At 42.6% G+C, this 135,298-nt stretch overlaps 3 protein-coding genes and 1 pseudogene across 7 annotated transcripts; 1 reads left to right on the forward strand and 3 right to left on the reverse strand.

Annotated features, from left to right (window-relative positions):
- Positions 1 to 5,906: 5,906 nt before the first annotated feature.
- On the reverse strand, positions 5,907 to 27,245 carry LOC110532102 (acetyl-coenzyme A synthetase, cytoplasmic). 2 transcript variants are annotated; one of them, XM_036988018.2, is made up of 18 exons: positions 26,018 to 27,245; positions 24,359 to 24,554; positions 17,721 to 17,916; positions 15,448 to 15,520; positions 14,722 to 14,797; positions 14,170 to 14,281; positions 13,690 to 13,734; positions 11,948 to 12,085; positions 11,557 to 11,727; positions 10,919 to 11,052; positions 10,380 to 10,512; positions 10,091 to 10,147; positions 9,897 to 9,977; positions 9,638 to 9,746; positions 9,393 to 9,461; positions 8,186 to 8,362; positions 7,925 to 7,999; positions 5,907 to 7,806 (listed from the first exon to the last, which is right to left on the reverse strand). In XM_036988018.2, the coding sequence occupies exons 1-18, from the start codon at positions 26,142 to 26,144 to the stop codon at positions 7,679 to 7,681; spliced, it is 2,097 nt and encodes a 698-aa protein (XP_036843913.1). In that variant the 5' UTR covers positions 26,145 to 27,245; the 3' UTR covers positions 5,907 to 7,678. The 2 variants fall into 2 exon arrangements, with proteins under 2 accessions (XP_036843913.1, XP_021471390.2); XM_021615715.3 differs by having other exon boundaries at positions 13,690 to 13,737.
- A 7,143-nt stretch (positions 27,246 to 34,388) lies between these two features.
- LOC110532103 (microtubule-associated protein RP/EB family member 1) lies at positions 34,389 to 43,315 on the reverse strand. The gene is made up of 7 exons (XM_021615716.3): positions 42,722 to 43,315; positions 41,888 to 42,011; positions 41,541 to 41,686; positions 36,970 to 37,162; positions 36,582 to 36,691; positions 36,301 to 36,453; positions 34,389 to 35,863 (listed from the first exon to the last, which is right to left on the reverse strand). The coding sequence occupies exons 2-7, from the start codon at positions 42,006 to 42,008 to the stop codon at positions 35,813 to 35,815; spliced, it is 774 nt and encodes a 257-aa protein (XP_021471391.2). The 5' UTR covers positions 42,009 to 42,011; positions 42,722 to 43,315; the 3' UTR covers positions 34,389 to 35,812.
- A 10,838-nt stretch (positions 43,316 to 54,153) lies between these two features.
- LOC110532104 (DNA (cytosine-5)-methyltransferase 3B) lies at positions 54,154 to 119,071 on the reverse strand. Of its 4 annotated transcripts, none has more exons than XM_090184329.1 (22): positions 118,898 to 119,071; positions 99,751 to 99,861; positions 91,979 to 92,114; positions 90,739 to 90,830; positions 89,391 to 89,567; positions 87,990 to 88,157; positions 87,262 to 87,420; positions 83,368 to 83,475; positions 81,411 to 81,552; positions 79,441 to 79,563; positions 79,115 to 79,159; positions 78,105 to 78,184; positions 76,195 to 76,307; positions 73,964 to 74,147; positions 73,652 to 73,736; positions 73,314 to 73,459; positions 67,456 to 67,546; positions 65,442 to 65,590; positions 65,157 to 65,242; positions 64,754 to 64,823; positions 60,195 to 60,313; positions 54,154 to 56,343 (listed from the first exon to the last, which is right to left on the reverse strand). In XM_090184329.1, the coding sequence occupies exons 2-22, from the start codon at positions 99,808 to 99,810 to the stop codon at positions 56,202 to 56,204; spliced, it is 2,475 nt and encodes an 824-aa protein (XP_090040455.1). In that variant the 5' UTR covers positions 99,811 to 99,861; positions 118,898 to 119,071; the 3' UTR covers positions 54,154 to 56,201. The 4 variants fall into 4 exon arrangements, with proteins under 4 accessions (XP_090040455.1, XP_090040454.1, XP_090040452.1 ...); XM_090184328.1 differs by lacking the exon at positions 118,898 to 119,071 and adding an exon at positions 104,306 to 104,542; XM_090184326.1 differs by lacking the exon at positions 118,898 to 119,071 and adding an exon at positions 104,168 to 104,542.
- Positions 102,741 to 117,647, forward strand: LOC110531179 (COMM domain-containing protein 7-like; annotated as a pseudogene).
- Positions 119,072 to 135,298: the final 16,227 nt, after the last annotated feature.

The following is a 135,298-nucleotide window of genomic DNA, read 5'->3' on the forward strand; positions in this document are numbered from 1 at the left end:
CTCCTCTCCTGATATCTTCGCCTGTTGCTGCTGTGGGGATCCAGTTGATCTCAGTTCCGGTCCCAGAGCCATCTCCTTTCACTGCCGTGGTGGTCCGGTCGTCTATTGTCCTGAGATCTCAGTTCGTCGCTGGTGTGGAGATCCATCCGACCCAAACTCCTTTCCCTGGGACTTCTCCTGTGGCAATGGGCTGGCCTCGCCATCTGCAGTCCCGAGACCCTCATCGAGCTCTGCTGCTGCGGACCTATGGTCTTTAGTCCTGAGAGATTCGTCGAGACCTGCGGCCGAACCTCTGCGGTCTGCCGCGCTGAGACCATCAAGGAGCTCTGCTGCTGCGGCCCGACCTCCTGATACAGGGCCCTCACCTGGTTCCTCTGCCTAGGCCCAGCCTGTACAGGGGCCACCGCCCGTTGCTGCTTCATGGCTCCAAGTACCCAGTCCCAGGGTCCTCGTCGGGCTCTGCAGCAGCAGCCCTGCGGTCTCCAGTCCCGAGACCCTCATTGAGCTCTGTCGCTGTAGCCCTGCAGTCTCCAGTCATCAGCTGACACTAAGCCAGGGGTCAATATGACTCCTGCTCCTCCCCTGGGGGTCTTACAAGCCCTCACTATTGAGGTACTCCTGTTGCCTGTTCCTGGGCAGAGGGGGGCAGCCGTCACCGGATCCACCACCGCATCTTGCTGGCTCCCCTCTTCCAGAACTGCTTCACAGCCTGCACTGGCACCCACAGTATCACTCGCCCTGTTCTGGTGACCTCCAGCACCTTTGTGACGGGGCGGTCAGGTGCACCAAAAGACAGGCCTTCTGTTGGACTAGTCGCCCATCTGGTCTACATTTCTGCCTATCTGGATCACAAGTATTCACGTCATTCCTCTCAGCCCTTGCTACCCTTTGTTGTTGATTACAAATCTGTCAACATATTTGGGGGTGGCTGTTAAAACAGCCAGCTTCAGTCAGCTGATTCTAGCCATCTCTTCTGGTTAGTTCTAGTCAGGCAGCTTAGTGTCCCATTCAGAGGACCCCCACTTTCGTTAGTGTCACGCCAAATACTTATCACCACATCTCATTCAGCCTATCAGTGGCCTTCATTCCCAGGACTTCAGTTTCAGTTAGTCTATGACCCCAGCACGCTGTGTGGTCAGAAACATGCTTTCCCCATCCTGATGAGCATTTCCACAGTTTTCCCTCCTGCTGATCTGTTCCTCCTTTGACTAAATCCCTGTATGTCTGATGTTTAATTGTGCTTGCATCTAAACGTAAGTGCCTTGAGATCGGCGTCATATTATGTGGAGCTACGTTTTGTGGTCTATTGTGTATAATTACCTTGTGTAGCGCTTGTTAGTTAGCTCGCGCTAGTGTTAGCACTACAGTTAGCATTTTGCATTGGAATGCATGAGCTTTTTAGCGATTAGCCGTTTTCTAGCATTTCTCAATTAGGGTGCTAGGCTATTTTCTATTCTATATATAAATCACTCATGCTCACTGTATTTATATTATGTACACATTTCAACATTACTGTAATGTTTATTTGAGCACATTTTCCTGAGTTTCATGTGTACAAGTCCAATAGGTTGTTCAGTCTATTGCCATGTGACGAGGCCTTATGCCTGCTGTAGTGTGTAGCCCTTACTGTTTTATACACTTACCTGTGCTAGCTTACACAGCCATCTCATTCATATTATAGCAGTGCTATAGCCTAAGTTATTTTGCCGCTTTCCTTTCAGAACCAGAGTTAATGTCAGTTCTCACTGGACATGATTCTCAGTTATCTGAACTATGAGTGATCAGATGTGTGAACATCTTCCATTAAACTCCCCTTAACCTGGACATCCGCCTCATCCTTGTTCTGACAGTACATTCTGTAGTGGTTGCTACCGGCCTTAAGCAAGCACCTAAGATTTCTTAATACATTCATGGTCCTTCGATTCTTGACAACCCTACACCTATTTTTCAAGCCCTATGGGTCTTTGTCAAAAGTAGTTCACTAAATAGGGAATAGGGTGCCATTTGGGTTTCAGATGAGAGAACTTCAGATTATTAGAAGGGATATAAGATCCTGGGGTAGACGGAAGGTGACACTGAAGTGGCCCAGTAATTACTTTTTAAATTGCATTTGTTCCCTGAAGAATGCCCATAAAGTTAAACTTTAACCCCACACAAACACATTTGCCCTTCATGCACCAGTGGGAGGGTAGCAGTGCCTGCTTTTTCCTGATTCAACTCCAGTCTGGATACAATCTGGGTTTTACTTGTGAGTAAACACTAGCAGATATGCTCACAAGCAAATATTCATGAACTAGCATAATTTCCAACGCATGCACACACCAATTAGGTGGTTGGTTTATGTTGCTGTGTCATCAACTTAGCGAGAGAGCTCTACCACTTCTTAGCTCTTGGAGCCATGTATTACTGAACTACATTTTCCTGTCAGATGTCATTTTATGATACTTACTTATTATCCATGTGCTGTGCCTGATGCAGCACAATTTCATACAAAACACTTGATCTGTTGTAGACAACAAAAAAAACAGTGCAGTGACTCTTGGCTGACTTCTCAGACTTGTTCATCTAAGCCGGTCTGGGTGCAGGTCAGCTCTAAATGGGTGTCTGAGCTGTACTGAATTGGCAGGTCACTCCAGTCAGATCAGTCCACTGGACAGGCTGACCACAGACACTGTGACAAGAGGCTCATTCCAAAGTTCTGATGTGTTCTGGTCATTACTGAAGTCGATTAGAAAGACGGACGGACGGACGGGGGGAGACAGAGAGTGAGTAGAAATAATTAGAGAGAGCGAGAGAGAGAGCTGACAGAGGAGAGAACAACAGGGCTTCATTGTGATGACAGTCATAGGGGTTATTGTGTGGAGACGAGGCTTCACATTCCTCCTTCATCTGATCTGTAATAACATGGATTTACTCAGCCTGGGCCCACACAGATCTCTAATTTACTCAGTATGGACACACCCTTACATGCTAGATCAGAATGTAAGAACCCAGCTAGAGAGAGAGAGAAACAGACCGACACCAGCTAGGTAGATGGAGTGAGTGGTAAATCCTGTAATTTGACTAAATGAGAGAAGAAGAAAAAAGTAGATGAGGTAGAAACAGACAGATAAACCATTGGTCAGATGGATAGATCAGTAAGGAACGATGAAAATACATTTGTCTCATGGCATAGTAAAGATTGAGCTCAACAGTGAGCTTTCAACAAACAGAAAGAGACTTTTCCCTGGAGGCAATCTGGTCAGTTGATCGTAGTGCAGATCTCGAGCAGAGATCACCACCTGCTGTCTTGTCTCGGAGCTGCTCAATAGCTTCTGCTCCTCACACACACACCCACCCACCCGACCAACCAACCACCACACTCAAATCCCCTTGGACCAGAGCACACAGCCCAGGGAGGCGTGATGAAGGGGGTGGGGGATGAGGAAGAGAAGAGGGACTTAGGGAGAGGTTACTGGCTAGTTCTCCATTTCCCTTGCTCCGTCTTCCCTCCTTCCTCAAGCCCCAGGGGCTGTATGGAACATCCAGCCTGAATGAACCGTGTCCCATAGAAAAGGACTTTGAGGGGAAAAGCCAATAAGGTGCTGGAGTAGATTTGCCAGGCCATGATCAAGGCTAATCAAGCCTCTCTTTCTCCATCTGTTACTTATTACCCACCCTTTGTTTCTTTCTCTAGTCTCTTCAGACAGAAGAGGGTTGCTTGCGGCAATGTACCAATGCTCCAGCTTAGAGGTTCTGGAGCAAGTTCAGACATCGAGGACGAGTCGGAAATGGGAAGCACATCGGCGGTAACGTCCCTGCCGTATCAGCTTGTTGACCTTGCTAAACATGAGCACAATTCCTGCCCACATTTTAAGCTCTGCCTACCCAAACTCGTGATTTGTTGTTGTCTAAAAGAGAACCCTCCCAGGATTTATTATTATTTTTTTATTTCTGAAAGAAGCAGAAATCCTCGCCAGATCTTGAGCCGTTGCCTAGCTAGCTTACGTTGCTCCAAGGCATGGGACATCTGAGACTACTTTCTCCCTCTCTATATTTGCTCCTCCCCTCCCCAGCCTTTCTTTACCTACATCCTCATGTTCTCCAGTCTTACACCACAAATCTAAATTTCTCTCATCACTTTCTCAGTCATATTCTTTAGCTCCCTTCCACCTCTCTGAGATCTCAAGATCCTTCTTTCCCACCTGTCCTGTGCAGTCTCCTCCTTCTGTCACGGTTGGCCCACTGCGTGCACAAACAACAGCGGCCTCTCCACAGCACATATGCTCACAGGGGTCAAGCGGCTGAGACAGCTGGGCCAACACGCCCAGGCAGCACACCCGGGGGACCTCCAGGGCTGTCCCCTCATTCTGTCCCCCATCAACAGGCCATGGTGGGGGTGATGGAACTGACTCTGCTCCAGTCCTACAATTACACATGTATGGGTGTATGGGTGCAGTACACAAACAACCACGTACAGTAACGCTAAGGCTGGGAATTGCCAGGGACCTCACGATACGATCACAATACTTAGGTGCCGATACAATATATTGAGATTCTATTTAACACACACAGAATGATTCAATACTGCAATTTGATGTTCCAAACTTATTGCTCACTATAGAGACAAGAGATATAAAAAAAATTTCATCAGTCAGGGAAATATGTGCTGAAAACATGTTGCCCCGCTATTTCAAAAGATGGAGAACAAGCTATAGAATGAAAAATACTAGCATTTTAGTGCAGATACAGCCGACTAGCGCCAGCTGACGCTACATACAGTAGGAAATAACACTTTCTTTTTTTTTTTTTACACATCGATAATTCATCCAAAAATAATATTGTGATATGTAACTAATCACCCCCCCCCCCCCCCATACACACACACAAATGCAGTGTGAGAGGGAGTGTCCTATGATTTACATGTCTCAGCGGAGCTGCACTTACTAGTCAGACTGCAGCACAAACAAGACCAGCTCCATCCCTTTACAGAAACTGCAAGTAGGCAATATAACTGGATAGCCAGGGTCTACTATTATTGACCTGAATATATCTATCACCATGCCCAGAAGAGGGTTGAGAGGATGAAAGGATCAATCTGAGGTTGCTCAGATTTCATGTGTGGAGGGAATGCTCAGAGAACAAAGCATAGAGGCAGATACTGTAGGACCTGTGCTGTTCATGTGCACTAGTTATGGATTTTGATGCACAGGAAATACAATAACCTGACATAAATGGGGTGTCCCTGTCACTTTTCTTTCACACGCAGGCGCACACAAACCACACACACAACCCCCAAAACAAGGACAAACCCCTTAGCTTCACCTGTCCGTGTGATTAACGACCACGGCGTCATTAGTGCTGTTCGCAACACTGAGATGGTGGGGAATCGAGATAAACATGAACACACATGCTACTGGCTGGCCCAAAAACAAGCACAACGCCATCAATTATTCAGTCCCAGCCATCCCCATTGGCAGCAGATGGCTCATCTTACTGAGCAACGTGGCATATCGTACAAGTGCATATTTCATTTCTATACTAGATAAGCATGATTCCTAGTACAAAGATGAAATGGAGAGAGACATCAGTTGAAGAATCAATACCAACATATTCACAAGGGTATACCCTCTCTCCAGTCGACACACAATGACAAAGGCTTACCAGGTCTTATCGATGCTTCTACACTGCCAGCTTGAGGATGGTGCTGGTTCCACTCAGATAGTAGGTTCCATTCTAGGGAAAATCTGAAAAGGAATCAAATGGAACACAATGGAGGTGGAATGGATGATTAATATGTGCATTGGTGCTAGAAGATATGGTCTGGTGGCTTCCAGTAAACGAGGCAGTTGATGAAACACAAGAGCATCAACGAATACACCGAGCATTTGGGCAGCTACTACAATTCAACAACCCAGACAATACGCTTTTTATTTGACCTTTATTTAACCAAATGAGTCAACTGAGAAAACTATTCTCATTTACAATGACGACCTGGCCACGACGCATGTACACACACACACACAATCTGCAGAAGTATTTCATTTACAGCAGCAGCATACCGGTATTCTATAATACATTCACACTTTTAAATAATACACTTTATTTTCTGACCAAGATTAAACTATGAAAAATGGATGCCATACTAAAAAAAAAAAAAGGAAAGATTGAGGACTTTATAACTCATCTTATGATAATGTATCCTTGGAAGAAAAATAATGCCAATTATAGCAGAAAATGCTAAATTGTCGACAAGAAAGATAAGTCGTCCACGGATTTGTTTCGACAGGCAGCCGTGCTTAAAGTAGTATTTCTGTGATACTCATGTCTCCTAGAGTATTCTGCTTCTAACTAAACAATTCCATCACATCCATGCTATGCATCATGCCCTGTTCAGTCAGATACAGAACGTGGACACAACTGGACACAGTATAGGTCTATCATTGTGTGCATATAATATCCATTGAACTGTCTGCTGACTGACAGATCAAACTGGCTATAGAAGAAGAACACTACAGGGAAAAGATGTAGTAGAGTTGAGGAACCTGAGGATTTCAGAAAACATGTTATAGCACCATCTACTGGAGAATGTAAGAAAGGTCAAGACAAACTGCACAAAGAGGTGCGAGATGAGAGATGCAAATGAATTAATAAAATTATTTACAGCACTCCAACATGCCCAGGACAGGGTTGTATTCATCAGGGTATGCAAAAGAAAGTAGTGCCTAGTGAATGCAACCCAGGTTCCATCCAAAATAACGACCACTAAAACTAGATGAAGTAGTCAAGTCAAATTAAAATGAGTTATTGCATGTCGCTTTGATACAAAGGGGCAACAAAAAGATAAAATTGCAAAACGTAAAAACATTTTTGCCCAGGCCCTAATACCAGAAGTTATTTCAAAATAAATTTTAAAAAATGTAACCGACACGATTATAACATCCAGCTTCAATGTTATGTTGGCACATGAACACAATGACAGTTCTGCTATTACATTTTTTTAAAATTAATAATAATCTAAACGGGTCCTGCATTTTATGTTGGTCCCACTTTGAAATAAACAAGTCTTCATTAGAGCTACAATCATGTATAAGCGAGGTCCTATGACATAAAGGGCAATAACAGGCCCTTGCATCTATGCCAAATATGTACCCCCCCTTGACATTTGTTCATGAATGACAGCAACGTTCTACCACAGCACCGGGGGCTGACGTCCAGTAGGTAGGCACCATAACAGTTGTTTTTTTTCAAAATGTGACCTTTTCTTTCTAGTACAATCATCCCACACTCACAGACTAAAAAAGATGTACACACTAACAAACTCCCTCTGTCTCTAGATTACAGAGGGAGTAGAAAATACACCAACAACTTAAAACATTTCAAGCATGCAGACACAAACACACATAGCGATCCTATGTCAACCTGCAAAGAAAATAAAACAAAATGACAAAAGTCTACATAGTTCAAATGAAAAAAAGCAAACTTTGAATCTAATAGTACATCAACTGTACTTTATAACTGGGGAGAACTGAAACTCCTGACAAACTAGAGGGATGTGATTCCTCAAACCCAGTTTTGGCTTGAGCCCCACAGTGATGGCTCTACAGTTCAATGCATGCATCTCCTTCTGCAACTCTTCCTCCCCTTCCTTCCAGCTTTGCCCTGGCAGGGCTCTCTGGCTCCCTCTGCAGGTGGAAGCTCACACTGCGCCACAGCAGCGGTTCAGGAAGAGCTGCTCGATGACCGAGGAGTCGGCTAGGGTGGACAAGTCCCCCAGGTCCCGCTCGTTACGGGCAATCTTACGTAGCACGCGCCGCATGATCTTACCTGTATACACAGAGAGAAAGAAAGGCAATTTGTTCAATAACGCAATTTACAAGCTCTCATTCAGAACGGCTTTCAAATCAAAGGGTAAAATGTTGCATCATATGTGCTATTCTCTCACCTGATCTGGTCTTTGGAAGGCTTGGGGCATTCTGTATGAAGTCGGGGGTGGCAATGGCACCAATCTTCTCTCTCACTGTCACAACAGATAATAATACACAGCATTAGTCATCTGAACATCCTCAATCCCAGTTATAATTAATCTGCTTCAACACAGGAACCTATCGTCTCTGAGATGCATGTAAACAAGGATGGTGCCTTCGAGGACAATCCCTTTCGTCATGTTCAGTGGCAGTACATGGCCTAACGCGCATGCAAACACCTTGTTTTTTGAGCTCGGCCTCCAGGGTGTGGTTGAACCCGACTCCATCGGTGAGCGTGACAAAGCAGTAGAGACTCTCCCCCTTGACAGGGTGCAGCCGGCTCACCACTGCTGCCTCGGCCACTGCTGCGTGCTCTCCCAGGGCTGACTCCACCTCTGCCGTGCTCAGCAGATGGCCTGGTGTGTGTTCAGTAGGGAGAAAACCTTTAGAAACGGGGAGGTACTAGCTAAACTTATCCAACAAAGATATTTTCTGTTGCAAAATATTGTGCTACGGTGTGCCCTACTTAACATGACCCAGATATGCATACACTCCATTGAAAGGAATATAGTACAACAGTCTACTTAGCTCTGAATCATATTTCAGTGCTGGAGCATGTAAGGTAACATTCTCTATCAATCAGTCAGACCTTCTTGGAGGACTAACTTTATCTAATCTTTCACAACAGCAGAACACTATTCATGACTCTGAAAATGAATCAGACAATGAGGAAATCCTTGATTTAGTTAAAAACATTTATCATTGAACCAGACATTGTAGATTCTTCTGATGACAGTTGTAGGAGGAAACGGTGCCGTTATCACAGGAAAGGTTGACTCGAGTTTCTAAATCAGTGGAATGCCCAGTGGAAGCAGAGAGGAGTGCCAAACGCGGAGTGTGTCCAAACGAGAACGCTGTTATATAAAACACCTGTCTCCGGATTACATCTTCAAACTAAGGGCATCCATGACAGAGGGGCAGAACGGGTAACTCTTAAAAATACTAGTTCAAATCACAACGTCAGAGATCTATCTTCTGGTCGGAAAGTCGGAGCTCTAGTTCCCGAGTTGGAATTCCAAGTTGGATGACCGTTCAAATATATTTTCCCCAGTTGGAGCACGTTTTTTACCCTAAGTTCGCAGTTGTTTTGAACCCACTGAAGTCAGAGATTTCCGAGTTCACAGTTGTTTTGAACTCTGCATTAGAGTTGGAATCATGGCATATTGTTTAGCTAGCTAGCTACAAGTCTAAAAACAAAAGACTCCACTATGCAAGTAACCATTTCACTGTACAGTTTACATCTTCTGTATCCTGTGCATAATGTATTATGTTCTACAACACAAAGGGGAATTCCACCATTAGCAGTAGGGAAGAACAAGAGACCACATAGTAGACATACCAACACTACGCATTACATTTCACAGAGCTCCAGCTGATAGTACTGACCTGAGACATTCAACATGTCATCCATCCTCCCTGTGATCCAGTAGTAACCATCCTTGTCCCTATGACAACCTGGGGGGGAAACGTTAATACATAAGTGCCATTTACAGGGGGTCTTGATTTAAACAAGTATACATAAAACAAATTGGAAGTCTATAATATGATGCCACTTAAAGAATACATATTTGTGCGGTATTCTATAAACATCTGTCATGATGGTGCTCAAGACCATGTTAGCCTTATCTTACCATCACCAGTGACGTAGTATCCAGGGAATTTCTGGAAATAGGTGGTCTCAAACCTCTGGTGGTTGCCATACACCGTCCTCATGACTCCTGGCCAGGGCTGTTTGAACACCTGAGGAGGACAAGATGCAAGGATGTCAAAAAAAGTAAAAAAAGCATTGAAAGTCCAATTCATCAAATGCCGACAACATATTGCATATATGAGAAATAATTACTTTTGCAGCTAAATAAAAGTACTGGGTAATTTCTACAGTTTTCTTACTAGGTAACCCTCGCATGGTCCCTCCAGCTCCTCCCCAGACTCATTCAAAATGGCTGGGACAACTCCAAAGAAAGGGAAGGTCTGGTGGTGGAGGAGAAAGACCAGAGAGCAAATTAGACCGACTCTGCCCTCATAATGACAGGAGGCATGCATCATCTTAGTGGAGAATTTGATAGAATCAACGTAACACTTACAGCAGAGCCAGGCTTCATGGGCGTGGCAGCAGGAAGAGGAGTCAACACGTGGCCACCCTGAGAGAAAAACAAATGGAAAGAGAGATTCAGTCACACACCAAAAGGGCTAAATGAAACTACCTTTCAGTATTTACAGTTTACAGTGACAGAAACAGAGGAGAGATGTCGATGCCGCAAGGAAGCCACCATGGCCCGTTATTGTTTTCTATTTGTACTAATAGAAACACAGCTGTGTGTGCTGAATTCAGAGAACGACCAATTCATTAAAAACAAACAAGTGGGTACTGACGGTCTCAGTCTGCCAGAAGGTGTCGACCACAGGGCACCTCTTTTCCCCGACCACGCTGTAGTACCACTGCCACGCCTCTGGATTGATGGGCTCCCCCACCGTCCCCAGCACCTTCAGAGACTCCCGATTGTACCTGACACAAACAATGGGAGGAACGTGTTAACCTGGAAGACACACTCCCATAGACTCACACAAAAGGACAAAACCAAACATGCAGGCATTTGTGTATATAGCAGTATATTGAGAAGGCAAAAACAGACCATCTACACAGTAGACGTACTTAAAGGATCATTTAAGCAGATGGAGCACTCAATAGCCCCATCTGTAGACACTGACCCTTTTCTGTATGAAGTCCTGTCATATTCAGGCCTAGGTTGTGTTCAATAGGGCAGAAATGGTTGAAACTGGGTCAAACCATGAAGTACTCTCCAATTAGAACAGTTTTGTTTTCTGTTGCAAAACATTTTGCGACAGTGTGCCTTAATGAACACAATCCTGGTTAGAAACAGGGTGTATGAGCCAAGTGTGTGGAGACTCACTTCTGGACGGGCTCGCTGCCATACTTCATGAGGAGGCGGATGGCTGTGGGCGCCGTGTAGAACTTGGTAACTTGGTACTTGTCCACTATCTCCCACATGCGGCTCACATCCGGGTAGGTGGGCAGACCCTCGAACTGGACACCGATCACATTCACATCACAACAGAGTCAGAGGCAGTCACAAAATGACCACCACACAGAGCCCGAGGCAGATTATGTCAAAACAACTATGATCATAAACTAAGTCATCATTGGCTGTCTGATAACAAAGATAATGCTGTCTCAACTACGTGAGGAAGTAGAGGTGGAAAATAACATCTCCTTTGATCGCTCTCCTCCGGTTTTACAACTTTTTTTATGAGAAGACATTTTAATGAGTCGCTGTACGAGATGAGTCACAATAAAAACATGACTTGGTTACAGCAAATATCTCTATACAGTTTGTCAACATGGAGTGTGGAGGTTTTTGACACCATTTGAAATCAAAAGATATTATAAACCTGTTGCACAAAATCTGAAGTGGAAGCCCAGAAAAGCAACAAATTCCTCATAATTAATCACAAAAAGCCTCCCTATATAGTGCGCCAGAGCCCAAACGGAACTAATGACAGTAGTAAGCCTGTGGGGTCCTCCACTCACCAGGACGCTGGTGGCACCGTTGGCCAGGGGTCCATAGGTGATGTAGGAGTGGCCCGTGATCCAGCCGATGTCGGCCGTACACCAGTACACGTCGTCAGGCTGGTAGTCAAACACCAGCTTGAAGGTGGTGGCCACGTAGAGCATATAGCCACTGACGGTGTGTAGAACACCCTGACGAGAAGAAGCACACATGATCATGACAGCAGCACTGACGTGCATGTGAAGAAAGAAAGAAAAACAAGAGTGAAAAAACCTAGAAGAGACAGAGAGAGGGGGAGGCAAACAAATTAATAACGTGACCGAGAAAGATGAAGACGTGCACTTTAGGTTTCCCCGAGTGGACACAGAGAGACAGAAACGGAGTGTCATTTTTGCGTGCGATATTGTGCACCTTGGGTTTCCCCGTGGAGCCGCTGGTATAGAGGATGAAAAGGGGGTCCTCAGAGTCACACCACTCCGGCTCGCACTCGTCAGACACGCCGCTCAGCAAGCTGTGCCAGCACTGATCCACCTCTGGGTTCCACGGCACCTGGCGGAACCACACACACACAGGTAAAACTCACACAGAATAATTGACCGGGTGACACGGATAGCTGAATGTTTTCAGCCCGTGCGAGAGACCGCATCAACAATAATGATTCATTCAGCTGATTCTATTCAGTCAAGAGCAACATCCAAGCCTAACAGACAACACTCATATTAAGCTGTAGGAAGAAATATGAAATGCTTTTAAATCATTAAGTCAGCTCATATCAACCCTTCCGCTTAGACAAGAAAGAATAGAACAAACGAGAGAATGAGAAAGCGAGGCGCCAGGGATTCAAGTCTAAGTGAAGCAGCAGTGTATACACTTGAGCAGTCTGGGAAACTACGGTGAGAGAAGTGAGCAAATAATGCAACTTCCAGAATTAATAATCAAACGCATCTCCCAGGCTGCTGTTCTTGGGGGTTAAACGTCACTGGTGGGGTTAATGAAATATACTGTACAGATGTTCTTAAACTGTGGGTAGGGTCCTGCATTTTCAGCCCACTTTTATCGTCATAGTATTTCTGAAAAATGCCATACATGTGCATCACATTGATAGTGTTGCACATATACTGATATACACTGAGTGTACAGAATATTGGGAACGCCTTCCTAGTATTGAGTTGCATCCCTTTTTGCCCTCAGAACAGCCTCAATTCATCTGAGAATGGACTACAAGGTGTGGAAAGTGTTCCACAGGGATGCTGGCCCACATTGACTCCAATGCTACCCACAGTTGTGTCAAGTTGGCTGGATGTCCTTTGTGTGGTGGCCAATTCTAGATAGACACGGGAAACTGTTGAGTGTGAAAAACCCAGCAACGTTGCAGTTCTTGACATGTTAAAACCAGTGCGCCTGGCACCTACTACCATACCCCATTTAAAAGGCACTTAAATATTTTGTCTGACCCATTCACCCTTTGAATGGCACACATACACAATCCATGTCTCAATTGTATCAAGGCTTAAACATCCTTATTTAACCTGTCTCCTCCCCTTCATCTACACTGATTGAAGTGGATTTAACAACTGACATCAATAAGGGACCATAGCATTCACCTGGTCAGTCTGTCGAGGAAAGAGCAAGTGTTCCTAATGTTTTGTACACTCACTGAGTGTATATTGACAGTGCTGCACAATCACAGTAAGATAAATATTGCCATTATCTATAGCAGGAAACGAAAGGCCCCACTGACGGCATAAGAGATCTATATTGATACACTACATCTACATGGTTAGTCAGAGGTCAATTACCATTTGAAACCTTCTAGTTATTGTTTATCCTTCAGTGTTGCTTTCAGGTCCAATTTAAACCCAATGATCTGATCATCTTAACTTAAGTATAGCTAAAAGTAAAGGCTAAATCCAGGCGGAGAAGGTAAGGGACCCCGGACCAGCTGTGAGCAGAGTGCTGTTAGTAAGACCACAGACAGACACTGACAGAGAGAGAGAGAACCTCTAGAGACAGCAGTTAAGGTGTTAATATAGGTGGAACACAGGATCGACCCCCAGGGTTAGGCTACCGCTGAGAAGAGGATCAGGCAAAGGTGTTTATGAAAAAAATAAACAAGGAAACAAGAAATTCAAGCTCAGGGAAATCTGAAATACCTGAGGAACGGGACGAATTTTCTTGACGCCGTCTCTCTGTTTCTCCTGCTAGAAGGGGTTAATAGAAACGGTTATTTCAACAGACGTATATAAAAAAAAGAGGGGTGGCTTCATGTCATTTGAACTGTGACATCTGAGACAAAGCCATACATCTATACTTCTCATCTTATACAAACACCAAGGCAAAAGTCTTGACTGTTTCAGGAAATACAAGTGGAAAAACAAAACACAGGTTAACATTAAAGGGATGACGACTTAAGCCATTATTTACTAAACAGTAGCCCCCGTAGCATGTGGTAAAGTTGATCGACCTGCCCTATGAACAAATGGGTCGTATTCATTAGGCACCAACTGGAGGAAAAGGGAGGGACTACCTGATCTTCTTAATAAGTGACACCCATTTTTATTTTCCATTGCAAAACCTTTTACTATGGTGTACCCTGATGAATAGGACAGTGGGGCTTCTGCTGCTGGTCTCACCTGCAGGTCAGGACAGGGCCGCTTGGCAGGGGGGGACTGGGAGACCAGGGGAATGGCTTCCACCTCCTTGGACAGATGTTTCAGCATGATACACCTCTGAACTGGGAAACTCCTGACAGAAGGAGACGAGAGGGGGGGAGTGGGAAAGATTAAGAAGACGAGGAAGAGAGAAAGAAGAGTCGTGATTCACGTCTTCACGGCCCACTCTAGGTAAACACACAAAGGAGACATCTAATGGAGGCAAGCATGGGCATGTGTTGTTGGAAATACCAAGACAAACCATCTCTTCAGGAACGGCAAACCGAGTAGAAGTGTGTAAATGCGACAAGCTAGTCCAGTGGAGGCTGCTGAGGGGAGGACAGCTCATAATAACGACTGGAACAGATTGCATGGAATCAAACACATGGAAACCATGCGTTTGGTGTATTTGATACCATTCAACCGATTCCGCTCCAGCCATTACCACCAGCCCGTCCTCCCCAATGAAGGTGTCACCAACCTCCTGTGAGCTAGTCAGATAAAGCAGTGCGTCATGAAGAGCTTGGTCCTTACCGGTCCCTGCATTTCTGCAGCGCGTCGTCAGCGATCACCTTCAGGTTGATCAGCTTATCTCCTCTGTAGAACCCATCTGAGAAAGGGGGGTGGCATGTCAGTGTTGGGGGAGTTCAGAATGGATGAGGTGAAAGGGTTCACACCGAACAATGAGAGAAAGGCAGGGCAGTTATTGCCATAGACAGGACGTTACTGGTACTGTAAGATGTGACTGTCAGTGAACTGGCATGAACCCGTCACAGCCCGGGAACAATCTTCATCTTGATATTTTGAAACCCACTGACTATGAAAAGGAATGATTCCATCTTAGATTATATGTATAGCAAAGTGACAAAACACTTTAGTATTGAGGGTTTTCAGATGTCAAACAATCCCAAAATGCACATCTAGGGTTCTAGTATAATTTAATAGTTTGAAAACAACTTTTAGTCCCCTTAGCAACAGTCTTTATCAGAGGGGAGAAATTGCCAATGACCGCCCACTGGCGCACACAATGGAACCCCATCTAAAGAGGTTATGGTTATGGCGTTTATACGATTAGCGTCACTCCAGATCAATATCTGTAGTGTGATGCGGTAAGCCTATACACTGGGCTCTCTCTCTCTATGAGCAAAATAAAGCAGGGCTAATTAAAACCGTGGATTAGGAGGTCATGGGATAATCTATGGCACTATAATCCATCTAATAAGAGTTTCATTATTACTGCAGTTTAGTTTGCAGTCTCACCGGCCGTGATCAGCAACGAGCACTGGGAGTTCAGGATCCTATCGCACAGCGACTCTGCCGAAAAGCCTGCAAACTGGAAAGCACACAAATAAAAACACAAGTACACTAATCAAATACACTGTGCAGTGTGTGCGTAAGTGTTTGCCTTGTAGGGTGTGGGTAGATAGTTTTGTTCCTTCGAAATCTGTACGAGGAAGAGCTGGTAAAATGGCTATTCCATCCATTTAGCACTTAAGTGGCTTAAGACGGCATCTAATTTTTATTTATTATTTATTTCACCTTTATTTAACCAGGTAGGCAAGTTGAGAACAAGTTCTCATTTACAATTGCGACCTGGCCAAGATAAAGCAAAGCAGTTCAACACATACAACACCACAGAGTTACACATGGAGTGAAACAAACATACAGTCAATAATACAGTAGAAAAATAAGTCTATATACAATGTCAGCAAATGAGGTGAGATAAGGGAGGTAGGCAAAAAAAGGCCATGGTGGCAAAGTAAATACAATATAGCAAGTAAAACACTGGAATGGTAGATTTGCAGTGGAAGAATGTGCAAAGTAGAGATAGAAATAATGGGGTGCAAAGGAGCAAAATAAATAAATACAGTAGGGTAAGAGGTAGTTGTTTGGGCTAAATTATAGATGGGCTATGTACAGGTGCAGTAATCTGTGAGCTGCTCTGACAGCTGGTGCTTAAAGCTAGTGAGGGAGATAAGTAAATGTTTCCAGTTTCAGAGATTTTGGTAGTTCGTTCCAGTCATTGGCAGCAGAGAACTAGAAGGAGAGGCGGCCAAAGAAATAATTGGTTTTGGGGGTGACCAGAGAGATATACCTGCTGGAGCGCGTGCTACAGGTGGGTGATGCTATTGTGACCAGCGAGCTGAGATAAGGGGGGACTTTACCTAGCAGGGTCTTGTAGATGACATGGAGCCAGTGGGTTTGGCGACGAGTATGAAGCGAGGGCCAGCCAACGAGAGCGTACAGGTCGCAATGGTGGGTAGTATATAGGGTTTCGGTGACAAAACGGATTGCACTGTGATAGACTGCATCCAATTTGTTGAGTAGGGTATTGGAGGCTATTTTGTAAATGACATCGCCGAAGTCGAGGATTGGTAGGATGGTCAGTTTTACAAGGGTATGTTTGGCAGCATGAGTGAAGGATGCTTTGTTGCGAAATAGCAAGACAATTCTACATTTAACTTTGGATTGGAGATGTTTGATGTGGGTCTGGAAGGAGAGTTTACAGTCTAACCAGACACCTAGGTATTTGTAGTTGTCCACGTATTCTAAGTCAGAGCCGTCCAGAGTAGTGATGTTGGACAGGCGGGCAGGTGCAGGCAGCGATCAGTTGAAGAGCATGCATTTAGTTTTACTTGTATTTAAGAGCAATTGGAGGCCACGGAAGGAGAGTTGTATGGCATTGAAGCTTGCCTGGAGGGTTGTTAACACAGTGTCCAAAGAAGGGCCAGAAGTATACAGAATGTTGTCGTCTGCGTAGAGGTGGATCAGAGACTCACCAGCAGCAAGAGCGACATCATTGATGTATACAGAGAAGAGAGTCGGCCCAAGAATTTAACCCTATGGCACCCCCATAGAGACTGCCAGAGGCCCGTACAACAGGCCCTCCGATTTGACACACTGAATTCTATCAGAGAAGTAGTTGGTGAACCACAGTATTGTTTCTTATCGATGGCGGTTAAGATATCGTTTAGGACCTTGAGCGTGGCTGAGGTGCACCCATGACCAGCTCTGAAACCAGATTGCATAGCGGAGAAGGTGCGGTGGGATTCGAAATGGTCGGTAATCTGCGTGTTGACTTGGTTTTCGAAGACCTTAGAAAGGCAGGGTAGGATAGATATAGGTCTGTAGCAGTTAGGTGTCAAGAGTGTCCCCCCCTTTGAAGGGGATGACCGCAGCTGCTTTCCAATCTTTGGGAATCTCAGACGACACGAGAGGTTGAACATTCTAGTAATAAGGGTTGCAACAATTTCAGCAAATAATTTTATTAAGAAAGGGTCCAGATTGTCTAGCCCGGCTGATTTGTAGGGGTCCAAATTTTGCAGCTCTTTCAGAACATCAACTGACTGGATTTGGGAGAAGGAGAAATGGGGAAGGCATGGGCGAGTTGCTGTGGGGGGTGCAGTGCTGTTGACCGGGGTAGGGGTAGCCAGATGGAAAGCATGGCAAGTCGTAGAAAAATCAGGCTGGTATGGTATGTACCTAAAGGCCTCATCCAGACATGGTTGAGATGGTGGCAGTTAGCTACTCACCACGATTGAGTGCACAGCCCCGATGCGGACGCAGGCCAGCATGGCCACCACCAGCTCCACCACCATGGGCATGTAGATTGACACACGGTCCCCCTTCTTCACCTCCTGGGACTTGAGCACGTTGGCAAACTGGCACACCTGCTGGAGCAGCTCTCTGTAGGTCACCTTCATCATGTCGCCAGGCTCATTCCCTTCCCTGTGATGGGATCAAGAACAGAGATGTATCATACATAATGTTTGTAGAGATGTTTCCCGATCAAGACGGCCATAGTTTTAGTCATGTTGCCGGGATGCCAATGTCCAGTGTTCAATTTAACCACTGGCTGTTTAATTGGGGCCGATTTCAAGTTTTCATAACAATCTGTAAAAATCTGCCTTTTGGACACCGATTATATTGCAATCCACAAGGAAACTGCGTGGCAGGCTGACCACCTGTTACTCAAGTGCAGTGTCAAAAGGACCTTGTGGCTGCAAGGAGCCAAGGTAAGTTGCTAGCTAGCATTAGATTTTTTATAAGATAAGTTTATTTTCACATAATCACTAGTTAACTACACATGGTTGATGATATTACTAGGTTAACTAGCTTGTCCTGCGTTGCATATAATCAATGCAGTGCCTGATAATTTATCATCGAATCAGCCTACTTCAACTTCGTCAAACGGGTAATTTAACAAAAGCGCAAACGTACCTAACCATAAACATCAATGCCCTTCTTAAAATGAATTCACAGAAGTATATATATTTTTTTTAAGAAATTCATGTTAGCAGGCAATATTAACTAGGGAAATTGTCACTTCTCTTGCGTTCAGTGCAAGCAAAGTCAGGGTATATGCAACAGTTTAGGCCGCCTGGCTCGTTGCGAACTGTGTGACTGTAATTAATTTGCTAGAATTTTACATAATTAGGACATAACATTGAAGGTTGTGCAATGTAACAGCAATATTTAAACTTAGGGTTCCCACCCGTTCGATAAAATATGGAACGGTTCTGTATTTCACTGAAAGAATAAACAAAATGATAGTTTCCGGATTTGACCATATGAATGACCAAAGGTTCATATTTCTGTGTTTATTATATTATAATTAAGTCTATGATTTGATATTTTATAGAGCAGTTTGAGTGGTGGTAGGCAGCAGCAGGCTCGTAAGTATTCATTCAAACAGCAAATTCCTGCGTTTGCCAGCAGCTCTTCGCAATGCTTGAAGCACAGTGCTGTTTATGACTTCAAGCCTGTCAACTCCCGAGAATAGGCTGGCAATACTATAGTGCTTATAAGTACATCCAATAGTCAAATCAAATCAAGTTATTTTATAAAGCCCTTCTTGCATCAGCTGATATCTCAAAGTGCTGTACAGAAACCCAGCCTAAAACCCCAAACAGCAAGCAATGCAGGTGTAGAAGCACGGTGGCTAGGAAAAACTCCCTAGAAAAGGCCAGAACCTAGGAAGAAACCTAGAGAGGAACCAGGCTGAGGGGTGTCCGGTCCTCTTCTGGCTGTGCCGGGTGGAGATAACAGAACATGGCCAAGATGTTCAAAAATAACCAGCAGGGTCAAATAATAATAATCACAGTGGTTGTCGAAGGTGCAACAAGTCAGCACCACAGGAGTAAATGTCAGTTGGCTTTTCATAGCCGATCAAAGGTATAGGAAATACAAATGGTATAGAGAGAAATAGCCGACACGTCATATTTCCTATAATAACTACAACCTATAACTTCTTAACTGGGAATAGTGAACCACCAGCTTTCATATGTTCTCATGTTCTGAGCAAGGAACTTCAACGTTAGCTTTTTTACATAGCACATATTGCACTTTTACTTTCTTCTCCAACGCTGTGTTTTTGCATTATTTAAACCAAATTGAACATGTTTCATTTTTTATTTGAGACTAAATTGATTTTATTTATGTGTTATATTAAGTTAAAATAAAAGTGTTCATTCAGTTTTGCTATAATTATCATTATTACAAATATATATATACACAAATAGGCATCGGCTTTATTTGGTCCTCCAATAATCGGTATCGGCGTTGAAAAATCAGAATTGGTCGAACTCTACTCAAAACATTCACTCATACCAACATGCTCACAAAGCTCGTGCTCACGATGGATCTATTCTAGCTAAGTCTCATGTGCCAAAGGTTGAAGTAATATACTGACATTTTGCCTCTGCTTTACTCAGCAATGTGCCTGAGCTGTGGAGTAATTTATCTCTTGAAATATCCTCTTAAAATGAAAAAAGCATGACTGGTAAACTCTAAAGACAAGCCCTTAAGACTGCAGAGTGTGCACTGATTTGGTTTGTTGCACCACAGCTTAGAGGGAACATTTCTCACAGGGCGTTGGCTAGTTTATATTGTCAGTTATTTTATCATCAATTCACCGAGCCTTGTGTAATATTAAGCAATCTGGAGTTTCACAATCGGATTTCCACCCCCCGTAAAAGTATGTTTTAGGATGGCACAGTGATTGCTATCCTTGGGCAGAATGTGGGATAGATGGGTGAACTTGATAAGTGATCTTTGCTCTGACTTCTCAGCAGTCTCTTGGGGCTCCTGTTATGGGCCAGTGTTCACACAGAGGGATGACATAGCCAACTGTGTTAGGAGGGACATAGTGCTTTAACAGAGAAACAAACTTGCCCAGTAACCACACTTTAAAACAGAATTGTTCATTTTTTTGTAGGCTGAGGAGCGCATTGGAGTAGCCTTGTTCTATTTCACTGGCACGAGCGGTCTTTCCATCACCTGTAGTCAGAGTACTAGTAGATGCACATCTGAAATCACAGAGCATTTTACACTCGGCATTTAGCAGAAGCTCTTATCCAGAGTGATTTACAGGCGCAATTAGGGTTAAGTGCCTTGCTCAATGGCACGTCGACAGATTTTTCACCGTAGTCATCTTGGGGATTTAAACAAAGTACCTTACCAACAAACTTAACCACTTAGCACGCGTGCAGCCAAGTTTGCACATTTGTTGACATTATTTGCTAGTTCGTTTCTAGCCCACTTATAGCAAATTTTAGTCAGCAATGGGAGAGTCATTGCTTCCTACAAGAGCATGAATTTGTACATATCAGTCTATGAAAAGTGAGCGTTTTTCTTAGAAGGGAAAAAAGTGTCCTATTTTGAGACCGGCTTGAATTTGCAAATAAGCCAACAGGCAGATGGTATCATACATTTTTGTATGATTCTCTGTATGGTAATAATAAATGTACATTTTTAATAACACAATAGCGCAATTTCAAGTCACCTATAATTTGAGCTTTCGGACAAGTAAAACATTCCTAAAATGGTTCATGGCCCGCCTTGCACCTACATCAGCACAGAATAAACATAACGAACTACAGTAACAATTAGGGCATTTAGGGACAAAGCCTATTAGGCTGTGTGTAATAGGAAATCTAAAGGGAAGAGAGTGCTTCTGGGTCTGGCTGTGAATTTAGATTGAGAAACAATAGGCCTGCCAGATACTGTAGAGGGCCACTGTTGTTATCTCGCAACCGTTTATGTGCAAGCACGAAAAGGCCCATGCAAAGCTCTGCTTTCACACAACATGGATTTCTCAATAGACTGTACACTCCTTCCGTTTAGATTGATGTTTATTTATGAGCTTCACTCTGATCGAGTCTCACACGACTGCTGGCAGGTCAAGGTTATCCAACTAGTTCCCCTCCCCATGGTGGTGACAGAGTGTGACTAAACACACACAAGTCAAGGCAGCCAGTCCTATGAATACACTTTCAGCACTCACAGACAAGATGATGAAACACTCCACTGTTGTAGAGGTTGGCAGAGGACAGAAAGAAAAAACATGCCTGCCTAGCACCTACATCAGCACAGAATAAACACAATGAACTACAGTACAAATTAGAGCATTTAGGGACAAAAACAGCTAAAGTACCCTAGCAACAGACGATAGGCTTTCCTATTACAACATCAGTCAGAGACAAAAAAAAAAGTAATTCCTAAAGAAAGGACATATCCATTGGACTGACTAAGATAAGCAGCAGGGCCAAAATAATGGTATGCACAGGCTGATCGGACATGGGAACTGATGGGACAAACATTTCACACTTGAGAAGTCACGAGCACAGAGAATGGCATGTCAAGCTACAGCAAAGTAGGACGTTCTGCAAAATCTCTTCTAACTTTAACCAATGTAATGAGTAGCCCGTCGGTACGGAATACACTTCAAAATTCGACTAGTGAGAACTTCTCCTGTAGTGAGAAGTCAGTTTTCTAAAATCATAGTTGAGACCTCAGTCACCATAGTACAAGTTATGTGTAGGCCTAATGTTGTTCATCATAAGCCAATATCTGCGCTACAATTTGCAAGACACGCAACGCAGACACCTAAATGAATTCAACTTTGATGTGACTGGGAGCTTGGGTGTCCGTAAACCAATGAATTGAGACTACAGAGTTGCAAAGAAAAAGACATCTCAGACTGGCCAATAAAAATAAAAGATTAAGAAGGGCAAAAGAACACGGACACTAGACAGAGGAACTCTGCCTAGGAGGCCAGTATCCCAGAGTGGCCTCTCAATGTTGACGTTGAGACCAGTATTTTGCGGAAACTATTTAATGAAGCTGCCAGTTTAGGACTTGTGAGGCGTCTGTTTCTCAAACTAGACACTAATGTACTTGTCCCCTTGCTCAGTTGTGCACCGGGGCCTCCCACTCTTTCTATTCTGGTAAGAGACAGTTTGCGCTGTTCTGTGAAGGGAGTTGTACGAGATCTTCAGTTTCTTGGCAATTTCTCACATGGAATAGCCTTCATTTCTCAGAACAAGAATAGACTGACGAGTTTCAGAAGAAAGTTTTGTTTCTGGACATTTTGAACCCACAAATGCTGATGCTCCAGGTACTCAACTAGTCTAAAGAAGGCCAGTTGTATTGCTTCTTTAATCAGAACAAGTTTTCAGCTGTGCTAACATAATTGCAAAAGGGTTTTCTAATGATCAATTAGCCTTTTAAAATGATAACTTGGATTAGCTAACACAACGTGCCATTGGAACACAGGAGTGATGGTTGCCGATAATGGGCCTCTGTACGCTTATGTAGATATTCCATTTTATTTTTATTTTTTAATTAAGCCATTTCCAGCCACAATAGTAATTTACAACATTATCAATGTTTACACGCGCTGTACTGCAGCGCTAGCTGTGCCATCAGAGTCCCTGGGTTCGTGCCCAGGCTCTGTCGTAACCGGCCGCGACCGGGAGGTCCGTGGGGCGACGCACAATTGGCCTAGCGTCGTCCGGGTTACGGAGGGCTTGGTCGGTAGGGATGTCCTTGTCTCATCGCGCACCAGCGACTCCTGTGGCGGGCCGGGCGCAGTGCGCGCTAGCCAAGGTTGCCGGGTGCACAGTGTAGCCTCCGACACATTGGTGCGGCTGGCTTCCAGGTTGGATGCGCGCTGTGTTAAGAAGCAGTGCGGCTGGTTGGGTTGTGTATCGGAGGACGCATGACATTCAACCTTCATCTCTCCCGAGCCCGTAAGGGAGTTGTAGCGATGAGACAAGATAGTACAACAATTGGATACCACGAAATTGGGGAGAAAAAGGGGTAAAAAATATATATATATTTTTTTTTAAATAAAAAAATAAAACAATGTTTACACTGCATTTCTAATTTTATGTTACTTTAAATGGACAGAATGTGATTTTCTTTCAAAAACAAGGACATTTCTAAGTGACCCCAAACTTTTGAACAATAGTATGCATGCATGTACGTATATCCTTTATTTAACTAGGCAAGTCAGTTAAGAACAAATTCTTATTTACAATGACAGCCTACCCCGGCCAAAGCCGGACGACGCTAGGCCAATTGTGCGCCGCCTTATGGGACTCCCAATCACGGCCGGATGTGATACAGACTGGAATCGAACCCGGGACTGTAGGACGCCTCTTGCACTGAGATGCAGTGCCTTAGACCGCTGCACCACTCGGGAGCACTGGTACTACAGAGATCAAAATTAAAAAGTGAAATATTGTTTCCCGAAATCAGACAGCGAGGCTTGTATTTATTAAGCCCCGCTGTACCAAACTAAATGCTAAGTTGGAAGCAAGAAGAAATAATCCACGAGATAAATACAAGAGACGATTAGGACAGGAACATGATATTCTTATGGCGGCGCAGTGATCATTTTCAGATTTAACTATTAGCAGGCATAGGTGTGTCTGACGCTAAAACAGAAAGGCTTGGAACGCTGCTAGTCCAATCAGCAGCCAGGATCCAAACAACCAATTTTATATGTGTATTTTTGCATCTCAACTTCAAAGCTCACTTATACCAACATAACACACAAATAGCTAACAAATCCCTAAAAACCCATCCAGCACTAGAAGCCCATTCGTCCCCATGGATTCACTATTCATTCATGGGGACATCTTTGAACTGAGGCTAGCTTTCACAAAGGAGGGGGGGAAAAAAATATTTGATATGACTAATGCGCAATGAGGCAAGAGACGAAGGACCACGGATCACTGTTGAACTATTTAGCCTCCTCTCCTAGCATTCCATCCCATTGTTCCTGAGGGACACCCCCCCCCCCTCAAGCAGAGAACCATAGAACGGCCAACAAGAGAGTGCTTTGACAACCTCCATAATTCCCTTGACACACACACACACTGACCAGTAGAACGCCACTTTGTCCCCAAGCTTCCGCTCATGAACGTTGCGGTCAAGGACGTTGTAGCAGATGTTGGTGGTGGCCCCCTCCATGCACTTGATGTAGATCTCCCCCTTCGTCACGTCAAAGTTGTAGTCCAAGAACTGGCCCGTGTGCTTCGACTTCCAGTAGAAGTCTTTTGCAATGTCACCCCAGAACTCTGGAATAAGGAAACAATGAGCCATTATGATGACCACTAACTGGTGGTTGAAAGGGACAATCATGCAAGGCCACCTGCAGCCTCCACCACCAGGAAGAACAGAAATGTCAGACATCCATGTTAGACAGATAAAAAAATTAAAAATTAAAACAGTATTACTGCATGCTGTTGGCTAGCTATCCTTATCCACCCCTGCAGATATAAGAGAGCATGAAGTGAGGCAAGTAGGGAAGGGGCGTGTTTTATGCTCATTAGCACAGAAATATTAAGGATATGCTTGCAATGTATACATTGTTGGGTCCCAAGTAAAACAAGACCTACTGGCATAAGTTTAGTTTATTAGGATCCCCATCAGCTACTGCACATGCAGCAGATACTTTTCCTGGGGTCCACATAAACCATACAAATACACAAAGTACAGAACAGTTATAGACAAGAAGATATAACATTCCATTCAAAATAAAGTCACAAAGAAACATATATACTATTTACACACTATTCATATATAGAGTATAGTTATATCTTTAGAAAAATAGTATAGGCGCTGTGATACAAGATGTTTGTTTTTGAAAGCTAAACTGGCTTTTTGCCTGAGTAACCTCTGGCGGCAGAGCACTCAATGACGACATGGCTCTATACATAACTGAGCGAATCATTAAATCTGTTTTTGGTTTGGGTATCGTGAAGAAATCCATAGTGGTGAATGTTTGAAGTGTATGCAAATACATTATACAAGGGGTTGGGCGTTTTCACACGTTTTTTTTTAAAGACTAGAAGTAGTTCTCCACACCCATGTAACACTATCATGCATGGTTGTTGTTATTTCTTGGTATGCAGTTAAGGGGAAGGCGTGCTGCTAGGACTTTATTTTCTGCACCTTAACATATTACTGGATTATAATGAAGATTGGACAAGATCAGAGCCTGAACAACTAGCTAGTACAGTTGACCTGTGTATCAAAAATACAGATATTTTTATAAGCAGACATACCTCTCCCCATCTTCACAAAAACTTTATCAATATGACTTGACTGTGATAAATGACCATCCAATGTTACTTCAACTTGTTCAATGGTCACACCCTTGATGCACAACTCCAGGCGAGGATTACGTCTAAGAGAATGCTTTGAACCAAATGCAATGCTTTTGGTTGTAGATGCATTTATGAACAGTTTATTATTAATTATCCATTCTGAAACGAACTCGTTTCTATGAGTCAGTGAGCTCACTGGCTGTAGGTGCTGTGTGGAGTGTGCAATCAGTACACATTCATTTCAGCTTCTCGAAAGACGAGGCAAATCATTTGTAAAAACAGAAGTGAAAAGGTGTTCGCTCATGCAATGCTTGTACTTCCACAAGTTGTTGACAAGGCTTTGATACGTGTATTTGTAGAAATCAAATAAAAAATGATGGGTCACATAAACATATTTAGCAGATGTTATTGCGGGTGTAGCGAAAGCCTACCATCGGGATTTTCAATGGATTTCAGGTAGAGTTCTTTGTAATTTTCAAAGTTGGGAACATGAGCATTCTTCTTCAAGGCTCCTCCTGCATGAAAAACGTCCTCCTTTGGTGCTTTGTCTGGAATCATTTTGCCCTCGAGTCAGCTGCCTGACTAGCTAGCTATCCTACCTATCGATTAGCTGTCGAGATACGAGACAGGTGGCCAAATTACCTAGAATGGTTTGAGGGTAAAAAAAAAAAAATTTGCTCGTGCCCAATGCAGCTCTGGTAACGTACAAATCAAACCAGCCTCCAGTGAGTCACCCTCTCATTGGTCTGGCACAAAAACAGGGGCTAGTTAGCCAAATTAATGTACTTCCTTGTTTGACTGCGGATGCTCCTTTAGCCTCCTACTAGCTACTTCCACGTTAATGCTTACAACTATGGTAGCTAAAGAAGCATAATAAAGCAATGTAGTTAGCTACTGAGAAAATGACAGCTAGCTAACGTTGGCTGGTTGCACATTCAAATCAATATTACTAGGCAGTGGAACCCAAATAAATGAACTAGCAGCGAACTACTTACATCAACTAGCCATCTATAGAAAAAGTAAAAATATAAAATAGACTTTTTGGCTAAGAAAAGTGTTTCAATGCAACTGCATTTTCAGTTTGAGCTGGCTAGAGTTCAAATCCTTGTACGTTTTAGCTAGCATACAATAGCTCCCTAGCAGCTAGGAAAGTAGCAAGCAAACAAGATTCACTGGGACTTGCGAGACAAGGCCTTTCTGTTTCGACGTGCTAGGTCGAACACCACTTGATTTGATATACCCTTCTTCCATTCAAACAACACCTATTGCATTCATACTGAAATATGACATTTTTATCTGCAATGGTATCCGTTTTGCCCTGAAGTGGAGGTGGTCTACCGTTCGTCCAAAAACCTCGTTGGTTTAACCGCAGAGACACCGCTAAGGTAGTACGCGTGGGAGCTCAGGAGGTGTACTCCGTTTGACCCACCACCACCGCGGCGGATCATATTTGAGAAGGCAGGTTTTAAAAGGGACCACGTGTCAGAATTTAAGATCCACGGCCACTTAATTTATATTTTAGGAAATGTACTATTGAGAGTAAAGAATAGTAGAATACACCGGGTTAAATTTCGAAATTTGGTTGTGCAACAGCAGTTTTCCTCTTGTTATGTCAGTCACTGACAATCCTTCAATTAGCCGTGCTAGCTAACACTTTTTGGTAACACTTTACTTGACACCTAGCATCATCACACTTTATGGCAGGGTCATAACCATGTCATAATATCTCAGAACAGCTGACATAACCTTTATAATATGGTCATAACACAGTCATGGCGCATATTTAGACCTGTTGTGACATATAATTGCATTATTTTATGGCAGTTTATGACAACTATATAACAGTGTCAAAACCCACAAAATCTACCACACAAGGCAAAACATTCCATTACTTACACCATAGCCTACTTGTCAACAGAATGTTCATGTTATATAAAAAAAAATCTGAAATTGACCATATTAAATTATCATTGTAATTGCACACATCGTTGTTGGATATGCACCTACCCCAATGCTCTGTTTCTGATGACTGGGATGGATGCAGGATAATATTTCATGAGCAGAACATACTTTTTTTTAATTTAACCTTTATTTAACTAGGCAAGTCAGTGAAGAACAAATTCTTATTTACAATGACGGCCTACCCCGGCCAAACCCGGACGACACTGGGCCAACTGTGCACCGCCCTATGGGACTCCCAATCACGGCCAGATGTGATGGAGCCTGGACAAGATACCCACTTTGTGACTGATGACTGACATAAGGGCATGTACCTGATAGGCCTATCTGGCATATATGATTATGATGGTCATAAGGCTTCTTGACAGTGTGATAAAGTGTATTTTCTTAGTCCAAGTAAAATGACACAAGATGGTCATAAATGCTTCATGACATTTCATAAGGTACATTTTCTTAGTCCAAGTGACAAAGGATGATCACAATGCTTTGTGACAGTGTCAAAATGTATTTTCTACAAGTTATTTATTTTAAATCCTAGAGTCGATTGACGTGCTGGTGCATCAATCTAAGTACCATTAAAATAATCCCCATTAAAATCTGTCAATTTAAGCTAGAGACATCTATTGTGCCTGGCAGGGGCACAACTTTGGTTTTAGAAGTGGGGGAACATAATATATATATATATATTTTTATCCAATTGGATAAACACTCCAAACAAGCCTACCCGACTGCTTGGAGCTCCTAAAGCACACCGTTGCCTCATTTTGTATCACATTCCAATGATAAAACTGGGGGGGGACCAAAATGCAATTTCAGAATGTGGGGGGATGTCCCCCCCCCCGACCCCAGTGAAAGTTGCACCCCTGGTTCCTGGATAAGGACCACTATGTAAGCAGGGGAAGCTACTGTATTTTAGCCTTTTGAGAGTGGGGCACAATGGTGAGCACCAGTGAAGTTTGGTCAGACGCACAGCAGGTGGCGACAGCGTTCAACTCAGGTAGGAAGCGGATCTGATGGCGGGTGGGGTGGGGGGGAGGGCACGAGAAGAAGAGATACAGTAATACTGTGAGAATAGCTACAACATGGGTGGGATAATGAAAACATAGGGAGAAAAAAAAATAAATCAAGACCATACAACTAGGCAATAGAGTAATATAATGAAGGCTGTTGAGAGGGAAATGAAGGTGTACGTGGTCTAATGGAAGTAAGAGGTCTACTGCAGTCAGTCAGTCCATCTTCTCTCCTCCCTGCCATGCATTAGCATCTCCATCCTGTTCATTATCTAGGATTCTAATATCTCATATCTCTTTGCAACAATGGGACCAGCTATGCTAGTTAGCAAAGGTGCTGGTAGTTTGCAAGGGTGCTGGTCCCAGATTTGTGACAGCATGGTCTTAACCTGTATATTTTCAACCTAGTTCCGTATGTATTAGTCAGTGATAGGGGATACGTCCCTTTCTTTTGACAACTCTCTTCTATTTCCTTCCTCTCCAACAGGCGAACAAAGAGCCAAAAATAGTTTCGCTACCAAAGGAGATGTAAAGCTGTCGACTATTATAACAATGGATAGCTTTATCACTGACGTTAAATCTTTTACAACATCTCTGCTAGACTCTGTGGAGCAGGAGAGAGGTCCACCCAAATCTCTACCACAGTCCTAATGATCTACTGATCATACAGTGCCTTGCGAAAGTATTCGGCCCCCTTGAACTTTGCGACCTTTTGCCACATTTCATTAAAAAAAATACAGTTTTATATCTTTATGTTTGAAGCCTGAAATGTGGCAAAAGGTTGCAAAGTTCAAGGGGGCCGAATACTTTCGCAAGGCACTGTATCAGTTTGCAAACAATGTATATGTGTGTGTGTGTGTGTGTGTGTGTGTGTGTGTGTGTATATATATATATATACACACACACACACATATAAATGCCCCCCTCCTCTCCTTTGGAACTATTCCCCAGGCCATTGCTGTAAATGAGAACCTGTTCTCACTCAGTCATTTTACATGGTAAAATAAGGGTAGCATTTTTGGGGCAATTGCTACTATCAAATCTGGTCTGAGGCATGGACGCATCTCTGAACAGAGTGCCGAATGTAATTTGTAAACCGAGTGTAAACCGATTCAACAACAGGTTAACATTTTCGGTCAGTCAGACGACTACCAGCAGGTGGTCCCTAAAACACACCGCGCAGACAGCAAGCGAACGAACGGTGAACAAATGCTCAGAATATTTTTTGTTGGTCAAAATCCGTACGTGAGCAAATGTGGCAAGCTGCAATATTTCTAAAGACCTATTCCACGATGATTCAACTGGATTATCTTAGCCATTCTGTGTTGATATTTATAGACTGTGCCTGTATCCATGTCTCCTATAGTCAGAAAATAGAACCCAGGAGGCCTAAATGCTGGTGCTGTGGGGCCTACATTGTCTGGCTACCCATCCACGTCGCTCCGGCCAAACGCCACGCCCACTGACGTCACTTCTCCACGATGAATGTATGTAGCGACAGATAAAACAGTGGAATAAAGTTCAGAGTCATCAGGTAAGAGCCGACCCACAGAGTAATCTACTCCCATTACACAGTAAGTAAGAAGAGTAGCAGCGATGTGTCATCCACAGACATGAGTCCCTGACACAGACAGACAGGGGGGAATATATGCCTGCATACACACACCAGACACAAACATGAGCGCGGAACACCACAGAGAGAGAGCGAGAGAATATACATTTCAGAATGCAAAGTAAAAAGTGGGAGTTAGAGAGTTCTTGGGAGATTCCCGGCCAAAATCCTCAGCCTCTTTGAATTATCGACATGTAAAACTAGAAATGGATTGTTAGATGCAAATAATCTCTTTCACTCTCTCCACATACATATAAACGGGAAGTAGTCATCATGTTATAGCCAACCACAATGGGAATCATCCATGTCTATCTGTGAGCCTCTTTTGTCTCACATAAAGCAGTAGCATCCTATCGTTCGCCGGTCTCCCCAGGGATCCAAGGGACGGTACCATACCATGACAATACACCTAACCCAGGGTTGTATTCACAGACTAAAACTTGGATGGACTAGTTTTCTATTGCAAAACGTTTGGCCACGGTGTGCCCTAATGAATAGAACCCAGGTGAGCGACCACTAATACAGGGACGATCCTACAGGCAGACAGGCAGGCACACATCATGAGCTAAATGTACTTTATGTCCAAAGCCAAATCTGAAACGGCACCCTATTCCCCATGAGTGATATAGAGGGCCGAGAATAGTGTGTCATGTTGGATGCAGTCATCAAGGATTTAGGAGGAAAGTGGAGAGTTATAAATGTTGCTTCCTGCTTGTGAGCATAGAGGTTCTCCAAAGAGTCTAATGATCCATGGGTTTCATGAGCAAGCTGCCTGTGGATGTATTCATTTAAGATAGAAGACAGTAAAATCATGGGTGAGGAATGATGAATAATTCAAATTATTCCATGTGAAACAGAAACAATGGGATCATGTATTATTCAAATAAGTCCCTGTGGACGTTGCATTCCAGTCTAGTAGAAGTCTGGCCTGTATCAGTGTGTGTGTGTGTGAGTAGTCCTTCAGTCATTTCAGATAGGAGATTCCCACCACAGTCTTCCTCTGTGTCTCAGCACACAGACACCTCCTGGTCTAGCCCTCTGTCTAGTAACAGGGCAGGGATGCCCATAAAAGAATTGTTCTGGGTGGCGGCTGGGGTGAGTCAGAGGGGGCTCACTGTCTTATGAGGGACACAAGTGGCGTTCTATGGGACATACCCACACAAGCATGTCAAAAGCCTGAGGACAGAAGGATTTTAAACTCTATTTATCCCCGTAATTCTAATTACCCACCCATTAACCCCTGCCCTGAGCAATAAAATAGACAACAGCCTTTTTCCAGGGTCCTCAAAACTACCAGCTTGGCCAGACAGACACAGTTGGTGTCCACCTTCATGAAGATGATGTCCACATCTTCATCGTCAATATCACCCATCATCTTCTTGATAGCCTCGAGAAACTCATCCATATACAATCCTTTGAGAGAGGGAGAGAAAGACAGAGGTGGACAGCGAGAGAGAGAGAAAGAGAGAGCAAGAGAGAGAGAGAGGAGAAAAGAGAGGCATTAGGATAATATAAGAGAGGGGTATAGGTGGAATCTATGTAAGGTTTTCAACAATGGAGTTTCACAGAAAATTATTGGCATTCCAGAAAAGCTAATGCCACATCAGTGGAATTCCATTCTAAAAGCTTCACCTGGAAATGGTGTAATGTGAATTTCACATTCCGAACCAGGATTGTTTTTTGTCAACACAATACTCACAGCAAAGACCTTATTTTCAATGACGGCCTAGTTAACAGTGGGTTAACTGCATTGATCAGGGGCAGAACGACAGATGGTCAGTTTAGGGATTCGAACTTGCAACCTTTCGGCTGCTAGTCCAACCACTAGGCTACCCTGCTCTAACCACTAGGCTACCCTGCTGCCCCAGGATAAAAAGAAACAGCCAACAGAAAACATTTACATGGAAATACTGTTTTATTGTTTGTAAGAAACTTGATTCAGCAAATAGGATTTCCCGTTGAAGAGCAGGAGAGAGAAAGCAAAAAAAAGAGAACAAAAAAGGTGGCACAAGGCCCACAGTGTACAAGAATGTCAGCACAGATTGGTGAGAATGTCACAGTGGAGATCTGATGAGCACCACTGATCTTTTGCACCCCCAAAACATATGGCCTGCTTACAGTGTGTGCTGTGAGTAACATCCTTCCACTCTATTCTAATCATTGAAAATATCAAAATAAACAACAAAAAACTAAAAAAATGGGAATCAAAAGGCAAACAGAAAGTTGATCGAAGTTAGAGGTTAAGATTGGCAAAGGGTTAGATGAAGAGGCCATTGAGGGGTTGTCCCACTTGCATATAAAATGGACGTTTACAAAGACAATGAAAGCATTCCAAATTGACTACTGTAGATGCATGCCAGACCTCAAAACGCCTGGATAGGTGTTTAATATCAGCAAACCACATCATATGGCATAGCAAACTGAAGCCCGACTGCGCAGACGACGACGTGGCACACAACCATTGGTTGATGCAATAAAACACCTTTAAATGTAGTCAGCCTGGAACAGACTAGTGTTTCTAAGATTTGTCTTGGCAAAACCCCTCAATATCAGCCATCAGACTTGTTTAGTCATCAAACCACAAGCTAGATGTGTTTCAAACAAGAGAATGTGAAGTTCTCAAACTTTCAAGCCTATATCACTCAAAGTTGTTGAAATCTTAGTGCGGAGATATTAACCGGAATTGCGGTTATTTTTTCGTTTTAAACAACTAATTGCCTGACATCGGTTCAATTATTTGAATTACATTTGGTTCATTTTTTTCTTCCTTTGATCTCAACGTGCACATTGCAGTTTCTCTATAAATAATAAACGTGGTAATCAACTACAATGATCCATTGCGCATAAACTTATCCAGTCTGTTTCTTTTAGAATGCGCGATCGTGAGGGATATAGCGCAGCTGTTGCTTCGAGCAGTATTTCTACCTGAAAATACATGCTCCAAGTGATTGATAGTTGGTATTCAGCGATCAAAGTATGCCTTATTTACTTGGAATAACTACAAAAGTGATTTTTAGATAGCATATGCAGCAGAGCTGAAATTACTTAGAATTAAATGAAGTCATCAAATAAAACCAATGTAATATACACACACACACAACTGAGATATTTCATTAAAGGAAAGTAATATAATGTTAATTAAGCAATAAGGCAGTGTGGTATATGACCAATGGCTGTTCTTAAGCAGACGCATCGTGGAGTGCCTGGATACAGCCCTTAGCCGTGGTATATTGACCATATACCACAAACGCCCGAGGTGCCCTATTGTTATTATAAACTGGTTACCATCGTAATTAGAGCAGTACAAATAAATGTTTTGTCATACCTGTGGTATACTGTCTGATATACCACAGCTGTCAGCCAATCACCCGTTTATAAGTGATAAGCAGTAATGAGCAGTCACTACCATCATGGGACTTAATTGTTGTGTTCTGTGTTACAGCATTCAACCCAAATAATCAAAACCGAAATCCGTGATTGTTTTCTATTAATCGAACCGACCCTCGAAAAGCACTAAATCGCTCAGTGCTATGGAATCTGCTGAAAAGGATTTTCGTCACAATTAGTATCTGTGTATTAAATATACACGTTCATGTCCCAATACGTTCCGGAAGTGGTTATGCCAAAAAAGTTGACACATTGAATTAGGGTTGTGATCCTGATTAAGCAATAGACAAACGTAACAGAAAATTATAATTATGATACCAGGCATGAGTAAGGATTTTGCATGACATTCAAACTTGGCCTGTCAGTGTCGAAAGCATAGAAAGGGCCTGTTTTAGTGCCAGATAACTGAAGTACCCTGCAATGTTAAAATGTGTGCTGCTCCCATGTGGACTCCAAACCAAATGGGCAATTACCTAATCAGCATCAGAAAATCCCCATCATGAAAAGCGAATGATGCCTCGCTAAACGCAACCGATTGATCCTATTGCTGCTCCCATTGTCGCATTATTGTACAATATAAAACATTATTTAACGAGCCCTGCTCGGAGGCAATACCTTGGACTGAACAGTTATGTATTGCTAATCATTGGAGAGGTCATTTCTATGAAGGTATTTCATTCAAACGTTGGGCGGCACCAGTTAGATTAAGAACACCAATAGGAGGTTCATTACACATCAATGAACCATCAACCGTATAAAAATGTCATTGGCTTTCGTATAACTGGAAGACTGAAAGTCTATATAATAGCTTAAAATACCCAAACTTCTGCCAGATTCTCTACACATCTTTATTTCAGAGCAGCAGAGAGAAAAAAAAATGATAAGAGCTTAAATTACAATACTTTAAATCGTATTACAAACATCTGCCAAAAAAAAAAGAAAAAAAAAAGAGTACATCAAAGTCACATTTATGTAGGTTATTAATTTTTTTAATATTTTTTTTTACTCATTAAGAATAAAGCAATTCAAAAAAATAATCTGATCTTCTAGCGCAGACTGGCAGTTCTATTTGCATATCAGCGTTTTGGGCCTCAGAACCTGTCACTGGTGCAGTTGCTACATGATCAAAACAAACTCACAACTGGAGTGTTAAAACATGCTACAGAACCAGGAGTATTCTGTTTGTTGAGTAAGTAGAAATGAAAGAAAAAAACCCCCAGCAAAGTCACTCACCTTTCACATTTACCTAAGAGGATGAATTAGACGAGAGGCTAAATCAAGTTAAAACCTCCATCCCCTGCCAACTGACAAATTATATATCGGGAGAAAAAAGACAAAAAACCCAAAGCAGGTAGTTTGGGATGGGCTTGGGACCAGGGGAGTTTCTGGCATCCACAGTGCCTTCCAACAGCCAAGAGACAAACAAAACAGATAAATCACACACAAAGTATTCCACCGGAAACTTGTAGTTCTAACATGTTTCTTCAGCATTAAATATTGTCATGTTATGAGCTGTCCTGTATCTTTGAGAAAATAATGATAATAATAATAATAATATCCACTTTCCTGGAATAAAGAATAGCACTATTTAAAACAGGTTCATCTCCAAACTGGATGAGACCAAATTAAAGAATTTTGAAAATATGAGAGTTGTGGTTAGTGAAGAAAACAATTCTTCCACAATAAGTACACTAACCTTTCATTGAACCCATCAAAAAAACTCTATTGAAATGATTAGGAACTTAGTACATTTTCTCAGACCCATAAAACAATATACATGTGGGAAAGACTGTGATAATTTGGGAAACAAGTCAACTAAGAAAAATACAATGTACAAAAGTGAGTGCAGGTGCCAACAAACTTTTAACTCCAATTCCCGGAAGAGACAGAAAATTAGGGAAAATACCAAGAAAAAAAGCAGAATCTTAGACTGACAGTTCACTCTTCTAGACCCAAATAGAGAGCCAAAATAGTCGCCTTCTTCCAACATGATGCCAAGACCGACCCTGGCACAGGCCAATAGGATGACCCAAAGAAGGGGCTTCAGAGGTACTTCACACTACTTATTTCAACTTGATCTGAGAGACAATTTTTGTTGTTGTTGTTGATATAGTCTATTCAGAGACCAAGCAATGAATAACATGATCTGGATGTTTAGGGTGTGTTACGCAGGGTGAGGATGGGAGCTGTTGTAGCTGATTGAAGGGGCTGGGAGGAGGGGGAGTAGTATTAAAAGTTGCACGGTCCAGTCTTGAACATTAGAACTCCTCGTGGTCCTCTGACTCAGCGTCCGGTATGACGAAGCCCTCCTGAAAGCACAGACAGATGGATAAAGAGAGTCGAAATACTCACATTTTGATCTAAACCTGACGTGTCAAATACTTTTTAAAAAACACTTGCGCAGCGTTTGATTTGCCTGGTAGAGGCAAATAAAATAGTTGGAATAGTGCCAAAAGTGCAAACCACACTAAATCAAGCGCACCAGTGTTTTGACATTTATTTGACTCAGATTAATGAGTTTCGAACAGACTGAACCAATCATGCGCGGCCTGATGGTGGGAAACAGCACAGTTTGTCCAAGCTGTATGATCGTACTTTAGCATTCCACTTGAGCTACATTACATGCCAATCCACGGATGGAATTTTAGAGGGCATCAGCAGTTGCTTGAACCCAAACACAGGCTTAAAATCTAAGAAAGCTAAAGTTGACCCACGAGGCTCTGCGTGTAACGTTTACTAAACTCACGTCTGTGGCGTAGAGTATATCTACAATCCTCTGCAGTGTGGGGTCGCCCTCGCCTTCCTTCTCTTGGCAGATGAGCTCAATGTTCCTCAGTTTGCCAAAATAGAAGTCCCGCTCCTTCTCCATGTCCTGGATGGTGGACTTCAGTATATTCACCTGGGAGGGAAAGGGCAATATGCATATCTGAACTTTTGCTACAACTTCAGCCAAACAATATGTGAATACAGCAATTGTTTATTCTAATACATGTCAAGGCACATGAATGGAAGGATGGATGACAGTACTTCCTGGATTAGTTCAGCCCGCTCCTCGTCACCTCCGCCAGCCCCTGGTCTTCGTCCCGAGCTGGGCGCCATTTTGGGTGCTACCTTGGCAACTGCTGCCCGCTGGGGTGCTGAGGGGAACAAGCAACTAATTAGAATGAGATGGGGAGAGGTTGTTATTGACAAGCTCAGTAGATTTCAATATGGAAAGAGTTTCTCTCAGCGTTTCTATTCTCCCTCCAACCCAAAACAATTTGGTTTTCGTTGCTTTCGATTGACAATTTTAGTTCAAAAGGTCTCAAGATGTTGATTTTTGGGGCCTTTGTGCCCTGCCTGGAACATTATCTAGGGAAACCTTCTCCTAAAAAAATAAAAATACAATCATGGCACAGGCTGAGCCACCACTCACCAGCATTGAGGATCTTTTTGGGTTTGTTGAGGGCAGACACGGCAGGGCTGGGCATGGTGTCTTGGCCCTGGCGAGCCTCCACAGGGTCGTACTCCTTCCCATCGTAGTTGGCATCAAAGAACTTCTTGAACCACTGCACATACTCAAAGTTGTCCTGGAACTTGCCTTTTATCAACTTGTCAACAGGGATGATCTTGAGAGGAACAAATAACCATGTTAGTGGATTCAACACCACAAAAATGGGTTAGATAAACACTAGTGGATGGCAACGCCAGACACAGTTGATTTAGCCTAAACATGCATTGCAGAGGTAACTACCGTTAAATGCTGAATGAATATGGATAGAACACAGACTAGGAGGATTGTCTGAGCCGTTGAATTGCGACTCCACCTGGTCCCTGTACTGGCAATCAAACAAGCAAAATGCCAGTTCAGGGAATTCAGGGAATTCAACGGCTCAGACACCAGACGTATGTGGCAGGATCTAGAGGAAATCGCACACACTACAAAAATAAATCCAGCCACGTCACGGAGACCGACGTCACGCTTACAGACAAACTAAACACCTTAGTTGCCCGCTTTGAGGATAATACTGTGCCACCGTCGCAGCCCGCTAACAAGGACTGCAACCTCCCCCTCTCCTTCGACATGAGTAAAACATTTAAACTTGTTAACCCTCGCAAGGTTGCTGGCCCAGACGGCATCCCTAGCCACATCCTGAGAGCATGTGCAGACCAGCTGGATGGTGTGTTTACGGACATATTCAACCAATTCCTATCCCAGTCTGTTGTCCCCACATGCTTCAAGAACTCCACCTAACTGGCCACCCTAGACCCACTTCAATTTGTTTACCGCCCCAATAGGTCCACAGATGATGCAATCGCCATCACACTCCCCTATCCCATCTGGACAAAAGGAATACCTATGTAAGAATGCTGTTCATTGACTACAGCTCAGCATTCAACACCATAGTACCCTCCATGCTCATCATCAAGCGGGAGGCCCTGGGTCTCAACCCCACCCTGTGCAATTGGGTCCTGGACTTTGACAGGCCGCCCCCAAGTGGTGAAGATAAGAAACAACATCTCCCCTTCGCTGACCCTCAACACTGGGGCCCTACAAGGGTGCGTGCTCAGCCCCCTCCTATACTCCCTGTTCACCCACGACTGCGTGGTCATGCACGCCTTCAACTCAATCATCAAGTTTGCAGACGACACAACAGTAGTGGGCCTTAACACCAACAATGACGAGACAGCCTACAGGGAGGAGGTGTGGGCACTCGGAGTGTGGTTTCAGGAAAACAACATCTCACTCAATGTCAACAAAACAAAGGAGATGATTGTGGACTTCAGGAAACAGCAGTGGGAGCATCTCCCTATTGACATCAAAGGGACAGCAGTGGAGAAGGTGGAAAGTTATGTTCCTGGGCGTACACGTCACTAACTGAAATGGTCCACACACAGACAGTGTGGTGAAGGCACAATAGGGCCTCTTCAACCACAGGAGGCTGAAGAAATGTGTCTTGTCACCCAAAACCCTGACAAACTTTTACAAATGCACAATCGAGAGCATCCTGTCGGGCTGTATCACAGCTTGGTACGGCAACTGCACCTCCCTCAACCGCAAGGCTCTTCAGAGGGTGGTGCTGTCTGCACAACACATCACCGGGGGCAAACCACCTGCCCTCCATGACGCTGACAGCACCCGATGTCACAGGAAGGCCAAAAAGATCATCAAGGACATCAACCACCCGAGCCACTGCCGTTTCACACCGTTATCATCCAGAAGGCGAGGTCAGTACAGGTGCATCAAATATGGGAACGAGAGATCGAAAAACAGCTTCTATCTGAAGGTCATCAGACTGCTAAACAGCAATCACTAACTCAGAGAGGCTGTTGCCTAAATTAAGACCCAATCACTGGCCATTTTAACTTAATAAATGGATAGTCACTTTATATAATGCACTTTAAATAATGCCACTCTAATAATGTTTACATATCTTACATTACTCATATCACATGTATATACTGTGTTTTATACCATCTACTGCACCTTGTCTATGCAGCTCGGCCATCTCTCATACATATACTTACATGTACATATTCTCATTCACCCCTTTAGATTTGTGTGTATTAGGTAGTTGTTGGGGAATTGTTAAATATTACTGCACTGTCGGAACAGAAGCATTTCACTACACTCACATTAACCTCTGCATGTGACAAATAACATTTGATTTGAGGGACTTCGTCATGACACTTGAAGGGAGAAAATCCAGACTCAATTTTTTGCTCTCCATCTCACACACTCGACTGTGCAGTAGCAGAAGCCAACAAATACGCCATCCAACTACTGGCTGAGAACTAACGACTAACTAACAGAGAGGAGTCTGTATAGGATGCCAACAGTCCATTCTCTTCTGGCACAGGAAAGTAAATATCAGTGAGCCACAGTAGACAGAGGCCATGCTAGCTCAGCAGGAAACAATTAGCAAGCAGTGCCAGAGAAGTATAAAGCAGGGAACTGTACAGTTTAAAAAACAAAACGGAAGCAAACAGGAAAAAAACAGGGCGGGACCTACCCGAATTTCTCCAATAGAAACTCGTTTGCATTTTCCGTTTGGAGTAAATGGTTTGTGCAAAACGTTTTTCAACAGAATCGCCGTAATGATTACACACACACACTATGGGCAACTCAGATGTCTAAATCCAAATGAGAAGCCAAAGATTAGGATATTAGGTTTAGAGAACATCTAAGAGACAAGTAGGCCATGTCTTTCGGTTGTATGAATTCCTGTACGCACTTGGTGGTGATATTGAAATGGTTAATATATTGCAAGACGGGCCTCCCGGGTGGCGCAGTGGTTAAGGGCGCTGTACTGCAGCGCCAGCTGTGCCATCAGAGTCCCTAGGTTCGCGCCCAGGCTCTGTCGTAACCGGCCACGACCGGGAGGTCCGTGGGGCGACGCACAATTGGCCTAGCTTGGTCGGTAGGGGTGTCCTTGTCTCATCGCACACCAGCGACTCCTGTGGGGGGCTGGGCGCAGTGTACGCTAACCAAGGTGGCCAGGTGCACGGTGTTTCCTCCGGCACATTGGTGCGGCTGGCTTCCGGGTTGGATGTGCGCTGTGTTAAGAAGCAGTGCGGCTTGGTTGGGTTGTGTATCGGAGGACGCATGACTTTCAACCTTCGTCTCTCCCGAGCCCGTACGGGAGTTGTAGCGATGAGACAAGATAGTAGCTACTACAACAACAATTGGATACCACGAAATTGGGGAGAAAAAGGGGTAAAATTAAAAATAAAACAAAATATATATATATTTTTTTTTATTTTTATTTTTTAAATGTTACCCCTTTTTCTCCCCAATTTCGTGGTATCCAATTGTTGTTGTAGTAGCTACTATCTTGTCTCATCGCTACAACTCCCATACGGGCTCGGGAGATATATATATATATATATATATATAGCAAGACAACACATGGTAAAGACAGGAAGCAAAAGGATTAATAGATACATATGCTTCAAAAGCAACCGGTTCAACAGATGAAAAAACAAATATACGTAGCCCGGCAAATAGGTACAGCTCTGGATGTGGACTAGAGAAGTGACATTCAAAGTCACAGTTACGGGGGAACTGCAGTGGGGTCACCAAAAGTATTATTTTTAAACTAAGAGAACAGATTATTGTATGGGACAACAACAAAACATTTTTTACTGAGGAAATGAGTTTATTTTCCTTTTGATAAGAGATTAAAATGCAATGAATTGAAGGTTATTTGTTGATGTCCTGTCCGGGGGTGTCCTCGGATGGGGCCACAGTGTCTCCTGACCCCTCCTGTCTCAGCCTCCAGTATTTATGCTGCAGTAGTTTATGTGTCGGGGGGCTAGGATCAGTTTGTTATATCTGGAGTACTTCTCCTGTCCTATTCGGTGTCCTGTGTGAATTTAAGTGTGCTCTCTCTAATTCTCTCTTTCTTTCTCTCTCTCGGAGGACCTGAGCCCTAGGACCATGCCTCAGGACTACCTGACATGATGACTCCTTGCTGTCCCCAGTCCACCTGGCCGTGCTGCTGCTCCAGTTTCAACTGTTCTGCCTTATTATTATTGGACCATGCTGGTAATTTATGAACATTTGAACATCTTGGCCATGTTCTGTTATAATCTCCACCCGGCACAGCCAGAAGAGGACTGGCCACCCCACATAGCCTGGTTCCTCTCTAGGTTTCTTCCTAGGTTTTGGCCTTTCTAGGGAGTTTTTCCTAGCCACCGTGCTTCTACACCTGCATTGCTTGCTGTTTGGGGTTTTAGGCAAGGTTTCTGTACAGCACTTTGAGATATCAGCTGATGTACGAAGGGCTATATAAATCAATTTGATTTGATGTAAAAATCAAAATGTATATATTTTATGGTTGTATTATTAGATTTGGGATGTGGTTTTGGAGAAATTATTGGGGACAAATTGGTTCCCCATCAATTCTGCTGGGGAAGAAAATGGAGTCCTCGCTGAAAAAGTTTGAATACCACTGCTCTACAGCCTAGGCTATGCTGAGAGGGAAAATAGAATAGCCTACTTACTTTGTCAACACCCATTCTTTTGAAGCCAGCTTGCAAGATCTTGTAGTTGTGAATGAATTCGTGCTCTAGTTTTGCAGCAAATTTGACTTTCTTCAAAGGCACACAGCCGGGAAAAAGCATGTCCATGAACTGGCAGTAGGCCGCACCTTTAGAAGACAGACACACCAGGGGTCATCACAAATCCTATTGAACTATTCCTCTTTGATCACACAAAATAAAATTAGGCTAAACCTTTAGGCTACATCAATTATAGGATTTACTTTCATTTACTCAAGTATAAGCAATCTCTGCCATATGATGTAATGCAAGAACAAATGCATTTGTGCCATCCATACCCATCCACTCACCTGAACATAACAGCTCTATCTTGGTAAGGTTGATCTGTAACGATTCATTAATCCATGCAAGCATGTCATGACGACTCAAATTGTCACTGCACACTGAGGTTGAGTAAACGTTCACAGCCATTTTCTGTTGAAGCACAATGGAGAGATTTGTTTTCAAGTGTATGTCACGTTAGAAAAAGCACAAAGCACAAAGTTACTAGCTAGTAATCATGTCAGCGGCACAACAGGTGCCACCTAGCACTGGTTCAGTGGGGGACCATTCCTGAAATGAGGAGAAACGATCATTTCAGTTTTGCCTAATAAAATCAGTACTACTAGCTAAAGATTGTACCGTTTCTGACCTGTCTTGCATGCCAGATACCGTTAGTTAGCTAGGTAGGGTGGGCCTGAAAAGGCTAACAACAGTAGTCAGCTAGCCAGCTAACACCAAGGTAATCAGAGCCAGCGTTAGCTTACTAGCTAGTTATAACACCACCAGCAAGCCTGCTAGTATGAGCTAAATAGCTAGCACGGTAGCTAAGTTACTACATAGCTTTTTGAACTAGCAAACGTTACTGTATCAACTTAGCGGACGTTTGAATATTAGACATGCTAGCTAGTTATATTTAAATAGTTAGCTAACTAGTGAGTAAACTAACGTTAGCTAGTTAGACAACTGTCAGCTGACTTATACTGAATGGCTAGCTACCAACATGTCCCCTGCCCAACTCAGAAGGCTAGCGTGCTACAGCTAGACTCCCAACGACAGACGCATTCAAGCCTCCCCGGCCTCTGCGCCCCCGCCTAGGCATCAACTATACGGCTAGCTAGCAAAATGGCAAACAAAATAATTACCTTGTTTTGGAATGTCTTTCAGAACTCTAGGTGTTGCTAATATATTAATTCAACGTAAACTGTTTCTCATATAAATACAGACGTCAATGTTTGCTACTCTTTTCTTCTCCTGGTAGCCAGTTCCGAGTTCAATAATGCCGGCGACAGCGGGTTGATTCCTTTCAGCGCGACTGCGTGCGTAGCGATGGGGAGCAGCTTGGTCGGTGCTATCTGGAATCCTTGGGACGTCCTTACCACATCGAAGTAGAAATTTAAAATGGTAGGGACGTCCCAAGGATTCTAAATAGCACTGATCGGAGCAGCTTGGGCGAGGCTAGACCTACAGTCATTGAGCTAGAACAGGGTTTCACAAACTCGGTGCACGTTTTTTGTGTGTGTTTTTTTTTTGCCCTAGCACTACACAGCTACAACGCTGGGCTAGACTAACGCTTTCTGTATCAACCAACCTTTATACATTATTATTACTACAGGCAACATACTAATTTGAAACACTGGTATCCAGGACCTCTATAACAGGCTGTGTCAGAGGAAGGCCCTAAAGATTCTCAAAGACTCCAGCCACCCATGTTATAGACTGTTCTCCCTCCTACCGATCTGCATGGCAAGCAGAAACCAAGTCTTGAACCAACAGGAAGGACACTGAACAGCTTCTAACACCATGCCACAAAACTGCTAAATAGTTAACCAAAAAGCTACCTGGACTATCTGCATTGACCCCAACCCCCTTGCACTAACTATTTTGACTCATATGCTGCTGCTACTGCTTATTATTTACCCTGTTACCTAGTCACTTCATCCTTACCTATATGTACATATCTACCTCAATTACCTCATACCCCTGTACATCAACTCAGCACTGGTACCCTGTGTATAGCCAAGTTATCATTACTCATTGTGTCATTTATTCCTCGTGATATTATTTTTTATTTTTCTCTCTGATTTGTTGGTTAGTGCCTGTAAGTAAGTGTTTCACTGTTAGTCTACACCTGTTGTTTTATGAAGTATGTGACAAATATGATTTGAAACGCTTACTTTACATTATTTCTTTACACTTTACACCGGTGGCACAGAGTTTGACAGTGGTCTAATTCTACTTTATGTTGGGAAAGGCATGCATGCTTCCCTCCAAACCTTGAACTGCTAAAGTTGTACATCAAATGTACTATCACCGTGACTTCATCCCTTTCAACCCTTTATTCTTCTATTTGGTTGTAAAGTAGTCACCAAAGGCTCCTTTGTGCTATGAAAGGGACATTTCATCTGAATGGCCTCTTTTCACGAGACATGACCCTACACACTCACAATGCAATATATGCACGCATGCACAAAACGAGAGAGAGAAGAGCAAGAGAAACACACAAATTAGATAATCATCTACATGGACATTGGGGCATTTCCAGTGAAGACATTCCATTTGGAGCTCATTATGATAAAAGAACAGTGGTTGTTCCCAGTGCTGCACGGCTCGCTGCTTTGAGCTAGGCCTGTCTCAAATGTGAATATTTTACCCGAAGATCTTGTGGGCAAGTATAGTAGTTTAGCTTTTAAAAATATAAATGCAACATGTAAAGTGTTGGTCCCATATTTCATGAGCTGAAATAAAATATCCCAGAAATGATCCATACTCACAAAAAGCTTATTTCTCTAAAATGTTGGCATATCAAGAAGCTGTTTAAACAGCATGATCATTACACAGGTTCACCTTGTACTGGGGACAATAAAAGGCAACTATAATGTGCAATTTTGTCATACAACACAGTCACAGATATCTCAAGTTGTGAGGGTGTGTGCAATTGGCATGCTGCCTGCAGCAATGTCAGAGCTGTTGCCAGATAATTTTATGTTCATGTTTTCGACCATAAGCCATCATTTTAGAGAATTTGGCAGAACGTCTAACAGGCCTCAACTGCAGATCACGTGTATGGCGTCGTGTGGGTGAGCGGTTTGCTGATTCCAACATTGTGAACAGAGTGCCCCATGGTGGCGGTGGCGTTACGGTATGGGCAGGCATAAGCTATGGACAACAAACACAATTGCATTTTATCGATGGCAATTTGAATGCACAGAGATATCATGACGAGATCCTGAGGCCCATTGTCGTGCCAATCATCCGCCGCCGTCACCTCATGTTTCAGCATCAGTACATAATTCCTGAAAGCTGAATATGTCCCATTTCTTCCAAGGCCTGAATACTATGTCGCCCATTGAGCATGTTTGGGATGCTCTGAATCAATCTGTATGACGGCGTGTTCCAGTTTGCGCCAATATCCAGCACAGCCATTGAAGAGGAAAGTGACAACATTCCACTGGCCACAAGCCACGATCAACTCTATGTGAAGGAGATGTGTTGCGCTGCATGAGGCAAATGGTGGTCGCACCAGATACTGACTGGTTTTCTGATCCACACCCCTACCTTCTTTTTAAAGGTATCTGTGACCAACATATGCATATCTGTATTCCTAGTCATGTGAAATCCATAGATTAGGGCCTAATTAATTAATAAAACTGACTTCCTTCTATGGACTGTAACTCAGTAAAATCTTTTAAATTGTTTCATGTTGCGTTTATATTTTTCTTCAGTATATATGAATTACTATAAGAATATATTTGGATTATTACATTTATATCACAAAGTTGCCATTTGTGGAATCACCCAATGCAATTGATTTATGTTACCATAAAATACAGCCATGGCATAAAAAATAAATACAAATATTTGAATGAATCATTTCAATTGACAAAATAGGACATATAGTTTAACAACATAGCATAGGTTTTGTGAATTACACATGATTCTGTCAAAAGCCTTCTTTCACACAATCAAGGAACCATTTAAAAACACTCAATAGTTGTCCAAATAATTTACGTTATTGTCATACAATAACAATTGCAGTTCTATTTACAAAGATATACCGTGCATTCGGAAAGTATTCAGAACCCTTGACTTTTTCCACATTTTGTTACGTTACAGCCTTATTCTAAAATGTATTAAATTGTTTTCTCCCCCCATCAATCTACACCCAATACCCCATAATGACAAAGCAAAAGCAGTTTTTCAGATATTTTTCAAATGTATAAAAACCTACAAAACATAATTATCACATTTACATAAGTATTCAGACCCATTCTTGAGTCTTCTTGGGTATGACGCTACAAGCTCGACACACCTGTATTTGGGGAGTTTCTCCCATTCTTCTCTGCAGATCCTCCCAAGCTCTGTCAGGCTGGATGGGTAGCGTCGCTGCACAGCTATTTTCAGGTACCTTCAGACCATTTCAAAGTTTGGGATCCACAAAAAATTTATGGAGTAGCAGGTAAATCATATAGCCATAGGTCGCATAATGTTAGTGGGCGAAAGACGTGCAATTATGGGTCTGGCGCTCTCCTGATCTGCACCTTAGGTCCAAATAATTTTTTTGACATGACAGATATTTTTGTCGTATTTTGTATAGTGAGCGGTGTGCTACAATGTGACTTCTGCAACTTGGTCTTCGTTGCTCGGCTACAGCCACAGAGAAGAAGGGGCAATGATGACAATTCTTAAAACCACGGTCGATACGACACATCTGGAAATCGTGGGACAGGCAGGGGTCTAGGCAGGTTGCAATGTGAGTAAACTCGTGTAATGTGAGCACACCGGTCACAGACTTCAGGATGACAAGATTATGCAGACAATTCCCATAATGGGAGTACTCCCAAAATGTCAAGATTTTTGTCGTTGTCTAATGTATGTCAAGTTTAAGCATCCTTGCTGAACCCAACTGTCACTCCAGGGGATTACACCACAAAGGGCCAGCCATTGACCTCTCCCCCACCTCTGTTGCTGAGGAACTAGATGTGCTTGGGGAAGCCGAAGATCCTTGAAGTGACAGGCAGTAGAGAAGAGAAAATTGTTCAAGAGTGACTGCACTTCCTGATTAGGCCTCATCCATGACTGAAGCCAAACAAGAGTTGTCTTAGGGTGAGGTTTGATGTGGGTGTGTTATGTTCACATATTGTACCTTGTTCTTTGTCACCGTAGCAAGCAACAACATAGCCACTTCCTCAAAATAGTCACTTCCTGAAAATATCAATCAAGAAATCTGTCATTAATTTCGATGTTTTTGCAGAAGAGGTGTTAGTCATGCAATTCTAGCTAAGGTTTTTGGTGTAGTATTTCTCAGGTAAAAACATGTGCATGAAAAACTTGTCAGTGCACTGCATGCAGCCTATCGAGTCAGGAAAGTCTGTCTGCGTGCTCAGGACTGATTTCTGAGAACAATAACATATCTACAGTGTCGTCATCTGCAAGCTGTCAAACTATCGTAAATAAAGTATAAGCTGTTTATCAGTGCCCAAAATCACTTGCTTGCTAGCTAAGATCCAACTCTGTGTTTGTCAATGAAGCTTACAAGTAGTAGCTAGCAGGCACATCGAGCAGCCAGGCCACAATTAGCTTATCAAGTAACTGGCAAGTGGTGACGTGTGTGCTGCAGTGCCGTTTTGTTTTTTACAACCTATCAACAGAGTATGTGTCTGTCTAGCAGTGTTTCACAAGGAATCGTGTTACAAAACAGGTTGTGGGGCACATAAGATGCTCTCGAATGTGTTTTGCAATATTGACACGTTGCAGTTGGGATAAAAGTGGGCGTTTGATCATCTCAATTCTAATTTTGCCCAATAAAGTGGCAGACTGGAGTGATTGACACGATCAAACATATCAGCAAATGGCCACTCCATAAAGGGCTTAGGGCTAAGGGTTATTTCAACATAACGTTGGCGACGTGTTGTCTTATGTAAGCAAGTCTTAGGCTCTGTGTAATGCGCAGGTTTGTCTCACTGTCTGGAGGCTCTGATTGGATAGAGTGCACGCAGCACAGATGCTTCTCCGGTGTTAGTGGGCACTGGGCAAGTGGCCATATTCATAATCCATAACCAACCACCAATAAGTCGTGACTAACTCATTTACAAAACTCTGCTTTGGACAAAACTTCATGACCAAAATGATCCTATTTACACTTTGTAGTCAATTTTGACACTACACTCTAGATCTTAAGTGTTCTTCAGCTGTCCCAGTAAGAGAACTATTTTGAAGAACCTATTTTGGCTTCAGGTAGAACCCTTTCCACAGAGGGGTCTACATGGAACCAAAAAGGGTTCTCCTATGGGGACAGCCGATTAACCCTTTTGGAGAAAAAAAAGTCAGAGTGTAGAATTAATGATTCTGACTCATATCGATGCAACATAGGCCCTTCAAAACCAGAGAAGTTGGTTCTAAGGGGCAGTTGACCTTTCATTTCAACTGAATTTCAAGAAATAAATGTGAGAATAAATGAAATGCTACATTTCAAAATGCCTCCTTCTCCACACTGTGATCCACATGTTGTCATCCACGCCTTTCTCGGATACCGGGAGCTTACCTAATCTTTGTTCTGCTTGAGAGAGTTCGAGTTGGTGGGGATTGTCCTCAACTGAACTGTGCAATAGAATACAAACGAAACAAAGGGAGAAAAAAACAAGAACGTAAGACACCAGGAAATGCTTGGAAACAGACAGCTACAGGTTCCAAAAAAAGAGGGTTAGAATAGAGTGGCTTGCGAAAGTATTCACCCCCTTGACATTTTTCCTATTTTGTTACCTTACAACCTGGAATTAAAATATATTTTTGGGGGGGTGTGTATCATTTGATTTACACAACATGCCTATCACTTTGAAGATTAAAAATATTTTTTATTGTGAAGCAAAAATGAAATAAGACAAAAAGACAGAAAACTTGAACGTGCATAACTATTCCCCCCCCCCCCCCCCCCCCCCCATAGTTTGTAGAGCCACCTTTTGCAGCAATTACAGCTGAAAGTCTCTTGGGGTATGTCTCTACAAGCTTGGCACATCTAGCCACTGGGATTTATTTTGATTCTTTAAGGCAAAACTGCTCCACCTCCTTTAAGTTGGATGGGTTCCGCTGGTGTACAGCAATCTTTAAGTCATACCACAGATTCTCAATTGGATTGAGGTCTGGGCTTTGACTAGCCCATTCCAAGACATTTAAATGTTTCCCCTAAAACCACTCGAGTGTTGCTTAGCAGTATGCTTAGGGCCATTGTCCTGCCGGAAGGTGAACCTCTGTCCCAGTCTCAAATCCCTGGAAGACTGAAATAGGTCTCCCTCAAGAATATCCCTGTATTTAGCACCATCCATCATTCCTTCACTTTTGACCAGTTTCCCAGTCCCTGCCGATGAAAAACATGCTGTCACCACCAATCTTCACTGTTGGGATGGGGTTCTCGGGGTGATGAGAGGTGTTGGGTTTGCGCCAGACATAGCGTTTTCCTTGTTGGCCAAAAAGCTACATTTTAGTCTCATCTGACCAGAGTACATTCTTCCATATGTTTGGGGAGTCTCCCACATGCCTTTTGGCGAACACCAAACGTGCTTGCTTATTTTTTTATTCAAGCAATGGATCTTTTCTGGACACTCTTCCGTACAGCCCAGCTCTGTGGAGTGTACGGCTTAAAGTGGTCCTATGGACAGATACTCCCATCTCCGCTGTGGAGCTTTGCAGCTCCTTCAGGGTTATCTTTGGTCTCTTTCTTGCCTTTCTGATTAATGCCCTCCTTGCATTGTAGAATTAAAACATATAAATTAGTATAATTTTTTTCTGGAAAATCAGGACAACACAGAGTAGAATTGTAGAATCAGAATAGAGGAATTCCGGCACTGCAGCTAACCTGTGCCAGTCCCATCAAACAGTGAGTGAACCTTCATTGGTCGACGCAGGTTGTCAGGGATGGACGGGCATACCTGGTGGAGCTCCTAGAGAGAGCAAAGGTCAAACTCTCTCATTCGGTTATTGACCAATAACAGCAGTACCAAATTGTAAATTAATATTACTAATACGACAAATCAAAACAGAGAGCATTCCACGCTAAGGTTGTGTTACAAGAAAATATGGATTAAGGGGCCACTCACAAACTGAAAGGCACTATCATTTGCAAAAAAACTCCTGGACATGGATGCTCCAGTCCAGACGGAGTTCCAGTGCACCGTGCATGGTGTAGTCGGCACAGGTAGCAGATCCATGGATCCACCTCCTTCAGAGAGTCGAAGGTACCTGGACCAACCAAGATGTTTAGGCAGTCCAAACAGTAGGAGCTGTGGAGAAGAAACATGTTCGAACATGACCCATGTCTGGAAGGTTCAGAGTAGACAATGGCATAGGGAGCATTGGAGGCTGGTGGAGGGAGAAATGGGGAGGACGGTCCCTCCTACTACTAGCCTCCATTGGAGTGAGAGAGTAAGTAGCAAAGACTGCTGACCTCCCGGCCAGCACAACACACTGTACAGTATGAATGGTAGCCTTCACTGAGTCTCAGTGAAATTATCCTTTATAAGGGTTATAACTTCCCATAAAAATATTGAGAAATTGGCACAACTACGGTAGACGTGAACATCTGAAAATTGGAGGCAACACACACACAATACATTTTGTGTAACATATATGTTTTTTGGAACCTCTATGACCAGTACTACATGGTAAAATGTAGAAAGGAACCGTACGAGGAACATATGTTTGGCTTTACCTTGCATTAAAGGCAAAGGCTTCCTTCAAATAGTGGATGGACAATCTCTACATCGTCAGTCATACAGCACATGCAGAATGCTTTGGAAGATGGAAAATTAAGTAGTGAGTGATTCATCAGTGAACAAAACAATGAATGAGCCGGACTTCCAACACAATACTATTATTTAATACAAGGCCGAGGCTGCAGATCCGCCTTTTCTGGACCTTTTCTCCCAACAGCTAAATGTTCTGAAGCTTCTACACATCTGCAGTCTGCTCGACTCATAGGCAACCCCACCTTGTGCATTTCTCCCTGTCAATCGAGAATGACAATTCTTCAAGTTTTCCCGGTGAATCGTCCATGTAGCATCTGCATGCCCGTCCATTTGATCTCAAACCAGTGACATGGGATATGCATTTAGATCTTCTTGAGTTATAGGCTACAGTTTCGAAATAGTGCTGTTTTAAAAAAAAGGATGTATTGTGAGCGAATTTCAGAGCAGATGGTGTTAACGTGGTAGCGTAGCCTACATGGGTTTTGTTTCAATCAAAGCTCTTGACTTTTGGCCACATGAGAGAAGAATGTGACCATTTGATCGCAATCACCCCAATTCCCTTCATATGTTCAGAGCATTTTGAATATAGGGTAGTTATTGAAAGATGTTTCGGTTTGATTTTTTTCAATGACAGTATTAATCTGACAATTATTCTACCCCCTCTCCTTGAATTGTCTTTGCCTCTAAACCATATTTCTGTCGAAATCTGATTTGTTTTTTGCAAATTATTTTGATTCGACAGAATTGGCTGTAGGGAAACTGTTTTTTAAGGGAAGCTGGTGACAACTATCAGCCCTCAACAAATTGTTACGATCAGTAGGTTACCTGTAAAGATCAGTGTATAGAACATTATCCTCACACAAAATCAGAAGATCAAGGAAATGGATTTGACGTGTGTCAGATTGCATAATAAATCTCAGGTGCTCAGAACAAGAGTTAAGAAAATCATGGAATGCCTGGAGCTGTTTTGCATCACCCCTCCATAGAACAAAAATATCATCAATGTACCATTTCCAAATAATTATGTTAGGCAAGAAAACATTTTTGATAGGATTGAGAATGGACTGTTTCTCCATGTAACCCACATACAAATTAGCATATATAGGAGCCATAGGGGATCCCATAGCAGTACCCTTCGTCTGAATAAAGTAATCGTTTGGAAACATGAAATAGTTGTGTGTGAGTACTATTTCAGCCAATAATGCATGCACTGGAAGGTAATTTATTAGGGTCACGTTGCAGAAGAAAATGTTCCATGGCTTCAATACCGCCCTCGTGTGGAATATGTGTGTATAACGACTCAACATAAAAAGTAATAACAAAGTATTATCAGGGAGAGGATCAAGATATTCAATAATAGAGATCATACTGCTGCTGTCCTTTACAAAGGAGGGGAGCTGTTCTGCGACTGGTCTAATAAAGAAGTAAACAAAAGTCGATAATGCCCAACAAGCATTTCACAACACTCGCAATAACATCAGCTACCCATGTGTATGTGACCAATACAATTTGATTTGATACAATAGGGCGCCCTGGAGGTTTTGTACCATTCTTGTGTAATTTCTGCAAAGTATATAATGTGGCAATTTTAGGGTGTTGAATTGGCAAAAAAGTGTTCTTTTTTGGTAATCTGACCAGAATTTAAACACCCATCTAGGACAGGAAAGATTGTGTTCTGAAATTGGGAAGTGGGGTCACTTTGGAGTTTCTTGTAAAAGGTGTTGTCAAGCAGTTTTCTATGACACTCATTTACATAAGCTATCCGATCCATGGGTACTACTGACCCACCCTTATCACCAGGACAGGTAAGGACTGACATATCGGAATGTAAATCAAGCAAAGTTTATATTTCATCCATAGGTAAATTATGGAAAGATATGTACTCCTGTTTGTTCTTATTCATGTTTTTCAACGAGTCTGCAATATGTCTCAATAGAGAGATTGCGATAGCGAGGTATATATACAGTTGAAGTCGGAAGTTTACATACACTTAGGTTGGAGTCATTAAAACTAGTTTTTCAACCACTCCACAAATTTCTTGTTAACAAACTATAGTTTTGGCAAGGCGGTCAGGACATCTACTTTCTGCATGAGACAAGTCATTTTTCCAACAACTGTTTACAGACAGATTATTTCACTTATAATTCACTGGTTCACAATTCCAATTTAAATTGACTGTGCCTTTAAACAGCTTGGAAAATTCCAGAAAATTATGTCATGGCTTTAGAAGCTTCTGATAGGCTAATTTACATAATTTGAGTCAATTGGAGGTGTACCTGTGGATGTATTTCATGGCCTACCTTCAAACTCAGTGCCTCTTTGCTTGACATCATGAGAAAATCAAAAGAAATCGGCCAAGACTTCAAAAAATTAATTGTAGACCTCCACAAGTCTGGTTCATCATTGGGAGCAAACGCCTGAAGGTACCATGTTCATCTGTACAAACAATAGTACGCAAGTATTAACACCATGGGACCACGCAGCCATCATACTGCTGAGGAAGGAGACCCGTTCTGTCTCTGAAAGATGAACGTACTTTGGTGCGAAAAGTGCAAATCAATTCCAGAACAGCAGCAAAGGACCTTGTGAATGCTGGAGGAAACAGGTACAAAAATATCTATATCCACAGTAAAAACGAGTCCTATATTGGCATAACCTGAAAGGCTGCTCAGCAAGGAAGAAGCCACTGCTCCAAAACCGCCATAAAAAAGCCTGCAAACTAATGTTTGCAGCTGCACATGGGGACAAAGATCGTACTTTTTGGAGAAATGTCCTCTGGTCTGATGAAACAAAAATAGAACTGTTTGGCCATAATGACCATCGTTATGTTTAGAGGAAAAAGGGGGAGGCTTGCAAGCCAAAGAACACCATCCCAACCGTGAAGCATGGGGGTGGCAGCATCATGTTGTGGGGCTGCTTTGCTGCAGGAGGGACTGGTGCACTTCACAAAATAGATGGCATCATGAGGACGGAAAATTACGTGGATATAATGAAGCAACATCTCAAGACGTCAGTCAGGAAGTTAAAGCTTGGTCGCAAATGGGTCTTCCAAATGGACAATGACCCCAAGCATACTTCCAAAGTTGTGGCAAAATGGTTTAAGGACAACAAAGTTAAGGTATTGGAGTGGCCATCACAAACCCTGACCTCAATCTTATAGAAATGTCTGCATAACTTTTGTGGGCAGAACTGAAAAAGCGTGTGCGAGCAAGGAGGCCTACAAACCTGACTCTGCCAGGAGGAATGGGCCAAAATTCACCCAACTTATTGTGAGAAGCTTGTGGAAGGCTACCCGAAAATGTTTGACCCAAGTTAAAAAATTTTTAAAGGCAATGCTACCAAATACTAATTGAGTGTATGTAAACTGCTGACCCACAGGGAATGTTATGAAAGAAATATAAGCTTAAGTAAGTCATTCTCTCTACTATTATTCTGACATTTCACATTCTTAAAATAAAGTGGTGTTCATAACTGACCTTTTTATTTGTGAAAAACAAGTTTAAATGTATTTGGCTAAGGTGTATGTAAACTTCCGACTTCAACTGTATATATATATATATATATATATATATATATATATATATATATATATATATATATATATATATATATATATATATACACTTTATTACATTTCCTAGATCTAAGGCAGAGACTTAAACATTTATGAATGTGTTATTCAATGCATTTCTATGGGCTGTAGTAGTAGGCCAAATTCAATATTTTATCAAATTTTTTAATATATTTTTTTTATGTCTAAAGGGGTCCTAAAATTCAAAATCAAATAGCTAAATGATCCACGGTATGACCTTCTTAAAACAATTCCACATGTCAGCTTAGAATGAAGGCTTTTTATTGAATAAAAGTAACATATACCGAGTACACAGAAATACTTTCTTGCTGCCTTTTCAAAAAGTGCACAATTAGTACAAAAATTGCAGACTGGTCTTTTTGAATTGCTTGCACTTCAAATCACAAGTGTTGAATTAAAAAGGTTAATGAAAAAAAGCACAATGAAAGTACAGTATTATTGGAGAAAGTATTTTTCACAAAAGATAAATCAATTACATCTAACATTTGTCGAAGTTGCGAATCTAACATCCACTGACAATAAAAACAATCCTATTGATTAAAATCATGTTCTAAAATGCTCTATGAAATGATAAATGTGAAGCAAGCCTTATATACAGTATGTTGTGCTACTATTTCAGATACTGTTGCAAGTAAGCAGAATATCCGAGTATATAAAACTAAACATTTTAAAGGTACAGTCATAAAATTATATAAAAAAAAAACGTTTAGAATATTCAAAATCATAAGCATGACATTCAGCAAACTTAAAAGAATACAGTAGTGATAAAGCATGTAAACGATTTATGTATTTTGGCATTTTAGTAAAAAAAAAGCAACTGCTGGTTATGTCATGGACATACAATCAGTGTGTAACTGAAGTAGCTCTTTGAACATACTCATAAAAGGCACCCTGAATGAGTGAGTATTATTGAGTAGTACTCAGTGAGTACAGACAACTCAAAAACAAATAACTGGCAGGTCTCCACTGTGCACATATGATATGTAAAATCTGTTAAATGTCCAGTATTTAAAAAAAACTGAATAGCAAACTGTACACATTCAATTACCTAAACAAAAATGGGCTACAAATGTAGCCAAAATGAGTAGACAAAAAGTGTATATTGTACTTCAATCTGAAGTCCAGAGTACTTTAATGTGAGGTGAGGCATACTGGGGGTTATCAACTGCTGAAATTCACAGATTTAAAACATATAAATTTAAGATGACATTAGGACAGTCAAACTCCCAGTCCAATCAAATACTGTTAAATCCTGTAAACATTTGTAAATATACAGTATAACAATGAAGTATAAAAGTTCTATAAAACATTCCAGTGACTAAAAAAAATAAGTGTCAAATGTTTTTGTTGTTGTTTTTGCACAGATGACCAAGTTTTTTTATATATATATATATATAGATGCCCTGGATGATGAGGTAATGCCCACTTATTTTTGGTGAAAGCAAAAAAACAAACTTCCAGTTAAAAAAATATGGATACCATAGACAAATGACAAATGTCAAAATGTCCAATATTGAGATGTCTTTACATGTCTGTCTTTGCATTGATTTTACAGTATTTAAAAAATACATCTTTTTGGATATGGCTGAGAACGGATTCTTCTTCAGTCGCATTGGCATTTGGGAGAAGAACATGTATATTTCCCAACCCTGACTATGTTGACATAAAAATGAAAAAAAAAATATATATAAAAAACAACAACATTTCTACTCATTCATAAAGAGATCTATATCAATTTAAGAATTTATATAAATCAGCGTGGTATCAAAATAAGTTTGACCAACAAAACAAAATGGTGATCACAACAAAACCAGTCAAAGACAACATAAGGGGAAGTCATTAGTAAAAAATAAAATAAAAGCAGTGTTTAAAACCTTAAAACCCTAAAATAACACTTTGGCTACCAGGGGACAACAAGATGGTCTAACTTGGCATTGGCACTTCTGATTGACGATCAATGGTGTTTTCCATGTCACACTCAGCCCAGCCTTTTGCTACAGGAAAGGCTATAGGAGCCGGACCCTCAAATGCTTCCCCAATGGCAGGGCTGGTTTCGCTCAGTAGAAGCAGGATTGGCTCCTTGACTGTAGGGTATTTTTCAAGTGTGTTGGATGAAAACACCTAGGCTGAACGGAGAGGGGTGAGAGCATAGTCACCATTTGTACTTGCCCAGTCTTGTGTCCTCCTGCTCTTCCAGAAGGGGCCCTCCCCTATCATTACCTACACAGCCTCATGATTGGAGAAGGTCAAGGTGAGGTGTGGAATGGATAGAGTTATGGATCAGGGAGGGAATTATTCACATGCAAAGTAGTCCTTCAGTGGGGCAAACAGGTGTCTGATGACGGGCACGCTCCAGGATCTGCCCAGCAGCTTCTGCCTGGCACCGCGACCCATGTTTGACACATCTGTGTAGTGGACTGGGAAGCCAAAGATCCTTGAGGAAACAGATGATCAGAACAAGGGTGTATCACAAGTTGTCCCACAAGGCTCAGTGTTAGGTCCATTACTGTTTAGTATTTGAATTCAGATTTCACTCTTATACAGACATACATCTACATCCACACAAAACACCACCACTCTGCAACCCCCCTGTGTTGTTGACTATCTCTGTGAGGTGAAAACTTTTAAAAACTAAATGACGACAAAACTCATGGGCCCCAACTCTCTCATCAAGAAACTGGATGAACTCAAAATGGAAATCGACGGCTTCACCATCCAATCCAACTCCACAGTCAGCAACCTTGGCCCCACTCTGGCATTTGTACTCCACACCACCAAAACATCTCACAACTCGGACCCTCTCTCACTGACCCCAATGTTAAAACCCTCATTCACACCATTGTTTTCTTACACCTGAACTACTGCAACGCCATTCTCTATGGACTCCCCGCTAAAACACTGGACAGACTTCAACACATTCAAAATTCAGCTGGACTATTCCTCACACACACACACACCAGACTCTGGGACCACGTCACCCCCACTGGCTCCCAATTCACTACAGGACCATCGTCAAATTGCTCATGCTCACCTACAAAGCACCCACATACAGTGCCTTGCGAAAGTATTCGGCCCCCTTGAACTTTGCGACCTTTTGCCACATTTCAGGCTTCAAACATAAAGATATAAAACTGTATTTTTTTTTGTGAAGAATCAACAACAAGTGGGACACAATCATGAAGTGGAACAACATTTATTGGATATTTCAAACTTTTTTAACAAATCAAAAACTGAAAAATTGGGCGTGCAAAATTATTCAGCCCCCTTAAGTTAATACTTTGTAGCGCAACCTTTTGCTACGATTACAGCTGCAAATCGCTTGGGGTATGTCTCTATCAGTTTTGCACATCGAGAGACTGAAATTTTTTCCCATTCCTCCTTGCAAAACAGCTCGAGCTCAGTGAGGTTGGATGGAGAGCATTTGTGAACAGCAGTTTTCAGTTCTTTCCACAGATTCTCGATTGGATTCAGGTCTGGACTTTGACTTGGCCATTCTAACACCTGGATATGTTTATTTTTGAACCATTCCATTGTAGATTTTGCTTTATGTTTTGGATCATTGTCTTGTTGGAAGACAAATCTCCGTCCCAGTCTCAGGTCTTTTGCAGACTCCATCAGGTTTTCTTCCAGAATGGTCCTGTATTTGGCTCCATCCATCTTCCCATCAATTTTAACCATCTTCCCTGTCCCTGCTGAAGAAAAGCAGGCCCAAACCATGATGCTGCCACCACCATGTTTGACAGTGGGGATGGTGTGTTCAGGGTGATGAGCTGTGTTGCTTTTACGCCAAACATAACGTTTTGCATTGTTGCCAAAAAGTTCAATTTTGGCTTCATCTGACCAGAGCACCTTCTTCCACATGTTTGGTGTGTCTCCCAGGTGGCTTGTGGCAAACTTTAAACGACACTTTTTATGGATATCTTTAAGAAATTGTTTTCTTCTTGCCACTCTTCCATAAAGGCCAGATTTGTGCAATATACGACTGATTGTTGTCCTATGGACAGAGTCTCCCACCTCAGCTGTAGATCTCTGCAGTTCATCCAGAGTGATCATGGGCCTCTTGGCTGCATATCTGATCAGTCTTCTCCTTGTATGAGCTGAACGTTTAGAGGGACGGGCAGGTCTTGGTAGATTTGCAGTGGTCTGATACTCCTTCCATTTCAATATTATCGCTTGCACAGTGCTCCTTGGGATGTTTAAAGCTTGGGAAATCTTTTTGTATCCAAATCCGGCTTTAAACTTCTTCACAACAGTATCTCGGACCTGCCTGGTGTGTTCCTTGTTCTTCATGATGCTCTCTGTGCTTTTAACGGACCTCTGAGACTATCACAGTGCAGGTGCATATATACGGAGACTTGATTACACACAGGTGGATTGTATTTATCATCATTAGTCATTTAGGTCAACATTGGATCATTCAGAGATCCTCACTGAACTTCTGGAGAGAGTTTGCTGCACTGAAAGTAAAGGGGCTGAATAATTTTGCACGCCCAATTTTTCAGTTTTTGATTTGTTCAAAAAGTTTGAAATATCCAATAAATGTCGTTCCACTTCATGATTGTGTCCCACTTGTTGTTGATTCTTCACAAAAAAAAATACAGTTTTATATATTTATGTTTGAAGCCTGAAATGTGGCAAAAGGTTGCAAAGTTCAAGGGGGCCGAATACTTTCGCAAGGCACTGTACCTCACTTACTGGCACCGACCGACCTCACTTACCTCCTGCACCCCTACACTCCCATATGTTTACACCAAAGGCACACCTCTTCAGACAGACTTACCCAGATTCTCTGTTGTCTTAGCTTTTATCCTCTGTCTAGTTCACTTCCCTGGTTAGTCTGTCATCATGTTTAGTGTTCCCCCTGGTTAGTCTGTCATCATGTTTAGTGTTCCCCCTGGTTAGTCTGTCATCATGTTTAGTGTTCTCCCTGGTTAGTCTGTCATCCTGTTTAATGTTCTCCCTGGTTAGTCTGTCATCATGTTTAGTGTTCTCCATGGTTAGTCTGTCATCATGTTTAATGTTCTCCCTGGTTAGTCTGTCATCATGTTTAGTGTTCTCCATGGTTAGTCTGTCATCATGTTTAGTGTTCTCCCTGGTTAGTCTGTCATCATGTTTAGTGTTCTCCATGGTTAGTCTGTCATCATGTTTAGTGTTCTCCATGGTTAGTCTGTCATCATGTTTAATGTTCTCCCTGGTTAGTCTGTCATCATGTTTAGTGTTCTCCATGGTTAGTCTGTCATCATGTTTAGTGTTCTCCATGGTTAGTCTGTCATCATGTTTAGTGTTCTCCATGGTTAGTCTGTCATCATGTTTAGTGTTCTCCCTGGTTAGTCTGTCATCATGTTTAGTGTTCTCCATGGTTAGTCTGTCATCATGTTTAGTGTTCTCCCTGGTTAGTCTGTCATCATGTTTAGTGTTCTCCATGGTTAGTCTGTCATCATGTTTAGTGTTCTCCATGGTTAGTCTGTCATCATGTTTAGTGTTCTCCATGGTTAGTCTGTCATCATGTTTAGTGTTCTCCATGGTTAGTCTGTCATCATGTTTAGTGTTCTCCCTGGTTAGTCTGTCATCATGTTTAGTGTTCTCCATGGTTAGTCTGTCATCATGTTTAGTGTTCCCCCTGGTTAGTCTGTCATCATGTTTAGTGTTCTCCATGGTTAGTCTGTCATCATGTTTAGTGTTCTCCATGGTTAGTCTGTCATCATGTTTAGTGTTCCCCCTGGTTAGTCTGTCATCATGTTTAGTGTTCTCCCTGGTTAGTCTGTCATCATGTTTAGTGTTCTCCATGGTTAGTCTGTCATCATGTTTAGTGTTCCCCCTGGTTAGTCTGTCATCATATTTAGTGTTCTCCCTGGTTAGTCTGTCATCCTATTTTTTTATACTTATTTAATATGTAATTTTATTGCTATTTATCCTGCTGATTTTCTTGTGTATGTAAAGTGACTTTTGGTGTCATGGAAAACGCTTAAAATAAAATGTATGATTATTATTATTAGTATTAAAATGGCATCAGAGGGCATTGTGGGCAGAGTTGGGTCTTATTTATTAGTGCACACAGTAGCAAAACAATTTGCAACAGAAAACAAAAATGAGCTTAAGACAAGTTCCGGTAGTCCCTCCCTGTTTCAGTCTGTTTTCTTTTGTTTGGTGCCTAGTGACTATGACCCAGGAATGTGATTTGACATTGTTTTTTAACAGAGGCACCACAGAGTAAAAAAGGTAGAGGGCGCACTTGGGACAAAGAGAGTGGCACAGTCAGATTAGAGTTGTGGGTCTAGGTCTCACCTCTCCAACTCGGTGCACCACAGGATGTCCTCTTTGCCGTTCATCATGACGGGGAAGTGCTGGTCTTTGCCTTGCTTGATGGAGTTAGAGCGTGTGGTGATGGTGCGCACCTTTCCAAACTACCAGACAAAGAAAATGCACACTCATATTAATACACTGTATATACACATACACACACACACACACACACACACACACACACACACACACACACACACACACACACACACACACACACACACACACACACACACACACACACACACACACACACACACACACACACACACACAAAGTGCATTTGGAAAGTCTTTAGACCCCTTGACCTTACATTTTGTTACTTTACAGCCTTATTCTAAACTTTATTAAATAGTTGTCCCTACTCAATCTACACAAAGCAAAAACATATTTTTTAGAAATTGTTGCAAATGTATGAAAAATAAAAAACAGAAATACCATATTTACATAGGTATTCAGACCGTTTGCTATCAGCCTCGAAATTGAGCTCAGGTGCATCCTGTTTCCATTGATCATCCTTGAGATGTTTCTACAACTTGATTGGAGTCCACCTGTGATAAATTCAATTGATTGGACATTATTTGGAAAGGCACACATCTGTCCATATAAGGTCAGACAGTTGACAGTGCATGTCAGAGCAAAAACCAAGCCACGAGGTCGAAGGAATTGTCCGTAGAGTGCCGAGACAGGATTGTGTCGAGGCACAGATCTGGGGAGGGGTTACAAAAAATTTCTGCAGCATTGAAGGTCCCCAAGAACACAGTGGCCTCCATCATTCTTAAATGGAAGGCGTTTGGAAATACCAAGACTCATCCTAGAGCTGGCCGTATGGCCGAACTGAGCAATCAGGGGAGAAGGGCCTTGGTCAGGAAGGTGAACAAGAACCCGATGGTCACTCTGACAGAGCTCCAGAGTTCCTCTGTGGAAATGGTAGAACCTTCCAGAAGGACAACCATCTCTGCAACACTCCACTAATTAGACCTTTATGGTAGAGTGGCCAGACGGAAGACGGTTCTTAGTAAAAGGCACATGACAGCCCGCTTGGAGTTTGCCGGAAGGCACCTAAAGGACTCTCAGACCATGAGAAACAAGATTCTCTGGTCTGATGAAACCAAGATTGAACTCTTTGGCCTGAACGGAGCTAAGAAGAGAGAGATCCTTGATGAAAACCTGCTCCAGAGCGCTCAGGACCTCCGACGACAGGGAAGGTTCACCTTCCAACAGGACAACAGCCCTAAGCACACAGCCAAGACAACGCAGGAGTGACTTCAGGACAAGTCTCTGAATGTCCTTGAGTGACCCAGCCAGAGCCCAGACTTGAGCCTGATTAGAACATCACTGAAGAGACCTGAAAATAGCTGTGCAGCGACTCTTCCCATCCAACCTGACAGCTTGAGAGCATCTGCAGAGAAGAATGGGAGAAACTCCCCAAATACAGGTGTGCCAAGCTTGTAGCGTCATACCCAAGAAGACTCAAGGCTGTAATCGCTGCAAAAGGTGCTTAAAAGTACTGAGTAAAGGGTCTGAATACTTATGTAAATGTCATATTTTTGCTTTGGTATTGTGTGTAGGTTGATTCAATTGTTTTTTCCCCTCAATCTTAGAATACGGTTGTAACGTAACAAAATGTGGAAAAAGTTAAGTGGTCTGAATACTTTCCAAAGGCACTGTGAATGTGACATTTCAGTTTGTTATTTTTAATAAATGTGCAAAAATGTCTAAACCTATTTTTGCTTTGTCATTATGGGCTATTGTGTGTAGATAAGACAAAAAAAAAACATTTAATCCATTTTAGAATAAGGCTGTAATGTAACAAAATGTAGAAAAAGTCAAAGAGTCTGAATACTTTCCAAATGCACTGTATATACAGTACCAGTCAAAAGGTTGGACAAACCTACTCATTCAATGGTTTTTCTTTATTTGTACTATTTTACACACTGTAAAATAATTGTGAAGACATCAAAACTATGAAATAACATATAGAATCATGTAGTAACCACAAGTGTTAAATAAAGGTGAAATAACAAAAAAAAAAAAAAATAGTTGCTGTTGAGATGTGTCTGTTACTTGAACTCTGGGTTTATTTATTTGGGTTCTAATGAACTTATCCTCTGCATCAGAGGTAACTCTGGGTCTTCCTTTCCTGTGGCGGTCCTCATGAGAGACAGTGTCATCACATCGCTTGATGGTTATTGCGACTACACTTGAAGAAACCGTAAAAGTTTTTGAAATTTTCTGGAATGACTGAACTTCATGTCTTAAAGTAATGATGGACTGTCGTTTCTCTTTGCTTATTTGAGCTGTTCTTGCCATAATATGGACTTGGTCTTTTACCAAATAGGGCCATCTTCTGTAGGGGGCAGTATTTTCTTCTTGAGTATCTTCTTGAGTGTAGGGGGCAGTATTTTTGTTTTTGGCTTAAAAACGTACCCATTTGAAACTGCCTATTTCTCAGGCCCAGAAACTATAATATGCATATAACTGTCAGATTAGGATAGAAAACACTCTAAAGTTTCCAAAACTGTCAAAATATTGTCTGTGAGTATAACAGAACTGATATTGCAGGCAAAAACCTGAGGAAAATCCAACAAGGAAGTGCTGTTTTTCATGAAAGCTCTCTGTTCCATTGGATGCCTTGCCTCCATTTAAAGGGATATCAACCATGGTCCTTTTCCTATGGCTTCCTCAAGCTGTGAACAGTCTTTAGACATAGTTTTGGGCTTTTATTTTGAAAAATGAGCGAGAACGAACCCATTGCGTCAGTGGATGGCTGGGTGCCAGCAGAGTTTTTCATGCACAACAGACATTTTCTCTCTCTCGCCTATGGAAGAAGCTACATTCCGGTTGACATATTATCAATTATATATTGTAAAAACAACCTGAGGATTGATTATAAAAAACATTTGACATGGATACTATTTAGAATTTTCGTCTGCGATGTCGTGACCTCTCGAACCTGTGGATTTCTGAACATAACGCGCCAAACAAATGGAGATACTTTGGATATAAAAATAATCTTTATGGAACAAAAGGAACATTTATTGTGTAACTGGGAGTCTCGTGAGTGCAAACATCCGAAGATCATCAAAGATAAGCAATTTAATTTGTTGCTTTTCTGACTTTCGTGACCAATCTACTTGGCTGCTAGCTGTTTGTAATATTGTGTCTACTGAGAGAGATGTGCTTACATAAACGCTTGGTATGCTTTTGCCGAAATGCTTTATTGAAATCTGACACGCCAGGTGGATTAACAACAAGCTACGCTGTGTTTTGCTATATTGCACTTGTGATTTAATATTTGTAGTAATTTAATTTGAATTTGGCGCTCTGCAATTCAGCGGATGTTGATGAAAATGATCCCGCTAAACGGGATGGGTGCGTCAAGAAGTTTTAAGGAAAGAAATTCCACAAATGAACTTTTAACAAGGCACATCTGTTAATTGAAATGCATTCCTGTTGACTACCTCATGAAGCTGGTTGAGAGAATGCCAAGAGTGTGCAAAAAACGTCATCAAGGCAAAGGGTGGCTACATTGAAGAATCTCAAACATAAAATATATTTAGATTTGTTTAATACTTTTTTTGGTCACTACATGATTCCATATGTGTTATTTCTTAGTTTTGATGTTTTCACTATTATTCTACAATGTAGAAAATAGTATAAATAAAGAAAAACCCTTGAATGAGTAGGTGTGTCCAAACCTTTGACCGGTACTATATATATATAAGCAATAAGGCCAGAGGGGGTGTGGTATATTGTATATGGAGAATTTACCATGGATAAGGGCTGTTCTTACGCAAGACAGAGTGCCTGGATACAGCGCTTAGCCGTGGTATATTGGCAATATACCACAAACCCCTGATGTGCCTTATTGCTATAATAAACTGGCTACCAACGTAATTAGAGCAGTAAAAATATGTTTTGTCATACCCATTGTAAATGGTCTGATATCTTTTTACTGCTCCAATTACTTTGGTAACCAGTTGATAATAGCGATATGTCACCTTGGGGGTTCGTGGTATATGGCCAATACACCACGGATAAGGACTGTATCCAGGCACTCCGCGTTACGTCATGCAAAATAACTACCCTTAGCTGTGGTATATTGACCATATACCACAAACCCCCGAGGTAACATATTGCTATTATAAACAGGTTACCAAAGTAATTAGAGCAGTAAAAAGTTATCAGACCATATGACAAAACATGTATTTTTACTGCTCTAATTAGGGGTCAGTTTGGGGTCACTCATAAATGTCATTGTTTTTTAAAGAAAAGCACATTTTTTGTCCAGTAAAATAACATCAAATTGATCAGAAATACAGTGTAGACATTGTTAATGTTGTAAATGACTATTGTAGCTGGAGACAACTGATTTTGAATGTATTTTTATTTTAATGGACAAAAAATTGGCTTTTCTTTCAAAAACAAGGACATTTCTAAATGACACCAAACTTTTGAACGGTAGTGTACATTGAAATAAAATCACTTAGTGATTCCTGTCCAGTTCCACTGAATGAAGGAGAGCTAGAGAGTGTTACCTTAGCCACACGGCCATGGTCCAGACAGTCCTGTAGCTCCAGCTTGTCCATCCCAGATGCACACCGAGGCCTGACAACAAGAATGGGCATTAGAAATGGAATCCTCCAAGAGATCCGTAAAGTGAAGTGGCTAGCACTTTGTTTTACTGTACGGTTTCCACTAATATCAACCGGTAACAATGTGTACTTCCTCGCATTTAGTTACTAAACACATTTGGCAACTATCAAATGGTGCGTTTAATGAATTCCAAATGAACAAACAAGTAAAAGTAATTCATAAGTTATTACTGTGTAATTACCATTAGATTTTACAGTGCAATTTGGTCATTGTTGTATTGTAAAGTAACAACAGGAATATGAAAGATTGTGTTAGTATAGGAAACACACTGTGGTCATCACACACCTGTTCATCCCTGGTAGGTTGCCCCAGAAGTACCTAGCCCTGTGAGCCGCAGACACCTCAATGGCGTCGATCATTACTGGATTGCACTGTAGGACACGCACACACACACACACACACACACACAGGTTGGTGTTTAATTGAACATACCGCTGCTACCGTGGGTTACACATTTTCAGTAGACGAGACGACTTCTCAAGCTATCTCACGAGGTACTGCCAAAGACCTCTGAGGTTGTCACTTGTATTGATCCGTTGATATTGAATTGATATTGTGGACACAACAAACCTCGAGGAAACGGGAGATGTCTCTCTTGTCGTTGACGCCCATGGCGACCACGTTCTCGAACATCCAGAAGAAGGGGCGGTCCTCGGCCTCCTTGGGCTTGGCCTCACTCAGCAGACGGTAGAACTCAAAGAACAACCTCCCTGTGCCCTCTGGACAGACAGACAGACGGGGGATGAGGAGAACTGAATAATAATGTACATCAATTGCAATTAGGCCTGGGGCGATATGGCCAAAATATCATATCACTGTATTTAAAAATAATATGACTGTATTTTATGTTTTGGATTAAAAAAAGTTCTAATTTTGCTTTATGAGTGACGTGAGACCCTAGGGTGCCAACACATACGTTCTAAGTGATTCCAATGGGTCTATCTATCTCTATTCAGATTGTTTTATACTGTTCAATTAAACTTAAACCAAAAATACATTTCTTAATTTTCATACATTTCTGCACTTCCTGCACTCATTGGAGGTAATTTCCACACTGCCACATAGGGCTTCACGATATGGGCAAGAAAACTAGTGTCACGCCCTGACCTTAGTTATCTTTGTTTTCTTTATTATTTTGGTTAGGTCAGGGTGTGACGAGGGTGATATATGTGTTTTGTCCTGTCTAGCATTTTTGTATGTTTATGGGGTTTCCAGTCTAGGTGTTTTTATGTCTATGGTTGCCTAGATTGGTTCTCAATCCAAGGAGGCTGTTTATCGTTGTCTCTGATTGGGGACCATATTTAGGTAGCCATATGCCTTGGATAGTTTGTGGGTTATTGTCTATGTGTAGTTGCCTATGTCAGCACTCGGTTTATATAGCGTCACGTTTGTTTAGTGTTTCTTCGTTTAATTAAAGAGTATGTATTCGTATCACGCTGCGCCTTGGTCTGCTCCTTACGACCAACGTGACAACTAGGCCTTATTTTTAAATTTGACTTACAATTTAGATCAAAACACTTTGGTGAACTGATGGGATGATGGAAAAATAATGTTCTACAGTTAGAAGATAATAGTGGGCACTTTGAATACAGTGTTATTTGACATGATAACAAATGAAAATGGCACAGAGGAGTTATTGTGACACGGTAGGAACCAAAGTGTTGGTCAGTGTTTTCTAGGGGACACTATAATCTTTGGCTACATTCAATGATTTCTCTTAGCTACTTCATGTAGCTAACATATTCATGCTCTTTGATTTAGAAGATATTGTTACACAAACAACATGCTGATTGAAGCCTACACCAACACTGGTATCAGGCTGTATAGCTAGCTACGTTTGCTCTGACTAACTAGTGATTAGCATTAGTGGCTAACACGACTTAGCCACAACCTGCTAAGAAAAGACAAATTAGATGTTTGCAGATGTAAGACACACTAAATAATAGTGTAATTATAGAATGCTTCAGGACTTATATTAAGAAGCAAAGTGGAAACGGAATCATAGTCATCAACATTTGTGCTGCATGGACCACTGAACGCAACCGTCTCGTGGTCGAGCAACAACAAATGCGCTCCTTAATCGACGGGGCCGAGCTCGGTCCAGGTGCAAAACAGCATGGAGAGAGAGAGACAGAGGAGAGAGATGACTCAAGTAGCGGAGTAAACTATAAAAAGGGACATTACACACAGCGTATCACATGTAACAAACCAAACATTCACATACCGTTACAGAAGGTAAAGTAAAAACCCAAACCGGTCCGTGCATCAAAACCGGTCTAAAGTCAAATACGGTATACCGCCCAGCCCTAATTCCAATAATGCATCTGTCATTATGAGTTTCAAATATCCCGGATTCTTATACCTTACACGTTGCCCTGGACGTTTAGAGGTACACATCTATAATGTACATGTAAGAGGGAATGGATACAGTATAAATGACATTTCATAAGAACTACTTCACTGGAATTTTAGCCTGCAACACTTGGCATGAATTCTAAACCCTAATTGGAGTGAAGTGAAGCATGCTTGTTAATACATGTAATGAAGTTTGATTCAAATGCATTATTTTGATTTGATTTCTTACCGTACAACCCCTTCCTGGCGGGGTTGACGATGGACAGGTCGTTACAAGGGCTTCCTCCGATCACCAGGTCAAATGGACCCCACTCTTCTATCTGTGTGAGACAATCACACCACCCTCCTGTCAGACTGAGTGTAACACACGTCAATGCCCCAACATCTGCCCCCATCTGCCGTTCTGTCATTCCCAATCCCCCCTATCCTATCCCTACATAGTGTCACCTCCCCCCCCATCACCTCATCCATATTGCCCACCACCCCCAACACAGGGTAGTACAGAGCCTTCAGAAAGTACTTGACTTATTACACATTTTGTTACATTACAGCCTGAATTCAAAATGGATGAAATAGATTTTTTTCTCACCCAAAATACCCCTTATTGACAAAGTGAAAACATGTCTTTAGAAATGTTTGCAAATTTATTGAAAATGAAATACAGAAATATCTCATTTACATAAGTATTCACACCCCTGAGTCAATACATGTTAGAATCACCTTTGGCAGTGATTACAGCTGTCGGTCTTTCTGGGTAAGTCTCTAAGAGCTTGGACTGTATAATATTTGCACATTATTCTTTTTACAATTCTTCAAGCTATGTCAAGTTGGTTGTTGATATATTGCTAGACAGCCAGGACAATAACCTAAAACACAAAGCCACATTGTTGCTTACCAAGACAATATTTGAAAGTACCTGAATGGCCTAGTTATAGTTTTGACCTCAATCGGCTTGAAAATCTATGGCAAAACTTGAAAATGTGAATTTGTCTTCCAGTGGAAAGCAGACTGAACCATGTTTTCCTCTAGGATTTTGCCTGTGCTTAGCTCTATTCCGTTTATTTTTATCCTAAAAAAAAAAATCCCTAGTCCTTGCCGATGACAAGCATAACCATAACATGATGCAGCCACCACCATCCTTGAAAATATGAAGAGTGGTACTCAGTGATGTGCTGTGTTGTATTTGCCCCAAACATAAGGCTTTGTATTCAGGACATAAAGTTAATTTCTTTGCCACATTTATTGCAGTTTTACTTTAGTGCCTTATTGCAAACAGGATGCGTGTTTTGGAATATTTTATGCGAGCGATACAGTCTTTTCTTTTTACGCTGTCATTTAGGTTAGTATCCTCAGTTTTCTCCTATCACAGCTCCTTAAACTCTGCAACTTTAACTGTTTTAAAGTCACCTTTGGCATCATGGTGAAATTCCCCATACCTTCCTCTCCAGCAACTCAGTTAGGAAGGACGCCTATATCTTTGTCGTGACTGGGTGTATTCATACACCATCCAAATTGAAATGAATAACTTCCCCATGCTAAAATTAATATTCAATGTCCACTTTTTTTATACCCATATGCCCTTCTTTGTGAGGCATTGGAAAAGATCCCTGGTCTTTGTGGTTGAATCTGTGTTTGAAATTCACTGCTCGACTGAGAGAGCTTACAGATAATTGTATGTGTGGGGTACAGAGATCACGTAGTCATTTAAAAATCATGTTAAACACTATTATTGCACACAGAGTCCATGCAACTGGAAAGTATTCAGTGCATTTGGAAAGTATTCAGACCCCTTGACTTTTTCCACATTTTGTTACATTATAGCCTTAATCTAAAATGGATTAAATAGTTTACCCCCCCCACACACACATCAATCTACACACAATAACCCTTAATAACAAACTAAAAACAGGTTTTTAGACATTTTTGCAAATGTATAAAAAAAATAAAACTGATATCACATTTACATACAATATGTGACTTCTTAAGCAAATGTTTATTCCTGAACATATTTAGGCTTGCCATAACAAAGGTGTTGAATACTTACTGACTCGAGACATTTCAGCTTTTCATATTTAATTTGTAAGAATGAAACACAACACATCAAAATGTGGAAAAAGTCAAGGGGTGTGAATACTTTCTGAAGGCACTGTATAAACACCAACCCCCACCCTACAGAACGACCCATACAGAACCCCCCCCCCACCCATCTATAGCACCCACCCCACTTCCCTACAGAACACCCCCCTCCTCCCCAGCTATACATAGGGGCCTTTTCATCTGTGACAAAAGCCTTGGATAGATAGAGAGAGAGAGAGAGAGAGAGAGAGAGAGGGTGTAGCTTCCCCAAGCAAGTCCAGAGCAGACCCTCTCCGGGCCCAGCCCCTCTTTGAGGAGTGCTCTGAGTCGCTGACAAAGGGGTGAATGGGTTCTGGGGGATTTACTCTGACAAGAGGCTGTGCTTTGTCCTCTAAACCAGATGACCTCACGGACTCTCATGCAACTCGCCAGCACGCCCCTCTCTGCAGCTGTGGTGGAGCTATGTGTTTAGGTTCGACTTGGGAGTGGTTAATGTTGTCTGTTGATGTGTTTGTGCTCTTGTGTTGAAGCTCTCAAAAGAGCCCTTGCGAGCCCATGAGTTTGTATAGGTTTCATTGTGGATCCACATAATGTAGGTCAGGGGGGAGGGCATTCACTATAAGGTGAGGCTCATTAGGTTACAATAAGGTACTACTGTCCTGTCTGGACAGGCAATGGCCTGGGCCAGACAGGACAAACCAGTAACAGGTGTGTGGTATGAATGTGTGTAATTGTTTGATTTTCCATGACACTGACGAGGACTACTCCTTATGACCAGTGTTGGGGGTAATGCATTACAAAAGTGACACTTGTGGCAAAAGTGGCTTGCGAAAGTATTCACCTCCCTTGGCATTTTTCCTATTTTGTTGCCTTACAACCTGGAATTAAAATAGATTTTGGGGGGTTTGTATAATTTGATTTACACAACATGCCTACCACTTTGAAGATGCAAAATATTTTTTTATTGCGAAACAAACAGGAAATAAAGACAAAAAACAGAAAACTTGAGCATGCATAACCATTCACAATCCCAAAGTCAATACTTTGTAGAGACAACTTTTGCAGCAATTACAGCTGCAAGTCTCTTGGGGTATGACTCTATAAGCTTGGCACATCTAGCCACTGGGATTTTTGCCCATTCTCAAAGGCAAAACTGCTCCACCTCCTTCAAGTCGGATGGGTTCCGCTGGTGTACAGCAATCTTTAAGTCAAACCACAGATAGAGGTCTGGGCTTTGACTTGGCCATTCCAAGACATTTAAATGTTTCCCCTTAAACCACTCAAGTGTTGCTTTAGCAGTATGTTTAGGGTCATTGTCCTGCTGGAAGGTGAACCTCCGTCCCAGTCTCAAATCTCTGGAAGACTGAAACGGGTTTCCCTCAAGAATTTCCCTGTATTTAGCACCATCCATCATTCCTTTAATTCTGACCAGTTTCCCAGTCCCTGCCGATGAAAAACATACCCACAGAATGATGCTGCCACCACCATGCTTCAATATGGGGATGGTGTTCTTAGGGTGATGAGAGGTGTTGTGTTTTCGCCAGACATAGCTTTTTCCTTGTTGGCCAAAAAGCAACATTTTAGTCTAATCTAACCAGAGTACGTTCTTCCATATGTTTAGGGAGTCTCCCACATGCCTTTTGCATATTTTTGTCCTTAAGCAATGATTTTTTTCTGGACACTCTTCCGTAAAGCCCAGCTCTGTGGAGTGTACGGCTTAAAGTGGTCCAATGGACAGATACTCCAATCTCCTCTGTGGAGCTTTGCAGCTCCTTCAGGGTTATCTTTGGTCTCTTTGTTGCCTCTCTGATTAATGCCCTCCTTGCCGGGGCCGTGAGTTTTGGTGGGCGGCCCTCTCTTAGCAGGTTTGTTGTGGTGCCATATTCTTAAAATGTTTTAATAGTGGATTTAATAGTGCAATATATTAACTAGGGAAATTGTGTCACTTCTCTTGCGTTCAGTGTAAGCAGAGTCAGGGTATATGCAGCAGTTTGGGCCGCCTGGATGAAGACTGTGTGAAGATAATTTCTTCCTAACTAAGATTGTAATTAATTTGCCAGAATTTTACATAATTATGACATAACATTGAAGGTTGTGCAATATAACAGCAATATTTAGACTAAGGGTTGCCCCCGTTCGATAAAATACGGAACGGTTCCATATTTCACTGAAAGAATAAACGTTTTGTTTTCGAAATTATAGTTTCCGGATTTGACCATATTAATGACCAAAGGCTCGTATTTCTGTGTGTTTATTGTATTATAATTAAGTCTATAATTTGATATTTGATAGAGCAGTCTGACTGAGCGGTGGTAGGCAGCAGCAGGCTCGTAAGCATTCATTCAAACAGCACTTTCCTGCATTTGCCAGCAGCTCTTCGCAATGCTTGGAGCATAGCCTATCAACTCACGGGATTAGGCTGGCAATACTATAGTGCCTATTAGGACATTCAATAGTCAAAGGTATATGAAATACAAATGTTATAGAGAGAAATAGTCCTATAATTCCTATAATAACTACAACCTAAAACTGGGAATATTGAAGACTCATGTTAAAAGGAACCACCAGCTTTCATAAGTTCTCATGTTCTGTACAAGGAACTTTAGCTTTTTTACATGGCACATATTGCACTTTTACTTTTTTCTCCAACACTGTGTTTTTGCATTATTTAAACCACATTGAACCTGTTTCAACCTGTATTATTTGAAGTTAAAATAAAATTGTTCATTCAATATTGTTGTAATTGTCATTATTACAAATATATTTATAAAATCGTCCGACTAATCGGTAACAGCTTTTTTGGGTCCTCCAATAATCGGTATCGGCGTTGAAAAATCAAATTCGGTTGACCTCTAGTCTGTTTCTCAAACTAGACACTCTAATGTGCTCAGTTGTGCACCGGGGCCTCCCACTCCTCTTTCTATTCTGGTAAGAGACTGTTTACGCTGTTCTGTGAAGGGAGTAGTAAACAGAGTTGTACGAGATCTTCAGTTTCTTGGCAATTTCTCACATGGAATAGCCTTCATTTCTCAGAACAAGAATAGACAGACGAGTTTCAGAAGAAATTTCTTTGTTTCTGTCCATTTTGAGCTTGTAATCGAACCCACTAATTCTGATGCTCCAGATACTCAACTAGTCTAAAGAAGGCCAGTTTTATTGCTTCTTTAATCAGGACCACAGTTTTCAGCTGTGCTAACATAATTGCAAACACGTTTTCTAATGATTAATTAGCCTTTTAAAATGATAAACTTGGATTCGCTAACACAACGTGCCATTGGAACACAGGAGTGATGGTTGCTGATAATGGGCATCTGTACGCCTATGTAGATATTCCATTAAAGATCAGTCGTTTCCAGCTACAATAGTCATTTACAACATTAACAATGTCTACACTGTATTTCTGATCAATTTGATGTTATTTTAATGGACAAAAAATGTGCTTTTCTTTCAAAAACAAGAACATTTTTAAGTGACGCCAAACTTTTGAACGGTAGTGTATATGGCTAATTAAGAAGCCCATATGATAGCGCAGTACTTGTAGACTAGTACAGGAAAGCAGCGCCACCGATAAAAGGAGAAACCAGCGATCAAACCCGAGTTAGTCATCTTTGGTAGAGCGCACACGGATCGCCTTGCTCCCTCCGACAGTCAAACAAACAGGGAGATCGAGATTTTTTTTCCATGAAACTTAACACAAAGTAATATAACGTATCCCTTTCCACCCAAAGTAATATTGTTAAGTAACGCGTTACTTTTGTTAAATATAACGATACTTTGTCATATGTTGAATTATGAGAAGGAAAAGAAGCACCTGCTTTACACGACAACATAATGAGTCATTGGGGAACGGATTTGATCTTTGCTTTAGAGACAAACCTAGTACTCTACTCTCCCCTCTCTCACCCCTCCCTCTATATGATTTAACTCAGATTCAATTTGTTCTGCCCAACCATATGTAAAGACTGTGAAGAGAGAAGAGAGAGAGAGAAAGAGGGAGGGAGATCTGCTTACATTCTTCCTGGAGATGTTGCGCACGTCGTGCACATACTGGATTCGTCCTTCATGTCGGACGACCCCCACCGATATGGAATCTTCACACACCTCTGACGCAATATAATGGTCCACTTTGAATCCTAGGTCTCGTAGCACTAAGTAGCCTAAACACACAAAGGTAAACATACGTCAAGATATTTTTTTTGCGGGTTCTGAATATTACACTTGAGTAATGCATTAACGCGCGCGCACACACACACACACACACACACACACACACACACACACACACACACACACACACACACACACACACACACACACACACACACACACACACACACACACACACTTACCAGTGGCGATGCCATCGAACAGTGAGAGCACGCGGATGGGGCGCCTCTGTTCTGCAGGGACAGCCCGGTAGATCTTTGGGCTTTCCTGAGAAACATATAGACCAAATCAAAATGTTTATATAAACAAACACAGACACTGTATGTACTGTAGTAGTGTTGCTATGCAGTGGGACCCTAAACTTTTTCTGGCCCTGTGACCTGACCAAGAAGAACGGCAGGCCCTACATACTGTATGAGCGAAGTTAGTTTGGCCTCGGTAGTGGGACAAGGGTCAATGTTAGGAGTTAACTAAAGCATCTTGATGGGACTCACAAACTCCTGGCCGTTGTCGTTGACGAAGAACTCCTGCAGCTTCATGCTCCAGTCGTGGCGTCGTTTGAGCACGCCGTAGTTCTGCAGTGGCTGGCACATGAAACAGCGCCACGGGTCCAGGTTACGGGCACTGTTCGACGCCCCTGCGCCCACCAGAATGTCCAGACAGTCGACACAGAAACACCTGCAGGGGAGGAGACAGACGGGTGTGATAAAGTTGAGGGGGGGGGGTAAGGGGAGATGGACGAGTAGGGGAGGGGAGAGGGGGAGGGAAGGGAAAGGGTGGAGGGAAGGTAGGGGGAGAGAGGGATATGGGGAGGGAGTGGGGGAAGGGGAGGGAGGGATATGTGGGGGAGGGAGAGGGATAGATGGGGAAAGAGAGATACGGATATGTGGGGAAAGAGAGATACGGATATGTGGGGAAAGAGAGAAATACGGGGGGAGGGGAGAGAGATATGGGGCAGGGGGAGAGAGGGATATGGGGAGGGAGTGGGGGAAGGGGAGGGAGAAGGGAGGAAAGGCAGGGAGAGGGATATGTGGGGGAGGGGGAGAGAGAGGGATATGTGGGGGAGGGGGAGAGAGAGGGATATGTGGGGGAGGGGGAAAGAGAGAGATACGGGGGGAGGGGGAGAGAGAGATATGGGGCAGGGGGAGAGATATGGGGGGGAGAGAGATGGGAAGAGAGGGATATGGGGGGAATGGGAGAGAGATTTGTGGGAAGGGGAGAGAGAGACATGGCGGGAGGGGGAGAGACAGAGAGAGAAAGCAGAGAGAGAAAGCAGGTGGAACTAGTGAAAATAAAAGGTAACATAGAGGAAACATATACAGTGCTGTAAACAAATATTTGCCCCCTTTCTGATTTTCTCTATTTTTGTATATTTTTTATACTGAATGTTATCAGATCTTTAACCAAAATGTAATATTGGATAAAGTTTACAAATAACACAAAAAAATATACCTCATTTATTTAATTAACAAAGTTATGCAACAACCAATTAATTCCCTTATGTGAAAAACTCAATAACTGGTTGTACCACCTTTAGCTGCAATGAATGCAACCAAATTCTTCCTGTAGTTGTTGATCAGTCTCTAATGTCGCTGTGGAGGAATTTTGGTCCGGTCCTCTGCATGCAGAACTGCTTTAACTCAGCAACATTTGTAGGTTATCAAGCATGAACTGCTCCTTTCAAGTCCTGCCACAACATCTCAATTGGGATTAGGTCTGGACTTTGACTAGGCCATTCCAAAACTTCATATTTGTTGCTATTTAGCCATTTTCATGTAGCCTTGATTGTGTGTTTTGGATCATTGTCTTGCTGCATGACCCAGCTGCGCTTCAGCTTCAGCTCAGACGGATGGCCTGACATTCTCCTGTAGAATTCTCTGATACAGAGCAAAATTCATGGTTCCTTCTATTAAGACAAGTTGTCCAGGTCCCGAGGCAGCAGAGCATGCCCAAACCATCACACTACCAACCCCATGCTTGATATGGTATGAGGTTCTTACTGTGGAATTCAGTGTTTGGTGTTTTCCAGGCATAATGGGACCCATGTCGTCCAAAAAGTTAGACTTTTGACTCATCTGTCCATAGAACATTCTACCAAGAGTCTTGATGATCATCCAGGTGCTTTTTTTGTTGGCAAACTTGAGTCAACTTTTCAGACGAGATGGGTTCCTTTACGTCTGGCAAAACCAAACAGTACATTCAGTATAAAAAAATATGCAAAAATAGAAAACAAATACTTTTTCACAGCACTGTACATCTAATCAGCAGGTTAGAGAGAAAGGAGAGCGAAAGAAAAAGTAGAAGCAGACTGAGAAGGCAAAACGTAAAAGAGAGTTGAAATGAACGAAGATACAGCAGATTACAGTTAAGATGCAGAATAATACACTAATGACACAGTATAGATACAGCCCGTCCCAAATAGCACCATATTCCCTAGTGCACTACTTTTGACCACAGCCCATAAAGTAGTGCACTGCACTTTTAGGAAAAAAAAGGGGTTCCAAGAGCGTTCTTCAGCTGCCCCCAAAGGAGAACCCTTTTGGGTTCCATGCAGAAACCTCACTGGAAAGGGTTCTCCTATGGGGACAGCCGAAGAACCTTTTTCGGTTCTAGAAAGCGCCCCTTTTTTCCCTAAGACTGTATAAAAGGGACAAGGGTAGCATTTGGACCACACTCTCAGAAGATTACCGAGATACGGTTAACGAGGTGAGTGTTGAGTCCAAACCTGCAGCAGTTGGCGTTCCCACACAGTAGCACCTCGCGGCCCCCGCAGCACACCGTGCAGTAGGATTGGTAGCCGTCGTCATCATACATGTAGGATATCTCCAGATACACGTCCTACCACACGCACGCAACAACAGTCATTAACAACAATATCTAGATACCAGTGTTCACTTACAGAACAACAACAAAATACCACATTTCTTGACACCAGGATCTTTAACCAGTTCGAGCACGTATGGTGAGGCAGGAAATCAAACAAGAATGCGAATACAAAGATCCACAATATACACAAAAGTATCTGGACACCCCTTCAAATGAGTGGATTTGACTATTTCAGTCACACCCGTTGTTGACAGATGTATAAAATCGAGCACACCGCCATGCAATCTCCATTGACAAACACTGGCAGTAGAATGGCCTTACTGAAGAGCTCAGTGACTTTCAACGTGACACCGTCATAGGATGCACCTTTCCAACAAGTCAGTTTGTCAAATTTCTGCCCTGCTAGAGCTGCCCCGGTCAACTGTAGTGCTGTTATTGTGAAATGGAAACATCTAGAAACAACAACGGCTCAGCCGCGAAGTGGTAGGCCACACAAGCTCACAGAATGGGACCGCAGAGTGCTGAAGCTCGTAGCACGTAAAAATCATCTGTCCTCACTACCGAGTTCCCAAACTGCCTCTGGAAGCAACGTCAGCACAACAACTGGTCAAGCAGCCGCACCGCACACAAGCCTAAGATCACCATGCGCAATGCCAAGCGTCGCGGCCATTAGAAACACGTTCTCTGGAGTGACGCTTCACCATCTGGCAGTCCTGACGGACAAATATGGGTTTGGCAGTTGCCAGGAGAACACTACCTGCCCGAATGCATAGTGCCAACTGTAAAGTTTGGTGGAGAAGGACTAATGGTCTGGGTCTGTTGTCTGTTTTTCATGGTTCGGTCTAGGCCTCAGTTCCTGGGAAGGGAAATATTAACATCTGTGTATTTTAAACACAGAGACCAAAGTCCACAGACACAAAGGCACCGCTCTGGGACACATTGACAAAGCTGTAAACTGACATCAACATCACTGCAATTGTACCAGTCACTCACCATGCACCCATTGCACTTAACAAAGCTATTTGAACTATGATGGAACCGAGCCCATAACAACAAAGCTGCTAATAATAAAGAGAATGCTTCAGCCAATAGTTTCTATAAGAACTTCCTGAGACCTCGATAAGTCTGGATAAAGGCCATTGCTTCAGAAACCCAATAAGTTGGTGTGATTAGACCTGGGTTCAACAATGATGAGCTTTGAGCTTTCCTGGAGCAAATAGAATAGCCTCAACGCCACAAACCCTCTGGCACTCCATACAAGCTAAAGCAAACGCTAAAAGTATTTGGAAGACTCCGAATAGTAATTGAACCCAGGTCTGGATGAGATGACGTAATATGATCATGTAGTGAACAGTCACACCTGTGGTAATGATCTATTGGACTGGAGGTAATGTCAATAGAAGCAGTCAGCCAGGCCTGGTATCGATGCTTCTAGTCCCTCACACAAGAGAGGCAGGCCTAGGCATGTCTCACTCTTAAGTTCTGAACACAGTGGTTCTATTGACAAAATAGCTCTAGATGACTTCTGTGGAAAGTCTTCCTCCAGAGAGCCGCACAAACACACGAATAAACACTATCACCCCCAGCGCAGGGATTCAGGATTGGATTATACGTTCAGGTAGGTAGGTGTCATTCACCTCAGGGTGTCCTGACTCTTTCAATGGGATCGAGACTCAGTGGCGGTTGGTAAAGATGGCTGTGTGAGACTGATGACAGTGATGACAGTGATGACCGTGCAAATGTAATACAGGTGTATTTCTTGTCCGCGTGTCATTTCTGAATGAGAGGGCATTAGAGAAGTGCACTAACCTTGCATGCTTGGCAAAGGCCTCCTTCAAAAAGTGGGTGGAAGGTTGCCACTCTTGTCTTCCCGCAAGAGAGGCAAAAGTCTGCACGAAACAAATATGAGCTAGACGGAGACTTTCGACAAAAACACTTTTCGCAGCTCATGTTCAACGCCTACGGTGTCTTCAGAAAGTATTCAAACCCCTTGCCCTTTTCCACATTTTGTTGTGTTACAGCCTGAATTTCAAACGGGTTGAGGTGTTTTTTAGTCACTGGCCTACCCACAATATCCCATAAGGTCAAAGTGTAAAAAATAAATAAATAAAATAAAAAGGAATACAAAATGAAAAGCTGAAATGTCTTGAGTCAATAAATATTCAACCCCTTTGTTATGCAAGCCTAAAAAAGTTCAGGAGTAAAAATGTGCTTCATGAATTGTATGTACTCACTCTGTGTGCAATAAAAGTGTTCAACGTGATTATCTCAACTCTACCCCACACATACAAATATCTGTAAGGTCCCTCAGTGGAGCAGTGAATTTAAAACACAGATTCAACCACAAAGACCAGGGAGGTTTTCCAATGCCTCGTAAAGAAGGGCTCCTATTGGTAGACAGGTACAAATAAAAAGCAGACATTGAATATCCCTTTGAGCAGGGTGAAGTCATCAATTCCACTTTGGATGGTGTATCAATACACGCAGTCACCACAAAGATAGAGGTGTCCTTCTTAAGGATTTCACCATGAGGTCAAAGGTGATTTTAAAATAGTTACAGAGTTTAATGGCTGTTATAAGGAAAAAACTAAGGATGGATCAACAACATTGTAGTTACTCCACAACACTAACCTAATTGACAGAGTGAAAAGAAGGAATGGGTGGGTGAGGAAGAAAATAACAATTTAATTCCTTTTGAATTCAGGCCGTAACACAACAAAATGTGGAATAAGTCAAGGGGTATGAATACTTTCTACAATATCTGAAGACCCTTGTATGTCAACTAGAAAGAAATATCTGAAACTAAAAGGAGAACGTACCTTCTATACTTCTGTTATTCTTCAAAACTTCATGCACCATTTGTTCTGAAGGGCAGAGAGGAGAGAGAGACACATGCAGGTCAACAATTAAAGACAGGTCTTGAGTCACATGAATAATAACATGCCATAGCAATAAATCACAGACGACTCCAAGATCGTATTCATTAGGGCATAAAATGTTAAATGTTGCAACGGAAATGGGAAATTAGTGTTTCTTATAGAACAAATCCAAGTAGTCCCCTCCCCGTTTCTGTTTTCTTCCGTTTGGAGCCTTAATAAATACAACCCTGATAACCCCGGGTTGACCCATTTGGTTGACCTCTGACCTCGACTGTAGACCTCCTCTGGGCCGCTTTTGGCCTTACACAGGCTGACGCGGGGCCTCTTGGCTGTCGGGAAATACTCTGGCAGACTGACGTCCAAAACCTGGTGGTTCAACGTGCTGCTATCTGGAGAGGACAAACACACACACACACACACACACACACACACACACACACACACACACACACACACACACACACACACACAACCGTCAAAGCATGTAGAAGAAAGTATACGGTACCTAAAATACTTGACAAATATATGTAATATTACTGTATACCAGTTGATATTACTGTGTATTATTGGACAAGTAATATTGGCCCACTAGACCCGACAAACCTATTGAACCCTTACCTCCGGAGTATGGTGGATGACATAATAAAACATATTAAACAGAAGACAACCCTTAACCACCCTAGTGTGAGTACCAGCCTTCTCTGCTAACATTCCACTCCTTGTCATTGCAAAAGAGACGGGCCTTTTGGCAATCTCAACGCTCAATATGCGCTGTATCTACGGTGGAGTTGCTCATTGGTTGTTGGAAATAACATGAATATTATCCCGCATGCGGAGCTTCGGAAATAGAATTAGAATTTAGAACAAAGTCTAAAACAAACATTTAGCTGTTACCTAGGCAAGTTGTGGTATTTTTAGGTTTGAAATCAAAACTAAGATGACATTGTGTGGTTGGAATTGCAGTATGTATTTAGTTTGAGAATTTCGATGTGAGCTAGCAACTTTGATCATCACTAGCTACCACAGCCACAAAGTCATAAAACCCCATCTATTTCTAACACTTCTCTTGTTACAATCTGATTTTAAACCACAGGAGGTTGGTGGCACCTTAATTGGGGAGATCGGGCTAGTGGTAATGGCTGGAGCGGAATCAGTGGAATGATAGAAAATACACATGGTATCCATGTATTTGATGCCATTCCATTTGGTCCGTTCCAGCCATTATTATGAACTGTCCTCCCCTCAAGCAGCCTCCACTGTTTTAAACCTAAACCTGACCCTAACCTTAGCCCCACTGCTAACCTTATGCCTAACCCTAACCGTTTCATACATTTTTACGATCTAGGCCATTTTGACTTTGTGGCTGTGGGAACTAGTGGAAACCGGAGCACAGGAAATGGATTAGCTAAAGGAACTGGTACCTAGGCTATAACCACCCCTCTCCTCTCTAATGAAATACCAACGTGCCAACATACAGTTAACCGGTTAACCGATCATGTGACAGAGATAGGAGAGGCAGATTAGGATGCCATGTAGAGACAGGAATAAATTACGTCAGTCTTAAAAGTATTTAATTAAAAACGTGTCATACTGATCGAAGAGAAAGTAATGGTGGAACTCTAAAATACGTCAGCAACTATTGTCTCAGCCCTACCTGGGGCTATCGTTTAAAGCCACAATATGTAACGTTTTGGGGCGACCCGACCAAATTCACATAGAAATATGAGTTATGGATCTGTCACTCTCAAGAAGCAGTAGATCTGTTATATATGTGCTATTTCTATGCTTCCCGTTCATAAATGTTGTTTTTGCATCTTTTATTTTTCAATTTTGTACACCAGCTTTAAAAAGCTGAAAATATTATATTTTTGGTTATTGAAAATATATTTCACAGCGGTTTAGACGGTACAATAAACTGAAAGCACCTGAACTATTAGAATTTTGGCAACAAAATGGCGGCAAAATTTCTGCATATTGCACCTTTAAGTTGGGTGCTATAACTATTGGACTACATAGGTACTTCCTAGGCACATTCACAATTACTGTATGATGTGAAAACTAAAATATTGCTTCAAGGGATCATTCGCATTTGAGAAGTTTCAACAACAAAACAATTCTAAAAAGTTAACTATCCCTTTAACGTGCCCACATTAGACAAGACAGGACAGGAGGAGGCAGGAGAAAACCCCAGCCATGACATTTAGACCTTATATTGGCTTTGGATGGTGAGTCTCACCAGGGTTGTCTGTGGGTTTGAGGCCTTCTTGGCCCTTAGGCAGGAAGCCCCCGATGGCCCAGTCCAGCATGGGCTTGACTTGGTCTTCTGGCCCCTCTGATTCACACTGAGGGAACGTCTTCTCAGCACGCAGACTTGCCATCTGAGAGAGGGAGGGGGAAAGGGAGGCGGGGGGGGGGGACAAGGAGAGAGGGAAGGGAGGTAGAAGGAGAGGGAGGAGGTTAGGGGGAAGATAATAAGAGATGTTAGGGAGACAGAAAGTGAGAGGACCAGAGAGAAGAATGGAGCTGAGAAGAGATGATTGTCAGCCTTGCTAAACAAACAGGCGATCAAACAGGCAGGTACTCTATACAGACAGTCAAGCACACGAGAGAGACCAAACAGACCTGGTAGACAGAGACAACAGACTGAACTAGGCTACTACAAGAAGGGGCTTGTGCCTCAGACAGACAGGGACACAGACAGACCAACATCTCACTAGACACACAGGTCTTCCTCTTTCTCGCTCTATCTCACAAAGGCGGACAGATCATCATTAACCAGAGAAAAGAGTCAAACAGACACACAAAAGAACATGACAAGGAGTCGAGAACAAGTAGGGTCGGCCCGCTCATTAGGCAGGATTAGGCAGCATTTTCGGAGCACGGCATTTTCGGAGCTAAACTGGCCAAGAAGCACCTTCAACAACACATAAAACCTCACATAATTCTTCTAAAAAACTATGACAATTTCTCTCAGTGGCATATGGGCTTTTTAGGTGAGGGCTGACGCCGCCTTGGGATAAACAGTGCCCACTTTGTCAAAGGCAAGGAAGCAAAATATTTATCTTGTCCATTCCCAGCGTGCTTGTCCAGGGTGCTGTTGGAGGGACTCATCTCTGCAGCGCTCCACCGACGTTCCGTCCCAAAAACGATCCAACGTAAATCATGTATCAGATATAGCATATGGTAGACAGAGTAGGCTATGTGGCCTTTTCTGTAGCCTACAGGCTGGAGATAAAATGAAAGACAACGCAAAGAGACGGAAACATCATGTTTCTCCGATCGAATAGCCTAACCTAAATGCCGGGCGATCCGATAAAAATTGCGCTGAGATGTTAACAAACAACATGTCCTAAACATAGGACAGGTAAAATAGACAATCAGGCTACTCACAACTGCTGTCCAGGAGTTTCATCCCGTGGGCTAAATTGTCATGATCAGTGGTTTCAAGTATGTTTCCTTATATTTCTGCATTTCTCGCTGTGTAAACACATTGCAAATAGGCTCAGGATAACTCATTTTTTATTTAACCAGGCAAGTCAGTTAAGAACAAATTCTTATTTACAATGACAGCCTAGGAACAGTGGATTAACTGCCTCATTCAGGGGCAGAACCAAACATAGATGGTTATGTCTGGTTTAGATCTGGTATGGTCTGGCCTTAATGTCAACGTCCACGGACATAGATTCTTGGTCTATAAATGATATATTGGTCTACCAATTATGTATTTTCAACTTTCATTCAGAACTGAAAATTATCCTTATTTCAACATCCAGAAAATAAGAATGTTCACCTTTCATTCAGAACCTAAATTTAAGCTAACTTCAAAGCCTGGAAAATATGTATTTTAGATTGATTTTCAACATCATGTTGCTTACTTAACATCATGTTGCTTATCTGTCTGTCTGTCTTCGAAAATTATTAACAGCTCCTCGTATTGAGAGACTGATAAAGGAACTGCAGGGAAAGCAAGGCCCCGTATTGACTTTATTGTGCAGCTGTCACACACCCACACAAGCACACACACACACACACACACACACACACACACACACACACACACACACACACACACACACACACACACACACACACACACCTGACATGAAGGTAGGCACTAGGCAGGTGAGCGTTAAACCACACACATATAGCCTTTCTCACTCTGTCACATTCTTCTCCCCCCCCCCCTTCCTTACCTCCAGCGCCTGGAAGATGGCCCTGCGGTAGGATGTCAGCTTGGTGTAGGAGGCCTGGTTGAAGAACTTGGGGAAAGCAGTGATGGAGTCCAGCTTGTCAGCAGACACCTGGAGGAAGGATGATGAGTGGAGATATGGAGGGTTAAACGCTCATTCATTGCTTTACTGTAAAACAAGGTCTGCATTCACATAGGGGGGGGGAATTCCGACACAAGTTAACCGTGGAGTGGAATTCCCTTTTTTCTCTCTATGCATATTCTGACCCTTATAACATCAGCATGAGAACGGCATGCTATTCACTCGCTATTCATTTGGGATGTAGATGGAATAAAGGAAGGTGTGGTGGAGGTGTTGTCTACGCAGACTCCCTATTCTGACCTTGACTTAATTCCCTAATAATTCCACTGCTTTTTTCTCGCGAGGAAACCGTAAATAAGGTCTAGCGATCCAACCGGTTCCAAGTGGGGGAGAAAAACATCTACACCATTCTCCACGCACTGTCATTTACAACTCGATAAGAGCTCGTGATAATAACTAGGTAAATGATAAGGGAATTGTAAATATAAATGACTGGTGGTTTTAGATCTATTTTACCTTATGATGGCTGGAGAAAAAATGTGAAACTAGTGATATGGCAGCTAACTGAAGCATATCAACATATCAACTTTCCCAAAGTAAAGTTTATGAAATGCTGGTGCCATTATGCATCATTTAATTTGTACAGCCTTTTAACTTGCAGGGATGGGCACTCTCTAATGTCTTAATTATAGGCTACTCCGACTTTCTCTGCTTCCGATTTCTATCATGTTAAATATTAGCCACTATCAGTATCGACTGTCAGCAGGAATAATAACCACAGGTATTCAACTGCCAATTTACTATTAGTTCCCTTCAGTTGGTATAGCCTACATTATCATTTAATTACATTGTTTCGTTTACCTTCATTTGCTTCCTTTGTAAACAGTTGTGAGGTCGGTTGGACATACTGCCAAATTCTCTAAAATTACGTTGGAGGCAGCTTATGGTAGAGAAATGAACATTCAATTCTCTGGCAAAAGCTCTGGTGGACATTCCTCCAGTCAGCATGCCAATTGCACGCTTTTGTGGCATTGTGTTGTGCTACAAAACTGCACATTTTAAAGTGGCCTTTAATTGTCCCCAGCACAAGGTGCACCTGTGTAATAATCATGCTGTTTAATCAGCTTTTTGATATGCCACACCTGTCAGGTGGATGAATTATCTTGGCAAAGAATAAATGCTCACTAACAGGGATATATAAAACGCTGTCAATCAAGTTAGAGTAGCTAGCTTGTCTAACTATCTTAGCTGGCATGCCTGCTGGTAAGGCTGGTAGACTTTAGAAAAGCAAGAAATAACTAATGAATAAGACTCACATTCCTTTCCATCTTCTACACAGATTTTAGAAGAGATGCAAAGAAGCATATTTAGTTCCAACACAACAAAAAAAACACCAGTCAGGTGGATACAGACAGCTCAAGAGGTATGATTAGATATGCAGAAAAATATTTTTGTCATAGAATGAAGCATAATGATTGTAGCTCTAGACAGCAGGAAAAAGCTGTTTCAGTGTTTGAAAGATTCTACAACTTACGAGCTGGGGGGTGGGGCCATCCTCACATAGTCACATAGTTTGTAGTTTGTGCCCCCTCAAGTCTGAATACCAAATACTGAGAAGTCTGCAGGAAAGGCCCCAAGCGTCTTATCTAGGACCAGGTGCCCTGTCCCTATAATGTTATTCATTATGATCTAAAACGGATTCTCGATCAGCAATCCTACTCTGTCGCATGAGCCTAGTTTACACCACACGACATGACCAAAAGTATGTGGACACCTGCTCATCGAACATCTCATTCCAAAATCATGGGCATTAATATGAAGTTGTTCCCCCCTTTGCTGCAATAATAGTCACCACTCTTCTGTGAAGGCTTTCCACTAGATGTTGGAACATTGCTGCAGGGACTTGCTACCATTCAGCCACAAGAGCATTAGTGAGGTTGGGCGATTAGGCCTGGTTCACAGTCGGCGTTCCAATTCATCCAAAAGGTGTTCAATGGGGTTGAGGTCAGGGTTCTGTGCAGGCCAGTCAAGTTCTTCCACACTAATATCGACAAACCATTTCTGTATGAACCTCACTTTGTGCACGGGGGCATTGTGCACAAAGGGAGGTAGGGTAGCCTAGTGGTTAGAGTGTTGGACTAGTAACCGGAAGGTCCCCGAGCTGACAAGGTACAAATCTGTCGTTCTGCCCCTGAACAGGCAGTTAACCCACCGTTCCTAGGCCGTCATTGAAAATAAGAATTTGTTCTTAACGGACTTGCCTAGTTAAATAAAGGTAAAAAAAAAACTATTTTTAAATTGTCATGCTGAAACAGGAAAGGGCTTTCCCCAAACTGTTGTCACAAAGTTGGAAGCACAGAATCGTCTAGAATGTATGCTGTAGCGTTAAGATCTCTCTTCACTGCTACTAAGGGGCCTAGCCTGAACCATGAAAAACAGCCCATGCCATTATTCCTCCACCAAACTTTACAGTTTGCATTATGTATTCGAGCAAGTAGGGTACTCCTGGCTTCCGCCAAACCCAGATTCGTCTGTCGGACTGCCAGATGGTGATGCATAATTCATCATTCCAGAGAACGTGTTTCCACTGCTCCAGAGTCCAATGGTAGCGAGCTTTATACTGCTTCGCATTGTGCATAGTGATCTTAGGCTTGTGTGCGGCTGCTCAGCCATGGAAACCCATTTCATGAAGCTCCCAACAAACAGTTATTGTGCTGACGATGCTTCAAGAGGTAGTTTGGAACTTGGTAGTGAGTGACAGACGATTTTTACACGCTACTCGTTTCAGCACTCGGCGGTCCCGTTCTGTGAGCTTGTGTGGCCGATCACTTTGCGGCTGCTCATAGATGTTTCCACTTCACAGCACTTACAGTTGACCGGGGAAGCTCTAGCAGTACAGCAGTTCAGTACAGGCCATTCTACTGCCAAGGTTTGTCTATGGAGATTGCATTGCTGTGTGCTCAATTTTACTCACCTGTCAGCAACGGGTGTGGCTGAAATAGCCAAATCCACTAACTTGAAGGGGTGTCCACATACTTTTGTATATATAGTGTATGTGGGTTTTATGTTCTGATCAAGATGATTCAATCACAATCTGATCAAGATGATTCAATCACAATCTGATCAAGATGATTCAATCAGAATCTGATCAAGATGATTCAATCACAATCTGATCAAGATGATTCAATCACAATCTGATCAAGATGATTCAATCACAATCTGATCAAGATGATTCAATCAGAATCTGATCAAGATGATTCAATCACAATCTGATCAAGATGATTCAATCACAATCTGATCAAGATGATTCAATCACTATCTGATCAAGATGTGTCGCATCTACACATGGTATTAAAATGTCTATCTTATCCAGCCACTGTGACTGCAGATTTCCTAGTCCCTCCCTGTATGCAATTTTTTGGCATATAGATAATATTGATTTATTTTAAGATAATTATGAAGGCAATGGTGCTACCTGTCAATGATTTTAGAAGCCGGTAAAATTATGATTTAAATAGTTTCACCATCTAGATCTGTTTACACTTGATTGATATCCAGATACAATTTGTGCCTAACTATCTCCACAGGGAATGCATCTTTTAATCATCTACACCAGTCTAAAAATGTGGGCACAATCAGAATGTGGACAAGATCAGGACAAGGACACATGTTAGCACCAGGTATAAACATGGCTTTTGTGCATGCTGGCCCTGATAATACAGCAGACTTTATGACAGACTTAGGATAACACCCAAAATGTTTCGCTCGCCCAAAACAATGACGGAGGGTTGTGGAACCCACGTCCTCAATGCTCACCTCAGAGAACTTGCCGTCGCCGAACCACTGCAGCCACCTCATGCCATGCGTGGCCTGTCGTTTGCCCGTAGCGCGCCAGGTGACCACGATGCCTGGCCACCAGGAGAACCCCTTAATCTTCCCCCACACTAGCTCCCCAATACCAAAACCCTTGTTGTCCTGCGAGGGGAAGAGAGGGGGGGGGGGGGGGGGGGGGGTTTAGAGGGGTAAAACGGGGTGTGCGTGTGAGACCTGGATTTGGAGTTTGAGACGGGGGAGGTCTTAGCTTCCATGGGACATGTCAGTGCATAGATACACTGCCAGGTGCACATAATCATAATGGATATACCGCTGCTAGGGGACTGCGGATACGGGTTGGTCTCCAACCACACATTACAAAGACTCAAGTCTTACCATGAGAATGTTACACTTCATTCACTTCATGTGCCACCGACTAACCACACGCCACACAGCTGTGTAGACCTGTGAGGTTGCCGGCATCAAAGGGTGCAGAGATGTACAAACACACACAGGTAGCCATGCTCCACGCACACACTCTCTCTGCAGGTGGACAAGCAGAAGACGGGATGAGAGACCTCTTTGATCTCCTCCCCTTTCTTTCTGTTTCACCTTCAGTCCCTCTTCTATTGGCCCTATATTCACTTTTCTTCCATTTCTCCCTTCTCTCACCCCCCTCCCCCGCTCTCCCCTTCTCCCTCTTATCCTCTCCTCGATCCCCGTTCAGTTACCTTGTACTCCGGCTGGCAGGCAATCTCTGTGGCATGGGAGATCAGGGAGGTGGAGGAGGTGGAGGTGCTCTGGGCCGAGTCCTTAGAGTCCTGCTCCAGGAGCTCCAGGGAGGGGCCCTCAGGGACCACGGACACCAGGGGCCCGGGGCCAACACCGCAGGCCAGGCTCTGTGGAGCGAGAGAAAGGGGTAGGGAGGGAGATAGGGAGGGGGAAAGGCAGGCACAATGCATAAAACGTTAGTTGGGGTGTATTGTATTGCATTGGTCATTACAACCTGTCTAACTACAGTGTAAAGTACACAATGTTACCAAGTAACTGTTGAACTTGTATGTGTTTTTTGTGGTTTAAGTTGGTCCTGATGTTCTCTGCTCTACCCAACCCTATTTCTCAGCGCCATCCGTGTGTGTTTTAGACCTCTTGACTCAAATGGACTCCCACACCTACACAGCTAATTCAGACCAACACCTTGAAACCTGCTCAAGTGTTCTTTTCTCTTTCCGATTCAATTAAGATTCTCAGTGGTAACCGAACCAAAGCAACTCTTCATGCAGGTACTGTGACAGAGGGACAGACGGAGAGGGTATGAGAGAGAGAAAGAGACAGCGAGACAGAGAGCGAGGGAGAGCGAGAACGTAAAGAGAGTGAAAGGGAGAAGGAGAGCGCAAGAGGGAGAGAGAGAGAGAGAGAGCGAAAGAGAGGGAAAGAAAGAGATCCCAGAGAGGCGCCAAACGTTGTCAACGCCGTCACGAAGCGGAGACGGCGAGGACTTAAGTAAGCACTTCTGGAATCTCATCACGTGGCGGACTGCGGACAATCATGTTTTAACTGGCTCCCGCTGCAAAGAAGAGGCTTCAGAAAATAAACACTGAGGAAAAAGTGGGTGAGAGAGAAATAATCACCACAGCCTTTCAAACAAAGGCAGCACTTACGGTGTTATGTCTCCAACGATTTGGTTTGGTTTAGCTCTACCTACCCACTCATATCTCCTGTGTGTGTGGGTGTGTGTGTCTGTTTGACTGGTTGAGAGTGACAAGTCATGTTGGATGGTGTGTTTCTACAGGTGCTGACTTGTCATGTCTCAGAGAACTGAGAGAAGACGCAGAGAGAAACATGTATTGCCTTTTGAGGCCAAGAGTCAGAGAGACTGCCAAAAGCATGACTACCTAGTCATGTCATCGCTAATGCGATTGACACAATGTCTTCTTTTAATGTCAAAAAATAATGTCTCAGGTACTGTTGGAACAAAGTAAAACATTTATTAGGGGGTTAAAAAGATGATTGTAAATAATGAACTGTAATACAAAAGATCAGAGCTGAATATTTTGACAGACTGGATAGGATATGCCCTGGGAGTTATCGTGTCTGTTCATTACGTTGTTGCACATTCAGTCTAGTCTCACCAGAGAGCTGCTGTGGTGCTCCAGCCTGCTCTGGCATCCTCCTCCTCTCTGCTCGCGGCTGCGCGGTTTGTTGTGAGGGGCCAGCAGACCGGCCTGGAAGATGGTCCTGGGAGAAGGTCTCTGTCTCAGGCCCGAGCCCGACTCCGAGGCCCCCACCCCTGCCACCTTGGCCTTCTGCTGTAGAAAAGACACAACACAACCCTTTCACTCAACCAATAGGTACCAAGGGGAACAAGATCCAGGCAAACACAGCGTCAGAGTCGTGTTTAATAGGGCAAGTGTTTAAAAAAACACAACAATCTGTGTTCTCATTGGGCAATTTCAAGTATCGCCTCGCCGTTTCAAAACGTTTCCACCAACTGTACACAGCTCAGGTTTCAGCATTACCAGCCGTGCTTGTCTTGGTTCCAGGGTGCAGGAGGAGTGTGAGAAGAGGCTGTCTGGCTATGAGATGATCATCATCAACGTTCAGGTTTCGGTTGATGAGAGATGTGTGGTTATATCAAAGCTGAGTTGATACCAGCAGTGACCCTAACAGTTAGAACCAGTTAGTCCTGCTGTCTGCCAGACAGACAGACAGTTATTTTGGTTTACGGGTCACAGGTATGACAGTGACTGGGGGAGAAAGCTGGAGCAGTGTGTGTGTGTGTGTGTGTGTGTGTGTGTGTGTGTGTGTGTGTGTGTGTGTGTGTGTGTGTGCGTGCGCATATATCTATATCAGGCAGGGGTCTTCAACCTTTTCTTGACCAGAGTCCCCCTCCCAGACAAAAAATAATTATAATAATCACAAGTCTTGTCTTATCAGGTGAATGCAAGGATAAGTAATTCACATTTAAAAAAATAAAAAAAAATAGATTTGGTAGATAGTTTGTCATTATTTTGAACTCCTCACATTACAATTGGAAGAGTAAGTATAAACTTTAACATAGCCTCTTAGCTAGAACAGTAATGGGCTCAGAGCATTTTCCCTACGAGCAGCTGGTCTAGAAAGCTAAACCAGCAGCCAGCGGCTCGACGCAGCCTATTCCCAGGTGCTTTTTCAGAGCCTTTGTCAGATACGCAAGTGAGTGTAAATGGCTCCAATGAGTGTAATTTGCTCAATATCAGGAGGTGAGAAATAAATAATAATTGGTTAATTCTGTTGCTGCTAGCGATATTCATAACATTGAAATACATTTTTAAAAATGGGGGGGGAAAGAAGATATTTGTCCATGCACAAGTGGGTAACCTGTACGAGTATGAGGTGTATAATGAAAATGTGTTTTTTTCATATCCCAACTCCCCCTGAGACACCCTCAGAGTGTGTGTGTGTGTGTGTGTGTGTGTGTGTAGTGTGTGTGAAACTCACCTCACTGTAGGTAGAGTCCCAGCTGCACTCCTCCTCTGAGGACCTCTTCCTAGTTCTCTTTCTGCTGCCAGACAACTGATTCACATCTGAGTCTGGAGAGAGGGGCGGGGGGGGAAAGAGGGAGAGAGAGGGGGGGCAAGAGGGAGAGGGCAAGAGAGAGAGAGAGGGGGGGCAAGAGGGAGAGAGGGGGGCAAGAGGGAGAGAGGGGGGGCAAGAGGGAGAGGGCAAGAGGGAGAGAGAGGGGTGGGGAGGGCAAGAGGGAGAGAGAGGGGGGACAAGAGGGAGAGAGAGGGGAGGTGAGAAAGTGAGAGAGAGACATGGGATACAAGGTAAAGATGGTGACTTAAGCCATCCGCCTGCTTCCCAGTCAAAACAACTCAGTATAATTTGTTCATATATTATAATTATAAAACATTTTAAAAAATAGTTAACTAGGCAAGTCAGTTAAGAGCAAATTCTTATTTACAATGACGGCCTAGGAACAATGCCTTGTTCAGGAGCAGAACTAAATATTACTTACCTTGTCAGCTCGGGGATTCGATGCAGCAACCTTTCAGTTACTGGCCCAACGCTCTAACCACTAGGCTACCTGCCGTCCCAAAATTACACTGACATTTTGTCATGTTTTTTTCCCGGTTTGGACTTCGGTGAGTTTTTTTCGGCTGTTCGGACACACAGCATTCTTTCTGGAGGCAAGACGAAGTTCGGAGCCGAAGTCTACGCCCCTTCAACTGTGTTTGGTCAACAGTGGGGATTCTTCAATAAAGTCTTTGTCATTCAATGAGAGACCACCCATTTTCAGACACCAAACGACTTAGTTAGATGTAAATAAGATCTCTTCGGCAAAAACTGAAAAATTAATGACAGATTTCTTGAGTTATCTTAGATTAATTTTGACTATTTTGAGGAAGTGTATATTGGTTACGGCGTCTCAAAATGGACAAACAGTACGATTGGTGCTTTTTCTTGTTTTTCAAGCGAAGGTCTTTCCAGGGAGTATGCCAGCACACTCGAACTGAAGCATGCTGACCCCTTTATACAAGCACAGGTTTCAGAGATTGTGTGAGAAGGGTGAGGGTTGAGAGGTGAGAGAATGATGTAACTCAACGCGGTCAGAAGGTGTGATGTGATAACGAGATCAAAGGCCTGAAGTCAACTGAGAGGGGTGAAAGCTTTCCGAGAATGTCCAGTGTGTGTGTGTGTGTGTGTGTGTGTGTGTGTGTGTGTGTGTGTTCCGGACCTGCAGGTGAGGCAGCATCTCCATTCTGCTTGGGGCTGAACGGGGAGTGAGGTTCGGCCAGGGTCAGCGGGCTGTTCTCATTTGTCATCTCCATGCCACTGTCGTCGGCTGCAGGCATGTCCCCATTCACCTCAGCCTGGGGACGACAGGAGAGGATCTATCAACACACAGCACTCAACAACACTATGGAAAACAGACGCAACGGTCATCGTTTTTTATAATAATTTTTTTTACAATTCTAATAAATACAACAGTTGGACAATGGATGAAGAAACTCCAAACTTTTAGCATTTTTATAATCCATCAGATATTGACTGAATTGTAGCACATAAAACATTTTACTGGCATGGACAAATAATGAGGGATTTTGGTGGGAAGGTATTCAATTTATTGTCAAACATGGCCTTTTTATTTTATTTTAGAATGAATTCATATATAAATGTTCATATTGTATCAGGTATTGTTTTATTATGGTGTGTTAAAATAAAGAAAATGATATGTGCCTAATTTGCATAAATACATTGGGCATATTGCATATATGACTAAATTAACATAAAGGGGTGGGACAGGGCTGAAACCACCAAACACTTGCTCTGTCTACCCTACCTGCACTCACCTGCTCTGTCTACCCTACCTGTACTCACCTGCTCTGTCTACCCTACCTGCACTCACCTGCTCTGTCTACTCACCTGCTCTGTCTACCCTACCTGCACTCACCTGCTCTGTCTACCCTACTTGCACTCACCTGCTCTGTCTACGCACCTGCTCTGTCTACCCTACCTGCACTCACCTGCTCTGTCTACCCTACTTGCACTCACTTGTGCTGTCTAGACTGCCTCATTAACTATTGTTGTTGTTAAGGTCTTTTGCATAATTCAATAGCAGGATACGCTCAGATTAAAAATCAACACGCCTGTCTCTAGATAACACCTATCTAAACATACTTTACATTGTTTGCGAGATCAGACATAATATCACTGTAGTCCAAGGGCACATGTTAGGAAGTTGCTTTCATTTCAGCACATATCATTTGAAAACATTTCATCTGCACTAAATTATTATTTTGTTAAACTTTTTTTTTAAAGTACACCCATCAAAATAAAGTTATCTTTCTTCTCTATTTGGTGATGTATGTGTCGAGACGTTGCATTCAATCCCAGACAAAGCTTTAGCGTTCCTATAGACGGAAAGACAATGTATTCCATTGAGCACATTTCTGCCATTAATAACGGGGTGTGTTTGACAGGTCATTACAAACATTTCCGCGGACGTAATGCTTACGGGTAAAACGACAGGCACAAGCAAAACTGTGTTAGTGTTACTTCATTCAATTCAGCCACAAGAGCATTAGTGAGGTCGGGCACTGATGTTGGGCGATTAGGCCTGGCTCGCAGTCGGCATTCCAATTCATTCCAAAGGTGTTCGACGTGGTTGAAGTCAGGGCTCTGTGCAGGCCAGTCAAGTTCTTCCACACCGATCCCGACAAACTATTTCTGTATGGATCTCGCTTTGTGCACGGGGGGGCATTGTCATGCTGAAACAGGAAAGGGCCTTCCCCAAACTGTTGTCACAAAGTTGGAATCACAGAATCGTCTAGAATGTCATTGTATGCTGTAACGTTAAGGGGCCTAGCCCCGAACCATGAAAAACAGCCCCAGACCACTATTCCTCCTCCACCAAACTTTACAGTTGGCACTATGCATTGGGACAGGTAGCATTTTCCTGCCATCCTCCAAACCCAGACTCATCTGTCGGATTGCCAGATGGTGAAGCGTGATTCCACACCCCAGAGAACGAGTTTCCACTGCTCCAGAGTCCAAAAATGGCGAGCGTTACACCACTTCAGCCGACGTTTGGCTTTGCGCATAGTGAACTTAAGCTTGTGTGCGGCTGCTCGGCCATGGAAACCCATTCCATGAAGCTCCCGACAAACAGTTATTGTGCTGATGCTGCTTCCAGAAGCAGTTTGGAACTGGGTAGTGAGTGTTGCAAACGAGGACAGATGATTTTTTTTATGCGCTACGGGCTTCAGCACTAGGTGCTACCATTTTCTGGTCTTGTGTGGCCTACCACTTCGCGGATGAGCCATTTTTGCTCTTAGATGTTTCCACTTCACAATAACAACACTTGCAGTTGACCGGGGCAGCTCTAGCAGGGCAGAAATTTGGCAGAAAACTGACTTGTTGGAACGGTGGCATCCTATGACGGTGCCACGTTGAAAGTCAATGAGCTCTTCAGTAAGGCCATTCTACTGCCAATGTTTCTCTATGGAGATTGCATGGCTGTGTACTCAATCTTATACACCTGCCAGCAATGAGCGTAGCTGAAATAGTTGAATCCACTAATTTGAAGGGGTGTCCACACTATATAGTGTAGCTCAAAATTGGTATTATTTATTTCATACAGTCTCTTTCGCTCATCTTTATTAAGGGTGCCAATAATTATGGACGTGACTGTAGATACAGAGATTATAGAATGGACTGAGAAGAGTGAAAGCATCTATCTGACATCTTTAGATTGTCACACCTCTGTTGCAATGACAGGGAACGCGGGGCTGGGATGGGAGGAGGGTGAGAAAGGAGGGTGAGAGAGGAGGGAGGTAGGAGGGTGAGAGAGGAGGGAGGGAGGGTGAGAGAGGAGGAAGGAAGGAAGGAGGGTGAGAGAGGAGGGAGGGAGGGGGTAAGAGGGGTAAGAGAGAGTTCACCAAAGTCAGGCTTCCTCCTGAGGGAGCGTAAGCCCTTGGCCTTGGAACAATGCCGGCAGCTGTGGTTTATCAGGAATCTTCCTCTGGAATGCCAGACTGAGACACGGTACACTTCCCACCACAGCTGTCCTCCGGTGGCACTGTCACTTGCCAAAGCTAACGCAGCCAGCCAGCAGACACAGGCCAAGACACAACCCAACCTAGACCAGGCTAGCACACAGCACAATAGCACAGCAGTACAGCAGAGCTGAGTACAGTTCAATACCATACCTAGGGCCCTATAAAATCTGTGTTGCGGAAAACGTGCATGGAATCACGGAATCCAGACATAAAAAATAATAATAATATTAAAATAAAATAAAAACTTTAGTAGGAAATCAACTAAATGTATTGAACTTAATCAATTGGGTGCACACTGCCTGCCATCCAGGACACCTACAACACCAGGTGTCGCAGGAAGGCCAAGAAAATCATCAAGGACCTCAGCCACCTGAGCCATGGCCTGTTCTCCCCACTTCCATCACTCAGACGCGTGCAGTCATGGGTAAAACGAACAGACTGGCCAATAGCTTCTACCCCCAGACCATCAGGCTGCTGAATAGCCATCACTAGTCAGTTACCTACCCCCTCCCAACAGACAATTACCCTGCCCACACACCAATGGACATTCATCACTGTCACGGTTGTAAACATGTATATATTCTACATTTTTTATTTCATAGTTTCATTCACTCCTGCACTGTTGGGAGCTCGGCGCTTAGGAATGTCACTGTACACTGCAACTACACCTGTGCATGTGACTAAATAAAAACATCTCATCTAATCGAACATTCATTAATTTGCCCAAGTTAATCATACGACATGAACAAAATGCATCAGTGATTTCTATTGTCCTGCGACTTTGTGAAACGGCACAGGAAGAGCCCTGTCTGTGTGTGTCGTGTGGTGCGCCTATGTTTAGTCTAAACTTTGAGTAGCTGTTCGTGGTAATGCTAATGATCACCATTTTGCATTGAATCCAGTAGCCATTTGTTTTGCAAACTCTGCAATCACATGAGCGCTACAGAATCACTGGTGTACACTACAGAAAACACTGGTGTACACTACAGAAACACTGGTGTACACTACAGAAAACACTGGTGTACACTTCAGAAACACTGGTGTACACTACAGAAACACTGGTGTACACTACAGAAACACTGGTGTACACTACAGAAACACTGGTGTACATTACAGAAACACTGGTGTACACTACAGAAAACACTGGTGTACACTACAGAAACACTGGTGTACACTACAGAAAACACTGGTGTACACTTCAGAAACACTGGTGTACACTACAGAAACACTGGTGTACACTACAGAAAACACTGGTGTACACTTCAGAAACACTGGTGTACACTACAGAAACACTGGTGTACACTACAGAAACACTGGTGTACACTACAGAAACACTGGTGTACACTACAGAAACACTGGTGTACACTACAGAATCACTGGTGTACACTACAGAAACACTGGTGTACACTTCAGAAAACACTGGTGTACACTTCAGAAACACTGGTGTACACTACAGAAACACTGGTGTACACTACAGAAACACTGGTGTACACTTCAGAAACACTGGTGTACACTTCAGAATCACTGGTGTACACTACAGAAACACTGGTGTACATTACAGAAAACACTGGTGTACACTACAGAAACACTGGTGTACACTACAGAAACACTGGTGTACACTTCAGAAACACTGGTGTACACTACAGAAACACTGGTGTACACTACAGAAACACTGGTGTACACTACAGAAACACTGGTGTACACTACAGAAACACTGGTGTACACTACAGAAAACACTGGTGTACACTTCAGAAACACTGGTGTACACTACAGAAAACACTGGTGTACACTTCAGAAACACTGGTGTACACTACAGAAACACTGGTGTACACTACAGAAACACTGGTGTACACTACAGAAACACTGGTGTACACTACAGAAACACTGGTGTACACTACAGAAACACTGGTGATTTGTTGTGGACTTAGAACATTCAATTGAGTTGTTTTTCTGTGTGACTTTTGAGAACAAAAACCTGAAGAAAAAAAAACGGATTTTGGGGAAAGACTAAACGGAATCAGGCAAAAAAAATTCAATAGATTTTATAGCGGCCTACATGCCACACAGTGTGTTCTCTCTCATTCTGGAAAACCAGCACTACCAAGCAGTTTCTCTCTCTGGCTGCTGTGCCCTTGTGTCCTTCTCTCTCTCTCTCTCTCTCTCTCTCCCTCTTCTTCTCTCTCTCCTTCCCTCTCCCGCTCTCTCTCTCTCCCTCCCTCTCTCTCTCTCTCTCTCTCTCTCTCTCTCCCTCCCCCTCTCTATCTCCGCTCCTCACAAACTTAATGGAGGAGAAAAGAGAGCCCTCAGGCTGTGAGACTCATTCTGACGCACATGCAACAGTGTGTCAGCCCAAATTGCGTTTCACCAAAGCCAACCTGGGCCTCACACGCAGGCAGCGCAGCACAGTATAATATAGTAAGGCACAGTACAGTACAGCCATAGGTCCCAATGAACTCAACTCACCCCGGATACAGCCATTATTAAGTCATACAGGGGGCAGAGGTAGAAAGAGAGAACACAAAGAGAGACAGACAAGAGTGAGAAAGACAGACAAGAGAGAGAGAGAGCGAGAGAGATAGAGAGTGACACATCCAGGCCGGGGGGGGTCAGTGCCAGAGTTTCTCTCATTAGTGAGATTAGTCCTGAGAGAGTCGCCTTGTCCCAAACCAGGACACCCCTCTGCGTGTGTTAACGCTCCGTCTGCTACCCCACCCCCCTGTCTGCACCCCTCCTCCACACATCTGTCTAGGAGAGCGCAGGCAACTTAGGAAACATATCGGTGCCTGACATAAGACAAAGCATGTATGGGTTCATTCAAAGTGTGTTGACAGATTGCGGAGCAACACCTTTGGTTGATCTGCCTGGGGGGGGGGGCAGAGGGGAAGGAGATGTTAGGAAAGACTATGCAGAGTCGGAGAGAGAGATTGGCCCTTTCAATGTACCCACACCCGAACCTACAGTATTACACGCACACACACACATACAGCATTGCATTACAAGCACACACACCTTTCGAACACATTTACAATACAAGTCACTGGCTTGCCATGTCAAGGTGCTTAGCCGACGTCCGTTAATCTCATTCTCACAGTCTAGACTCGCTCCGCCTGCTCGGCACAAAGGCACCAAGATAAGAACATGACAGAAGCCATAAACGGAGAAGTTGGTCAACAGACACAACGCTTAAGACAACATGTCTGTGTTTTAACTGCTTTCCATAGAACAAACGCTCTGAGATCACAGATTCATACAGCTGAGGACCAGACTGCAAGGCCGATCTAGAAACCATGGAAACTCCCCATTGGAAAAGCATGTAGAAACCCGAGAGCGAGAGAGAGAGAGAAAATAAAGAGCAGGTCCTTCTGGTTTGAAACAGGTCTCTCTCTCCATCGAGCTGTTCCTTGATGCCCTGAAGAGCGATCACACTCCAGCTTACGGGCAGCAGACACAAGCCCGACGCCACACTCCCACCCTGCTCTAACACGGTCGGACACCACAGAAGAGAACTTGCGACGTGTATTACGATATGCCGATTGATCGAGACATTCGCCCATAACAACATTTTTCACCATAGCCGGGGTTGTCCCATTTGACCGGCTGAGTCTTCGACACAAACTCAAGTAACTGTATAACTACATAACCATTTGACTCGTCCAGCGACTAAAAGTAACTAACGGTATAATCCAGAAATGAAACCCAAAACCTAACAGGCAGAGAATGCTATTGGGGCTGCCTGGAAGTCAACATTCTTCCAACTCTAATTAACTGGGCAGATAGATTGTCCTGCTGAACGGAAAAAGAGGGATTTGAGGGCAAAACCAATACAACCGAAACTATCACAACTGTCCCAATGTATCATGATCCAGTTCTGTGCGAGAGCGTTAGTGGTGGAACCAGAAGGAGTGTTATCCGAGCAGCGAGAAACTATGAGATTCTCAACTCTTGGAGCCGGGGGGCATATCTCATCTGATATGATGTGAAAAACCACCTGTTGATGGAATTGCAGGGGGGGGGGGGGGGGGCTTTGTAGGGTGAAAACACGGCGGTAATTTGCTGTGAAGTACCAAGCACTGCAGTTCCCCAATACAGGAGAGGGGTGTGAAGACAGGTAACAACACATTAGTAATACTGCAATACCAAGAAATAGCAATGGGTGGAAACAACAGCCACCTGAAGTCCACACTAGAGCGAGTGTTAATTCGGAACATAAAGAGCCCACTGTGATGATGGATCTCACCACACACACACACTCCTCCTCTTCCATTTCCTCTTTCCCTCTCTCTCTCTCTCTCTCTCTAAAGAGGCAGCTGCCCTGGCTGCTCCATGAAAGGCTATGACACATCCAGGCCAGATGTACTGTGAGAAGTTGCCAGTTTGCTCTCTGAGGCCAAATGATTATGCACATTCAGCCTGGGAGGCTGGGAGACACAGAGGCAGGCCAGTTGACTGGGGGAGGGAGCAGAGGCCTGAGGCTTCTGGCAAACACAGGAGGAAGAGGAGGAGGAGGGGCAGACACTAAAGCCAGGCAGATGAGTTACCATGACATGAAGGGTGGGTTGACAACATCATGACAATGTGTTCGCATCTCGAAGCTGCCACGTGGTAAACTGTAGATGGCTCCCTTCAGCTAGTTTTCATCTTGTTCTTGATACCACCTTCTTGTTTTGAGGTCTTTTGACTTATTTGTCAGGTCTATGCTAATATGGCTCAAATTCGCTAGCTAGCTAACCAACAACTGTAATGATGTATTTGAGAGACCACAAATGCTTATTGTGCATTTATGTTTTCAATAAACATTTGGGGACAATATATAGTATAGTATAACAGTGCTCAGAATGGTGGTGTGCATTTTGGAGCAAAAACCAGTGGAAAACGATGTGAACCGTGGATATTTGGTGACTTTGTTGGCAATAGCACCATCAGAAGACCTAAGCCCCCCCCTACTTACTGTTGCCGTCATCTTGTCACTCTCCACCATGATGGCTGAAGAATACTTGTTGGATGGCATTACTGTTGTAGTTGTGTTCTTCAGGGATTGTTCTTTTGTTTCTCTTCTAACCTGGAGGTAAACCAGAAAAACAATGTAGCAGTTAGGAGAGTGCACGAAACAGCACATTTAAATGTGCATTATTTCACACAATTGACATACATTTCCCATACTTCCCCCCTCTTACAAGCTCACAAACTAAACAGAGAGAGAATCTTGAGTCAAATACAAATTCCTTATCTAATCACACAGAATCACTAGCTAAGTGGCCACCTGAATATGTATTATTATAGTATTATAATATTACTATAATACACCAGTGCTACATTTTGGACGTACGTCTTCTACTCAAATGCCCACCACAAAAGTTAGATCTCATGTTTCAAAAATAAGCTTTAACCTCGTTGTCTTTAAGCAACAGTATTGACACTACAATCGGAGCACCAGAGAAGATCCCCACCAAAATAGGCTCTGAAAGCTAATTCACACGTAAAAATACATTTATCGAAAATCCTTTGGATTTGGTGGGAACAAAATTAGTAGCAACAGCTCAAGAAACGACATCAACAATATAGTTCCTCAACATAAAGTGTTCTTCTTCCTGAAGTTCAAGGCCAGGGTTGGGGATACAGGCAGGGATGTAGTGGAGGATAAACTCACGTAAACAACATTTCACAGCTTTTTATTTCTGAAACAGCGTTTACTCACCTTTTTATTTTGTTAATGAGCGTTTACCCACTTATTATTACGTTCCCAGTTTTGATCAAAGCTCAAAACGCTTATATTGTCGATCTTCTTGAGATGTAATCGCGCCTGCCTCTTTGCGAACGAGTGGAATCATGAGTAGTTGTTTGTTTGTTAGGTTTGTGTGCGGATTTGCCTTGTTAGTAGCACATTCCCCACTCTCTCAAACAGCCCTCTCGCGAGTCGCAGCACCTGCAAAAAAAAAAAACTACACCAGCTCGGAGCTGGGCTCAGCAGACCAACGGCACCGACAGACTAGGCTAATGGGTCCGTGACTCAGACATCTCCCAAACAAAGAAAAAACAAGAATCCTGGAAATTTTTTTCATGGTAGCCAAATTGTTTGTGGTGAGCTTGAGAAAGGCTGCAATGCATGCAGCAGGAGGCAGAGGAGACACAGAGAGATAGGAAGCAAGCAGAGAGGACAGTACAGAGGTTCCAAAACTTAAGGTCGGGGCCCAAAGGTTGTGCACAAATTTGTTTACATCCCTGTTTATGTGCATTTCTCCTTTGCCAAAATGATCCATCCAGCTGACAGGTGTGGCATACCAAGATGCTGATTAAACAGCATGATCATTACACAGGTTCACCTTGTGCTGGGGACAATGAAAGGCCACTCTAAAATGTGCAGTTTTGTCACACAACACAATGCCACACGTCTCAAGTTTTGAGAGAGCGTGGAATTGGCATGCTTACTGCAGGAATGTCCACCAGAGCTGTTGCCAGATCATTTTATGTTCCTTTCTCTACCATAAGCCGCCTCCAACATCATTTTTGAGAATTTGGAGGTACGTCAAACCGGCCTCACAACCGCAGACCACGTGTAACCACGCCAGCCCAGGACCTCCACATCTGGCTTCTTCACCTGCTGGATCATCTGAGACCAGCCACCCGGACAGCTGATGAAACTGAGGAGTATTTCTGTCTGTAATAAAGCCCTTTTGTGGGGTAAAACTCATTCTGATTGACTGGGCCTGGCTCCCCCTGGCCCTCCACCCCCTCCCATGGCTGCACCCCTGCCCAGTCGTGAAATCCATAGATTAGGGCCTCATTTGATTTATTTCAAGTAATATACACAAAAATATACACATTTTTCTACGGATGTCTACCCAATGACCTGACAGAGACAATGCAATAATATAGCCTTTTCTATGCTATGTTCACTATTTTTGGCTTTGGAATTTCCATTAAAAAGCTCTAAAATCATTTAATGTAAAAAAAAATAAAAAACTTTAAAAAACAAACTGAACTCAAAAAGCACTATTCCCTCAACACTACTATAGGCCTACATTAAAATGCAATCAATATGCAAATAACAGTTTACAAAAAAACATTGATATCGGTGGTTGTTCGTCTTATCTCGTTAGCCCCCTGACTGAAGTTTACAGCGTACCCACCTTTTTGTTCACCACTACATCACTGGATACAGCACAATGGGCTCATAATGAGGCCCGGGAGCAGACCAGACATGTCCATACACTTCCCCGGGAGTAAACACACACACAGAGGCCGGGAAGGACCTAACAGGTCAACAGTATTGTCAAACATGCCTCTGCAGAGAGAGAGAGGAATTTGTCTCGCAGGATAGTGATTTGACCCCGCTGGAGGGCAATGAGCGAGGTCAGATAAGGCTGGTTGGTGCCTAGTGATCAGGCGGTTACCAAATTGAAATTGTGTGTTGGGGCACTGCTGTCGTTTTGTTTGAGAGATCATTTCAGAGAGATAATTTCAGCCACTGGCTGAATGTTATTATCAACGGGAGGGGCTCAAAAGTCAGCCCTGCAGCACCCCATAAACCAAAGAAGAAGTGAAAGATCACATAGGTGTTACGATGCAACACCTACATCCCCATTTGCATGAATATTCCAGACATTAAAAGAAGAAGCCCATACGCAAGACCAGAAACAGCCAGGGCCACAGGTGCATCCTGCAAACTACGGGGGACACACACTCGGGGACACAAACTCACACACGCACGCTATCTCTCTCTCTCTCTCTCTCTCTCTCTCACACACACACACACACACACACACACACACACACACACACACATCCAAGGAAAGTCTTAATGATCCTCTCTAAATGACTCAAGATTAGTCTCTAAATAAATACATTTTCAACAAGCTTTCAAACCTCTTGTTTTTACTGCTTCTTAAGAAACACATTGAAATGCAAAGCCACATTGTGAAGTTAACACTGGCAAAAGCCATGGCGACTGAGAGGGTGAAGGTAGGAGGTGGAGGGGAGGGTGGGGGGACAATAAGGGGCCACATCAAAGTTCTTTCGGCAGCCTGAATGTCAGAGATTAGGGCTACAACATGAAAGGTTTTTTTTTTTACCCACAGGGGGTGTCACCGCTAACAGCCATTACAATTCTGCAGCCTACCTTTAAATGTACTATTCATAAATTCTGTGTGCAATAAACTATAGGCCTACAGTATTTGTTATATTTGTAAACTCCAAATAGTTCAAACTGGGGCAGAAAAAAATGAAACATGTGGATGTTTTAAAATGAGTGTGTTCACACGTGTGCCTGCATCGCGTATGAGGGGTCCGAAGATTGTTCATGCCATCCCTCGCCACTAAGCACAAAGTATAGTTCTCGAGAGATGAACAACCAAGCCAAAGCAACGAGTTTTTGTTCTTAATTAGAAACGGTATCCGTGAATGTGTGGTTAATAAAAATGTATATTTGGAAATCCCACTACGGTGGGCATGCCTTGAGCAGGCCCAAGCGGGTTCACACGGTGCGGTGTCGGCTACAGTCAAATACGCCAATTATCCTATTACTTTCGCGCTGATGCGTGTGAACTCTCAGAGAATAAAGACCCAACTTCAAAGACTCTGCAAACTTGATATAAAAATCCACGCAGGTGCACAACAGTTTACGAATTCTGTAACACTCAAACGACTAGGCTAGGGTTATAGACCTATTATATTAAGTTTCCGCATTACAATGTAGGCCCATTTGGCCCAGTACATACAATGATTATGAAGGCACATATTGTTACAGAAAACAACTATTCCAAATAAACCATTAAAAAAACGATGTCTCTCTCTCTCTCTGGCATGGCATGGAGTTAGGAAACATGCGCTTGGCTTGTATGAAAAACGTCGCAATCGAACTTGAAATTATTTTGAGGAAATTGTGCCAATGCAATGTAACACTTCGGTAGTCGAGTTCAAGTTGAACCAACGTTTAGATAAACGTCCAAAGACACGCAAAAAAAAAATGAATCACCGTCTTCTTGAAAATCACAAACTAGCCTACTCACGCGTAAAAATGCATTAGATTCCACTCGCAACGTCTGTTGCCAACTGTACAGGCTACTAACTGCGCGACCCAGATCAACTCGGTGAATTTAAACTGCAATATTAAACATTCCGATACAGAACACAATACAGTTCACAGTAAATAGTACATTTCACAGTAAACAGCCCTATATTTGCCATGTTTGAAGATATGTTGGATATTTTCCCTTCCTTCCTTGTCTCCAACTTTCATAATCATACATCCGCGCAACCTTGTTGCATCAATTACATCGAAGTGTGGCATGTCTTTAAGCAAAAAAAAGTGGGAATTAATATGACTCCCAATCGAACAAATGACTGTAAAAGTAAGAAAGTGGTCAAACCTCATGCAGGAATTCTTACGGTCTCAAGCAGCATGCTGCTGTGGCGTAAATTGATCTCCTGAGTGCTGTTTTGCAGAGAGCAGCCCAGGCTACTTGAACACTTATCACGAGAAGGGCAACTGTACAACAAAAAATTACCTGTTGCAGAGGTTGTCATTCGGAAAGAAAGAGGGGGAACAGTTGAAATTGATTGGTCCTCTCTCACTGCTTGGCCCACACTCTACCTACTTCAACCTACACACGCCTTCTTCTTCTTTTTTTTACACTGGCGGAGAATATAAACCGAGTTCTTTACTCCTCAAGCTTGCCTGCTGCAATCTTTTTTCTCCTTTTTTTTTGCAACAGTATTCAGGCGTAACTTTTCCCGGGTCTCGAATCACGCTGTAGCTGAATGAAAAATATATTTACCTTTTCCAGTGTTAACCCTTAATAGACCTACGTTGCATTATACAGCATTTATAAACTGCTCTGCCAATGGTCTAGTTAGTAAGTACCCCACTGGTCATTGTTAGGAGAGTGCGTGTACGTGCAACCGAATGTCCACAATAACAATATATCCAAACATTTGAGGTTGTCACTGAAAAAGGATTGCCCATTCTATTAATTTACTGAAGTCTTATTAAATCCATTGGTATAACAACAAATGCATCATCATAACTGAGCCCATTTAAATTGCGCACATTTGTCTTACATGTTCCTATGTTTTGTATTGTAGCCTATGTAATGTGCTTTGTTCATCCTACCTGCAAACCAAACTTGAATTTGTGAACAAAGCACATTACATAGGCTACATGGGCACAGTTATGATGATGCATTTGTTGTTATACCAATGGATTTAATAAGACTTCAGTAAATTAATAGAATGGGCAATCCTTTTTCAGTGACAACCTCAAATGTTTGGATATATTGTTATTGTGGACATTCGGTTACACGTACACGCACTCTACTAACAAGGACCAGTGGGGTACTTACTAACTAGACCATTGGCAGAGCAGTTGATTATTGATAGGGTTGCAATGGGAGGGTATATTACTGGCAACCTTTGAAGTTTACAAATAAACTACCAGCGTTTTGGTAGCTTTCAAGGATTTTATGTAATTTATCACAAGACATCTAGTGGCATTTTTGGATACTTCAGACTGTCACAGGTGTCTGTAGTCATCGCTGGCCCCCTGTGTGGCCTTATCACATGTAAAATAAGAAGATTTTAAGATAAAAAAAATAGAATGACAAAGCTGTGAAACATTATCCTACTAAATATAACCTATCAATCTTGTGAATACCATTGGTGTTTAATATGAGGGTTTCAGCATAAACAATCCTTTATATTTTGACACACTTGTATTTATTTTACTTGCTTCTGCACTGTCATAATGAAGTGTTTTGTAACACTAAAACTAGTGGCAACTGAACTGCCACCAATGTTACGGAGACAAAACTAACTTTGCTGGAGTTTTGAAACACGTGGGTTGTAAGGGGTTATGAGACCGATTTAAGGTGTGCTGAAACATTCATCCTAAAGTGTTCTGAAACACCACTTAATCAATAGTTGTGGAACACCTTGCAAGAGGCTGGGAGCACTAACACGGAAAATATTGAAAACACTAGTATGGTGTTTCGAGTCCTGTTTAGTGCAGAATTAGATCCCTTCTTCTTGAGTTTCCAAATCCAGTGGAAGGGAGTCCCTCCACTTATCGTGTATTCCCTGCTCTTGTGCTGATGAACTCCTCATTGGTAACTCCAAAAGGAATTATGCTCAAACAAAGGACATGAGAAAATATAGTTTTGTGAAAATACAAATGAATACGTTTGTCCAGGATAATAATGAATGAGTACAAAATTATCTTTCTTTCCTTCTTCATGAGTTTGAGCAAATCTGTTGTGTTGTGACAACGTAGGGTTGGTATACAGAAGATAGCCCTATCAGGTAAAAGACCAAGTCCATATTATGTCAAGAACAGCTCAAATAAGAAAAGAGAAACGACAGTCCATCATTACTTTAAGACATGGTCAGTCAAGTGCAAAGTTTCTTCAAGTGCAGTCACAAAAACCATCAAGCGCTGTGATTAAATTGGCTCTCATGAGGGCAGCCGTAGGAAAGGAAGACCCAGAGTTACCTCTGCTGCAGAGGATAAGTTCATTAGAGTTAACTGCACCCAAAGAAATGCTTCAGAGTTCAAGGAACAGACATATCTCAACATCAACTGTTCAGAGGAGACTGCGTGAATTGGGCCTTCATGGTTGAATTGCTGCAAAGAAACCACTACAAAAGGACACCAATAAGAAGAAGTGACTTGCCTGGGCCAAGAAACACGAGCGATGGACATTAGACTGGTGGAAATCTGTCCTTTGGTCTGATGAGTCCAAATTTTTGAATTTTGGTTCCAACCGCCGTGTCTTTGTGAGACGCAGAGTAGGTGAACGGATGACCTCTGCATGTGTATTTCCCCCCATGAAGCATGGAGCAGAAGGTGCTTTGCTCTTGACACTGTCTGTGATTTATTTAGAATTCAAGGCACACTTAACCAGCATTGCTACCAGACCATTCTGCAGCAATACACCATCCCATCTGGTTTGTGCTTAGTGGGACTATAATTTGTTTTTCAACAGAACAATGACCCAAAACACACCTCCAGGCTGTGTATGTGCTATTTGACCAAGGATAGTGACGGAGTGCTGCATCAGATGACCTGGCATCCACAATCACCCGACCTCAACCCAATAGAGATGGTTTGGGATGAGTTGGACCGCAGAGTGAAGGAAAAGCAGCCAACAAGTACTCAGCATATGTTGGAAAAGCATTCCTCATGAAGCTGATTGAGAGAATGCCAAAAGTGTGCAAAGCTGTCATCGAGCCAATGCCTCTTAATGGCCAATAGATAGCATTAGTAAACCAGGATTTATATTCACATTGGGCAAACCAGACTTCATGGCTAAAACTTTGTAGAGAATACTGAATGAAGATGTACCCCCTCTCAGGCTCCTGAGCCTGGGGGATCTGATGGGACATCTGAATCCGACTTAAGGAGCAAAATATATATATATTTTTTTATATATACTGTATTTTGTTTACTTTTGGAATATTATGAGTATGTTTTTCCCCCTTCCGCTATTATGATCAGTTTTCACCCCATCTAGTAGGTGGCGGCATGCACTTCTAACGTTTGTTTGCGGACCTCCATAATACAATAGAAGAAACAAGTATGGAACGTGTTGAGTTGAATAGCAAGAAAACTAACTTTGAATTTGCTGATCAGTGCACTAGCTGACAGCAACAATTGTGCAACTTCAATTTACTAAAGATACTTTACCAGATTCTGTGAGCAATGACTTTCTGAACATTAACAAATTCAACGAGCAGGTGAGCATTCGATAACGTGAAATTGTCATTTTGAGCATGAACTCAGTACAGTGAGCAAAAGTTAACTGTAAACACTGCAGGGGTATATTCATTCGTCCGATTCTGTTGCAAAACGTTTCAGAACGAAACGGGGCGGGACCTACCTGAATTTGTCCAATAGAAGCTCTCGTTTTCTCTTTGCTTCCGTGTGGTTCTTAAAGGGTGAACGCAATGAATACACCCCTGCAAATATTAGCTGCATGCTTGCTTGTACTTACGAATTGACATAAAGCCTAACTGATTTCGAAACATGCTGCTTTTAGTATGATGCAATGTTTCGAAATGTGTGTAGTTAGGCTATACACGTCCCAGGTCACATGACTAGGTACGGTCATATGATTCATATGAGGTCTGGCCCATCTTACCTAACAACAAAGTAGATCTATGGCAACTATGAATCAATGTACTGAATAGACCAATAAACTCTGTATTCTTAAACTGTTTCTCTGCAGCAATTTACAAGTCTGACTGAGATTGTTTTCAATTTCCTGTTGGAGCCAAAAGAGGTAAACACACTCATGAGGACAGACATATATTATCTTATCCTTAATTGTGTGCTGGACGTGTGAACAGACTGCCACTTGACTGTGTTTCCTTCATTCATTGTGGTGTGTATTTGCAGACGGCCAGGTACCACGTTGCAGCAGCTGAGTGAGTTTGCAGAGGAGAATGGGATGAGTGCAGGCCCTCTGAGAAACCGTATGAAGAGTTTCATGCTGCTTCCCTATGGTGAGACTGACAGACAGCACTCACAAATAAAGAGATTTAGGAATAACTTGTGTATACAACGTGAAATACACCTAAACCAAAATATGGTAAAGAGTCCAGCACATATCTTAGTATATTAGTATATCAATTAGTATATCACTTTTAGAAAGTTTTGCAATTTTTTATGAAATAAAAAAACTGAAATAACTTATTTACATAAGTATTAAGTCCCTTTGCTATGAGACTCTAAATTGAGCTCAGGTTCATCCTGTTTCCATTGATCAGCCTTGAGATGTTTCTACAACTTAATTGGAGTCCACCTGTGGTAAATTCAATTGATTGGACATGATTTGGAAAGGCACGCACTTGTCTATATAAGGTCCCATGGTTAACAGTGCATGTCGGAGCAAAAACCAAGCCATGAGGTCGAAGGAATTGTCCGTAGAGCTCAGAATCAGGATTGTGTCGAGGCACAGATCTGGGGAAGGGTACCAACACATTTCTGCAGCATTGAAGGTCCCCAAGAACACAGTGGCCTCCATCATTCTTAAATGGAAGAAGTTTGGAACCACCAAGACTCTTCCTAGAGCTGCTTCCCAGCCAAACTGAGCAATGGGGGGAGAAGGGCCTTGGTCAGGGAGGTGACCAAGAACCCGATGGTCATCTGACAGAGCTCCTCTGTGGAGATGGGAGAACCTTCCAGAAAGGCAACCATCTCTCAGTAAAATGCACATGATAGCCAGCTTGGATTTTGCCAAAAGGCACCTAAAGCACTCTCAGACCATGAGAGACAAAATTCTCTGGTCTGATGAAACCAAGATTGAACTCTTTGGCCTGAATGCCAAGCGTCACGTCTGGAGGAAACCTGGCACCATCCCTACGGTGAAGCATGGTGGGGGCAGCATCATGCTGTGGGGATGTTTTTTAGCAGCAGGGACTGGGAGGCTAGTCAGGATTGAGGGGAAAGATCAACAGAGAAAAGTACAGAGAGATCCTTGATGAAAACCTGCTCCAGAGAGCTCAGGACCTCAGACTGGGGCTAAGGTTCACCTTCCAACAGGACAACGACCCTAAGCACACAGCCAAGACAACGCAGGAATGGCATCGCGACAATTCTCTGAATGTCCTAGAGTGGCCCAGCCAGAGCCTGGACATGAACCTGATCGAACATCTTTGGAGAGATCTAAAAATAGCTGTGCATCGACGCTCCCAACCAACCTGAGAGGGCTTGAGGGGATCTGCAGAGAAGAATGGAAGAAACTCCCCAAATACAGGCGTGCCAAGCTTGTAGCATCGAGGCTGTAATCGTGGCCAAAGGTGCTTCAACAAAGTATTGAGTAGAGGGTCTGAATACTAAATGTGATATTTTAACAAAACATTTTTTATACATTTCTAAAAATTTCTGAAAACCTGTTTTTACTTTGTCATTATGGGGTATTGTGTGAAGATTGAGGGAAAATGCCATTCAATACATTTTCGAAATAGGCTGTAACATAAGAAAAAGTCAAAGGAAATGAAGACTTCCCGAATGAACTGTAAAATGTGTTCAATTTAATTATGTGGTTACAGCAACCTAAAATGGACAAAGTACATGTTGTAGTTTATTTTAACTCAAAACCAAGATTGGAAGAAAAAAATTCTAGGTGCCCTGAAGAAAAATCTGACGGCAGACCAAGTCTAAGAGGACCTTCTGGCTTTAGGTATGTTGTAATATATATGTAATAAACCCCATGTACACTATAAAAGCTGCAAATACTCCAGTCTCCACAGTCCATATTGATACTGAGCTTTACAGTATCATTAAACAACTTTTAACCATAACTTTTAATTGATAGGATTCAATGATGCCAAGGCAGCCCATTTTTCACAACAGGTATGTTACAACATTTAATATCCTATCCTCCATGTTGGATATTGAATTGAGAAAAAATGTAATTGATTGAATAATTATTTTCAGTGGAGCAGCCACTACCCTGTGTTGTCCAGGCTGGCTGTAGGGCAGACTCTTATGGTCAACCAGCTGGTTGACATGGAGTGGAAGTTTGGTGGTAAGACAAATAACCTTAGGATAGAAGTTCCCTTGCGAATGGTCCACTCTTTTGTGATCCTCCCCACCTTATCGCATAATATGTGTGTGTGTGTTTCACTCATTTATACTGAACAAAAATATGAATTCAATATGCAACAATTTCAAAGATTTTTAGTTACAGTTCATATAAGGAAATCAGTCAATTGAAATAAATTCATTTGGCACTAAACTATGGATTTCACAATACAGATATGCACCGGTTGGTCACAGACACCTTAAAAAAATGTAAATCAGGAAACCAGTCAGTATCAGGTGTGATCACCATTTGCCTCATGCAGTGCGACACCTCTTTCGTATAGAGTTGATCAGGCTGTTGATTGTGGCCTTGTCCGTTGAGAGAAATAAGCTTTTTGTGCATCTGGAACAATTCTGGGATCTTTTATTTCAGCTCATGAAACATGGAACCAACACTTTACATGCTGTGTTTATATTTTTGTTCAGCGTATAATAGATAAATTACCCAATTCCCAGCCTCTCCATGACTACTGTCGTGACGTGACTCATTAATCTGATGACTTATGTATCGAATCAACTATGTTTAATTGTTACGTGATTTAAAGGAGTCATGTAACAATTAACTCATTAGGATTTGGGGCACCGCGGAAGAAGTAGTTCTCCCTAATTGACTTATCGATATAGAATCTAGAGTTTATTTATTAATCATTACCTCATATCGGTCTCATAATTCTGAATGTTGCATACTCCTTGTATCTGCACAAACCCAAGCTTTACTGATCATTCCATACAAATTGACTTAATTGTTTATTTACTAACTAACTAAATGATAAAACAGGATACACACACACGGTATAGGTTATTGATTAGAAACTTAATACGATGAAAATAGGTCCCTAGTGGACTAACGATAATATGACCGTTTATCAAAAGAGGGAGGGGAAAAAGAAAGAGAGACACTCTCTATTGTAACTATGCTCACAGTAATCCTAATACTTTACCCCGAACCGCCGCCCATTTTGGTAAGAAATAATGAATGTTGTAACGGTTTTCTTGAGTTGAAGGAGAGGCGGACCAAAACGCAGCGTGGTTATTATTCATGGTTCTTTAATAAAGAAACTATACATGAATAGACTAACAAAACAATAAACGTGCAAAAACCTAAACAGCCTATTTGGTGAAAACAGAGACAGGAACAATCACCCACAAAACCCAACACCAAACAGGCTACCTAAATATGGTTCCCAATCAGAGACAATGACTAACACCTGCCTCTGATTGAGAACCATATCAGGCCAAACACAGAAATAGACAAACTAGACATGTAACATAGAATGCCCACTCAGATCACACCCTGACCAAACAAAACATAGAAACATACAAAGCAAACTATGGTCAGGGTGTGACAGAATGTATTTACAGTTGAAGTTGGAAGTTTAGATACACCTTAGCCAAATAGTTTAAATCTGAGTTTTTCACAATTCCTGACAAGTAAAAATTCCCTGTTTTAGGTCAGTTAGGATCACCACTTTATTTTAAGAATGTGAAATGTCAGAATAATAGTAGAGAGAATAATTTGAGCTTTTATTTCTTTCATCACATTCCCAGTGGGTCAGACATTTACATACACTCAATTAGTATTTGGTAGCATTGCCTTTAAATTGTTTAACTTGGGTCAAACGTTTTGGGTAGCCTTCCATAAGCTTCCCACTATAAGTTGGGTGAATTTTGGCCCATTCCTCCCGACAGAGGTCGGGACTGAGTCAGGTTTGTAGGCCTCCTTGCGTGCACACGCTTTTTCAGTTTTACCCACACATTTTCTATAGGATTGAGGTCAGGGCTTTGTGATGGCCACTCCAATACCTTGACTTTGTTGTCCTTAGGCCATTTTGCCACAACTTTGGAAGTATGCTTGGGGTCATTGTCCATTTGGAAGACCAAAGTTTTAACTTTCTGACTGATGTCTTGAGATGTTGCTTCAATATATCTACATAATTTTCCGTCCTCATGATCCAATCTATTTTGTGAAGTGCACCAGTCCCTCCTGCAGCAAAGCACCCCCACAACATGATGCTGCCACCCCCGTGTCTTCACGGTTGAAACGGTGTTCTTCAACTAGCAAGCCTCCCTCTTTTTCCTCCAAACATGGCGAAGGTCATTATGGCCTAACAGTTCTGTTTTTGTTTCATCAGACCAGAGGACATTTCTCCAAAAAGTACAATCTTCGTCCCCATGTGCAGTTGCAAACCATAGTCTGGCTTTTTTATGGCGGTTTTGGAGCAGTGGCTTCTTCCTTCCTGAGAGGCCTTTCAGGTTATGTTGATATAGGACTCGTTTTACTGTGGATATAGATTCTTTTGTACCTGTTTCCTCCAGCATCTTCACAAGGTCCTTTGCTGCTGTTCTGGGATTGATTTGCACTTTTCGCACCAAAGTATGTTAATCTCTAGGAGACAGAACGCGTCTCCTTCCTGAGCGGTATGATGGCTGCGTGGTCCCATGGTGTTTATACTTGCGTACTATTGTTTGTACAGATGAACGTGATACCTTCAGGCGTTTGGAAATTGCTCCCAAGGATGATCCAGACTTTTTTTTTCTGAGGTCTTGGCTGATTTCTTTTGATTTTCCCATTATGTCAAGCAGAGGCATTGAGTTTGAAGGTAGGCCTTGAAATACATCCACAGGTAAACCTCCAATTGACTCAAATTATGTCAATTAGCCTATCAGAAGCTTCTAAAGCCATGATATCATTTTCTGGAATTTTCCAAGCTGTTTAAAGGCACAGTCAACTTAGTGTGTGTAAACTTATGACCAATTGGAATTGTGAAACTGTGAATAAGTGAAAAAACCTGTCTGTAAACATGACTTGTGTCATGCACACAGTAGATGTCCTAACCGACTTGCCAAAACTATAGTTTGTGAACAAGAAATGTATAGACTGGTTGAAAAATGAGTTTTAATGACTCCAACCTAAGTGCATGTAGTCTTCCGACTTCAACTGTACCTACACTATATCGGTATGCACCGCAGTTTTGACATCGGTTTTTAACATCAGCGTTAAACTAGACATCGGTCAGATACCGATGTTGGCATTTTTAGCTAATATCATCCATTCCGATATGTTCAACAACTATATCGTACATCCCTAATTCCAAAGGGTTCACATACTTTTTCTTGCCACTGTACAGTTTACAGCAGGTATAAATGATGCTGAAAAAGCCCTCAACAGTGCAGTACAAATTATGTATTTTTTTAAGTTTAAAAAAAAGTGAAAATCTTTGGAGAAAGTAGTATGCATAGTAATAGTAAACATAGTAATAGAGCTGAATGTGCTATGTCAAGAATGACCGTTTACAGATATAAAGTGTCTTAGGTCTTACAATTATAAAGTGGATAGTGTCTTGGTCGTGCAGTTGAATAAAATGGTATATAAATGGGACCGCAGCATTGACTGTGTGTGAGTGAAAATGTGGGGCACTAAAATGTGAGGCACTAACATATCTACATGAAGCATGGATTGTAGACTATTACGTTCCTCTGGTGCACAAGACGAGAAGGCAGTCGTATGCAACATATTTCTCAGGCATGCTGTTTGCATGTCTGTAATCCATGCATCTAGGAGACTTGGCTGAAGCCAAGCTAATGGTGTTTACTTTCAAATGCATGTCTCTTGATAGTTACACGAAACCCAAACCGGCTGCGCGCGTGCACCATCGTTGCTACATGTATTTTGTCCCCCCACACCAAACGCGATCACGACACGCAGGTTAAAATATCAAAACAAACTCTGAACCAATTATATTAATTTGGGGACAGGTCGAAAAGCATTAAACATGTATGGCAATTTAGCTAGCTAGCTTCCACTTGCTAGCTAATTTGTCCTATTTAGCTAGCTTGCTGTTGCTAGCTAATTGATCCTGGATGTAAACATTGAGTTATTTTACCTGAAATGCACAAGGTCCTCTACTCTGACAATTAATCCACACATAAAACGGTCAACTGAGTATTTTCTAGTCATCTCTCTTCCTTCCAGGCTTTTTCTTCTCTTGACTCTATAATGCGATTGGTAACTTTCATAAATTAGGTGCAATGCCGCCACTGACCTTGTTCGTCTTCCAGTCACCCACCTGGGTATAACTAATGAGGAGATGGCACGTGGGTACCTGCTTCTATAAACCAATGAGGAGATGGGAGAGGCAGGACTTGCAGTGCGATCTGCGTCAGAAATAGGAATGATTTCTATTTTATCCCTTGGCAACGCAGACGCTCGTTGGCGCAATAATGGAATAACAGATTTCTAAATGCATTTTACAACGCTCGGGCATTCGACGTGAGCGGTGTAGTCAGCCTGTTAGAAGTGCTGATGAAGTACAATATGAACAATGTGCAATAAGGCATTGCGATTGAATGCTGTCTGTCTCCACAGTGACCGTTGGGACGAGTGAACTTCAGAAGGTTGGGAACATATTTCTACAGGTATTTATGTCGTCGTAATGATTTCTATTAAATCCATGTATAAATTGACCATGTTATCAAATATGGTGTGTATCTATTCAGTGTGTATCTACCGTCTTCTAGACCATAAACTCATAGCTTTGATTATTTTAAGATTGATAGACAGTCATGTTTTTGAAAGAAGTTTGAATTATGCAATTTCCAGCTTTATGGGCTAACTGACAGACTGAGGGTGTGAGAGACCGCTATGATGACAGACTTATGGCGTCCGCATGCTTTCCATCCAAAACAGTTTGGAACAGCTTGTGCATATATTACGATGGCATTTTTGATGTTTTGTTTTCGTGAATACAAACATTTTTCTCGAGGCAAACCAAAGTCCCTTCATCGGTGATTGGTCAACAGTAGGGATTCATAAATGAAGTATTTGTCTTTCAATGAGAGACAAAACATATTCATGCACATTTTTTCACTTGAGAAGTACTGCACCAAACATCTGAGTTAGATTTAAAATTGCGTGATTAAGATTTCCTCAGCAAAAACGCAAAGCTGTCATCAAGGCTACTTTGAAGAATCTCATATAAAATAGATTTTGATTTGTTTAACACTTTTTTTGCTTACAACATGATTCCATATGTGTTATTTCATAGTTTTGATGTCTTTACTATTATTATACAATGTAGAAAATAGTTTTAAAAAATAAAGAAAAACCCTTGAATGAGTAGATGTCCAAACTTTTGACTGGTACTGTATTTCTTGAGTTATCTTAGATTAATTCAGACTATTTTGAAGCAGTCTCACTGGCTACAGCGTCTCAAGATGGACAAACGGTACTATTGCTGCTTTTTTTTTTTTTTAATTCAAGCTTAGTTCACCTAGCCTTTTAGCCTCTAGTTTTCATGGTTTGTTTTCCTACATGTGTCAGAATTCCTGCGGCCTGCCAAGTACTGTCTTTCTCTCATGGCTTCAGCCACTTTGATTTGTTGACATAAATGTGTCCACACATAGTGTAAGTAACACTCTGAATGAGGAAGGCCCTAAAAAATGTGCAGGCTATAGCCTGTTTATAGCCTCGTACTATTTTATTTGTATTTATTTGTACTTTTTAACTGCATAGTTGGGAAAGGGCTCGTAAGTAAGCACTTCACGGTAAAGTGTACACTTGTTTTATTTGACACATCTGAATTTTTATTTTATTTAATTTGAATGAGCATAGCGTGACCATATTACTAGCACCAGCGCTGGGGAGTAACAGATTGCAAAAATATTGTAATCAAATTAGATAATTACTTTTAAATTCAGAAAGGATTGTTGCAACAACAACAACAAAAATCGGACACCTTTCTGTTTTCTCAATGACATTTAAATCCGTATTGAAAAAAGGCGCAGGTTTACGTTTTTCCATCTGAGCGAGTCTGACCACAAGTCAGAGACCACTATGACACACCAATGCGTTTGATGGATTGTGGGAAAAGAGCAGGAACAGGATTTTAATAGGCTACAGTCCAAGCTATGTCTTCCAATGGTGTGACTGCTGTCGACATCATCCAAAGATTATCCAACTTGAAGAAATACCCTTACAGGCCATTTTGAGCCTGTAATCGAACCCAAATGCTGATGCTCCAGATACTCAATTAGTCTAAAGAAGATCAATAAGCCTTTTAAAATGATAAACTTGGATTAGCTAACACATCATGCCATTGGAACACAGGAGTGATGGATGCTAAAAATGGGCCTCTGTAGTCCTACAGTTTGTAGATGTTTCCAGCTACAATAGTCATTTACAACATTAACGATGTCTACACTCTATTTCTGATCAATTTGATGTTATTTTAATGGACAAAAAAAAGTGCTTTTCTTTCAAAAACAAGGACCTTTCTAAGTGACCCCAAACTTTTGAACAGTAGTGTATCTCATTCAATTGGTAATATTAATTTGTCCTCTTCTAATGCCTCTTAGAGGGAAAGTAATCAGATTACGTTACTGAGTTTGGGTAATCCAAAAGTGGTTACCAATTACAATTTTGGACATGTGACTAGTAACCCTGACTAGCACAATATACAGAATCTGTCCATGTTCATAATTTCGAGGAAATTGGCACATTGCAGTGTTCTACACTATTTGAAAATATCTCTACGTCTCTTCCAGCTTAAGTTGGTCATCAGAAAGGGGCACTCAACTGAAAATGTCTACATGGGTGAAGCGTGAATAGAGTGCAATTTGGGACGTACAATGAGTTCAAAATAGAACATACAGAATCTGAAGGAAACGTCCAGATTCTCACATACCATTAAACGATTTCAATATTTTGTCTTTTGAAATGTGCACAGTTGTTTTTCGCAGTAGAGGCTTTGTGTGCATGAGAAAGTCTTTGCGGGTGTGTTTTGAATTGTAACCCAATTACTTTAATTCCATTGGCTGTCACTACAAGTGACGTGAGGCATACATGTAACTGTTTTTTTGTTGTTGCAATCTTTAATCATTTGTATCACATATTTGCTTCAGTTCATTTTGTTTGTTTTATTAAGTATTCAGATGTCATATTGGTCTGCTGTAGGTATTCACATAATGATGAATGAATGCTAGAAATTCTGAACAATATCCTCAGACACAGCAAGATTATTACGCTGACATAGAAGATACTATTGAATTGGCTCTAATAACAGGTTTCGGTAGCTATTCCACTGACAGCATAATGAGAGAGAGGGGCATGTGCATACTAGTTGTCACGCCATCCTACTTCTGTACCTTAATTATCCAACTAGTCGCATCAAATGTACACCCAAATATGTTCTACTGTCATTTGAGCCCGCAGCAATGACCTGCCAGTTGTGGGCATTCTACATTCATTACATGTTTTGAAAGTGTTTTTGTGAAATAAGAGCTAGAAGCAGAAAACAACCAAACACTGCTTGCATTGCTTGATGGTTACATTGTCATAATAACCAATAGGGTGTTGATCAGAATATGTGATATGTTTTTGGAGAAATACAAGCTTGGGGAAAATGCAATGTCTTTGTTTCTGTAAATGTATATAATCAAGCACTTTTAAGAGTGTATATTAGGTAGCCTATAGTTTTTTAAATGATCAGGCATGGCTCTGCACGTTTAATGATGTCACCAATTCATTTGATTACTCATTCATTCATGTCGGGTTTGATATCTTTACTTCTGCCTGGTCTTAGTCTTGCTCACGTTTTACTTTCTGTAGTTCTTGGCCTTGTCCCAAAAATCTGGGTTATAATGTTTTTCATTCTACGTGGTGGATTTTTCTTTTGTCAAACTGTATTGCGACAAAAGATAGAAGCGGTGTTTTTCGAATGATTTATGATTGCCGAATCCTTTTGAAAGTACCTGGAGCACGTGATTTCATCACGTAACTATAAATAGTTAATTCTAAATGCATACTGCTTGCTAAATCTATTTTTCAACTATAACAATGTTTTTTCTTGCAGGACATCTTGAGTTTCAAAGTTGCCTGAATTGCTTTGTCTTGCTTTTCTAGTTGACTTGATGCAAGTTTCACCATTCATTTTTTTCAGATCTACGGGAGTGCAAATCACGTTGGCCACTGTTTTTATCGACACGACCGTTCAGTCGAAACGCACAATAGCAGGCATTTGTTGCACCTATTTTCTATGCGAACTTTCTAAATGGCGACCCTAAAAAATACAAAAAGAATCACTGGACAAGTTAAGGAAAACGTCTATTTTCCCTTCTCTCATTCTCACTTGTATAATTATGTTCCTTTATTCCCCTTCACACACCATGCCTGTTCCTCTTTGATATTCCTTGTTGTAGAACTAAAACACAAATTAGGCTTTTAAACAATTCTTAAGTCCAGTGTTATACTCAGTTTACATATGAATTCAATAGAGAACTTGGATATGATTACAGTGAAGGACTATACCTATAAAACAAAATATGAGATATATTGATACGTGGTGCCGTTTTGAAAAGGGGAGGAAGGGTGGATAGTTTTTCACCTATTCATGTTCTCAGAAATCCACCTGTATCTCATAAACCCAGCTGTGTACTCCCATTTCCAGTGTATTCTATTGAGGAAATTCCCCGTGTCAAGTAATATCCATAATAATTAATATGAAAGCAAACACTTTCTTACTTGTATGATTGAGACTGCCAGGCTGATTTAAAGAGGGGATTCCTCTCGCGGGTTTCTGAAGAAGGAATTTATGCAATTTCTCAATAAAGAAATGAGTCGGTGAAATACATGTCTTTCCCAGTTAGATCAGACAGATTACAGTGTCTCGCCCAATGACGCCAAAGCCCACCTGCCAACCAGCCACCTGCAGGGTGTGTGTGTGTGTGTGTGTGTGTGTGTGTGTGTGTGTGTGTGTGTGTGTGTGTGTGTGTGTGTGTGTGTGTGTGTGTGTGTGTGTGTGTGTGTGTGTGTGTGTGTGTGAGAGAGAGAGAGAGAGACGGAGAATACCGTTGGTGAGCACAGCACAGAAGAGGAAGTAGAAGCTTGGTTCAGGTTAGTTATTTCACAGAACCTACTGCGATTACTCATACCTTTCATACTTCGTTGAATGTGCTATTTGAGAAGTTTCACAGCTGGTTGTATCCCCTGGGTGCATCCCCTGAGAGACACCGTATCGATGCAATAGATCAAATACCTCATTGATGTATGTATGTGGCTCATTTGTTGAACATTTACACGTGGTTCAACATCACTCTCGATCTCATCTTGCCCCTAGGATATGTATGAGGGTGTGTTATCTAGTTAAGAATTTCCAGAATGTTTAAAAAGCAACTTCCCCCGACTTACTGTGTTGTTACCCGAGGGAGTGTGTCAAATCATATAACATTCCCCTAAGGGTGTGCAGTTCATGCTTTTTATGCAAATACATGTTTTTGCTCTATGAGAGAGAGAGTCGACTCTGTGGAAATCTAGGCTTACGTAGTGCCAAGGTCTGGGATTTCTGAGACTAGCTCCCGGAAGTTTCCACAGTCTCACATGACAAGAAAGGGAAAGCAGCCATGCATCCATCAACTTTTAGTCTGGGAGCTCATTTTTAGGCCAGGTGCTGATGTGCTAAACCACCGTCCTTCTGGAGGAATAGAGGGAAACACTAGTCTTCCCAGAGTCCTTTGAGAGAAATGTGGCTATTTTCTTCCATTACCAGTGCCACTATACTCATACCAGATTTACACTATAGGGCCAACCTGAATCGTACTACAATGTAAACGGGTTGCAGCACATTTGACAGTAACTTATAAGCAACTAGTGGTAAGGTACTGTATTTCATATTACATGAGTGGCAGGGTAGCCTAGTGGTTAGAGTGTTAGACTAGTAACCAGAAGGTTGCAAGTTCAAACCCCTGAGCTGACAAGGTTGACGTCACTGGCTTTCTAGACACTACCGATCTATGTTTAATTTTTATTTTGTTTTGTCTTGATCATACACACCTGGTTTCTATTCCATTAATTATGTTCCTTATTTTAACCCTCTGATTTCCCTCTCTGTTTTGTGCGTTATTGTTTGTCATGTGGGTTCTCGTTGTTCGTGCTTGGGATTATTTGTATTTGTTCCTTGTTACTTATTTTGGAGTACATTTTGGATGGTTACTCAGAACTGTGTCCTGTGCCTGACTCTGCATTTTTTCATTTGACCAACATCCTCACAGAATAATGCACCAACAAATGGAGTCAGCAGGTACAGCCAGCCCTCCTCTCCCAATGGAGGAGTGTGTTCAGCAGCACGTGACCATGTTACAGAGTCTCGGTACAGCCATGGATCGCTTGCTGCAAACCATGTACCGATGGGAGAGAGGGGGTTTTCCGGTTCACCCATCAGCACCTTCCCAGCTCTCACATCAACCGATCCAGAGATCCATACTTCCTTCATCAGAATCCAGTGGGATTCGACTCTCGCTCCCGGGAGCATATGATGGAACGGCTGCCGGGTGCCAGGGGTTCCTACTCCAGCTGGAGCTCTACCTAGCAACTGTTCAGCCAGCTCCCTCAGGACGCGAGAGAGTGAGCGCCCTCATCTCTTGTCTGACTGGAAAAGCACTGGTCTGGGACAACGCCATCTGGGGAGAAGGAGGCCCAACGTTGGACAACTACGTTTCGATCATCCACCTGAGGGGAGAGCGGCGGGGGAACGTTTGTTCCATTTTAGACAAGGGATGAGGAGCGCTCATGACTTCGCTCTGGATTTTAGAACTGTGGCCGCTGGCGCAGGATTGAATGAGCGGGCCCTGATCGACCGCTACAGGTGTAGTTTACGTGAGGAAGTTCGTAGGGAGTTAGCCTGCAGGGACACCACCCTTAATCTGGACCAGCTGGTGGACTTATCCATCCGGCTGGACAACCTGTTGGCATCCCGCGGACGTCCAAATCGGGGTCCATCAGTTCCATCCCCCAGCACCTCTGATCCTACCCCGATGGAGCTGGGAGGTACTGCTATGAGGGGGACCGGAGGGGGGACCGTTCCCTGCACCAACTGTGGCCGCAGAGGACACACTGCTGGTCAGTGCTGGGGAGGTTTCCCAGGTAATCGAGGTGGCAGGCGGAGCACTGGTGGATCATCTCAGGTGAGTAGGCACACGCCTCACCCAGAGCTCCCTGTTGCACACATGTGGTTGTATGTAGCCTTTCCTGAGTTTTCCCAGCATAAGGCGCTAGTAGATTCAGGCACAGCTGGGAACTTTATTGATCGTACCTTTGCACTTAGTTTAGGGATTCCTATTGTTCCTGTTGATGTCCCCTTCCCTGTACATGCCTTAGATAGTTGTCCATTGGGGTCAGGGCTAATCAGGGAGGTCACAGCTCCACTCCGTATGATAACGCAGGAGAATCATGAGGAGAGAATTAGTCTCTTTCTGATTGACTCCTGCGTTTCTTGTTGTGTTGGACCTTCCCTGGTTGGCCTCTCATGATCATATTATTTTGTGGCAACAGAGGGCTCTCAAGGGATGGTCTTGTCAGTGCTCAGGGAGGTGTGTAGGTGTTTCCTTAGGTGCCACTACGGTGGAGAGTCCAAACCAGGTATCCACCATGCACATTCCCCCCCGAATATGTTGATTTGGCTCTCGCCTTCTGTAAAAAGAAGGCAACTCAACTACCACCCCATCGACGGGGGGATTGTGCGATAAATCTTCTGGTAGACGCTGCACTTCCCAGGAGTCACATGTATCCTCTGTCACAGGAGGAGACGGTGGCTATGGAAACATATGTCACCGAATCTCTGGGACAGGGATGCATTCGGCCTTCCACTTCACCTGTCTCCTCAAGTTTCTTTTTTGTGAAGACGGGTGGAGGTTTGCGCCCGTGTATTGACTATCGAGCTTTGAATCAGATCACGATAAAATACAGTTACCCACTACCTCTCATAGCCAGTATGACAGAGTCATTGCGCTTCTTCACAAAATTGGACCTCAGGAGCGCTTACAACCTGGTGCGTATCAAGGGAGGTGATGAGTGGAAGACGGCTTTTAGCACTACATCTGGGCACTATGAATATCTAGTCATGCCGTACAGGTTAATGAATGCTCCATCAGTTTTCCAATCTTTTGTAGACAAGTTTTTCAGGGACCTGCACGGGCAGGGTGTGGTGGTGTATATAGATGACATTCTAATATACTCGGCTACACGCGCCGGGCATGTGTCTCTGGTCCGCAGGGTGCTTGGTTGACTGTTGGAGCATGACCTGTACATCAAGGCTGAGAATTGTCTGTTCTTCCAACAGTCCATCTCCTTCCTAGGGTACCGCTTTTCAGCGTCAGGGGTGGAGATGGAGAATGACCGCATTTCAGCTTTGTTTACCTCGGCTCCTGTGCTGGCTCATCCTGATCCCTCCTTAGTGTTCATAGTTGAGGTGGACGCGTCCGAGGCTGGGATAGGAGCTGTGCTGTCTCAACGCTCGGGTACGCCACTAAAGCTCCGCCCTGCGCTTTGTTTTCGAAGAGGCTCAGCCCGCGGAGCGAACTATGATGTGGGGGACCGGGAGCTGTTGGCTGTTGTCAGGGCACTGATAGCGTGGAGACATTGGATTGAGGGGGCTAAACACCCTTTCCTCATTTGGACTGACCACCGCAATCTGGAGTACATTCGGGCAGCTAGGAGACTGAACCCTCGCCAGACGAGGTCGGCCATGTTTTTCACCCGCTTTGTTTTCACTCTATCCTACAGACCAGGTTCCCAGAATGTGGTGGCACCGGAGGTATGGGAGGTGGATGCGGCCATCGAGCGGGCGTCACGTGCAGAGCCCACTCCCCCACAGTGTCCAGTTGGGCGTCTGTACATTCCGTTTGATGTCCGCAATCGTTTGATCTGTTGGTCCCACACATCACCCTATTCGGGCCATCCTGGCATCGGTCGGACAGTGCGCTGTCTTGCTGGGAAGTACTGGTGGCCTACTTTAGTTAAGGACGTGAGGGTTTGTGTTTCCTCCTGTTCGGTGTGCGCACAGTGCAAGGCACCTAGACACCTGCCCAGAGGGAAATTACAGCCTCTTCCCGCTCCACAACGACCGTGGTCACGCCAATCAGTGGATTTTGTGATGGATCTTCCCCCGTCACGGGGTAATACCACGATCCTAGTCGTTGTGGATCGGTTTTCTAAGTCCTGCCTTCTCCTTCCTTTGCCCTACGGCTCTACAGACTGAGGCGGCCCTGTTCACCCACGTATTCTGGCACTACAGGGTGCCTGAGGATATAGTTTCTGATCGGGGTCCCCAATTCACGTCTAAAGTCTGGAGGGCGTTTATGGAACACCTGGGGGTCGGGTCTGTCTCTCGACCCGAAACCTGCCCCTTCGCCTGCCCTGCCGGAAGCTGGGTCCGCGGTTTTTGGGGCCATTTAAAGTCCTGAGGAGATTGAACAAGGTCGGCACGCTGCTGACTGCAGGAAAGGGGATATGTGGGTTCAAATCTTCCTATAAGTCACAGATGGTGCACGGTGGGACATGTCAATATGCTGAATTTATTAATAGAAAATACTTACAGCAGAAGTAGAACTAACATTGCACATCAATGGTGTGGACGCATGTTCTACAGAAGTACTGAATAGTTTAGACGCAAACCAAAAGGAGTTTGAGGAACTTCTCCAGGAAATATCTGGTTTAATATAATATAATATAATATATAATATAAAACTTGAGGAAGAGTGTTATGATATTATTTTCCTTAAAAATCAGGTTAAACTCGCTGCAACACAACTACAGTTGGCAATTGACTATTTCAGACGGGGAAAACCCCTGGCCTTGATGGCATTCCAATAGAAATATACTGAACAAAAATATAAATGCAACATTTTTACAGAGTTACAGTTAATAGAAGGAAATCAGTATATATAAATCTATAGATTTCACATGACTGGGCAGAGGTGCAGCCATGGGTGGGGCTGGGAGGGCATAGGCCCTCCCACTGGGGAGCCAGGCCCAACCAATCAGAATGAGTTTTTCTCCACAAAGGGGCTTTATGAAGGACATAAATACTCCTCAGCACCCCCTTTCCCCATCCTCAGATGTTTCCCCAGGTGAAGAAGCTGGATGTGGATGTCCTGGGCTGGCGTGGTTACACGTGGTCTGCAGTTGTGAGGCCAGTTGGATGTACACTGCTCAAAAAAATAAAGGGAACACTAAAATAACACATCCTAGATCTGAATGAATGAAATATTCTTATTAAATACTTTTTTATTTACATAGTTGAATGTGCTGACAACAAAATCACACAAACATTATCAATGGAAATCAAATTTATCAACCCATGGAGGTCTGGATTTGGAGTCACACTCAAAATTAAAGTGGAAAACCACACTACAAGATGATCCAACTTTGATGTAATGTCCTTAAAACAAGTCAAAATGAGGCTCAGTAGTGTGTGTGGCCTCCACGTGCCTGTATGACCTCCCTATAACGCCTGGGCATGCTCCTGATGAGGTGGCGGATGGTCTCCTGAGGGATCTCCTCCCAGACCTGGACTAAAGCATCTGCCAACTCCTGGACAGTCTGTGGTGCAACGTGGCGTTGGTGGATGGAGCGAGACATGATGTCCCAGATGTGCTCAATTGGATTCAGGTCTGGGGAACGTGCGGGCCAGTCCATAGCATCAATGCCTTCCTCTTGCAAGAACTGCTGACACACTCCAGCCACATGAGGTCTAGCATTGTCTTGCATTAGGAGGAACCCAGGGCCAACCGCACCAGCATATGGTCTCACAAGGGGTCTGAGGATCTCATCTCGGTACCTAATGGCAGTCAGGCTACCTCTGGCGAGCACATGGAGGGCTGTGCGGCCCCCCAAAGAAATGCCACCCCACACCATGACTGACCCACCGCCAAACCGGTCATACTGGAGGATGTTGCAGGCAGCAGAACGTTCTCCACGGCGTCTCCAGACTCTGTCATGTCTGTCACATGTGCTCAGTGTGAACCTGCTTTCATCTGTGAAGAGCACAGGGCGCCAGTGGCGAATTTGCCAATCTTGGTGTTCTCTGGCAAATGCCAAACGTCCTGCACGGTGTTGGGCTGTAAGCACAACCCCCACCTGTGGACGTCGGGCCCTCATACCACCCTCATAGAGTCTGTTTCTGACTGTTTGAGCAGACACATGCACATTTGTGGCCTGCGGAGGTCATTTTGCAGGGCTCTGGCAGTGCTCCTCCTGCTCCTCCTTGCACAAAGGCGGAGGTAGCGGTCCTGCTGTTGGGTTGTTGCCCTCCTACGGCCTCCTCCACGTCTCCTGATGTACTGGCCTGTCTCCTGGTAGCGCCTCCATGCTCTGGACACTACGCTGACAGACACAGCAAACCTTCTTGCCACAGCTCGCATTGATGTGCCATCCTGGATGAGCTGCACTACCTGAGCCACTTGTGTGGGTTGTAGACTCCGTCTCATGCTACCACTAGAGTGAAAGCACCGCCAGCATTCAAAAGTGACCAAAACATCAGCCAGGAAGCATAGGAACTGAGAAGTGGTCTGTGGTCACCACCTGCAGAACCACTCCTTTATTGGGGGTGTCTTGCTAATTGCCTATAATTTCCACCTGTTGTCTATTCCATTTGCACAACAGCATGTGAAATTTTATTGTCAATCAGTGTTGCTTCCTAAGTGGACAGATTGATTTCACAGAAGTATGATTGACTTGGAGTTACATTGTGTTGTTTAAGTCTTCCCTTTATTTTTTTTAGCAGTGTACATGACAAATTCTCAAAACAACGTTGGATGCGGCTTATGGTAGAGAAATTAACATTCAATTCTCTGACAACAGTTCTGTTGGGTGTTCCTGCAGTTAGCATGCCAGTTGCACACTCCCTCAACTTGTGGCATTGTGTTGTGTGACACAACTGCACATTTTAGAGTGGCCTTTTATTGTCCCCAACACAAGGTGCACCTATGTAATGAGCATGCTATTTAATCAGCTTCTTGAAATGCCACATCTGTCAGATGGATGGATTATCCTGTCAAAGGAGAAATGCTCTCCAAAAGGGATGTAAACAAATCTGTGTCCAACATCTATTCATTAGAGTGCAACTTTCAACAATCTACAGATATAAATAGATTTTGTTGGACAAATATGACTCACTGATCTGTATTAGTTCATATCGTTCTATCTGCAACAATCCAAAGGTTTCACCAAACTGATTTAACCACAGGTCGTTGAAAACAATCCTGAAAACAACCTGATTGGACACAAGAAAAGTTCAATTCTCTTTTAGTTTTGATGTCTTTTGTCTCCATCTGTAGGAGGAGTGGGGCAACAGACAGAAACAAAGGCCCGTCCAGAAAGTAGAGACCCTAAGACCCTACTCCCTGGACACTTCCCTTACACTTTCCCTCTACTCCCTGGAATTTCTGAATTTCTGACTGATATGGGATCTTCCAACTGTATTGCAAAAGTCTGGCTACTGTAGCACTTCCGTGTAGATAACTTTCTCCCGGTATCTTCTGAGTCTCCTTTTCTATGAGCCAAATTCTTCACATTGCAAAACGGGCTTTGCAGCATTCAATGACTTATGATGCAGTCCCTTGTGAATTTACGGTTAGAACTACGCTACTTTATTGTCTCACACTCTCAGAAGTATACATTCCAAAGATAAGGATGGAGTAGGGTTCTATTATACTGAACAAAAATATAAACGCAACATGCAACAATTTCAAAGATTTTACTGAGTTACAGTTAATTTAACGAAATCAGTAAATTGAAATGAATTATGAACAAATTTATGGATTTCACATGACTGGCAATACAGATATGCATCTGTTGGTCACGGATACCTTAAAAAAAAAGGTAGGGACGTGGATCAGAAAACCAGTCCGTATCTGGTGTGACCACCATTTGCCTCATGCATCACCACACATCTCCTTCGCATAGTTGATCAGGCTGTTGATTGTGGCCTGTCGAATGTAGTCCCACTCCTCTTCAATGGCTGTGCAAAGTTGCTGGATATTGGTGGGAACTGGAACATGCTGTCGTACACTTCGATCCACAGCATCCCAAACATGCTCTATGGATGACATGTCTGATGAGTATGCAGGCCATGGAAGAACTTGGACATTTTCAGATTGTGGGGCCATGCATTATCATACTGAAACATGAGGTTATGGCGGCGGAAGAATGGCACAAGAATAGGCCTCAGGATCTCGTCAAGGTATCTCTTTGCATTCAAATTGCCATCAATAAAATGCAATTGTGTTTGTTGTCCGTAGCTTGTGCCTGCTCATACTCTTCACAACCACAACCCCTCAAAATTTGAGACATCTGTGGCATTGTGGTGTGTGACAAAACTGCACATTTTAGAGTGGCCGTTTATTGCCCCCAGCAAAAAGTGCCACCTGTTTTATGATCATTCTGTTTAATCAGCTTCTTGATATGCCACACGTCAGGTGGATGGATTATATAGGGAAAGGAGAAATGCTCACCAACAGGGATGTCAACAAATTTGTGCACAACATTTTTGAGAAACAAGCATTTTGTGCATTCGGGACATTGGGATATGTTATTTCATCTCACGAAACATGGGCCCAAAACTTTACATGTTGCATTTTATATATTTTTCAGTATGTATCAAAAGTTTTATGAATTATTGAAAGATCCACTACTAGTTTTCATTATTCATACAGTTGAAGTCAGAAGTTTACATACACCTTAGCCAAATACATTTAAACTCTGTTTTTTTTGCAATTGCTGACATTTAATGCAAGTAAAAATTCCCTGTCTTAGGTCAGTTAGGATCACCACCTTATTTTAAGAATGTGAAATGTCAGAATAATAGTAGAGGATAATAATTTATTTCAGCTTTTATTTCTTTCATCACATTCCCAGTGGGTCAGAAGTTTACATACATTCAATTAGTATTTGGTAGCATTGCCTTTAAATTGTTTAACTTGGGTCAAACATTTCAGGTAGCCTTCCACAAGCTTCCCACAATAAGTTGGGGAAGTTTTGTCCCATTCCTCCTGACAGAGCTGGTGTAACTGAGTCAGGTTTGTAGACCTCCTTGCTTGCACATGCTTTTTCAGTTCTGCCCACAAATTTTCTATAGGATTGAGGTCAGGGCTTTGTGATGGCCATTCCAAAACCTTAACTTTGTTGTCCTTAAGCCATTTTGCCACAACTTTGGAAGCATGCTTGGGGTCATTGTCCATTTGGAAGACCCATTTGCGACCAAGCTTTAACTGATGTCTTGGGATGTTGCTTCATTATATCCACGTAATTTTCCGTCCCCATGGTGCCATCTATTTTGTGAAGTGCACCCGTCCCTACTGCAGCAAAGCAACCCCACAACATGATGCTGCCACCCCCGTGCTTCATGGTTGGGATGGTGTTCTTTGGCTTGCAAGCCTCCCCCTTTTCATCCAAACATAATGATGGTCATTATGGCCAAACAGTTCTATTTTTGTTTCATCAGACCAGAGGACATTTCTCCAAAAAGTACGATATTTGTCCCCATGTGCAGTTGCAAACCGTAGTCTGGCTTTTTTATGGAGGTTTTGGAGCAGTGGCTTCTTCCTTGCTGAGCAGCCTTTCAGGTTATGTCGATATAAGACTCATTTTACTGTGGATATAGATACTTTTGTACCTGTTTCCTCCAGCATCTTCACAAGGTCCTTTGCTGCTGTTCTGGGATTGATTTGCACTTTTCGCACCAAAGTACGTTCATATCTAGGAGACAGAACGTGTCTTCTTCCTGAGCGGTATGACAGCTGTGTGGTCCCATGGTGTTTATAATTGTGTACTATTGTTTGTACACATGAACGTGGTACCTTCAGGCATTTGGAAATTGCTCCCAAGGATGAGCCAGAATTGTGGAGGTCTACAATTATTTTTTTTTAGGTCTTGGCTGATTTCTTTTGATTTCCCCATGATGTCAAGCAAAGAGGCACTTCATATGAAGGTAGGTCTTGAAATACATTCACAGGTACACCTCCAATTGACTCAAATTATGTCAATTAGCCTATCAGAAGCTTCTAAAGCCATGACACCATTATCTGAAATGTTACAAGCTGTTTAAAGGCACAGTCAACTTAGTGTATGTAAACTTCTGACCCACTGGAATTGTGATACAGTGAATTATAAGTGAAATAATCTGTCTGTAAACAATTTTTGGAAAAATGACTTGTCATGCAGAAAGTAGATGTCCTAACCAACTTGCCAAAACTATAGTTTGTTAACAAGAATTTTGTGGAGTTGTTGAAAAACTAGCTTTAATGACTCCAACCTAAGTGTATGTAAACTTCCGACTTCAACTGTACATGATAAACTGTCTGACACCAAAGAGGGGATGATTTCTATCCTACTGAAGCAGGAGCCAGGGGGACAGTCTTGCAAAAAAAATTGAGGCCCCTCACTATTCAATGTTACGATTCAAAAATATTGGGCAAATTTATTGCTCATAAAATTAAAATGGTCTTAAAGTCTTAACAGATATTATCAATCACGATTAGACAGGATTCTTAAAAGGAAGATATATTGGAGATAGGAGACAATAAGAATCATTGCAAACTATGAGAATGCAGGGACTATCTTTACAGCAAACTTCTTATGTAAAATACTAAATAATGGTTATTTACCTGAGAGAAACAAGGTTGCCCACTATCACCATACATTACTTGTTTGTTATGGCTATTGAATTGTTTGCTATAAAAAATTAGATCCAAGGTATCAATGTATACCGATGATTCAAGTTCTCTTGCGTTCAATCTTCACACCTGAACAGTCTTATTGAGGACCTGGATCGTTTCTCCAGTTTATCTGGATTAAATCCCAACTATAATACATGTACTATATTATGGATTGGGTCTCTAAAAGACAGACTTTAAATTGCTATGTGGTCTCCCGATTAAATGGGTGGATGGTTCAGTTTATTTGCTTGGTGTACACATCTCGGAAAAGTTAAATGAAAATTACCCTGATTTAAATCTATAGTGATATCACAGTTTAAATATCTATTGATGGCGCTACATAGTCCACAATAATATTTTTTCAAATTGTGAGCAAATTTCATTTTTATTTAGAATGTAAAACCAGATGCATTTACAGTGCCTTGCAAAAGTATTCGGCCCCCTTGAACTTTGCGACCTTTTGCCACATTTCAGGCTTCAAACATAAAGATATAAAACTGTATTTTTTTGTGAAGAATCAACAACAAGTGGGACACAATCATGAAGTGGAACGACATTTATTGGATATTTCAAACTTTTTTAACAAATCAAAAACTGAAAAATTGGGCGTGCAAAATTATTCAGCCCCTTTACTTTCAGTGCAGCAAACTCTCTCCAGAAGTTCAGTGAGGATCTCTGAATGATCCAATGTTGACCTAAATGACTAATGATGATAAATACAATCCACCTGTGTGTAATCAAGTCTCCGTATAAATGCACCTGCACTGTGATAGTCTCAGAGGTCCGTCAAAAGCGCAGAGAGCATCATGAAGAACAAGGAACACACCAGGCAGGTCCGAGATACTGTTGTGAAGAAGTTTAAAGCCGGATTTGGATACAAAAATATTTCCCAAGCTTTAAACATCCCAAGGAGCACTGTGCAAGCGATAATATTGAAATGGAAGGAGTATCAGACCACTGCAAATCTACCAAGACCTGGCCGTCCCTCTAAACTTTCAGCTCATACAAGGAGAAGACTGATCAGAGATGCAGCCAAGAGGCCCATGATCACTCTGGATGAACTGCAGAGATCTACAGCTGAGGTGGGAGACTCTGTCCATAGGACAACAATCAGTCGTATATTGCACAAATCTGGCCTTTATGGAAGAGTGGCAAGAAGAAAGCCATTTCTTAAAGATATCCATAAAAAGTGTTGTTTAAAGTTTGCCACAAGCCACCTGGGAGACACACCAAACATGTGGAAGAAGGTGCTCTGGTCAGATGAAACCAAAATTGAACTTTTTGGCAACAATGCAAAACGTTATGTTTGGCGTAAAAGCAACACGGCGCATCACCCTGAACACACCATCCCCACTGTCAAACATGGTGGTGGCAGCATCATGGTTTGGGCCTGCCTTTCTTCAGCAGGGACAGGGAAGATGGTTAAAATTGATGGGAAGATGGATGGAGCCAAATACAGGACCATTCTGGAAGAAAACCTGATGGAGTCTGCAAAAGACCTGAGACTGGGATGGAGATTTGTCTTCCAACAAGACAATGATCCAAAACATAAAGCGAAATCTACAATGGAATGGTTCAAAAATAAACATATCCAGGTGTTAGAATGGCCAAGTCAAAGTCCAGACCTGAATCCAATCGAGAATCTGTGGAAAGAACTGAAAACTGCTGTTCACAAACGCTCTCCATCCAACCTCACTGAGCTCGAGCTGTTTTGCAAGGAGGAATAGAAAAAAAATTCAGTCTCTCGATGTGCAAAACTGATAGAGACATACCCCAAGTGACTTACAGCTGTAATCGCAGCAAAAGGTGGCGCTACAAAGTATTAACTTAAGGGGGCTGAATAATTTTGCACGCCCAATTTTCAGTTTTTGATTTGTTAAAAGAGTTTGAAATATCCAATAAATGTCGTTCCACTTCATGATTGTGTCCCACTTGTTGTTGATTCTTCACAAAAACATACAGTTTTATATCTTTATGTTTGAAGCCTGAAATGTGGCAAAAGGTCGCAAAGTTCAAGGGGGCCGAATACTTTCGCAAGGCACTGTAAATGGGTATATGTATATAATGAATTCATTTTTCTGCAAAAACTATTAAATATCATGGAATTACACTGAAACTTTATCAAAATCCAAACTGGTTTTCCAGTAAGCTACTAAGAGAGGCACATCCAATGTTTAAAAAGGGCTCTTTGCTGTTATACAGATTACAACTATCAATTTCCAGTGGATTGACAATGGAACCCTGTTTTAAAGTATTCTTATTTTTAAATGAAGCTATACAGAGTTGGCTACAATTCCAATTTTATCCTACAGAAGTGGCAAAACATATATTACAGCAAATAATATGGCAAAACTCCAATGAACTGATAGAGGATAAAGCAAACTTCTTGGAGAGAACACGAAAGGAAGATATCATATTTATGAATTACATTGTAAACAACGATGGTAGAATTGTCACATGTAAGGGAAGTGTTATGTTTGTGTATCAAAAATATATCAAGATCAATACTACTTACTGTGACGAATTTAGATGGGTTCATGCAGGTGACTGACTGATCGTACATGGAGGAATCCTCACTATCACTGATCCTTAACTTGGCAGTACGCCCAGAATATTGCTATGGGAACAACCGAGGTATCTCAGTTTCAAGGTCTCAACTTGGAGAGAGAGAGAGGGAGAGCCTCAAGAAGTATTGGTCAGTCGCATGTGCGAGCCACCGGTAGGAATGAAGGAATTATGCTAAATCATGCAAATATAACTTGTCCGTGCATAGCCGTATATAAGACAATTGTTGGGACTGCCCAAGCTGAGTTTTCTGATAGACCTGTACAGTGTGCAGAGTTTGTTGTAACCTTTCCAGCCGGCTGAAAATATAGTGACTCATTTAAGATTGACTTTAGGTGTCCGCCGGTGTTGAATTTCCACCCCACACACATGCAATTAATCAAGGTGTATGGAGATGAATGCTCAATACAAAATTATAATCAACTCATCGCATCTCTGCTACAAAAATGGCATTGGGTTTATGAACTGATGTACAAAACAACAATTGACGCATCAATACTTTCTTTTCAATTTAAGCTATTATATACAATTCTTGCTACAAAAAGTATGCTCAGTATGTGGAACAGTCAGACCGGTGCAGACTCCCGGAAACAGAATCAATAGAGCATCTCTATTGGTACTGTCCATCGGTGGCTTGTTTTTGGAGTTGGGTCCAGGAATGGTTATTATGTCATAATATCAGGGTGCAGTTGGACCTGCAAGCTGTATTGCTGGGGGATTTGAAGGACCACAGTCAGTCAATAGGAAATATCATTGTGTTCTTGGGTAAAAAAAAATGTATTTCGTGGGAAAACTTCTGTAGAAATTTTGCAGATGCGGAGGTTCAGTCCCTAGTGAGGCACCATGGTAGAATGGAGGGAGGTATTACAATATTAGAATGATGATTTACTAGGAAAGGTGAGATAGCAGATGTTCTGAAAGAGCTGCAAAACCTGGACCCGTACAAATCAGCTGGGCTAGACAATCTGGACCCTCTCTTTTTTTTGTTCTTTAAAAATGTTTACCCCCTTTTCTCCACAATTTCATGGTATCCAATTGTTAGTAATTACTATCTTGTCTCATTGCTACAACTCCCGTACGGGCTCAGGAGAGACGAAGGTTGAAAGTCATGCGTCCTCCGATACACAACCCAACCAAGCCGCACTGCTTCGTAACACAGCGCACATCCAACCCGGAAGCCAGCCGCACCAATGTGTCGGAGGAAACACTGTGTACCTGGCTACCTTGGTTAGCGCACACTGTGCCCGGTCCGCCACAGGAGTCGCTGGTGCGCGATGAGACAAGGATATCCCTACTAGCCAAACCCTCCCTAACCCGGACGACGCTAGGCCAGTTGTGCGTCGCCCCACGGACCTCCCGGTTGCGACAGAGCCTGGGCGCGAACCCTGAGTCTCTGGTGGCACAGCTGGCGCTGCGATGCAGTGCCCTATACCACTGCGCCACCCAGGAGCACTGGACCCTCTCTTTCTAAAATTATTCGCCGCCATTGTTGCAATCTCTATTACCAGTCTGTTCAACCTCTCTTTCGTATCGTCCGTGATTCCTAAAGATTGGAAAGCTGCCGCGGTCATCCACTTCTTCAAAGGGGGTGACACTCTAGACCCAAACTGTTATAGACCTACAGTGGAGCAAAAAAGTATTTAGTCAGCCACCAATTGTGCAAGTTCTCCCACTTAAAAAGATGAGAGGACTGTAATTTTCATCATAGGTACACTTCAACTATGACAGATAAAATGAGAACAAAAATCCAAAAAATCACATTGTAGGATTTTTGTATTAATTTATTTGCAAATTATGGTGGAAAATAAGTATTTGGTCACCTACAAAACAAGCAATATTTCTGGCTGTCACAGACCTGTAACTTCTTTAAGAGGCTCCTCTGTCCTCCACTCGTTACCTGTATTAATGACACCTGTTTGAACTTGTTATCAGTATAAAAGACACCTGTCCACAACCTCAAACAGTCACACTCCAAACTCCACTATGGCCAAGACCAAAGAGCTGTCAAAGGACACCAGAAACTAAATTGTAGACCTGCACCAGGCTGGGAAGACTGAATCTGCAATAGGTAAGCAGCTTGGTTTGAGGAAATCAACTGTGGGAGCAATTATTAGGATATGGAAGACATACAAGACCACTGATAATCTCCCTCGATCTGGGGCTCCACGCAAGATCTCACCCCGTGGGGTCAAAATGATCACAAGAACAGTGAGCAAAAATCCCAGAACCACACGGGGGGACCTAGTGAATGACCTGCAGAGAGCTGGGACCAAAGTAACAAAGCCTACCATCAGTAACACACTACGCTGCCAGGGACTCAAATACTGCAGTGCCAGACGTGTCCCCCTGCTTAAGCCAGTACATGTCCAGGCCCGTCTGAAGTTTGCTAGAGAGCATTTGGATTATCCAGAAGAAGATTGAGAGAATTGCATATGGTCAGATGAAACCAAAATATAACTTTTTGGTAAAAACTCAACTCATCGTGTTTGGAGGACAAAGAATGCTGAGTTGCATCCAAAGAACACCATACCTACTCTGAAGCATGGGGGTGGAAACATTATGCTTTGCGGCTGTTTTTCTGCAAAGGGACCAGGATGACTGATCCGTGTGAAGTAAAGAATGAATGGGGCCATGTATCGTAAGATTTTGAGTGAAAACCTCCTTCCATCAGCAAGGGCATTGAAGATGAAACGTGGCTGGGTCTTTCAGCATGACAATGATCCCAAACACACCGCCCGGGCAACGAAGGAGTGGCTTCGTAAGAAGCATTTCAAGGTCCTGGAGTGGCCTAGCCAGTCTCCAGATCTCAACCCCATAGATAATCTTTGGAGGGAGTTGAAAGTCCATGTTGCCCAGCAACAGCCCCAAA

Source organism: Oncorhynchus mykiss, chromosome 9 (genome assembly GCF_057628025.1).
Source record: "Oncorhynchus mykiss isolate SJ-2025 chromosome 9, ASM5762802v1, whole genome shotgun sequence".
NCBI lineage: Eukaryota > Metazoa > Chordata > Actinopteri > Salmoniformes > Salmonidae > Oncorhynchus > Oncorhynchus mykiss.

What these genes read in the sequence shown, in the direction of transcription:
- LOC110532102 (XM_021615715.3), bottom strand. Translation starts at nt 26,144, where the DNA reads ATGATTCCAGACAAAGCACCAAAGGAGGACGTTTTTCATGCAGGAGGA. An exon ending in GACAAAGTGGCGTTCTACTG is followed by an intron (nt 17,917 to 24,358) that starts GTCAGTGTGTGT and finishes ATCCCATCACAG; the next exon opens with GGAAGGGAATGAGCCTGGCG. An exon ending in CTCGTTGCTGATCACGGCCG is followed by an intron (nt 14,798 to 15,447) that starts GTGAGACTGCAA and finishes CCCCTTTCTCAG; the next exon opens with ATGGGTTCTACAGAGGAGAT.
- LOC110532103 (XM_021615716.3), bottom strand. Translation starts at nt 42,008, where the DNA reads ATGGCTGTGAACGTTTACTCAACCTCAGTGTGCAGTGACAATTTGAGT. An exon ending in CAAAAAGATCCTCAATGCTG is followed by an intron (nt 36,692 to 36,969) that starts GTGAGTGGTGGC and finishes TGTTCCCCTCAG; the next exon opens with CACCCCAGCGGGCAGCAGTT. An exon ending in ATATACTCTACGCCACAGAC is followed by an intron (nt 35,864 to 36,300) that starts GTGAGTTTAGTA and finishes CTGTGCTTTCAG; the next exon opens with GAGGGCTTCGTCATACCGGA.
- LOC110532104 (XM_090184329.1), bottom strand. Translation starts at nt 99,810, where the DNA reads ATGCCATCCAACAAGTATTCTTCAGCCATCATGGTGGAGAGTGACAAG. An exon ending in CCTGCCAGCCGGAGTACAAG is followed by an intron (nt 87,421 to 87,989) that starts GTAACTGAACGG and finishes TTCCCCTCGCAG; the next exon opens with GACAACAAGGGTTTTGGTAT. An exon ending in CGCCAGGAAGGGGTTGTACG is followed by an intron (nt 65,591 to 67,455) that starts GTAAGAAATCAA and finishes CTGTCTGTCCAG; the next exon opens with AGGGCACAGGGAGGTTGTTC.